At 49.1% G+C, this 121072-nt stretch overlaps 5 protein-coding genes, 1 long non-coding RNA gene and 1 pseudogene across 15 annotated transcripts; 5 read left to right on the plus strand and 2 right to left on the minus strand.

Annotated features, from left to right (window-relative positions):
• Window positions 1-638: 638 nt before the first annotated feature.
• On the minus strand, window positions 639-37237 carry LOC149365634 (high affinity cAMP-specific and IBMX-insensitive 3',5'-cyclic phosphodiesterase 8A-like). Of its 9 annotated transcripts, none has more exons than XM_089544842.1 (8): window positions 34215-34331; window positions 17027-17149; window positions 14655-14715; window positions 13701-13792; window positions 12501-12696; window positions 10000-10130; window positions 5143-5259; window positions 4643-4775 (listed from the first exon to the last, which is right to left on the minus strand). In XM_089544842.1, exons 3-7 carry the CDS (start codon window positions 14706-14708, stop codon window positions 5232-5234), a joined length of 501 nt encoding a protein of 166 aa, XP_089400968.1. In that variant the 5' UTR covers window positions 14709-14715; window positions 17027-17149; window positions 34215-34331; the 3' UTR covers window positions 4643-4775; window positions 5143-5231. The 9 variants fall into 9 exon arrangements, with proteins under 9 accessions (XP_089400997.1, XP_089400926.1, XP_089400959.1 ...); XM_089544808.1 differs by lacking the exon at window positions 10000-10130 and adding an exon at window positions 9039-9261 and having other exon boundaries at window positions 4758-4775; XM_089544800.1 differs by lacking the exon at window positions 10000-10130 and having other exon boundaries at window positions 3933-4775.
• Window positions 37238-44704: 7467 nt separating this feature from the next.
• Window positions 44705-48628, plus strand: LOC149365635 (uncharacterized). The gene is made up of 4 exons (XM_089587809.1): window positions 44705-44782; window positions 45137-45579; window positions 46126-46672; window positions 48091-48628. The coding sequence occupies exons 2-4, from the start codon at window positions 45281-45283 to the stop codon at window positions 48292-48294; spliced, it is 1050 nt and encodes a 349-aa protein (XP_089443935.1). The 5' UTR covers window positions 44705-44782; window positions 45137-45280; the 3' UTR covers window positions 48295-48628.
• An 8635-nt stretch (window positions 48629-57263) lies between these two features.
• Window positions 57264-58082, minus strand: LOC149365636 (ubiquitin-conjugating enzyme E2 Z pseudogene; annotated as a pseudogene).
• A 7568-nt stretch (window positions 58083-65650) lies between these two features.
• Window positions 65651-72273, plus strand: LOC149365637 (uncharacterized). The gene is made up of 3 exons (XM_089568994.1): window positions 65651-65741; window positions 67033-67197; window positions 71518-72273. Exons 1-3 carry the CDS (start codon window positions 65651-65653, stop codon window positions 71856-71858), a joined length of 597 nt encoding a protein of 198 aa, XP_089425120.1. The 3' UTR covers window positions 71859-72273.
• Window positions 72274-78418: 6145 nt separating this feature from the next.
• On the plus strand, window positions 78419-84971 carry LOC149365638 (uncharacterized). 2 transcript variants are annotated; one of them, XM_089544891.1, is made up of 4 exons: window positions 78419-78603; window positions 79853-79973; window positions 80942-81076; window positions 84492-84971. In XM_089544891.1, the coding sequence occupies exons 3-4, from the start codon at window positions 80968-80970 to the stop codon at window positions 84890-84892; spliced, it is 510 nt and encodes a 169-aa protein (XP_089401017.1). In that variant the 5' UTR covers window positions 78419-78603; window positions 79853-79973; window positions 80942-80967; the 3' UTR covers window positions 84893-84971. The 2 variants fall into 2 exon arrangements, with proteins under 2 accessions (XP_089401017.1, XP_089401009.1); XM_089544883.1 differs by having other exon boundaries at window positions 78421-78603; window positions 79853-79968.
• Window positions 84972-85580: 609 nt separating this feature from the next.
• On the plus strand, window positions 85581-88900 carry LOC149365639 (uncharacterized). The gene is made up of 4 exons (XR_016283040.1): window positions 85581-85697; window positions 86338-86530; window positions 87477-87593; window positions 88184-88900. It is a non-coding gene; the product is annotated as an uncharacterized LOC149365639 (long non-coding RNA).
• Window positions 88901-101401: 12501 nt separating this feature from the next.
• On the plus strand, window positions 101402-120673 carry LOC149365640 (high affinity cAMP-specific and IBMX-insensitive 3',5'-cyclic phosphodiesterase 8A-like). The gene is made up of 9 exons (XM_089544912.1): window positions 101402-101596; window positions 105323-105450; window positions 107216-107304; window positions 108149-108344; window positions 114257-114390; window positions 115296-115506; window positions 117159-117275; window positions 117698-117830; window positions 119785-120673. The coding sequence occupies exons 2-9, from the start codon at window positions 105328-105330 to the stop codon at window positions 119886-119888; spliced, it is 1107 nt and encodes a 368-aa protein (XP_089401038.1). The 5' UTR covers window positions 101402-101596; window positions 105323-105327; the 3' UTR covers window positions 119889-120673.
• Window positions 120674-121072: the final 399 nt, after the last annotated feature.

A 121072-nucleotide genomic window follows, 5' to 3' on the forward strand; every position in this document is an offset into this window, starting at 1 on the left:
CAGGGCACGGAGGGTCAGCGTTGGTCGTGCACGCCGCGCGCGCACATCCAAGCACACACTAGCGTCTTGAGCACCCTTCGAGTGGCAGTGCGGCGCTAGCTGTCACTGAGAAAATACGTCCACGCAGGGCACGGAGGGCGAGCGTTGGTCGTGCCTGCCGCGCGCGCACATCCAAGCACACACTAGCGTCTTGAGCACCCTTCGAGTGGTAGTGCGGCGCTAGCTGTCACTGAGAAAATACGTCCACGCAGGGCACGGAGGGTCAGCGTTGGTCGTGCACGCCGCGCGCGCACATCCAAGCACACACTAGCGTCTTGAGCACCCTTCGAGTGGCAGTGCGGCGCTAGCTGTCACTGAGAAAATACGTCCACGCAGGGCACGGAGGGTCAGCGTTGGTCGTGCCTGCCGCGCGCGCACATCCAAGCACACACTAGCGTCTTGAGCACCCTTCGAGTGGCAGTGCGGCGCTAGCTGTCACTGAGAAAATACGTCCACGCAGGGCACGGAGGGTCAGCGTTGGTCGTGCACGCCGCGCGCGCACATCCAAGCACACACTAGCGTCTTGAGCACCCTTCGAGTGGCAGTGCGGCGCTAGCTGTCACTGAGAAAATACGTCCACGCAGGGCACGGAGGGTCAGCGTTGGTCGTGCTTGCCGCGCGCGCACATCCAGGCACACACTAGCGCCTTGAGCACCCTTCGAGTGGCAGTGCGGCGCTAGCTGTCACTGAACCGAGGAGTTCACGCAGGGTCTGAAGCGTCTGCTCTTGTGGTGCCTCCCGCGTGGTCAATGCAGTGAAACACGCGTGCACATACTTGTCTCACTAAGCACATTTCACGAAGCTCAGCGGCATGAGGGGGTGTGTGGTGCTGGATCGCGATCGCGCCCGAACATCCGGTAGAACTCGTCGCCTCAGTAGTCGGATTTGATTAGAGCCGTATGTGGCTTACGCTTCGAACTGTTCGTAGGGTAAACATGAATATCATTGGTTTTATTCATTCAACTCTTCGAGCTTCCTTTCCCAGCTAGCATAGTTTTCGGCTACTTGGTCCAGAAGAGGAGGCAAGTTGAGAAACGCTGCACAAGGGAAGAAGGGAATTGTTTATACAGTTGTGTTTTCTGCATATGTGCGCACTTAAATCATTCGGAAAGAGCAATTGGCAGCTTGGACAACTGTTTTCTCATAAATTTGAACCTTGAACCAGAGCGTTATGAAGGAGATACGAACAGCTACCTGCAAACCCCACCTCTTTTCTTTTTAAGCTTTTGCTAGTGGTCTCTTATTGTGGAGTGAAGCAATGACCTAAGAGAGCAATGAAAAACTGGATGGGAGGGTTGAGCTTCGCCATAAGGGCATGACGTGACAGCGCTAATTGATTAATGCCCCTACAATCGGAAATGGTAATTTTCGACTCTGCATTCATAGATCCTTGGAAGTACTCGTACCCCTCATGGCGCACTGGTGCAGTTGTTCAGCTTTAAGCCATGCACCGTTGACTTGCTACAGCGGGCGCTGTGTTAGATCGGGCTTGAGCGATTTATGTTGCTGTTCACAAGCAACCTATCGCACCCAATTGTTAATTTAGCCTTTTATATGACAGCGGAATGCACGCGTCCCTCTCGCCTCAGCTTCCGGTAAGTGGAGAACGGTCCACTACGGAGAATATTTTTACGTGCTGGTTACTACCCAGCTATAAAAAAAAAACTATTCAAAGTGTTTTTATGCTTCTCTAGCAGATGTGGCTGTTGGCTTTCTTCATATGCTGACCTCCATCGTGTTCTGTGCGTTTTCACAAGTCGTGTTTTTACAATACTAGCTAGTCCGACAACCAACTCAGTTGGTACACTGTTCGAGGAGACCCATCTAGGCGGGAAAACAGCATTTTGAAAGACTTAAGCGTTTGATTCTTTCCTACCAGTTTAGTTCTAATTCAAGCTGTCTTATACATCTAAAACTGAGGTACATATACGTACCGAATGTGAAGTACTTTAAGAAGTCACCGGTGCTACTGTGTACCTTTTTATTCTACGAAACTAATAGTTGAAACATCTTGAAAGCGATTCCCTTCAGTTAGTGACGTTATGATTCGGAATTTTAGAATTTGTATGCCTTTCAGACACCCACAGAGCTTGTTCCGCACAAAGAGTTAACTGTCACGTGTCGCGTAGGGCAGTTTGCTCAAGCTCCCGTGGGCAGGTTGTGATGACCTCACGAGGTCACGTCTGGGAATTTTTCTGGGTATTTTTCGCTCACGCCGGCGCCGCCCCCTGCGAGGCCCGATTCTCCTGTGTACGGGGCTCCTGACCCTATCGCGTTAGAATATACATACCTGAACCTCACTGCCATACTGACGTCATGTTCATAGCTTCCTTTGCTGGAAACTCTGGCAGTGCGTACATTTTGTTGGTGCTAACGTTTCGGTCGGCCGCACAAGCCCATACGACGGTGGCTAGCGAGGAGCGGCACTGTCGCGAGGTGTTTTGACTTAGTCGCTTACCTCGCCGCTCGGCTCTATGTGCAGGCACCGAAAGGAAGCTCATCTTCGCTGGTGCATGTACAAGGACGATGGAAAGAAATGCGAGCAAAGCGGAGGCTAGGTGCTCCGCCGTTTGAGTTTCTTTTCATCACGCTTTTACTTCGTTGGTAGCAAAACGACGCTAGAGTCGTCCACGATACATTCCGCCTTTTTCTTATCACCTACGCAAAAGCGCGATAAGTAGATAAATTCAAACCGCGGAGCTCGTAGGCGCCGTGTTGGTCGCGTTTATTTCTATCGCGGTGGTACGTCGCGAATGTCGCCTACTACAATACGCGCTCGTTGGTCATGCTGGCGTTGTCGTCGGTGTAGTGTAACAGACTGGTGCGTCAGCGACAGCATCTACGTAACGAATAGTCCACATCGGTGTCGCATCTGCATAGCGTTACCGGACCGTAACTATGCAGATGAAATGATATTACTCTTGTCGCTTTTGCGCCACCAGTTACTCAGATTTAAGTGACAACTGCAGCTTCAATCGCCCGCGAACGTGCAGGGTACAAGAGACCTCGCTGCGCGCATTGCAGCAAAGGTAGCAGATGTTGCTGCTCCGTGGATGCCCCTGGCACGCCACGTGAGCATTCATTTTGGCGATCACTGCCAAAGCAAGAAGTTTTTCGGTCTCAATTTCGATCGTGTTTTTTCGAATATGCTGGTTTGGTTTGGTTTAAAGGGTTTGGTTGGTTTATTGGTTTATTGGGGTTTAACTCCAGAAGCTGCACATTTGCGACAGGGAAGAAAACTCCACTTATCCTTTCCGACACAATAAAAGACGCATACCAAAAACTAGAACCAATTACGGTAAACAAACAGTTCCTTATCAAATGGCTTCGATTCTCAATAAACTTGAAGGTAACTTGAATTTCGCATCTAATATTAGCACATTCAAAAAGCGCATTAAAGATGTCCTAATAATATCAGGTGTTTTGTACGGGGAGTGACGAGTACATATGACATGCATACACAGGATGTATCCTTCTCTTGTACTATGGTTTTTCACTTTATTTTTGTTATAAGTGTCCTTCAATGTATTGTCTACTGAACAAAATCTCTGTATAATATCCTTGCATTTTTTTTGTACTTATCATACTGTGTTAATGTTGTGATTATAATGGCATACTTTACCCACATTTGTTTTAATTATGTGACTTACCTTCTTGTTATGCTCAAATTTGTATTGCACTTCCGTCGACTGTCAGAGGGACAGAGGCCTCGTCAGGCGCCACAGCCTTTAGCCTCTGCCCCTGCAGCAGATGCTGTAACTGCTCTGCTGAAATAAATCTTTTCAATCTTTTCAACGTCCCAAAGCGACTGAGGCTATGGGAGACGCCGTAGTGAAGGGCTCCGGAAATTTCGACCATGTGGGGTTCTTTAACGTGCACTGACACCGCATAGTACACGAGCCTCTAGAATTTCGCCTGCATCGAAATTCAGCCGCCGTGGCCGGGTTCGAACCCGCGTCTTTCGGGTCAGCAGCCGAGCGCCGTAACCACTGAGCCACCGCGGTGGGGCGGTTTATGGGGTTTAACGCTGTGGTGACGTCACACCAAGCGTAGAGAAAACTGGAGACCAGCTCGGCTCGTCGGCGCGGTCCCATGGTAGCCACGCCGCGGCGCGCACCTGTGCTGCGCGCCGCAGCCGCGAGGAGGCTCTCGCTGTGGTGACGTCACACCAAGCGGAGAGAAAACCGGAGACCAGCTCGGCTCGTCGCCACAGTCCCAGGGTAACCACGCCGCTGCTGCTGCTCTCTCCTTCCCTTCCTCTCTCTGAGAGGAGATTACGTGTGGATGTGTATATATAAGGTGTTTCGACCAAGGCCTCGTTTGCTTTCGCAACCTACCGGGCTTAACCAAGCTAAGCCTCTGCCAATTTTTTATTGTAAACATCCCTGTCTGAGGAACTTTCTGAAATACTAGAAAAGTTTCAGGACAAGCGTTAATCGAAATTTGCTGCTGGACCAAGGAAAAACTCACTTCTAAGCGATATCTGCAGGCAAATTTTGTATGTGCTCTTTTCATTAAAACCTTTAGCCTTGTTTGTGTAAACAGGCTTAGACACGAAAAAAATCAATTTAGGAAGTACGAGCGCACATGAATGGTTGCTTACCGGAGAAGACCCGAAACGTTTCTCGAGCAAACGCGTTGATGAACCCCATTTGGGACCTTGGGATCACGTCCCGATTATGGGTTAGGAACGCCCTGTTGGAAATGGGGAGGTTCATCCTTGTTTCGTCCGCCGTCTGCAAGCAGAAGAGGGCCCAGCAAGAATGGAGAAGCAAGCAGCTGTAAAACTTAAGGCGTGGACAGCCCTAAGTCCCCCCCCCCCCCCCCCCCCCCCCCCGCGCTAACGGTTACGAGTTCGTTCCGTGAACTTTTGTGTGATCGCGTTGGCGTGAAATAACGTAAAGGTGGCGTGCCTGTGCGATAAAATCATCTAACAAACAAAACACATAAAACCAAAACCGAAACTTTCTGGCGTGGCCGGTGAACGGTTTTGCAAGACGTCGCTGATGACGACATTCACGCCGAGCAACGCAACACTCTTCCGAAGTTATTTCTCTAGTGAGGAGGAGAATGGTGGGGGTGATAAGAGCAAAAAAAACGCACCTGTTCCCAGAACTCGGCGCAGATTCGGTACGCCCACTTCAAGGAGAGCTCCCAGGGACGTGCGCTATTGGAGATGTCGGCAGTTTTCACTAACATGCGCTGTATGGCCAATATGTCCTGCCAAGAAAGCGGTAAGCGTTATGGTTAATGTTTATGCACGTGCCTACGCATGGCAAAAGCGGACTGCTTACAATGAGCGGCGGGGCAAATACACATGCTCGATAAATTTCGCATTCAAAGTTGCTTCATTTGCAGGCGCCGCCGGAGCGAAATGCTACCCTTGAAATTTTGGGCTCTGTCGGTGAGCTGGTGTGCAAATTAGTGGCGCGTGTGACTGATAGCTGAAGTACAGCCGAGGCTCGACGTGATATAGCTACACGAATTCGTAGTCTTCTACACAGTATCGGAACTACCACTTGTCATCAAAGCGCTACCAACGCTTATTGCCGAGGCTTTTTAAGGCCTCGACCATGATGTTACGGCTATAATCTCACAGCCGGAGTGTTCTAGCCGGTTCAACAGGCCAGCGGCGAGCGGTTGAATCGGCGAGCGGTAACAGCGTCCAACGGGGCACAACACTCTCAACTTCCTCGTCTTTCGTTCTCCGCCTTGCCCTTCCTGCGTTTCTTCAAGCCCGTAACAATATATATGTGTGTGTATGTACATGTATGTGTGTATATGTATATGCATGTGTATGTATACGTATCTGTGCGCGCGCGCGTGCGTGTGTGTGTGTGTGTGCTTTTACATAACAATCTAAGGCGATTGAATGCAGCCCCAAATGAAGGCTCTGGTGCTTCGCCTGCACTAAAATGTCCTCGTCGGAGTAGCGACTCATTGATGTGAAAGCATCTTATGGCTCATCGTCAACGAACCCCAAGCCGCCGCGGTGGCTCAGTGGCTATGGTGCTCGGCTGCTGGCCCGAAAGACGCGGGTTCGATCCCGGCCGCGGCGGTTGAATTTCTTTGGAGGAGAAATTCGAGGCCCGTGTACTGTGCGATGTCAGTGCACGTTAAAGAACCCCAGGTGGTCGAAATTTCCGGAGCCCTCCACTACGACGTCTCTCATAGCCTCAGTCGCTTTGGGACGTTAAACCCCATAAACCAAACCAAACCAATCAACGAACCCCAATGAGCAGAAAAAATGGCGTCCCAATGTCCACTTGAACACGCAAAGAGGATTAAAATTTCAGGAGGACCGGGGACTTGAAGCCACCACTTGCAGGCTTCGAGGCAAGACCGCAACTCATAGGCCACAAAACCGCGCTGCTTCCTGGAGTTCAACCTAGTACATGCAACCACTCACGGAGTGAACAAGGGAGGGGAAAGACTTAGGGTGCTTTCTAACGCTTCGACGAGAGGAGGCGGCCGTACGACTGTATTCTAATGAGTAGGTGAGCCATTACAATTAAAGGGGAAAAATAAAAAAATGGTTTCGTTGCGTTGGTTGACGGGGTTTTAATGTCCCAAATCGAATATGCTATAGATTACCGTTCATTGGTAGAATTATCTTTGACGAAGGATGTTTTTTGTTCGTATGAAGCTCTGCGCGGATTTTAGAGCCCGCATCGTCAAACAGTGCTTGCACAGGTTGTTCTGCGGCACCTACTGACCATGCAACCTTTACGGTAGACCTGTCCCGGCGCAGTGAATGTGCACAGCACAAAACTTACCACACACGGAACAATTGTTCTCTACAAGACATGACAGTCTGTTATATAATGTAGACTACTGTCTTTCTAGCGATCAGGACACCACTAATGATGGGAAGAAGAATGCCTGAGGGGCGAGTTGATGCATGATGAAGTGAACGGCGGCGCAACAAGGACGCTAACTAGAAAGGGGACACCAATCTTATCCGTTTTCAGACAACAGGGAAAAGGGCTGGCTTTTACTCATGAACACCAGCTTGCAGTTTTTAGATATTATCAAGTTTTGAGAAGGGCGAGTGTGTTGGGTGTATTCCGCACGAGCAAAAAAGGAACTGCTTCCGTACGGATCGGCGCACTCCAAGACAGTCAAAAGGGCGATCGCTTCACTTTGCCTCGAGTCCGCATTGCTTAAGTCCTGTGCTCACATGGCTGAGGCTAGCTTCAACAATCAGATTGAAAGACTTCAAATGGCTGGCTTCCCGTGTTCTGTTGTTTGCGGCGTAGCGAAGACTCTCCTTCAAAAAATGAAAGGCAAGAAGAAAAAATCCCTTGCTAAGCCGGGATCAAGGCTACCACAAGTGGTCCCTTATATACACAGAGTGGCGCACAGCTTGAAGGAGGTTGCTGGCCGGTACGACGTTCCTGTCGTTTTCTCTGCGCCAAAAAAGCTGAGCGTGTTATGCTCGCGGATCGGCCAAAAGAAGAAAGCCATGTGCGAAAAGAGGCACGGCAAGCATTTCGTTTCCTGTGCCGTCGGAGTGGTGCACGAAATCCCACTGACATGCGGGGGGGGGGGGGGGGGGGGGTGAGGTATATATAGGCCAGACGGGTCGCTGCGTTAACGACAGGGCACGGGAGCATGAAAAATCGTTAGAGAACGGAGGCGGGTCGAGTTTGCCCCTACATTGTAAAGATTGCAAGTGTGAGCCAGTGCTTAACGGAATAAGGATTCTGGGCAGGAGTCGCGATCGTGTGGCGCGTGAAATTCTTGAGGCTTTTATGATCAATAAGAAGGCAAGCACTTGTGTTAGCTACTCTTCAATATCCCTCCGTAGAAATGAAGTGTCCTTTCTTGACAGTTTCTTGTTCTATTGTTTATGTTCGACTGTTTATTGTTCGACTGTTTATTGTTCGACTGTTTATTGCCCCACTCTGCTGCTGTATACACTGTAAGGGGGCGGAGGATTTTTCAAGCCGCAAATGTACGGCTTTTCCCTCTGCCTCCTTCCACTTTGTGTGTGTGTGTGTGTGTGCGTGCGTGTGCGTGCGTGCGCGTGCGCGTGCGTGTGCGTGTGCGTGTGCGTGCGTGTGCGTGTGCGTGTGTGCGTGTGCGTACGCGTACGTACGTATGTATGTATGTGCGTGCGTGCGTGCGTGCGTGCGTGCGTGCGTGCGTGCGTATGTATGTATGTATGTATGTATGTATGTATGTATGTATGTATGTATGTATGTATGTATGTATGTATGTATGTATGTATGTATGTATGTATGTATGTATGCATGTATGTATGTATGTATGTATGTATGTATGTATGTATGTACGTACGTATGTACGTATGTATGTACGTATGTATGTACGTCATGTACTGTGCATCTTTTCAGCCCTGCATTTCTAGCGGCCGTCTGTTTGTTTAAGCGGGTTGTTAATTTTGTTACTGCTTTTGTCTTTTCCTGTTTGTTGTTTTTTAGGGTTCTGACTGCTTTTGCTTAATGCGTTTGACTCTGCCTTTGCTACGATTGTCATTTGTTTTTTACCGTTTTTACTTTTTATTTTTATTTTCGGTGTTTGGTTTCTGATTGCTTTTGCTTGTCATGTTTTACTCTGCTTTTGCTACGATTGTTTGACACTGCTTTTGCTACGAGATGGCCTCCTCTAATTCCTGTTATCAGAATCTAGTTTTTTCTACAGGGGTTAAAGGTTTCTTGTCTGTTATCCTGATGGTGCTTTTTTTTTTTCACGTGTTGTGTTCGGAGCGATAATGCAATGAGTGTCATGCCTGAGCTGTACGTTTAAATATGACACCTTTCCATGCAATAAACAGTTAATAGTGTGCGCATGTGGTGTCCCCTCTCTTGTCAGCGTCCTTGTTTCGCCGCCGTTCATTTCAATGATGGGAAGCTGTGTTAGACAATAAACAAAGGAACAAAATCATTTGAGGACGCCAGAACGAACAACGGCGCAGGGTAGGATGTATAGTCTACACTGCTTTGCAAGGTGAGGATAACGTGTGCTCAACCGCTTACCTGGGCGTCAAATCCACCTTCCTTGGCGGGTTTTTGCACAGCGAGGTTGAACATTTCGACGTGATGGTCGTGCTGGGAGATGTCGGTGGCCAGCACAATAGATATGACTGCTTTGCGCACCTCCGTATAAAGGATCCGTGGCAGAGCGGAAAATATATTTAGTGATGGATTTGCCAATGTTTTCTTGAATGATACCGCGATGTGGTGATTCTCCAGAACCGAGCTGCGAAGAGGCTCTCAGTCAATTTCAATGCGCTCGAAGGCAGGGCACAGCGCACTACAGGGATGAGGGGTAAGGGGCGTGCATTTTATATATAATTTCCTATCGCTCATACTCTTCAGTAGGTACATGGAAATGCCAGCACGTCTTTCGCCACTGTCCATATTGCTCCGCCCGCAGCAGTAACGACATACTCCAAATGTGGCTGATGGGACCACTGGCTCACAACAGAGGAATAATTATGCTTACACATTATGAAACAAATAACTGGAAAATGCCCCACTGACACACCACAGTTTTAATCCTCCAAGCGTGAAGTCTTGAGGTATTGCAAGTGTTTCCGTAGAGCTCACAGCTGTTTAGTAGGCGCAGTGATCTAACTGACAAGAACAGAAAAGGGTCAGCTGTGCATTTTGTTAGCACGTGAAAGAGCGCTGCCATAAACGACACTTAGCGCCACATGGGCTTGCCAATGACACAGCCTTGTGTCAAGCCAAAGGAATGTCACTTGTATTCTGCGTGTACACTATGGCAAATTACAAAGAGCGCACAACGGCAACATTCCGTGGAATGCGCAGAACCTATTTTTCAACACCTACTGGACTTCCTTTGTTTGTTTGAATTTAAAGATAAAATAAGACGACCTAAAGATTACAAAAATTCCTCATTCAGCACCATTTTTACTCGGGACATGTAGCTGAGTGAAACCTGAGGACAAAGACGTACGATCTGCATACGCACATATCATTATAAGTGAGGGCGAGCTCGTGGTCCTGCGCGGACAGGAACCTGTTCGATCGCCCTGGATGGTCGGCGTCGTGGATAACGGCGGAGATCATAACCACCAATTCGTCCATGGAATTGAAAATGCCCTGCGGAGAAACAAGCAAGGCCTCAGGAAGCGCAACTTTTCTACAGTGCAGTTTTATGCGTAATAATTTCTGGACTTTTGAGACGCTGGCTTTAGACGTGGATTTTGATTCGTACGAGATAAGGAGAGCTAATGAGTCGCTATAGAACTTCAGTCATTGTGGGCGGACCATAACGCTGAACGCGGAAAGGCCGTGGATTCTGGGCTGAAAGCAAGAGACGATCCGTCCCCATGCATGCCGACAAATGACCCACCATGGGAGCACAGGTGCCAGGCCATTGTTGAGAAAAAGCTAGAGCACGGCGTACACCTTCTCCCCTGTGACCGCCGCGGCCGCGATCGAGCCCTCGTATTTCGGGTCAGCAGCCGAGCATGAAACCACTGTCGTCACCTATATGGCGACCTGGTTTATTTCGTCCTGTCTACTTTTAGAGCGCAGCTCTTTGGCGCCCGTTTCTAAGTTTCGCGGCGTCGCCGTTGTCCGTTGTAACCAGCAGTGGATACCTTAGTCGCGCTACAGTGACCTAGAATATTCTAGTTCACTGTAGTCGCGCTTTAAGCTGCGAAACCAATGGAGCGGGAGCTTGGAAAGCAGAGGGCAAAATGGGTAAATTGGTTTTGCAGCGTGAGCTACATTGGCCACAGTCACGCCGTTTCCCGTGTTCTCTTGCTCGACCATACTGCGCATGCGCGAGGAGCAAGTGACGTCACTACGGACAGCTGGCTTGCCTCGCCGAGCGCGCTCGGCGTCCACTGACCCAGGGAGCCATTATGCGCACTTAGTTTCCGTAAAATGATCGGAGTGTAAAACGTTGTCAACGCCAACGCCAATGAACACAACGAACGCCGACGGCCTATGGCTTCAGCGCCGCGTTTCTGGCACAACGTTGTCAATGCCAACGCATGCAGCGCACACCTGTCACTACCACCACTTAGATTAAACCACGATTGAGGTGTCCACTGTTCCAATCAGGTGTCCACCGAGATGTGGACACCTCGCCGCTTGCCGCAGCGGGCTACTGCGCATGCGCGAGGAGATTGCGCCGCGTGCATAAATGTGGAGGAATACACTATTGCGCTGTTAAGCGTTGTGAGAGTATCTGTTCTCGCTTCGGCGAGCGCGGCTTCGGCCGCTTATGTTTTTTGAGCAGCGTCCGCTCCGGCGGACGCAGTTGTTGCTGCGACGCGCGTCTTTTCTTTCCTTTTTCTCTTTCCTCCAATGTTTTAACTCTCCTCTGTCTGCACGTGACAGCGGTGGTGGCTCGGCTCGAGCCAGTAGGCAGGCCCGTGCAATTTCCTTTTCATCCTTCTCTCAGTAACAACAACAACAACAGCTATTGCGCCGGGTGTTTCAGCCAGTTTGTTCCCTTCGGCGGACGCTGTTGTTGTGACGCGCACCTCTTCTTTCACTCTTTCCTCTTATCTTTTAAGGCGAAAGCCATTTTTAATGCCTCATACTGTCGTGACCAGGACGTGTTAGCAAATGGGTCCGCGTTTCGGATGCATGCCTTATATGGGCATATGCCAACCAATAGCCAATCGAAACTTAATCGGGTGCAATCGAAAGGCATCGGAACATGATATAAAGAGATTTCATGCTTATATCATTGCACTTAATGACTAAATGACTAACTGATAATTAGTTGTAAAGAAGTGGCATGTGAGACAGTGCACTGTGCCTGTACCTTAACACTAATTGAGCGGTGCACTAGTTCAGGTCACGTTAACTATCACTAACCATACATTAACAAGAATCACGAAATGTGCAAGTCATGCTTAACTATCATTAACCGTCACTAATAGTTAGACGTTTCTAGACGTTTCATAGACATTCTGTCGAACATTCTAGAGAGTTCCATCACTTGACAGGTGAGTGACAGGACATGATGCATGCCGTTAGAACAGTGGTAAAGACCAATTAGCCTAATTAATTAACCTTTCTAGTCAGACCACATAAATAAATAAAACCGAGTAGGAAATTGGTCGAATTGGGGACTTGAACCAGGGTCTCCGGAGTGCGAGACGAGCACGCTAACCACTCCACCATGCCAGCTCGATGGTTTGGAATGAACAAAGGCGCGTCTAGCTAATACGACGTTTTCGTTCACTCCTATCTTCCTGCCTTCCCTTGCGGCGAGGTTCAGCACCGAGATATGCGAATGGCAAAGCAGGCAGCTGTTCCAGGGTGTTCTGAATACAGCTCTCACAGAGAAGATAATGTAAATACGCATTGCTAATTCCTTGGCTTGGCTTCCAGCAGTTAACACTCCCCTCCTCTCTGTGACACCAGTCATCTGCAAAACCTCGCGTGCACACTACAATGCCCGTTGTCAGTCGCGTATGAGACTGCATACGTCTGCCCTTGTCTCACCTGGAAGCGAATTTTTTTCAAGAAGTAGACTGGTGCCTGGAGAACATCAGCCGCATGAGTTGAACTGTGGTAGGGCTGGTCTTGATACAGATTCTCCATGGCCAACAGCCACCTCCCGATTTTTTCGCTGGTGACACGAAGGGTTGCGGCCACCTCCATGTCTTCAAACAAGTGGCGCCCTAGCCAGGTGAGCGGCCTGCGAGAGGAGGCGTCGTTGCGTTTCTCTACCGCATGACCTAAAGCTCGCTCTAGCGCCAAGGTCCTCTATAGCCGATACAGAAGGGTCGAGGTGACTGTTCAACTGACGATAGCTATCACAAATAGATAGAGCGCAGAATTTGGAAAAACTACAGACTCCATGGATTCAATACGAGAAAACGGTTCTAAAAGAACACCTTGCACGACGCTGTAAGTCATCATCACCAGTCTGACTTCACACTGCAAACGCCTCTGTCATCTCTCTGTCTAGCTAGCTCTGCCCTGTGCCAGCTGCAGCCATCATATCCGCGAATAATTTTTAACCTCATCCGCTCACTTCTCTGACGCCGCTGCTGCGCTTGCGTTCCTTTGGGATCCAGTCGATTACCCTTAATGACCAATGGTTATCTTGCCTTAGCAATGCATGCCCTATCCAAAGCCATTTTGTTTATTTCGACTAGCACTTCGTTAGCGCGCGTTTTTACCCTGACCGTCTTTGCTCTCTTCCTGTGCTTTAACGTTACACCAATGATTTCTCTCTCCACATATGGTTGCGGTGTCCTCAATTTAAGCTGAAATATTTTCTTTAGCCTCCAAGTTTCTGCCCTGTAAGCGAGCGGCGGTAGGATACAGCTTTTATATACTCTTTTCATGAGGGTTATTCGTAAATCACCATTCGTGATCTGAGAGTACCTGCCAAATGCCTGCCGCTCTATTTATAGTTTTATGTCACTATCTAGATCTGCGGTCACTACCTGCCTAAATACCTCTAGTATTAACTTAGCACAACTAGTGCCTCGCTGCCAATCGTAAACTGCTGTTTCCTTCAGGGATTGCTTAACACGACTTTAGGTTTTTGCACATAGATGTTTAAACCTACACTCCTGCGTTGCCAGTCTAGGTCACTGACCAAGTTTTGCAATTCATCCCCTCAGTGACTTACTCTTATCTCCAGCTGCTCCCTATCATGAATGGTCGCAAAGCAGGTTGGCGCATACGTACCGGCATGCGCTTATCCTCTCCAGCTGGATCACGTCGAAGTTCCAGTTATGCGCCTCTTTAACAGCCTCCCGGATGGCTGCCGGAGGTTCTTCCTAATAATGGGTCATAAAACGTTTCAGCGTCAGTCGTTTTTGTTGCCTTAGGCTTCAGGTTTTGGTGCTTTAGGCAACGCCACGCATTAATCATACTGTGCCCAAAAATGCGTATAAGACCACACTCATCTGACACAGCGGATCTGTCCCAGTTGCAGGCTTCCCCACTAGTGCTCAGAAACCTAATCATAATCATCATCCTCAACCTGACTACGCCCACTGCAGGGCAAAGGCCACTGTCAACTCTCTTCAATTAACCGTGTGCTTTGCCAGCTTAGTGGCTCTGTGGTTATGGGCTCCTGACCTGAAAGATGCGATTAGATCCCAGCCGCGGCGCTCGAATTTCGTTGGAGGCGAAATTCTAGAGGCCCGCCGTGTACTGTGCGATGTCAGTGCATGTTAAAGAACCCCAGGAGATCGAAATTTCCGGAGCCCTTCACTACGGCGTCCCTCATAGCCTGAGTCGCTTTGGGACGTTAAACCCCCATAAGCCCATTAACCGAAGAAAAGCCATCACGACCACTTCATCCAATTAGCAGCACTTACGCACGCAGTTGAATTCGCTTATGCGCGATGCTGCGAAATTGCTCTATCTTTTATGTTTGGTTACTTATGTTTCCTGATGAGGACCTCAGAACAAATCGCTTATTAGCCTTTCTCGTCCCGTTATCTTCCCGGGATGCTTCATTTCTCTCATACCTTCTTATCCTTTACCAAGCATGCACCTGCTTACCCGCAAAAAAGTTCAGCTTAACTAAGGCTGACGCGAAAACGAGCAGGGCGAATGTACGCACAGCTCGGCCGTAACGTAAGCACGACGCGTACGAATGCGGTCCAGCTAAGCACTGAAGTGCGTACTCACTTCTGACGGCAGGTTGGGCTCCAAGGTGCCGGTGCCGCTTTTTTCTCCGGCCATGCTGCCGCTGTGGAGGGCAAAGCAAACAGGACGATAGACGTTAATCAGTACGGGACAAGCGATGGGATTCTCTACGTACCGGACGAGAACCGGCGTATTCAGCATGGTATGGCCGATGGCCCACTGGGCATCGCCTGGTTAACCTCCCTGCCTTTCCGCCCTTTTCTCTCTCTCTCTCCCTACGTACCAGAGTAGCTGCCATGTGCAGTTTTCAAGAAGCTCACTTTAGAACCACTGACCTGAGGTGTTGCTTGCGGTAGGCTACTTAATAAATTATCTTTTTTACGTGCTTCCGGTTCCAGTTATTAATGTCTTAAGGCATGCGCTGAAGTCTTGAGGGGGTATCTGCGACATGCAGATGATATTAAGTTAGACCTGCACTTCTCAGAAAACGTGTGGGCTCGGCCCATGCATTGGCTATCGCAGTGCGGGTGTTTGGCCGTTTCTTGGAAAAAGGAAATCATCTTTTGCCTAATCCGACGCCACATGCTTGAACAATTAAGGCCCCTCTGCAGAAGCTACACACCACTTGGGCCTCCGTTCATTGGCCAATGTGCAATCACTCGGCTTTGATAAAATACTCAAGTGCCTCCGCTATGACGCAGATGCGGTACTTGTCCGTTCAGCCATATTATTCGATCTCTATCCCGAAATTTGTGAGGTTCAAGAGGATATAAGCATAAATGGACGAGACTACTGTGTCGGCAGCTGGCAAAATAGCCCGCAGGGAGCTTTGCAGGCGGTTTGACCGTATTGGCTGATTCCGGTCACATCACGGCACACAGCCTCTGAAACGGCACTACCGGAATCTTAGAAAGGTACCTAAAGGCGACACTCCGAGGGGAAACAAATATTTATCTGTCCTGTTTTGTTTTTACATTTATAAAAACAAAATTCCTTTTAGCAGGGGTGGGGTGAGGAGGGGCGGCTGTGCACGTTACCACAACAAACCAATCAACCAACATTGCCGAGACCCTAACCTACAGCTATTCGTATGAATGCCTGCACAGCAGCCACTCCCTAAAAAATTAAGGGGGCACTTTGGCTCTCTAAAGTGCTGCGAGGCGAAAGCCTTTCTTGACGCACTGTAGGGCATTGACTGCGAGAATGTTTGTGCTGTACTAGTGCTTTATTTGACCGCACACTTTGACTACACATTACAACTACACACTTTGACTGCCGACTTTGACTGCTTCTTTAGCACGACTCTGTCTCTGCTTCGATGAGCTCGGTTGTATCCGTGGCTCTGTTCGCAGTGATGAGGTATGTAATGTGGTCACCCACGGACGCCTTACGCCACCTGTCGGAGCAGACGACAACTACTATATTAGTTGTCGTGTGCTCTAAAAGGGGGCGTCAGGCAACCGTGGGTGAAATTATTACTTCGAATCCGCGCACTCTGACGTCATAGCCATTTTGACCAACCGAAAAGCGTGGCACCTCTGCTGACAACCTTCCGTCGACAACGATGAGGCATTAAATGCTTTCGTCTTAAAAATACGAAAGTCATTATACTGCTCGTCGTCAGCGCTAGCGTTGTCTACAGTGGACGCCGCCTTATGCGTAGGGCCTCGCCAGCCTTCGAGCCCGTTCACACTTGTCCGAAAATCCGGCAAGCGAAGCGGGTTTTCTGTTGACGCAAGGAACCGCCACGCTCTCTGCAGTGTCTCGCTTTTCCGCACACTTCCCGGCCACCACGTCACCGCTCGCGGCGTACGCAGATATGGTTAGAAAAGAGCATTAATCGACGCTGTCTGCGTACAATAAGCATATAACCGCTGACGTACGCTAAACGCAGGCACATTTCCTCTTTTAGTTCATCGAATGCAAGCAAGTACGCAATGATAACCCCAGCCTAGTGGTGCAATTGGTTATCAGGACGGGAAACAGCCAACAAACCGACACTCCTCTTAAGCCAAGAAGCGGTAGATCGTCACTCTAAATAAAAAACAAAGGAAATTTATCGCTTCTAAGCTTTCTCATAGGTGAGGTGAGATGAAGCGAAAGACTGGTCCTCTATGGCCAGTGAACGCACCGAAAAAGGCAGCAACAACTACGAATCCAGTCGGAAGCGACGAGTCCAGCTTCCTTCGAAGGGTGCTGCCATGTTTGCCACCGCCGAATTTTTCCGGCGGAAATCGGTCCTGCAGCGATCGGCCTCGCCGCGTCGCTTTCCGCCCCGGTCGGCGTCAAAAGCAGCCGAATCCGTTCCGCTCGCCGGATTTTCGGAATAGTGCGAACGGGCCCCGAAAACGCTCACGCAGAACCAGATAAACAGCACGAGCAGCCGCGGTTGCTGTAATCAAACGAACGCTCACCTGCCTCGCGCGGAACGTCAGCGCTTGCCCACACCACAAGATGTAGCCGCCAGTCTCTGGTCTGGCGCCCTCCAGCGGCGAACAGGTCCCGAGGCCACCAGTCGCTGGTCGAAAACCTGGAGGCTGCGATAAGGCAGGAAGGGCAGAGGCGAACGAAAAGGTAGCGTGGTTAGGAGAAACCGCGTCGCAACGTTCGAACGTTATGACTCAAGCCCATCTCGCCCGTCGCGTGCACACGAGCATCGTGGGTCTTTTTCTCCGTCGTCTTCGTTCACGCTGATAATTAGGATAAAAGACCCCGCTTCAGTGGCTCAGTGGTTATGATTTGCTGGGCTGCTGACTCGAAATGCGCGGGTTCGATCCCTGTGGCGGCGGTCGCATTTTGATGCAGACGCAATGCTAGAGGCCCGCGTACTGTGGAATGCAAGCGCATGTTGAAGGAGCCCAGGTGGTCGGAGTTTTCCGGAGCTCTCCACTACGGCGTCCCTCATAGCCCGAGTCACTTCAGGACGTTTAAACCATAAACCTATGGAGATAAAACCAAAAATCATGGGTTTCCTGCATGTGCTTCCGTAGGGAGTACTCGTATGAACACTTCTACAACCGAGGCAAAATAAGTCGGGGCACGTGACAGGCGGCCGAAATCACGTAAAACTGCATCGCCGCGCCATCTGACGTTGCATTTCTGGTGTTGATACATCGCGGTGCGCGTCCGCGTCCTTTCATGCTCGCAGCCGTGTCTTTTTCTCGCCTGGAGCGGACTATCTGATTACACACAGTACTTTAGGCGTCACTTTCTTTGTTCACAGCGTGACGCTCGCAGTTCGCTTCACCCTTGCCAAGCGTGCGCTGAAGTGCGAGCGTGACGTACTGAATAAAGAAAGCGACGCTTAATTACGGCCGATTTACACAAGGCCGATTCATCACGCCACTAAAGACTGGTCTGCGATCCCATGACGTCAAGCGGACGCGACAGACCAAAGGAGCAGACGACGCGGTAGGTGTAGCACAGTTGCCAGATTATTTTGAAGAGTTTAGCAAGGCTGGTCGAACTGGTTTTCCCTCCCGACCCGTGACTGGGCGATTGAATGAAAGAAAAACTTTACTGAACTGCGGGGGAAGTCCTGCAGACTGGGTGCGGCCCTTTGTCCAATTCCTCAATGGCCTGGGCCGTCTTGCTAGCCCAATTGCCAGGTATAGTGCATGCATCTTCTCGGGCCGCCGCTGATTTCCGCGAGGGGAGAGGCACGCGTGCTTCCTTGCTTGACCAGACCGCGGGCCGACAGGGAGCCTCTCAATGTGCTGACGCATGAACACGTAGTGCGCGGGCCGCGGGCGAACGGACCGTCGTGTGAATCGGCCTTTACCACCAAACGCTGCCTACTGCATATAATCATGGCTGCGATCATGAAAGGACGCCACGTACACTGCGATGTCTCGACCCCAGAAGTGCAACGTCAGACGGCGCGGCGAAGAAAATTTGTTTGATTCTGGCCACCTGTCGCATGCCCCGACTTATTTTGCGGCCGGTTGTACGGATCATATGTGCAGTATCGTTATCACGCCTGATCACCCTACTTCGGCTTCGTCAGCTCGGCACATGCGCATGACAGCGCGTGCACCACTCTCTCTCTATCCCTCTAACTTCGCCCCCCCCCCCCCCCCTCCCGTTTTCTCCCGCGGCTACCGTTTAAAAATGAACGTCTTCCTATCCCAGCTGCCCCGGTGAGCTGTCTGTCTCTCTTCGGGTGCTGGGTCCGCGAGAAAGAGGTGTCATTCTTGGGGCACCTAATCGGTGCTAGAGGCCTTCACCCGCTCCAGGACAACCTGGAAGCAGTGCTGCAGGCGCCGGCGCCTACATCTGTAAGCCAGCTGAAGTCTTTCTTAGGACTGGTTACGTACTGCTCTTAAATTTCTGCCGCACTTATCCTCTACACTGGCTCTACAACATCACATGCTGTGTAAAGGTGTCTCGTGGAATTGGGGGCGGGGGCAGCTCTGGAAGCTGCGTTTCGGGAAAGTAAGCGCGCTTTGTGCAGCGCGAACTTCCTCGTTCTTTACGATCAGCTAAAGCCCCTAAGTCTTGAGTGCGCAGTAGGACTGGGCGCAGTTTTGTCACATCGCATCAACGGCATAGGTCACGCCATTGCATTTCGCTCACGAAAACACAGCGAAATTATTCACAGCTAGAGAAGGAAACACTGGCGTTAGTCTTTGGAGTTACGAAGTTTCGGAATTATCTGTTCGGCAACCGATTTACACTCGTTACTGACCATTTGCCCCTGAAAGGTCTACTGCATCCCGACAAGCCAGTCCCGAACATGGCGGCAGCAAGAATTAAGCGTTGGGCGTTGTTGCTAGCAGCCTATCAGTACGACTTCGAACATCGGAAGGGGGAGCTAAATGCAAATGCGGACTCATTAAGCCATTTGCCTCTGCCGAAGCAGGAGACGGACGATAACAGCGAGCTGGCAGAATATCTTCTGCACGCGTAGGCACTGGACGATTTGGCGCTTTCCCCGCAGGAAATGGCAGAGCACACCAGCAAAGATGAAATGCTCCAACAAGGGGGGACGTGGGTCTTACGAGGTTGGCCAAGGCGGTTTGGCAAGAACAACGGTTCCAGCCGTTTTTCATTCGCCGGCATCAATTAGCTGTTAGTAACGGAGTTATCTCCTGGGGCCATCGCGTAGTTTTACCGGAAGGAGCACGGGAAGCTGTTTTGAAAGAGCTGCATAACACGCATCCCGGCATAACTGGAATGAAGAGCCTTGCCCACTCTATCTTTTGGTATCTTGGTGTAGATAAGGATACCGAGAAACTAGGAAAAGATTGCCCGCAGTGTGCACAGTGCCTAAAAGGTTCCGGCACATTGGCCGAAAAACCGACCCTGGCGGCGTCTACACGTGGATTTCGCGATTGCGATCCTGGTTGACGCTGAGTCGAACTGGATCGAGGCGGTGCCACTAAGAAATGCGATGGCGGAAACTACAGTAAATGTGCTTCGGAGGATCTTCGCTTGTTTGGCCTCCCTCGGACTGTCGTATCCGATAACGGCCCGTAGTTTACGAGCGCTTTGACATCGCAGTTCCTCTGGGGAAATGATGTGCATCAAGTAACACCCGCTCCATACTATCCACAATCAAACGGCGCGGCAGAACGCGCTGTGCGCACCCTGAAAAATGGGCTTAAAAAAATTGGCAGGGAGCTTTACAAAGTCGACTTGCCAAGCTTATATTACGACACAGCTCCACACCATACCGGGATCGGAGGTCACCGACAGAAGAACTGCTGGGGTTTCAGCCACGAAGCCGTCTGAGTGCGTGTTTTCGAGAGAGGAACCCAGAGGCCAGTACTACATCAAGCAGGGAGCCAACGCTTGTTCACGGTAGATACACCGACGGGAATGCAGCGGCGGCATGTGGATCAAGTGCGACCAGCCCCGCAGGGGCGTCTGATTCATGCAGACGTTGGTGAGTTGCGACACCACGGATTCCAGAGCATCCGCAGGGACATCCCCGCAGGGTGATGATGATGAGCAGTTCGCCACCACGGACCCGAGCACCCGCGCTTAGCCGTGCGTGGCATCACCGTGTCCGGGAAAAGGGGATTCTGGCGGTTGAGCCGATGCCGAATGTTTGGACCTTTAAGGCCCCTCGGCGGAGGCAACACAGCACTTTGGCCCCAGCTTCCTGTAGACGGCACCTCCGGCCTGACCCGACCGGGGGAAATCGACAGTCGCCTTTTCCTGTCCTCCCCTTCATCTTTCACTTTCCTATCTTCTTTCTCAACTCTCCTGTCACCTATTCACTTCTTAGATTTACCTTTTTTCCTGGCGGCGAGGGTTAACCTTGTGTGATCAACTACCCTGAGTTGCGTCATATTTGCTTATAGCAGTGGTGTACAGCTGGCGTGGGCAGGGCTTGTTTTTCAAGTTCCTGTCCCGTCCCCTTGTTGGGCTCCATGGTGGGTGGCTGGCACCATGGCCGAAGAACATTTTTTATGCGAAGCATACTACTTTAGCTACCACATCAGCCCTTCACCGTGGTTATGCGCCTCCAAATCACGTGATACATGACGTCACACCACGTGACACGATGACGTGACGACAGTAGAGAAACGGGGGCCCACCTCGCGCCATCGCTGTGGTTGTGCGCCTCCAAATCACGTGATACATGACGTCACACCACGTGACACGATGACGTCACGACAGTAGAGAAACGGGGGCCCACCTCGCGCCGTCGCTGTGGATGTGCGCCTCCAAATCATGTGATACATGACGTCACACCACGTGACACGATGACGTCACGGCAGTGGAGAAACGGGGGCCCACCTCGCGCCGTCGCTGTGGTTGTGCGCCTCCAAATCACGTGATACATGACGTCACACCACGTGACACGATGACGTCACGACAGTGGAGAAACGGGGGGCCCACCTCGCGCCGTCGCTGTGGTTGTGCGCCTCCAAATTACGCGACACGATGATGCTTCGCATTCTCCAGGCTTAACCAAGTTAAGCCTCAGCCATTTTTTTTCTATGGCTACCTCATTCATTTCAAATGATCGCCCTCTAGAAAGAGGGCGGACTGATATGACCTCCAACTTCATCAATAAAAAGAAAGCAACTTTCCCTAAATATCACATTGTTCATAGTGAACAAAAATAAAAGCCAGCTAGAGTGATATCCCCCTTTGTAGTGTCAATAGTTCTGACAGATTCCTTGGGCCCTAAGTACAAAGTGACCAAATTGGCTAGCGGCGACCTCCTGGTAGAATTGCTGGATATAATTTAGATCACAAAGCTGGCAAACATCGAAACCTTAGGTGATATTCCTGTATCCGTAACACCACACCTTTCTTTGAACACAGTACGTGGCGTCATTTCTGACAACGACTTTCTCGAGATAACAGAGGAAGAAATGCTTGAAGGATTGTTCGATCAGAACGTAAAAAATTACACATAATCAAAATCCGAAAGGAAAACAGAGATTCCAACGAAACATTTGGTCTTGACTTTTGCCTCCTGCACCCTGCCCGAGTCAATTGTGGTAGGTTATGCAAAAATCTGTGTGCGCCCTTATATACCCAACCCTAGACGCTGCTTCAAATGCCATAAGTTTGGCCATGGCTCCCAAAGCTGCCGCGGCTGTGACACCTGTTCCAAATGTGCCTCAACTGACCACAAATCCCCCCCCCCCCCCCAAAAAAAAAAATCATCATGACGTTCCTCATCCACTGGAACTGCCGTGGAATAATAAAAGACTAGTACTAGTAGTAGTAGTAGTAAAATACTTTTATTCGACCATAATTTATAGGCCGAGCATGTCGACCGCCTGGGCGACCAGAGGTCGCTGTTCTTCCTCCCCTTCAGCGCCAAGCCAGTCGGGCCAGGTGGTGATGGATAGAGAGGGTGGGGGGTAGGAACCCGACTGCTGAGCAGCCGGGCAATAGAAGAGGCAATGGGCAAGGTCCGCATAGATACAGGGGCAGTTGGGACAGGAAGGGTCCGATCGATAGCTATAGACGCAAAAGACCTTTTAAATTTTCTATCTCGTGTAGCCCTGTGTCTGCAGGAGACCAACTTGGTACCTTCTCATAAAAATCTTTTTAAAAAGTATAAAGTCTTTCGCCGTGACCGTGAGCAGGCGAGTAGGCTCTCTGGAGCCGTTGCAATTGTTTTCCAGAATGGTGTTGGAACCCGTGAGATCAGGCTCCAAACAAAATTCGAAGCAGTTGCAGTTACCGTTCTTAACTTTAGAACAATTACCGTATGCTCTACATGTCTTCCACCCCATCTCACTGCAACACTTCATGATCTAGAAGAACTTTTTAAGCAGTTACCCGAGCCATATCATGTAGTAGGCGATTTTAATGCCATTCTGGGTTTTGGGGAAGCGAACAGATTGACACCAGAGGTCGGGTTTTAGAAGATTTTATTCTGTGGAACAACGTTTGTCTGTTAAATACAGACAAACCGACGTATTACTCCCCATCTTCAGGAAAAATAAGCTGTATAGACTTGTCTTTTGGCTCACCGTCTGTTTTTATGAATTTAATTCAGATGTTCTTGACAACCCCTACGGAAGCAATAATTTGCCTGTAGTAATCAGCTTGTCATCCCCATCAGTCACCCCAAGCAAACCGCGTCGTTGGAAGCTTCACATAGCTGACTGGGAGCTGTTTCGGGAAAAGTCCTCTCTGGAAAAAAAATATTTGACGATCAACTTAGTGTTATCAACTAAATGAGGTGTTCACATACTGCATCATTTCGGTGGCACGCCTGGCTATTCCTCAGTCCTCTGAGGTGGTTCGACACAACAACAAGGTGTGGTATGGCAAGGAATGTAGAGAAACGAAAAAGGAGAAAAATAAAGCTTGGGGAAGTTTTCGCAGCTATACCTTATAAACTTCAAAAGGCGAGAGCTAATGCACGGCGCATACGTCGTAATGCCGAGAAAGCTTCCTGGGAAAATGACATATCTTCCATAAACACTTCAATCAAATCCAAAAAAAACTGTGGGAGCAAGTTCGTAAATTAAATGGCGACTTCTCCCCTTTTACAATTCCTTTTCTTACAGCCCCAGATACACAAACAAGTATAGAAGAACAAGCAGGTATCCTGGGTGAATATTTCTCAACTGTTTCCAATTCTGCACACTACTCAGAATCATTTTTAAAATAAAAAACGCAGCTGAGAAAACAGACTTCCAATAACTGGTTGCAAAAATGAACCTTTAAATCGATTCATTACAGTCCAAGAAATAAGCAGAGTTTTATCTGCCGACAAACACACAACTCCAGGCCCTGATAAAATTTATGAAATGCTGGCACATCTTTCCCAACCATCTTCAACAAAATTTGGACATTAGGTAAACCTCCGGAAGCTTGGAAAAGAGCCGTTATAGTGCCATTCTTAAAACCTGGGAAGCAGCCAACATCCCCTAGCAGTTACAGGCCAATAGCTCTTACTAGCTGCCTCGCCAAGTCTTTTGAAAGCGTATTGAATATCCGGCTAGCCTTTGTGCTTGAATCTCGGAAACTCCTTGACATTTATCAGCGTGGGTTTAAAAAGGCATGCTCGACAACATACCATTTAGATCGCCTCGAAAATACTATTCGAGAGGCTTCCATACACAGACAACACTGTGTCGCTGTCTTCTTTGACCACGAAAAGGCATACGACACCACTTGGAGGTTCGGTATCTTCGGAGATTTAGCAGAGCTTGGCATCCGGGGAAGGATGTTGAACTGCATAAAAGACTTCCTATCGAACCGTTCCTTTCACGTACGCCTAGGCTCAACCATCTCAAAGAAGCTTGTTCAAGAGAACGGAGTACCACAGGGGTGCATTTTAAGCACTTACACTCTTTGTCGTGGAAATGAATTCATTAGCCCAAATAATCCCAAAATCAATTATGTACTCGGTTTATGTTGATCTCCAGATTGCCTGCACATCAACCAACATACCAACATGCGAGAGACAAGTACAATTGACAATAAATATACGAGCGACACGGGCAGACAGAAACGGATTCCAGTTCTCTCCTCAGAAAACAGTGGCCGTCATGTTTTCTCTCAAACGAGGCCTACAGAACAATCCCAACCTCTAGCTAAGAGAAACAGAATTACCAGTTAATGAACAACACAAATTTCAAGGTATAATTTTTGATAGAAAGCTCACATTCCTTCCACACATTAACAAGCTGATGAAGAAAGCTGCCCGATCATTAAATATCCTAAAGGTGCTTTCACATAAACGGGGGAGGGTGGGGGTCCGATAGGACATGCCTTTTGCACATTTATCGTGCTCTAGTACGATCCTGCCTCAATTACGGGTACATTGGTAAATTGGTTTTTCAGGAAAGGAAATGGCGCAGTATCTGTCTCACATATATCGGCGGACACCTGAACCACGCCGTAAGGGAAGGAAGGAAGGTAGGAGCGAAAGAAGAAAGAGAGAAAGAGGTGCCGTAGTGGAGGTCTCCGGATAATAATTTCGACCACCTGGGGATCTTTAACGTGCACTGACATCGCACAGCACACGGGCGCCTCTTGCGTTTCGCCTCCATCGAAACGCGGCCGCCGTGGTCGGGTTCGAACCCGGGTACTCCGGCTCGGTAGACTAGCGCCTTACCACTGAGCCACCGCGGCGGGTGCATCGTGTATTGGTATGCGAGACCATCATACATAAAACGTCTGGACCCCGTGCATAACTTTGGTTTACGTCTCTCAACTGGCGCTTACAGAACATCCCCCATAAACAGTCTCTATGTCGAAACCAATGAACCTTCCCTTACAGACAGAAGAACCATGCTGACATCCGCATACGTCCTAAAAACCCGTTCACTACCCAAAAAATCTCTGCTACCCCATAGTTACAAAATGTCAATCTAAACAACTGTTTCACAACAAACCGCAAGCAATCAGACCAATCCTCCTCCGCTTTGAAGAAAAATGCAAAGAATTAGGTATACTGAATACACTGCCAAATATTGCCCCGAGACCCCACCCACTGCCACCTTGGTACAGCTTTCCCTCTGTGTGTGATCTTACGTTGACGCACATCCACAAAAAGCAAACTCTACAAGAATATATACTGCAAGAATTTTCAGCAGTGAAGGATAAGTACAAGGATTACATAGATTTTTACACAGATGGCTCAAAAACAGCTACGTTGGCAGTGCAGTAGAACAAGAGAAAGAAGAAAAAATAGTCAGGCTACCTGAGTGCGCATCAGTATTCACGGCAGAAAGTTACGCCATTACTGTCGTGGTTAAAAAAGTAATCAAGAAAAATATACAAAAATGTGTCATCTACACCGACTCCCTCAGTGTAATTACAGCACTAAACTTCAGAAATGCAGTTAAACCCATAATAGGAGACATAATACATGACATAGTGAAGGCTGAAACAAAAAGATTTACAATAAAGTTTTGCTGGATCCCTAGTCACGCGGGAATCAGGGGGAATGAGAGCGCTGACGCATGTGCCGCACGTGCCCGTAATGTACAAATGAAGGAAATCGATGTACCTTATAAAGAATGCATGAAACTTGTTAAAAATAAACTTAAAGGAAAATGGCAGGCTTCATGGGACAACGAAGTTGACAACAAGCTACATTTTGTAAAGCCTGTCCTTGGTGAATGGAAGACCTGCGGGCACCAGAAACGTTTTATGGAAGTGTTTTATGTCGTCTGCGCATTTTACACACACACCTGACACACAGTTTTATACTAATGAAACAACAGAATCCAGTCTGTGAGGAATGTGGAGATGAACTTACAATTAATCACATTTTGTTCTCATGCGTGAAACTTGAAAAAATAAGAAAAAAGTACTTCACTCGATCTTACAATGAACTCGTTCCTTTTCATCCTACACTGGTCTTAGGCAACAATGCAATCGTGTACTTATCTTGTGTTTTTACCTTTTTAAGAGAAGCAGGATTTCTCGAGGGGCTATAAATCCTGATCCACAGCTTTGCTGCACTTTGTATACACCTCAGCCGTCTTCTCATTCCTGAGAAAAATGCTGAGGTCTTTACCTGATGGGTTGGGAGCCTCGGGATCCTTGCCCAGCAAAGGATCGCCACTGTGGTTACTCGACCTTGTTTAAAGGTTTTAATACTAATATTTTTAAAATTTCTTTCCGAGCATTACAGTGTAGCAGCAGCTAAATTTTGAGGCTCTTTACACCACCGATGTTTTTCGCTTTTTAGTAAAATTCTATAGAAATCAATCTTCCTCCACCTTGAGCTTGGCGCATGATAACCTTAGATGCCTATGCGCCATTAAACCAAACACAACACTCAAGTCCTACCATGGGTATCTTCAATGGTGGTCGAGAAGGAAGTCGGAAAAACACAGCTTGAGCCTGAGCAAGCCTCGGAGGCTGGTGTCTTCCCACCCGGCGAAACGCTGTCTACACACGACCAAGTCCCTGCAGCCCGTCAGTCCTCGGGTAGTGATGCAGTGGCAACCGACAGGGAACCTATTCTACCCCGACGCTGTGGTTTCATGGTCAAATTGTGTAATGGAGGTATGGGCAAATTATTGCCGTGTGTGAACTCGCGGAAACTTCGCACCTGCTGCAGTCTTCAGTACACAATGATGCAATGTAGGATACGTGACCAACTGTTATTAAACAAGGCCGTTAAGATGACAAAATGCAGAGGTAATACGCGTCAACAAGCGGAAATTGCTTATATGGCAACAGTAAAGCCCACCCACGTCTTGAGTGCTTGAAACAGGGCTACATGCAGCAACTGACCCGTACTGACGGCACTATTTATTAACTCTAAGCGCATACGCTGCCACTGCCAGAGTGCTGCTTGACATATACTGCAGTAGCTTGAGGCTCAGAAGCCATAAGAAGAATCTAGGTAGGACAGTGGCTCCACAAAGAACAGGCGCATGAGCAGTGGACATACCCGGCGGGTGCAGAGCTCCATTATTATGTAGACGTTGTCATCTTCAAAGTGGCCCCGGAAGCCAGCAACGACATTATACTCCAAATGTGGCTGATGGGACCACTGGCTCACAACAGAGGAATAATTATGCTTACACACAATGAAACAAATAACTGGAAAATGCCCCACTGACACACCACGGTTTTAATCCTCCAAGCGTGAAGTCTTGAGGTATTGCAAGGGTTTCCGTAGGGCTCACAGCTGCTTAGTAGACGCAGTGATAGTAGGCGCAGTGATCTAACTGACAAGAACAGAAAAGGGCCAGCTGTGCATTTTCTTAGCGCGTGACAGAGCGCTACCATAACCGACACTTAGCGCCACATGGGCGTGCCAATGACACAGCCTTGTGTCAAACCACAGGAATGCCACTTGTATTCTGTGTGTACACTATGGAAAACTACAAAGAGCACACTAGGGCAATATTCCGTGGAATGCGCAGGACCTATTTTTCAACACCTACTGGACTTACTTTGTTTGTTTAAGTTTAAAGATAAAATAAGAAGACCTAAAGATTACAAAAATTCCTCAGCACCATTTTGCACTCAGGACATGTAGCCGAGTTAAACTTGAGGAAAAAGACGTGTGATCTGCATACGCACATGTCGTTATAAGTGAGAGCGAGCTCGTGGTCCTGCGCGGACAGGAACCTGTTCGACCGCCCGGGATGGTCCGCGTCGTGGATAACGGCGGCGATCATAACCACCGCTTCGTCCGTGGAATTGGAAGTGCCCTGCAGAGAGACAAGGAATTCCTCAGGAATGCCTCCACTACGGCGTCCCTCATATAGCCCGAGTCGCTTTGGGACGTCTAGACCATAAACCTAGAGAAATCGGAAATCATGGGTTTTGTGCATGCGCTTCTGTGTGCTTTCATGTGAACACTTGTACAATCGGCGGCAAAATAAGTCGGGCCACGCGACAGGCAGCCGAAATCAGGTAAAAATGCATCGCCGCGCCATCTGACGTTGGTTGGTTTGGTTTTGTTTGTGGGGTTTAACGTCCCAAAGCAACTAAGGCTCTTCTCCTGTCGAGATATTGCAGTGCGAATGCGCGTCGTTTCATGCTCGCTGCCGTGTCTTTTTTTTTTTCTCTGCTGGAGCTGACTATCTGATTACATACAGAGTTTGGCGTTAGGGGTCACTTTATTCACAGCCTGACGCTCGCAGTTCGCTTCACCCTTGTCATGCGCCCGTCGAAGTGCGAGCGTGACGTAGTGAATAAAGAAAGCGACGCTTACCACCAAACGCTGCCTATTGCATATAACCAGCTACTCAAATGCAAGCGAGAAAAAAAGATATGGCTGCGAGCATGAAAGGACGCGCACGCGCTCTGCGATGTCTCGTCCCCAGAAGTGCAACGTCAGACGGCGCGGCGAGACAGATTTATCTCATTCTGGCCACCTTCGCATGCCCCGACTTATATTGCCGCCGGTTGTACGGATCATATATGCTGTATCGTTATCACGCCTGATCACCCTGCGTCGCGTTCGTCGGCTCGGCAAATGCGCATGACATCGCGTGCACCAATCCCCCCAGCTCTCTCTCTCTCTCGCTCTCCTTCGGCTACCGTTTAAAAGCGCTGGCCGGTTACCAATAAACGTCTTCCTATCTCAGCTGCATCGGTGGTCTCTGTCTCTCAAGCGCGTCGACAATGTAGCACTAAGTGCATAGCGTCGCGGCGACTTGGAAGTATGTAGGGACACCAACAAAACAATAATTATACATCCGTATAGGCTTGCTCAAATTTATTTAAATTTAGTGAAGTCGAGCTCCTTCTCACTTCCCGAAGCCCGATTTTGTGAACTTCTTTGTAGTGCACATTTTCAAGTGAACAGCTTTCAAATCTGGAACAATGCCACTTTGCCTTCGTAAGTTCTCAACGTACCTACGCCAGGGTTATTTAGAAATGAAGGCGTATGTGTGTTTCATGACGACAGAATACGATAAAGAACCCCGAGAGAGAAAGAGGTCAATGCTTTAGCTGGTCGTCCCAGTGCGAGCTCACACTATAGACAACAACAAAAGCTCTTGAGGACAGGAACAACAACAGCTTGGCAGCCCGGCCTCCGAGTTCTCAGCTGCTGAATTTTTCTGGCAAGTCCATATCAAATGTGATATAAGACAGCCGCTTGGCCGCAGAAGGAGCAATGCGGATCGTGCGAATTTGAAAACGTAGAGCTGAATTTGACTGGGTTGATATTAAGTATTTGATAGGAATTTCCTTAGGAAGACTGCTTGCTCCCTGTTCAGATTTTTGTCCGGCTCGGCGTATACTTTCCTTGATATTCTCAATTGCTGGAGTAATTTCCTACAGCTTCATTAAGGCTATAAAAAAATATGTGCCTGCGAATGCTGCGGGACGAAGGGTAATAGCGCGCGGGCACCAGCATGAGCGCCTTTGTTTTCAACATCCACAGAGTGTCCTTGGGTCCATATCACAGTAGACTGAAAGTTTTTGGATTCTCTTGTTTGGTTTGAGTACTCTTTTTACGTGTTCAACAATCCATAATATAATACCTCTGGTATAGCAAAGACATGCAGTCTCGGAGTCGGTAATTGCATATGAGGGCTTCCGGGAAATCTTCAATTTCCCTTCTGCATCCATGTATGCTATGGTTTTTATCACCTTGACCGGTCCCATCGCGTACACGTAAATTTTCTTTTCCATCCGGCCCCAAGTTCTCCTGACGGCCTTCGCCCTAGACTCTTCTGTCCCTATGAAACTGCTGGCCAAACTTTCTCAGAATGGCCCGCAACTCGATCTTCCTTCTAAGACAACCTTCAAGTCCTCCCTGTCCACCGTATACCAAATGCTTCGGAGCCCTGGTCTATTCAGCACGTCCCTTCAGGTCCTGGTTGCTGATAGCTGTATCTTCTGGGAAACCTAATTGCCTTCAGTAACTTCGTCTACCCTGTTGTGAATGCCCTTGTTTAGCAGTCTTTCCGTTCCTTTTTTGACAGTGAAACCAAGTCCTCTTTTATATGCTTTGCATATTAGAATTCCCAGCTTCTTGTTCTCTCTTTTCTTACATTTCCCGTACGGCGCTGTGCAAGCAATCGTGCACACACTGAAAGCCTGTATCAACTTGATGGGGACTTTTTAAGGCGAAAGCCTTTAATGGCTCATCTCATGCTAGCGGTGTCCGTCCGTGCGCTGGAATTGTGCCAATTGTGGCCTCTCCTCCGCTCAGCGGCGCAACCTCTTCCGTAATTTCTTTTCCTCGAATTCATTTTCTTCATCACGGCCCCTTTTTGTCTTTCTTCTTTCACTCCCACTTCCTTCCTGCATACGGTGCGGTTCGGGTGTCCACCGCGACGGTTGCTAGGCATCGGCTCATGGGCATCAACAACACAACAGTGCGATTCAGGTGTCCACTGACCCATGGAGCCAGTTTGCGCACTTCCTTTCCTTAAAATGATCGGAGAGTAACACGCAACGCCAACGCTAATGAACGCAATGAACGCCGAACGGGCGAGGGTGACGCCGTAAAACAGGCTCCAAAGAGCTGCGCTCTAAAACACTACAATAAAAAAAGCGACCGCAGTCGCCAAAGCCAATAAAAAAATTCGAGGACGCTTAAGCTTCGTTTTTAAGAGTGGGACGCGACAGCGTGTTGTAGCGTTGCCAAGGGGTCCACGGAACGCCATAGCCCGTTCGGCTCGACACCTTGCCCGAAGGAAAGGAAACGACACCTGTCTCATATCTCGGTGGACACCCGAACCGCGCCGTAAGGGAAGGAAAATGAAATGAAAATTGGTTTTAAGGAAAGGAAATGGACACCACAGTACACGTCTCTAAAGCACCCTTGTAAGAAAACACCGTATTCACTAATGCGCCAAGCTGGCGTGGCGGAGTGGTTAGTGTGCTCGTCTCGCACTCTGGAGGCCCTCGTTCGGTTCCCCAACTCGACCAATTTCCCACTCGTTTTTATTAAGAACCAGTGTTTATCTCACGAGTCGTACTCCTGAAGCAATGTTGCTTATCTATAGGCATACCATTAAGGAGGAGGCGGGGGGTCCCAATTTGGAGGACAAATGGTGTAATGGAGGCATGGACAAATTTTTGCCATATGTGAACTCACGGAAACTTCGCACCTGCAGCAGGCTTCAGTACACAACGATAGACTGTAGGATACGTGACCAACTGTTATTAAACAAGGCCGTTAAAATGACAAAATGCAGAGGTAATACGCGTCAACTAGCGGAAATTGCTTATATGGCAACAGTAAAGCCCACTCCCGTCTTGAGTGCTTGAAACATGGCTACATGCAGCAACTGACCCGTACTGACGGCACTATTTAATATCTCTAAGGGCATACACTGCAACTTCCAGAGTGCTGCTTGACATATACTGCAGTAGCTTGAGGCTCAGAAGCCATAAGAAGGATCTAAGTAGGACTGTGGCTCCACAAAGACCATGCGCATGAGCAGTGGACATACCCGGCGGGTGCAGAGCTCCATTATTATGTAGACGTTGTCATCATCATAGTGGCCCCGGAAGCCCACAATATGCTTGTGGCTCAAGCTTCGGTGTATCTGGATCTCTTGAGCAATCTGCATGTAGCATAAATAAGGCATCAGAACAGGACAGCACGATACAGAAACGCTAAGAGCAGCCAAGAAAGTAGTGGTAGGCTTCATGCGTTTATTTTGACAGCACTGAACTTGAGATGAGAAGGTATAGCTGCAATACACGGCTCCGTACGATCAAGATTGTATGCAAGCTTGCAAACAAGCGCCTCCTGAGATCTGGGAGGAATATTAAGGCGAAAGCCTTTAATGGCTCATACTGTCGTGACCAAGACGTGTTAGCAAATTTGTCCGCGTTTCAGATTGGCCGAAGTGATCGTGACATCACTGGGCGCGAATTTTGACGGGTGTACACCGAAATATGTGAGACAGTTACTGCGCAATTTCCTTTCCTCAAATACAATTTTCGACTGGTGTCCACCGATTATGTGAGACAGTTACTGCGTAATTTCCTTTCCTCGAACACAATTTTCATTTTCTTCATTACGGCCCCTCTTTCTCTTTCTTCTTTCACTCCACTTCCACTTCTACGGTGCGGTTCAGGTGTCCACCGAGATGACAGAATTACAGCATCGTTTCCTTTCCTCAAAAAGCGTTGCGTTCAAAGGGCAACGCATCGCGCCGAACGGGTGGTGGCGTTCCGTAGACTCCCTGGCAGCGCTACAACACGCTGTCACGTTCCACTCCTAAAGGCATAGATTAAGCGTCATTTATTAGCAGTTAATTAATGCACCAACAGAATGTGAAGTGAACAATCGCGTAGCATAATGCAGCACTCAGGCTTTCGCCTTTAACCACGTTAGACGCTGAAGTTCCTCGCAATTTTTCTTCCACAAGCTACCACTACCTTTACAGTGTTGGTGCGCGGAATTCATTAAAAAAAAAAAGGAATACCGGCTAACTAAACCAATGTGAGAATTAGCACGAACGCCACAGAGTCCTCACCTTTTCTTTGTTGTAGGACTCGGTGAGGACCTCCCTATAGCGACGACCTTGCCGGCAAAAATCGTGTTCGTCGCTCTAGTCTCTTAGTTCGTAACATTTTGCGAATCCGCCCTGGAATAAGAAGTGGTTTCCCGTAAATGTATACAATGATAGCGCCAGGCGCTCGTAACCAAACATGACCTCCCCCCATTCCCCTTTCCCCCTTTTTTGGTTAATGACGGCGCACGCACTTAAACCATATGCAGACGGGAACGGTTTGGTTTGGATTATGGGGTTTAACGTCTCAAAGTGACTGAGGCTATGAGAGACGCCGTAGTGAAGGGCTCCGGAAATTTCGATCACCTGGGGTTCTTTAACATGCACTGACATCGCACAGTACACGGGCCTCTAGAATTTCTCCTTCATAGGACTGAAATATGAGAGACGGCGTAGTGGAGGGCTCCGGAAATTTCAACCACCAGGAGTTCTTTAACGGGCCGGTGGTCGATATTTCCGGAGCCCTCCACTACGGTGCGACGCACGGGAGCGCCAAAGCGTGCGTTGCTGAGTACAGTCACGATTGTCTAAGCGCCATTTGGGGCCCACGACGAGCATTCTACGCTGACAGAGCTTGGCAAAACCGTATCGGTCAGTTTACGCGCCAGAGGCAGTTCCGAGGTATTTCTCGAAGCCGCGCTGTAAACGAGAATCGCCGCAGGAGCGCCCACGCTGGTTGGCGAGGGCAGCACAGTAGTGGTGACATGCAATAACGCTGCGACGTGGAAACACAGACGGCAGAAACAAGCAAGAAATGGGCAGAGGTTTGGTTTATGAAAGTTTAGGTCCCAAAGCGACTGAGGCTATGAGGGACATCGCAGTGAAGGGCTCCGGAAATTTCTACCACCTTGGATTCTTAAACGTGCACCGACATCGCACAGTACACGAGTCTCTAGAATTTCGCCTCCATCGAAGTTCGACCGCCGCGGCCAGGATGGAACCCGCGTCTATCGGGTCAGTAGCCAAGCGCCATAACCACTGAGCCACCGCGGCGACCTAGAAATTGGCAGAGGATTAGCCGAAATAAACGTTAACTCAAAGGTAAACGGAAGGGTGATGGGGCAGCATAGACCGAATTACACCCACCAGAAGGGTGCCGAGCGTAGCGCTGGCAACTTGTGTTTTGAGCACCGCGCCCTACCCGAAGAACGTCACTGCGCGGTCTGGAACCGTGCTGAGCGAAGTATCGCCCGCCACTAACCCAAGAGCTCACCTTGCCGAGGAACTTGCCGAGGATATATGTCTTGTTGGGTTTCCTGTCAATGATAACGTCCGCAACATCCTTGCTTGCGATGGCAGCAGACCCGACGGAGTAGGTGGATGCCTTCAAACATGAAGAAAGTTGGCAGTGGCTTAGCTCTGGTTAAGCTTGGATATACAAGCGAAAAGCTTCAGTTATGCTTGGTTTGACGTCATGGCTGTCGCAGTTCGCGCACAATGCACTGGGAGCACCACATAACGGTGGAGGCGTTCGGCCGTCCACACACTGCCTGTACGGAGGCGGAGGAGGAGACGGAAATCGGCGCGGTTAAAATTCAGGGGGCACTTTGGCTCAGTGCTGCAAGGCGAAAGCGTTTCCAGGCGCACTGCTTGTTTTTTATTTTTCCATATTTTATTTCTTTCATTTCACTTCTTATTCATTCATTCTTATCCATTCTCCAAACAAAGACTATTAGTCTTGTCATTGATATGTAATATTTGTGACATTCACCATCTATTCCTTCAGAGAGATAAAAAAATTTAGGTGGCACTTTGGCTGTCTAAAGTCCGTAGAGGCGAAAGCGTTTTCCGCACCACTTCGACTGCCTCTGTGGCCCTGGTGACGTCAACACTGGATGCCGCCACATTAAATTAAGTACTAATTACTGAGTAATGTCAAAATACTGATTAATGTACAATCACTAATTAATGACTAAATAATAATTAACTGCCAATTAATGATTCTTAAGCTTCGACTTTAGGAGTGGAACGCGACCGCGTGTTGTAGCGCTGCCAGGGAGTCCACGGAACGCCACCACCCGTTCGGCGCGATACCTTGCCCTTCGAACCCAATGCTTTTTTGAGGAAAGAAAACGGCGCAGTAATTCTGAGTCATCTCGGTGGACACCTTAACCGCATCGTGCCGGAAGGAAGGAAGTGGGAGCAAAAGAAGAAGGAAGAGAAAGGGGGGGCCGTAATGAAGAAAATGAAAATTGTATTTGAGGAAATGAAATTACGCATTAACTGTCTCACACTCGCTCCTCGCGCATGCGCAGTTGGGGCTCTCCGGGGCTCTGCGAAATCGCTCACACCTAGCGTAGTGTTGCTTCCGCAACAAAACCAATTTTCGGCAAATAAGGTTAGACCGGGAACTAGACTGTCATTAGAGAGTTTTAGTATTGCGGGCTTTGCGTAATTGCGGGCATAGCGGAATAGCGGGTCCCGAGTGCGCATGCGCAGAACGCTAACGGGGAGAAAGCGTTAGCGTACGAACGCAATTTTCAGAATTTAGCGTTACGGCAGTTGCGGATTTTGCGCCCTTAGCGTGAAAACATGGCGGCGTCCTTTCAAGCGAGAGCCGCCCGCTTCTGCCGATTCAGCAGCTCTTGCGATTCTGGTCGGCGTGTTTACCGGCAACTACTGGTGTTTTTGCTTTTCGCTATGACTTACCTTGCTTCTACGATAAAGTTTAAGCTGCAATTCAGCGCAGTTTTTGAGATACGCTCTTGATTCTGGAGCGCGCAAGCCTAATGGAACCTCAAGCTGCACTGCTACCGTCTGCAACGGCCCGAAACCCAGCAGAAACCTAGCAAAAACGTCTGGAACGAGACAAAAATAGATTTGGAGGTTTTTCGCTATTTTTTTATAGACTTAAATTATGTAAAGAGAGTTTATATTCAATTTACAAAAGTTTTTTGAACATTAGACGTCATGTGATGGCAAATATTCTTGCTCCAACGGCTTGTAGTTAACATTGCCTTTACTAGATGGCGCCACTGTTTTACGTTTTTATTTCATTTTATTTCAATTTCTGGGTCATTTTGCAGACGAAAATGAACGCTGCACTAAAAATTCGTATAAAAAACTCGAAAATATTATACTTTGGCAAGTTAGCTGCAGTGTCGACCATTTTAGAAGGACCGTTCACATGCACGCCAAGCAGATGGCGTTTAACGTTTTCAAAACGCTATACTAAAACTCTCTGTGGGGATAAGTTGCTTGCGGCACGCTAACGTAATTTCCCTTAGGTCCGCTATCACGCTAACGCTATACTAAAACTCTCTATTATTTACTCCGTGGAAGTGGGCCCACAGCTCGGGACGCGTTTTACAGGTGACGTGCACAGGCTGACGCCTCTGCGTCTGTGACAAGCGTTCGCTGCCAGCTCATTGGTTACTACGTTCTTGGCTTGCTCCGTTAAAAGCAGAAACGAGGCGCCGATCGGAAACGCGAGGCTGGCCATGAACTCGAACTCAACTTGCGACGCGTAGCAAGCAAACGAAGTGCGTGTCAAACTCCGAGATGCGGGCTCGGAAAGGTGATTCAATAAAATCGGTCAAGCGTAGCACACAGCTATAGGTCTCACATTCGCAGCATCAAGGAATAATCGTTGGTCTCTTTTTGTTTTTATGACGAATGACTTTAGCTAAGTGCCTCACTGAACCATTGATGAATCACAGCCCGTACCACGGAGCAGAGCTACACCCGCCACCCACCCACCCACCCACCCACTTGCTGCACTTACTACTCACCAACGTAGACATCGCGAAACCGGGGGTGCCTGACAGTTAGAGAGTTTTAATTGAGTGACAATGCTCTGCTCTTCTAACAGCAATACGCTCAGCGGGAGTGGAGCACTGGTGACCATTCCTCGGTGGGTATTATGGCGTCCTCTGTGAAACGGAATTGCAAAACTATACAAACATATAATATAGGTTCATTATTTCTTCGGGAAAAGCACTATTCTGCGCAGAAATACAGGTCTCACTTTGTCAGATAACGCTTTCTGTCGACAACAGCCAGCCAATGTAGAATCGCGCGGAACGCAAGTCCGTGGCCTGCGCGAACGCTATAGTCACGAAGTTTTTTCCAGAGCGACCACCACCTTGAAACACCACAATCGAGCTTTCCAAGATTTCGAAATAGTTCTTGGACTCACCATCTGTAGAAGCAGGTCTCTGCCTACTCGGACCGCTTTCTAGGCCTCTGGAGCGATGGGTACTACGTTCCCCCACCGCGAAAAGCTGCCGCCGTTGTTTGGCCGCTGTGTTCGTTGGTGGCAGCCCTCTCTCACCGCAACGGGTGCGCGTCTATTTTTTTTTATAGTTGGTTGGTTGGTTGGTTGGTTGCGACTGAGAGAAGGATGAAGAGGAAAGTGCACGGGCCTGCCGACTGGCTCAAGCCGAGCCACCACCGCTGCCACGTGCAGATAGAAGAGAGTTGAAAGATAAGAGGAAAGAGAAAAAGAGAGTAAAGACGCGTGTCGCAACAACCGCGTGCGCCGAAGCGGACGCTGGCTGAAAAAAACAGATAAGCCGGATGCGCGTTTGGGCTCGTGCGGGGTTCTCCTTACGCTCGGCCACTCACGGCCAAGCAAGTGGCGCATGCGCACTTGTGTTCCCGCTGTGGTGAGCGGAGCAGGCTCGCGGTTCCGATAAACTAAAACTATATGGTTGACTGAATGTTGCGTGTATGGCCGTGTTTACATAAATGTGACATAACGCGCCTTGAGTCGAGTTTTCGAAAGCAAGGTCAAGAGAAAGTTTTGAGAAGGAAAGGCGTGGCTCGTGTTCTACTGTTTTACTCGACGATTTTGCACTTTCCTCCAAAAATGAACTGGAGTCGACTTTTGTCGCATTCATGTAAACGTGACATGTCGTTTTGAATCGATGTTAATGCAACGTACTCTCAGCGGCGAATGGAATGCTAACAAGACAACTGAAACGGGAGTAGCATATAACGGCAAGATTTGAGCTTAGGGAGACCAAATTTTAGCGCACTTGATTTTCTCTTTCGTGGCGCGAAGCCGCTACGTGAAAGCCTTAATGACTACTACTAATACTAATACTAAACCCGCCACGGTGGCTCAGTGGTTACGGCACTCGGCTGCTGACCCGAAAGACGCGGGTTCTTCGGCGGCGTACATGTAATTTCGATGAAGGCGAAATTCTAGAGGTCCGTGTGCTGTGCGATGTCAGTGCACGTTAAAGAACCCCAGGTGGTCGAAATTTCCGGAGCCCTTCACTACGGCGTCCCTCATAGCCTGAGTTGGTTCGGAACGTTAAACCCCAATAAACCAAACCAAACTAACCAATACTAATACTGTTCCTACCACTAATACTACTACCTCATATTTTTCTTTTTGTAAAGAATGCACACTGTATCACTTCTCAGCCAGAGCCAAGAACGTTCGAGTTGGGCGCCATAGGTGCTCTCCTCCCTTGTCCTCTGCACTTGCTCGCCCCTCCCGAGTTCTTTTCGCAGCCGGCGTTCGCTCCTCCTCTGCTAGTCGCCGCTGGACGTCATCGGAACAGGACGTTGACCAGCGCTCGACTAGCGACGGACGCTGGCACTTCACACATCGAGCTGCATCCGGGCCCCGCGAAGGACAGACAGCTATTCGTTAAGGTGAGCGTTCAGCTGCTCTCCTCCCGTGTATTTTGTACATTTTCTCAACAGGCCGGAACTGCCTGCACGACCTAGTTTGTACAAGGCCTCGTAGTTGCTTTGCCGACTTCAGCGTGTCGAACGGAGAGATTCTAAGCCACTGGGAGCATAATCAATTGCGTAGCACTATATGCGGATTTCGGGAGTTAACGGTTACTCGCTGGGTGATTATGTTGTGTGTAGAGAGCGTTTTTCTCTTAGAATGTAACCTTCCATTGTAGTGACTGCCACACCTGTGACCGTAAAGCCACGGTCAGCTGATTAGGCTTAGCAGCTTACCGATGCGATGGGCTCCGCGGTAAGTTGCCTACGCGAATGAACCCAAAGGAGTGATAAACGAACGTTACGGATACCTTCGTTTAATGGCTGCGAATGGCTCAGTAATATGCATTGTGCATTTTTGGCAGTGTATTTGCCATGAGCTGCAAATTTAATGATGCGGATTTCAGGGGTTAACAGTTACTCGCTGGGGGATTATATTGTCCGTAGAGAGCGTTTTTCTCGCAGAATGTAACCGTCCATTGTAGTGACTGCCATGCCTGTGACTGTATAGATGGGCTCGTTCTTTTGTGTTCAACTGCTACCAATGAACACAAAGAAAACGGGTTGCCGGGGTTAGCTAATTAGGCTTAGCAACTTACCATGCGAATAAACCCAAAGGAGTGATGAGCGAATGTTGCGGATACCTTCGTTTAATGGCGGCGAAGGGCTCAGTAATCTGCATTGTGCTTTTTTAACAGTGTATTTGCCATTAAGTGCGAAGTTAATGTCGTCTTCTCGAGTGTTTGTTGTCGCTTGTGTTGTCTTAGCTACGAGTATTGGGGCTGGATGAAGAAACGTACACACGGGGTAAACGTTCTTCCAGGAACGTTCTGCGTCGCGTATTTGCAGCCATTGTTCTCTAATAAATGTGTAGATTTTTCTTGGGAGAAACTAAAGCCGGTAAAAATTAAAAAAAAGGTTGTTTTTTTTTTGAGGAAAGGAAGTGGCGCTGTAATTGTCTCGCATCTCGGTGCATGTCCAGACTGCGCTGAAAGGGAAGGGAGGAAAGTGGGAGGGGGAAAATTACGAGGAACTTTAGCGGCCAAAGTGGTGAAAGGCGAAAGCCTGAGTGCTGCATTCTGCTACGCGATTGTTCACTTCACATTGTATTGGTCCATTAATTAACTGCCAGTTAATGACCCTTAATCTTTGCCTTTAGGAGTGGAACGCAACAACGTGTTGTAGCGCTGCCAGGGAGTCCACGGAACGCCACCAACCGTTCGGCGCGATGCGTTGCCCTTTGAATGCAACGCTTTTTGAGGAAAGGAAATGGCGCTATTCTCTGTCATCTCGGTGGACACCTGAACCGCGCTGTACAGGAAGGCAGGAAGTGGAGTGAAAGAAGGAAGAGAAAGAGGGGCCTAATGGAGGAAATGAAAATTGTATTTGAGGAAAGGAAATGGCGCTATTCTCTGTCATCTCGGTGGACACCTGAACCGCGCTGTACAGGAAGGCAGGAAGTGGAGTGAAAGAAGGAAGAGAAAGAGGGGCCTAATGGAGGAAATGAAAATTGTATTTGAGGAAAGGAAATTGCGCTATTCTCTGTCATCTCGGTGGACACCTGAACCGCGCTGTACAGGAAGGCAGGAAGTGGAGTGAAAGAAGGAAGAGAAAGAGGGGCCTAATGGAGGAAATGAAAATTGTATTTGAGGAAAGGAAATTGCGCTATTCTCTGTCATCTCGGTGGACACCTGAACCGCGCTGTACAGGAAGGCAGGAAGTGGAGTGAAAGAAGGAAGAGAAAGAGGGGCCTAATGGAGGAAATGAAAATTGTATTTGAGGAAAGGAAATTGCGCAGTAACTGTCTCACATATCTCGGTGGACACCAGTCGAAAATTGTGTCTGAGGAAAGGAAATTGCACAGTAGCTGTATCGCATATTTCGGTGAACACCCGTCAAAATTCTGGCGCAGTGACGTCACGACCATTTCGACCAGTCTGAAACGGGGACAAATTTGCTAGCACGTCTTGGTCACGTTAGTATGAGCCATTAAAGGCTTTCACCTTAAAAATTAGAGGACGCTTAAGCTTCGCCTTTAAGAGTGGAACGCGACAGCCACTTGCAGCGCTGCCAGGGAGTGCACGGAAAGCCATCCCACTTACTGCGCGACGCCTTGTCCGTTGGACAAATCAAATTGTCTTTTTGAGGAAAGGAAAGTGCGCTGAAACAGTGTCACTTATCTTGGTAGACACCCGAACCGCGCGTGATACGATTTCTTTTACGCAGCCCCTAATTATAGGTCTGGCACGTGCACCGCTCGCTGTTGTGGCGTGATCCGCACGTGACCGGCCATCGAACTCTTGACGCGCGTTCGGCACGTGCTCAGCGTCTGTACAGAACGCTAGTATCACGTGATGCGCGCACAGCCAGCTGTTTTCTGCTTGACGCGAGTGCAGTGCGACGCTGTGGACACGTGGTTCGTCCATGGCCAACACGTGTCTTGGGCTTCGTTGTTGTTGCGACTGAGAAAAGGAGGAAAAGGAAAGTACACGGGCCTGCCGACTGGCTCCAGCCGAGCCACCACCGCTACCACGTGCAGATAGAGGAGAGTTAATAAAGAGGAAAGAGTGAAAGAAGAGACGCGCGTCGCAACAACCGCGTCCGCCGAAGGGAATTCGTAGGCTGAAAACAGATACCCCCAAGATCCTCCCCTCCGGTGTCTCGAGCCCAATCGCATGTTTCAGCAGTCGATCGCTGCAGCTTCGTACAGGCCGGGGCATAAAATTCTAGAGGCCCGTGCACCGTGGGATGTCAGTGCACGTTAAAGAACCCCAGGTGGTCGAAATATCCGGAGGCCTCCACTACGGCGTCCCTCATAGCCTGAGTTGCTTTGGGACCTTAAACCCCAATAAACCAAACCAATTCAGGCATCAGCAGCGGAAGAGGGAGCTGTCGCGTTGGCCGTAGCATCATCCCATCCCACCGACGCCAAGATATATCCTCAGCGACTCCAAGCAAGAAATACTTCCCGAAAGTTCGCATCTGCCCTCTTGCGCAGCGAATTCTTCACCTAACCCCCAATCGGTGTCTCCCACATTATCTGGACGCCCCCGCATGTCTCCTTGCCGGAAAATGAGGCACATCACGCCGCAGCCCAAGGTTTCGTAAGCCAGGCGGTGGCCCTTGCTCTGAACAGCCCTCACCCCTTCCCCACTAGACACGCCCCTTTCGATTACGGATGGCATGGTTATATGCAACGCAGTCATTACTCCCTTTAAGGCTCTCCGGACCAGATAGCCTAAAGAAAGCCTGAAAGGGCACACCCGGCTCACAAATCCCCCATGAAAAGTCGAGGTAACCTGGCGGTTACTCCACGTTAACATGTGCGCCAGTCCCATATACGAGGTCTGTTAGAAAAGTATCCGACTTTATTTTTTTTTGCGAACACCTGATGGATATAAGACAAGCGCGCTTGCATCAGGCGACCTTGAACCTTCATGCGCATGCATGAATTTTTTCCCGCCTGCCGATAGCGTCAGTCGCTGGGAAGCAGCGTTTGAGTGAGGGAGTGCGCTGTGCTCTCGTCGGTTTTTTATTGCAACGAAAATGGCGGAGTGAAAGGAGCAGCGCTACTGCAACAAATTGTGCCATAAACTTGGCGACAGCCGAGTGGAAACCATTCGAAATATTCAGACGGCTTTCGGTGAAGATGCTATGAGCAGCACACAGTTTAAGCAGTGTTACAATTGTTTTAAAGATGGCTGCACATCGGTGGAGAACGAGCCACGCTTCAATCAGCCATCAACATGCCAAAATGACCAGGTCATTGCCGAACTGAACGCTATGGTGATGCGGGACTGTCGCCTGACTATCCGAGAAATTGAGGAAGAGGTGGACGTGATCAATTTCTCCGCACATTCCATTATCACCGAAGATTTGGCCATGGAGAGAGTTGCGGCGAAATTCGTGCCGAAGCTGCTCACGGCGGAGCAAAAGCAGCTTCGTGTTGAAGTCTCACAGGACATGCTGGATTCCGCAAACAGTGACCCCGACTTCATCAACGTCATAATCACTAGTGACGAGTCTTGGGTGTACAGGTACGACCCGGAAACCAGATCCCAGTCGTCACAGTGGAAGCATTCCACGTCACCAAGACTTAAGAAGGCCCGCCAATTGCGCAGCAATGTGAAAGTGATGCTGACTGCTTTCTTTGACACCCTCTGTGTGGCAGACCACGAGTACGCACTCTACAGGGTCAAACAATGACCAAAAGAGTACTACAGGGATGTCCTCCGTTGCCTACGTGATGCTGTGCGGCGCAAGAACCCGGAGCTGAGGTCAACAGGAAATTGGCGCACCCATCGCGCCAATGCTCCTGCACATTCCTCGCACTCGAATCAGATTTTTTGGTGAAAAACCAGACTCCTGTAGTTCAACAGACTCCTTACTGTCCTGATATGGCCCCTGCGATTTCTGGCTGGTTCCCAAAATCAAAAGGCCATTGAAAGGAGCGCGATTTCAGACAAGGAAGAACATTATGGCTGCAACGACAGCTGAGCTAAACTCCATTCCGAAAAGGGCCTTTTCGGAATACTTCCCACAATGGCAGCACCGCTGGGAGAAGTGTGTGGAGTCCCAAGTAGACTACTTTAAAGATGACTAGGTTTGCAACGCTCCAGTTATGCAAGTTTTTTTTCAACGGCCAAAGGTCGGATACTTTTCTAACAGACCTCGTATATGACGTATCTCTACCCTGCCGTATACAGTGGCCAGTTTAAGTTCTGCCGTTCCCAAGCGCGCGCCCGCACCCAAAGCGTTAATGAAGAAGAGCAGTGGGGGAGAGAGAGAAATAACTTTATTTGACACTTGAGGATTGAGAGTTAGGGCAGGTTGGCCGAGTGTAACCCCCAGGTGGGGGTGACGTCTTAAGCGACGTGGGGGCGACGTCTTGGGCCAGCAAACGTTTGTCATATGACAAAGAGAGTTGGTGTTAGGGATGAGGTTTAGAGAAGCGCGTGGGCCCTCTCGACTGCGCTCGGTGGCTTCAAGTTCATGATTATTGGCGATCTCCGGGGCCAAGCCCCCTATCCGGAGCTGTTCTTCCCGCTGAGTGCTGAGCAACGCTGTCTTTCACTTTGGTTCGAGATCTGGATGCTTAGACGGGTTGGTCCTCTGGGTACTCGAATAGGATGTGATTGAGGTTTGCTTTAGAGTGATTGCAGCGATTATAGCGGGAATTGTATTCCGCTGGATACATCAGGGACCAGATATAAGGATTTGGGAATGTATTCGTTTGAAGTTTTTGCCCGGCAGCCTGCTCTGCTTTGGTGAGGGATTTTTGCGGGGGTGGGTATTTGAGTCGATCGTGTCGACAGTGGAGAGTGATGTCATGGTAGGTTACCAGGAGCTCCCTCCCGAACCACGAGCACTGGTCGCTCTGTGCCCGGTTGACGAATCCTCGGGCACATTCGTGAGCCGCCGTGTTCCCTTGGTGGGAGGTACGCGCTGGCACCCTCATGAGCTGGAGCTGTTCTGTAGACCATTTGGCTCTTGCCTGGATGGATAGAACTGGGGCATGAAGTCTTCTCTTAGCGGAGTTCCTGATTGCGTCCTTCGAATCGCATTTCCTTCCTTCGAGCCATATTTGTGGTGTGTGCGTAGAGCTGTTTCTACTTCTGGCTCGCGTTTGTTTCTCAAGCGAAGCTTCAGAAGGCCACGCGTCAGTTAGAAACGCTACCCACGGCATCTCCGGTTTCATCGTGACGTCGCTGCCTGACGGTCCGCAGAAAAACTTTTTTTTTTATTGTTTCATGGGAGTTTAACATCCCAAAGCAACTCAGACTATGAGGAACGCTTAGTGAAAATTTCAACCACCTGGGATTCTTCAACATGCACTGACATCGCACAATAGACGGGCGTCTAGAATTTCGCCTCCGTCGAAATTCGACCGCCGCGGCCGGGATCGAACCCGTGTCTTTTTTAAAATGACAAAGAGGTTAACCCCTTGAAGTGCTACGTGCGCAGTTGTATACGGAGATAACCGGCAGCTGTTTTTGCGAGTGTGCTACATGTTGCAATGATATTTCTCTCAGGCAAATTTGGCATCCTTCGTATTCATGGTGGTGCTCTCATTTTCTTCCTGACACAGGCTTTGTGAGCAAAATAATTTTTTTTACAACTTTAAAACACACATTGATTACACGGTTTTTTTGCAATTTTATGAGATTCTAGTATATCGATATTAAACCTTCCATCCATTGCTAGCCTTCCCAGAAAATTTTGTACATGGCTTTCAAAAAATAACTATTGATATTTTCCGTTGGAGAACTAACGAATTGGCTTTCTCGATGTGTAGATGCGCTGTTGAGTTGTAAAAATATTGCTATTGATTCTAAATAGCCGTGGATGTCTGATAGTTAGGGGAGTAGTGATGCTGCAGTACGCGTGTCACACCAAGTGTGGCGCTTTATAAATACGTACTGTGGTTATTTTCATGCGTCTTTGCAGCGCACGTACGAGGCGACGGTGTCCATCCGGAGTCAGATCTGTTTGGCTCCTGTGTGTTTCTTCGACCTAAAATAGAAATCAGGCAGCCGAAGACGTTGGAGAACCCAGTCGCCAGGCTCGCAAGGGGTTGGACTATGGACCAAAATGATGCCTTGGCCGATACCACCCTCACTGGCGGTGACATCTCCGCCGCCCCGGCCCCTGGCAGCACAGCAGCAGGAATGCAGTCTGCATACGTCGCCGGGATTCCTTCTTGGCTCGGAGTCTTGCCGATGTACACAGGCAACGCCGCAGGTGGGCTCGTCATGCGTCCCCGAGCTACCGGTATCTTGTGGCCGTTGCATGATGGCCTTGTACAAGTGCCCCAAATTGATGGCGAACTTGATGCCGCTCCTGGAGCGACCGGCCTGGGACGACCACTACTTGATGGAGGAGTTCATGTGGTAAGTGGTCACAGATAAGTCACTGCGGCTCTCTCCAGTCACCCGCTGCACCGAATGACTGCAAAATATGCCGCCCACTTTCTCTCAAAGCTGGAGCCTTTTCTTGTGCGGGGACTCTAGCTTCGTGCCATTGCGCTGTCTTTGCTGAAGGCGGAGTTTGTTCCATTGGACGAGGGGGCCACGAAACTCGCAGCGTTGATTTCTGTGGGAGGTAGAATTGACTAACCCACCACGTTAGAGTAGATGCCGCCGCGGTGGCTCAGCGGTTATGACACTCGGCTGCTGACCCGAAAGACGTGGGTTCGAACCCGACCGCGACGGTCGAATTTCTTTGGAGGCGAAATTCTAGGGGCCCGTGTACTGTGCGATGTCAGTGAACTTTAAAGAACCCCAGGTGGTCAAAATTTCAGGAGTCCTTGACTACGGCTCTCTCATAGCCCGAGTCGCTTTGGGACATTAAACCCCATAAACCATACCAAACCAAACCGCTCATTGAAGTCTTGTTTACCGAAGTGTCGTATTAAAGAGGGGCCTTGCTACCTGCAGGTGCCGCATGGCATGCATGCGGCTCGTCTTCAACGTTGGCGCGGCGGCGAATACGTGCCACCAGCATTTACGTCTGTTTGCACTGTACGAGTCTCTGAAACACTGCGACCAGTACAGCGCCACGGTGGAGATGGAACTTCAGAAGCTTCTCCCGAACCTGGGTCCCCTGTGCCGTTTTCATGGACACCCTACTCTGGAGGGACGACTACAGTACTCACGACCAGCATGGTCATCACCACGACCACCATCATCACCCGAGTCGTCCAGCGTCGCCAAGGCGACACAGGGCAATGGCCTCTGGCAGGGCTGTTGCCACCAGCTGTGCCTGGACTTTTGGGTCTGCCAGAAGCAGGGCTCCCGGCTCTGCCCGCTCCTGACGCGCCAGTTGACCACCTGTCGCCTCGGGCTCCACAAGCGACCGGCCACATCTGCCGCGGCTTGCCTATACCTGATGAACCCGCTGAAGAAGAAGGTGCTAAAGAAGATGAGGAGCACCGGGAAGAGCAGTGCTAGCAGGCGCAACTGCGAGGGCGACTGCCTCTTACAGGTGGGCCTCCGTCACTGCTTGTGTAACTATGAACAGGAAAGCAGTGGACGAAAGCGTGAAGCAGAAGCAGTGCCGTTTAGATTAGCACTTACGGGGCAGAAACGTAGAGGCTAGGGAAACCACGTTTTCAAAATTCTAAAAACTGATTTGTATATTACGGTTGGCTACACGCCTCTCAATAATTTAGGAGCCTAACAGGAATAGTTCAAAAGTTAACTATTCAATATTAGTTAACCAGCCTGCTAGTTAGCTCGTCTTAGCCGTGTTCTGATATACCACTCCGCTTACAGTGCTATGCGAAAAAAGCGTTATTCGAACTCATAAAGCCTATTATTAAAGTTGTGTAAAGTCTTAAGGAAAACACCCTGTATTGTTTTTGGAATCGTATCCTTCTCATTGCGGTTTACGACGACCTAGTAAACAAGTTTCTTTCAACCATAGAAATCGATTCACCAACGCAAAAACCACGCCTCCCCTCCATCTCTTCGGTAGTGACTAATAGTGGTTAGTGCACGCTAATGAAAGAATTTTAGCTTAGCGTATGCCACCACCACCGTTTGTGGACAACGCTAGTGCCAGTGACCCGAACAAGCCTGGTACAGGCGAACTGCAGGCGTATCTGACCTTTGGCGGACATTTGCGCATGCGCTGTAAGCATCCGGCTGGGGCAGTATCAAGTGCCCTGAAATTCTCAACGTCATTTGGGGGCGGTAACATGGCTACGCCTGTCCATTCATGGGAGAATGAAAGTTTGCGAGTATTCAATGTTTAGTCACGTAATGCAAGTCGAAATAATTTTTTAAAACCTTGTAAGGCTTCCATGCTCAGGGGATCGGTCTGCATTCGTAGACAATCCATATTCGTATTAATATGCTCAGCAACAACTGAAATGTGGCATTTACGCTGACGTGGTAATTTTTACAATTCGAAACCGCACACGAGGAAATGACGGCGTACGGGACGAGGGGTTTACTTACAACTATGCAGCTGCTCCGGATTAGCGTATATATATATATCTCCGTCAACCTCCCCCAAGAAAGCTTTGCAACTAGTGCGCATGGGGCGGAGATGTCTGATGACTAGAGTCCTCGTTCGAAAGTTCTATTAAAATGACTTTATTTCAGTGCGGGAACCTTTCTAACTTGTCACCAGAAAAGTGTTTTAGTAGACGATCGTGTGCTACTTGCGGAATAACAAGGGTGTGAAACCGAGTATTGATTAAAGGTGCTATGACTTTTTGGAAGCTTGAGGACTTCTAAATGACATTAAACGCTGTGATGGCGAGCACGGTACGTGAACGCTTTGTATGTTGCAGTCCATGCCATCTGTGTAGCTCTTTGAATATTGTTCGTAAGAAAAGACGGACCAACAAAGCATCATGCCCTTGTAGTCACGCGCTCACTCCTTCGCTGCCGCAGGTCGCCGACGAAGAGTTGCGCCGGAAACCGAGAGAGATGGCGGGTCCTGTTGTGCGACATGGCGGCGCGCACGGAGAAGCGTTCCTCTGCGCTGGGGGAGGCCTTCTGGACCGTCTCGCGCGTAAGAAAATAGGCAGCGGCCAGTACACGAGACCAGCGAAAACGCGCAGGCAGGAGAGGAGAATCGACAGTCTAGCTGAATAGTGCATATTTCACAAATCCGGATCTACCTCATGGAAGCTATGAAGCACCATTGTAGAAATATTGCAGATCTTACTGGAATTAATGCCCGCGTCATCCTCGCTGCCATGGCTACTGGTGCGATTCGAGTCAACGCATTAGTGAGCGTATGGGTTTCTTGTAACCACACCATCCGCTGTCCCATACAATTTGCACTTTAGGAGAAGCTTGCTTTCTTATATGTGTGCGAGAAATGAGGTCAGTAATTGGGCAAGTTTCTGGCCGTCTCTACGAAGGTGATGAACAGCGAGTTCGATCCCGGCCGCGGCGCTCGAATTTCGATGGAGGAGAAATTCTAGAGGCATCGAAATGCGACCGCCACGGCCGGGTTCGAACCCGTGTCTTTCGGCTCAGCAGCCTAGTACCTTAAGCACTCAGCCACCGTGGCGGCCCGGGAAATGGTATCAGGCAGAGCTTGTCGTGAGCAGGGAAGATAACGAATAGTGTCTCACAGCAACGGAGTGGATATGAAGAGTGTACATAAGTAGCAGGGAGTGGTAATTAGTCAGTTGGGCAGATGAGATTAGTAATTTTGCGGGGCTAAGCTGGCCGCAGCGGGGGCGCAGGACAGGGCTAGTCGGAGGTCAGTGTGAGATGACTTTTTCTCCGGGGGAAGTAGTTGTTGTTGTTAGGCTGAAGATGAACGCGTGTTTGTTTTTAACTTCATTCTTCATCTCTATGCTTAGAAGGAATGCGTGCCTATTTCTGGTCGTCCAGATGTCGGACCGTGATTGTTATCTGGATGACCTCTGCAGCGAGGGCAAAGAAAAGGCGCCACCAGAATCTGACATCGAATTACTAGAGCGCATAAATACATTAAAGGAAAACTGATGAAAAATACCAGTTGTCCTGTTTCCATGGAGGGCCGCGTTCTTAAACAGAGTGTAAAAAGGGAGTAAGTTGTCCTATAATGCACGCCATGTATAAAAGGGAGCGTGCTAGAGGGCAGCTCACTTTCTTTTTACTCACATAGGCGTACTGGTGTTCACAGTGCACAAATGCATCCCTCTCACCGAAAACGGATCATATCTAAGCTAAAAAAGACCATGAAACCAGAAAACAGATGTCGCCATCATCGGCGAATTTCTCAAATTAATTTGCGCGCAGATCCCAGAGGGCAAACTGCACGTACAGGAATGTCTAAGGTCGCGGTGCTCGGCTTGCTGTGTGCTCCATACGGCCGCTTGATGACTACAGCGCCATTCAGTTCAAAACGGCTGCAATGAGTCGTTCTCGGTGTGGACGTCACGTTTTAGAGCGAGAGCTGTGCTCCTCGGAGTACAACTTCCGATTTCGCTGCGGATGAGACAGTGACCTTCAGTGCCTCACAAGGTCAAACCAAACTTGACTGCGTGCTGGTGTGGCCCAAGCTATGATAGCATGACCGCATGATCATATTGTAACGTGGCGGCCAGCCGAAGAATGAGGCGGGATGAACAATGAACAAGAGATGATTTAATGGCCGCTGGCCTAGCGCGAGCGCTCCGTCCCGCGCCACTGCCAGCGTCGTCGTCTTCGTAACATTACCCGGGGCCACCGAGCGATCGTCCCGATCGTAAAGTGAAGAAGACGTGGACGAAGGGATGCGCGATTCAGCGATGGTTTCCAGGGCAGGAAAGAAGTGGCAAGGTGATGAAGTGCTGGCCGCCACGGTGGATGAGATGATAGGCGGATGAGTTCCGGTCCACGAAGCATCCGGGCCGTAGGGTGCCAGGAGCTGACGGCCGAGGTCCTTGGGCGCACCGAACGGCAAGGGCAGGGGGCGGTGTCCTTATGTGTGGGCAGGGTCTTGGGTCGTTCGGGTCTTGGGTCGTTCGGGTCTTGGGTCGTCGTGTCTTGTGGTCCGTGCGGGGGACGGGGCTGGGGTGAGCGGCGAGGTCGGTTCAGGTCAGGCGGGCTGGGGCATGGCCGGGCGGCGCGGACCAGGCATTCACAGCCGACGTCCACGGCAGGCGCAGGACACCGAAGCTCCGGGACCAGGATGGCGATGAAGGGACCCCCGCACCTCACACCAAATGTAACGTTGCGGCCAGCCGAAGAATGAGGCGGGATGAACAATGAACAAGAGATGATTTAATGGCCGCTGGCCTAGCGCGAGCGCTCCGTCCCGCGCCACTGCCAGCGTCGTCTTCTTCGTAATAATATGACTATGGCCATTGGGGGCCTTTACTTTTGACCTTGACCCTTGACCCTTGACCTTGACAGTTGATTTGAGACAGTGGGCACCATACCGGCAATGACCTTCAATGCCTCACATGGTCAAACCGAACTTAACTGAGTGGTGGTATGACCCAAGATATGGTACTACGACCACGTGATCACATGACTATGACCATTGAGTGCCTTACCTTGAGTTTTGACCTTGACCCTTGATCTTGACAGTTGATTTGAAGGCACCACACCGACAATGACTTTCAATGCCTCACAAGGTCAAATCGAACCTAACTGCGTGGTGGTATGGCCGAAGCTATGGTAGTATGACCACGTGACCAATTACTATGACCATTAGGTACCCGACCTTGACCTTGACCTTGACAGTTGATTTGGACAGCGCAGACAATGCTTAACAGAACTTTCGCTTGTATAGCTAGGTTCAAGCCACGTTGAACCCCAGCCATTTATGAATCCAGGGGCGGGGAAGTTTTGAATTCAGTTTTCTCAGCTGTAAATGTTTTTCGCTCACGGACAAACATTGCCATGCCGACGGAGGTAGGGAGAATTAATTTTTACGAAAAAAATAATAAAATAAAGTTCTCAGTGTTTTCCCGTTTTCTGCGTTTCAAAAGCCAAACTTAAGAGAGAAGGAGGGGCGCTGAAATTCTGTCTGTGACGCGCACTTGAAATGCAAAGGAACAAATTTCCTCCTCGTAGTTTCTGTCCGTTAATCCTTTAAATAAAGCCTGTTGTTTGACATAGGCAGAAAGGAAACGTCTATTTTGTTTTTGGTTTTGGTGCGTTTCGACCATATGAGTACGCTAACGGTACTCTGACAGCAGTGGAATGTGGGCGCTGTCGTCGTCGTCGTCGTGCCAAGTACAGCGGCGTATCAGCTCTCTACCTCGTCAACAACAGTGCCCTTCCGCCGTGGTAATGCTCGAAGGCCTTCCACTTCCGTACTTCCCTGGAGTGTCTCGGCAGCCGGCTCCTAGTCCGCACCTATGCATTATTAAGAGTATCTGTGAGTGAAGAGGAGCTACCTGCACAACTTTTAAAAAGCGCGAGGTGATGTGGCACCAACCAGGCACACCTAACTATCCCACCACAACTTCTGCACAACAGCAAGCAGCCTTGGTATATCCGCCCAGGCAGTCGGCTACCCTGGCAGGCTTCTACTGCAAGTTCTACATTGGAATCACGAAATAAAAGATCCATAGTTTTTGTGCAGATATGTATTCTGTACTTCCAGCTCACATATATTGAGTCTGGTAAAATTTAAGGCGATTTTGTGTTGCGCTCACTGGGCCCCGCCTTATGTGCTTTCCTTGCACAGCTCGAGCCAGCTTCGGCCTACACCGTCGTGGGTGGTGGCGGTGGTGTGACACTTTTATTGGGACATCCTTTCTATTAGGCGTTCAGTACGTCTTGGGCCAAGGCGACGAGGGCACGCTGCAGCAGTCTCAGATCCAGGGAGGCGAGCCAGATGGGCCACGGGGGGAGGGGGGAGGGAAGGATAGGCGGGGGGCTGGAAGGCTGCGTGGCACTGTGTAAGGCAGTGTTCTATTGGTTTGGTTTAGTTTATTGGAGTTTAACGTCCTGAAGCAACTCAGGCTATGAGGGACGCCGTAGTGGTCTCCGTCTGCATATGTGTGTGGACAGTTTGAACACTGAGGTGTGGAAGTGTACCGGTACAGATAAAATTTGGCTGGTGTATGTACGAGATTAAACTGTATTCGGCGAAGAATGCGAGCTTCACGGATCGATAAGGATGGGTGTGGTGGTGGTAAATCAGCTAAGTACAATTTTTGCTGCGCGCAGTATTCGTCGACAGTGCGTTTAGAGCATGAATGCACCTGAACGCCCTGGGCGTGCTGTTCTTCACACGCCGTCTTCATCGTAGGTTCTTGGCGTGCCATACTGCATGGTTTCCCGGTGTGCGTCCTCCACAACGGCTGCTGTACAGTGCTTGTGCTCTGCGCAAGGAATAAAATATAGAGGAGGAGGAATGAAAAAGAAGACTATTTTAAGTCATACTTGAGGCCCGCTCACTTGGAAAGTCATGGAGGTCGCGCGGAATATCTAATCCGGTCTGTCGTCGCGGGAGCTCGGAACAAGTCGCTCGGTGATAGATTCTCCTCAACCAATCCGCAGTGCCGCGAGGTGTGACAGTATGACCTCTGCGTTTATTATTTGGTTTCTTCCTTCGTCACAAAGAGAGAGGAAGGGAATTAGAGACGGCTTTTATCTAAAAAATTCAGGGTCACTTTGACTGTCTAAAGTGCATAGAGGCGAAAGTGTTTTCCGCACCACTTTGACTGCCTCTGTGGCACTGGTGACGCCAGCACTGGATGGTGTAGCACTTAATGGCTAATTATACTAAGTAATGATAATTACTAATTAATGGTTAATTACTGATTAATGGCCAAATACTAATTAACTGCTAAGAAATGACGTTTAAGCTTCGCCTTTAGAAGTGGAACGCGACGGCGTGTTGTAGCGCTGCCAGGGAGCCCACGGAACGCCACCACCCGTTCGGCGCGATGCGTTGCCCTTTGAACGCAACGCTTTTTGAGGAAAGGAAATGGCGCAGTAATTCTCTTTCATCTCGGTGGACACCTGAACCGCACCGTACAGGAAGGGAGGAAGTGGGAGGGAAAGAAGAAAAAGAGAAAGAGGAGCGTAATGAAGAAAATGAAAATTCTACTTGAGGAAAGGAAGAGGGAGAGAGAGAGAGAGAGAGAGAGAGACTGTCGGAGAGGCGATGACGAGTGCGTGGCGGCGGCTCTGGCGGCGGCCCCGACGCGCCAGAAGAAGTAGTAGTTTATTAAGGCGAAAGCCTTTAACAGTAGTGACCAAGACGTGTTAGCAAATTTGTCCGTGTTTCAGATTGGTCGAAATGGTCGTGACGTCACTGTGTGCGAATTTTGACGGGTGTGCACCGAAATATGTGAGACAGTTACTGCGCAATTTCTTTTCCTCAAATACAATTTTCGACTGCTGTCCACCGAGGTATGTGAGACAGTTACTGCGTAATTTCCTTTGCTCAAATACAATTTTCATTTTTTTTATTACAGCCCCTCTTTCTCTTTCTTCTTTCCCTCCACTTCCTCCCTTCCTGTACGGTGCGGTTCAGGTGTCCACCGAGATGACAGAATTACTGAGCCATTTCCTTTCCTCAAAAAGCGTTGCATCCTAAGGGCAAGGTGGTGGGGGTGTAAACTTTGTTGGCCATAACAAATTACAGGTGGTTTGTTTGTTTGTTTGTTTATGGGGTTTAACGTCCCAAAGCGACTGAGGCTATGAGAGACGCCCTAGTGGAGGGCTCCGGAAATTTCGACCACCTGGGGTTCAGGTGGGTGGCAGAGCCCCCTCATGGCCTGCGGGAGGGGCCCACACAGTGGGTTCCTCCCTTACAAATGGTGTGCTAGACCCTGGAGGACCAGCGTGTTAGAGGCACTGGTGATGGTGAGTCTTGGAGTGCTGAATTGGACATCAGCTATCCCTGTAAATGAGTGCCACCTCTGGAGGGGGGGTGGGCGGAGGGTGCGGGTAAGTGGAACAGGTGAGCAGAACATGCAGAAAGTCGCCTGGTTTGCCGCATAGTCGACAGGAGGAGGAGGATAGGTCAGGGAAGCGTGCATGCATGACTATCTGGTATGGGAGTGGGCGAATTTGAAGCCTGCGCCTGAAAGTTGAATCCATGGTTGATAGCGAAGGGTGAGGAGGTGCGTATATCTGTCTGTTGGAACGATAGTGTTGTAGGATGTCACTGAAATTTAACAGGCACTCCCCTTCGACGGAGGAGGCGGTGTGCTCACCCGCCCGGAGGGTAAGATCTCGGGCGAGGGCATGCGCCTCCTCGTTTCCGGGTAGTCCGGCATGGGCTGGCGCCCCAGATGAACGTTACGGTTCTAGATGGATTCCAGCGCAACGCATCGCACCGAACGAGTGGTGGCATTCCGTGGACTCCCTGGCAGCGCTAAAACACGCTGTCGCGTTCCACTCCTAAAGGCAAAGATTAAGCGTCATTAATTGGCAGTTAATTAATGCACCAACAGAATATGAAGTGAGCAATCGCGTAGCAGAATGCAGCACTCAGGCTTTGGACTTTCACCACTTTAGCCGCTAAAGTTCCTCGCAATTTTTTTCACCGTTGTAGGAGGCCCCTACTCCCCTCCCCCTGGCGCGCAGGCTCAAGCGGTGGGGGCCGGGGCCACCACGACTAAAGACAGGCGAAGTTGCAGTGTTTCTTCGACTCCCCAGACGTCCGGAAGAACATCAAAAATAGAGATGCCTGGGAGAGAGAGAGAGAGAAAAACTTTATTATGGCAAGTGTGTTTAGACCCCCCTTGAGTCCCTGGACCACCGCACGGTCCCACTCTACGTCGGAACGTTCATCTGATGTTTGTCCATGACGTCGGCACCCCGAAGCACCGCAGCAAGCTGCGATGGCCGGTCCAGAGACGAGAGCATAACCTCCCAGTCCTCCCAACTTGATAACGAGGGCTGTCCCTGCGGGGGAGGATCAGCAGGGCAGCCGAAAAGGATGTGGGAGAGTGTGGCGTGAGGGTGGGAGGCCTTTCTGTGAAGCGAGTCCCCCGCCGAACAGCAACAAGTCATCCGCCTGGCGACCGAAGCGGGCACGCCAGCTGTGCGCCGTGTGACGTCACCCGCTCCTCGCGCATGCGCAGCTTGGCCTTTCCAGAGCTCCGCGAAATGGCTCAACGACTAGCGTAGTTTTGCTTTCGCAACAAAAAAGAACTTGCAGGAGCTCGGTGGTCGGTGCGCCTGGTACAGAGCTCCGCTGGAGGCAGCTGACTTGCGGACTGACTGGATGATCCAAGCTTGCTGGCCCAGTTAGTCACCGGTCAGGGCCTCTTCCCATTGCTTTTGTAAGAGGTGTGACAGAGTGTGGGGTGTGCTCCGCACCAAAGACAGTAAGCTGGGTGTTTTGTGGGAGTAATCTCGTATAAATGGTGGAAATTGGGAAATGCGTTAGTTTGTCTTCCCCTCCAGTCTGGGGCCTCCGAGGAGGATATGAAATTCAGGCTACGGTACGCGGCCGCCCTCCGCACGCCAGATAAGGCGGCAGCGTTCAATAATGCACACTCCAGCGGATGAAGGTGCACTTTGTATACGGCGTTAGCAGTGATCCATGCGTGACCTGTCACCGCCATCGTCTATAAGGTCGCATTCCACTTCTATCAGCGAACCTTAAGTGTGCTCCAAATTTTGCGTTAATTATGTCACAGCTGACAGAGCTTACAATGCATGAATGTAGCTGTCGTAACAAACGGACTGACCTAACAGCCGCACATAATGGCTGCTACTAACACTTGTATTGTACCCTAGGCACTCATCCACTCTAAAAAGAAAAAAAGAATGGCGATCCGGCTCGACAGCACCAGGCTCATCTTTTATCCCACACGATACTCCGAAAATTTCCCGTTCGGGGTACACATCCTACCCTTACTATTCCACACGGGAATGCTCAAATCCTTCTTGAACATTATTTTTTGAGAAAAGGAAATGGCGCAGTAATTGTCTCATATCTCGGTGGATACCCTAACCTTGTTTATTGTTTATTGGGTACCTGCATCGCCCGAAGGGCATTACAGCAGGGGGCTACAAATGTTAACTGTCACTTAACACATTATTTCAACGCATGGTAAAAAGCATCATTCATTAGAAAGGAGGAAGGCGGGAGTGAAAGAAGAGAGAGGTGAGTACTTGCTCTATAGGCGAAATTCTTAAAGGCCCGTGTACTGTGCGATGTCAGCGCACGTTAAGGCACCCCAGGTGGTCGAAATGTAGGTAGCCCTTCACTACGGCGTCCCTCATAGCCTGAGTCACTTTGGGACGTTAAACACCGATAAACCAAACCAAACTAAACCATTTTACTTGTCCTCTCATAAGAAGGATTAAAAAAAAAACGTAAAAGAAGGTACAGAGAACCAGACCAGCAAACCTCTGGGCTTAATACTAATATGAGATAAATGAAATTGAGCTGAAAGTTGAAAACAAAAACAATATAAAGAAAAGCAAGGTTGAAAAAGGCAGAAAAACAGGAAAATACTATCCAAAAGTCCATGTTTCCAAGTAGTCGTTCGACGATCTACCAAAAGAAGAAAAAAAAGCTCTAGGAAAGGTGGGGATATGCAGATGCGACTGTGAAAGAGGTAAAAAGAACAAACACCAAGTCAACAACAAAGCTGAAAGTACAGGAAAAAAAAAGACCTGATAAAGAATGTTTGTGCAGAGAAACATTGACTAGATTCAGTGTAGTAGAACATGAGGGACACAGAGTACCCTTCCTCGTACAAATGAGAAGTTACCTGTCTACAGCAGCGCTGTACGCCCAGCGTGACCTGAACGCCTGGGCCATCTGGATTAAAGAGGCTCTGGACTGATGGTTCGTCCCGCGGGACCTCCCTACAACCTCAGTTAAAAAAAGCATTTCTCTTTGTCCGAATAAAGGTTCCTTACCAACGACTCCGCTAAAATGGAATTCTGGAATAGCAGCCTTTCTCCACGCATAATGGAGCGAAGCAGAGACGGGTTCCTCATTATGCAAAGAAAGGCTTATTGACGAATCTTTTATTCCTGTGCAGAGAATAAGCAGCCAGGTGTCATGAGTGCACCTCCCTGAGGAACTGAGGAACCGCTCCTCCTGTTTACTTCCCCGTTGAGTGGTGACCGTCGCAAGTTAGCTGCGTGCCAAGACAACGGTGGACAGAGGTGGAGAAGGTCTCAACTGTGGACTTCAGCCTGGAGACTCAGGAGCTGAAGATAGCGGCAGCAGCGGCAGCGGTAGCGGCATCTTCTTCCTTCTTCTTTGTGACTCGCTCCTTGAGATGCAGAAGCCTTGTTAGCAGAGTCTCGAATTGGTACGGGCTTGGCGAATATTGCATTGGGGTACCCGTGAGGCGCAGGTGTGCTTTCACCGCGCCCTCATACTTGCTGTAATAGTGCTCAAACATCTTCAGGACGACGTCCTTGAAAGCCGGTGGGTAGGAACAGTTGTCTTTGAGGCAATCTTCCACAGCGTCACACACGGCTACCCTGATGGTCTCGTGCAGCAAATAGGTCTTGTAGGGGCTGGTGGCACCCCGGTTATTCTTAACGTCCGCGTTTTCATTGAGCAGTGAAAGGATGGAAATGAGCACGCTGCTCAGTGAGTGAGCGGGACTCCAGGACTGTCCATTAGTGCCGAGTATATTCAGGCAGATGTGCCCAGTGGTGTATATGTGCGGGTTGAAGCTTACTCTTCCAGCGTCCGTGGTCAGGAAGGTAACACTCGGAGGGCTCATCGGGTAGTCACTGGGGAAACTGATGCGAAGACAAAAAAAGCCCCCTTCGAAAGGCGTGTTCTCAGAGCCTACCATAAGGGCGTTGATTTTAGTGACGTCCGTCTCTTCGGGCTGAATGTAGATCCCCGGAGGCGGGTCGGCGAAGAAATCTGCAATGTCCTTCTTCACTCTTATAATTCTGGGAGATAACGCATCGTCCCGCGTGAATATGGGAGGGTCCCGCGATTCGCCGTCCGACTCTGAAGCGCCTTGCGAGCTTCCGAAACCACCTTGTCGGGTCGCCATCCTTGTTGGCGTCGGAAAATTTTGACCCCTAGACCCGACCCCAGCTTCCGAATCTGAAAGCTACTCCAACTTCTTTCTCTTCAGGATATTTGTCAGAATGAGCTCGTGCCGGGGTGATTGGATTCTACCGTAGCAGAGAAATGAAACAGCGCGGTATTAATTTCTACGATTGTGAATTGATTGAAGAACGGAAAAACCATAGAAGATTCGACGCCTTTGCTGTGGCGGTATGCGATATGTGATTTAAGAGAACTTCTTGCGGGGCTAGTTGGTAATTCATTGTAAAAGTAAAGGCGCCAATAAACCACACACACACACAAGACAAGAGAACGGGACAGAGCGCCACTCACACCTCAAAATCTTGCTAATTCGTTTCACGTGTCCCCAGGAAGGTAATACTGGGCGAAAAAGGGCACTCACATCAGCGGGAACCAATCCATTCTTGATGCAGAAAGCAATGCCCCTTGCGCGACAGGTGTTGGCGATGACACGTGTGTAGGAGCATTCTTTTCTGCATCAAGAATGGATTGGTTCCCGCTGATGTGAGTGCCCTTTTTCGCCCAGTGTTACCTTCCTGGGGACACGTGAAACGAATTAGCAAGATTTTGAGGTCTGAGTGGCGCTCTGTCCCGTTCTCTTGTCTTGTGTGTGTGTGTGGTTTTTTGGCGCCTTTACTTTTACAATGCAATATGTGAACATGCACAATCACACAGCTAGATTGATGGGCACACAGCCGAGCGATGCGCCTCGTCACGTTAAGTAGCTTGTGGCTTGAGGAGGTCTACACTTTGCAGCCGCAAGACAAACGAGCGTTGCGATCCCCTAGCCGTTCCTTATGCAGTCGATGGTTTGATGGCGGGTCTCCTGGTCAGGAAGCATAGTTGAAGCAATTCAGAGGTAGCTGACCAGCGTCAAAAAAAAATATATTCACAGGGACACTTAATTCCATTATGGGCTGGCAATGCGATAGCATAGCTGTTGATGCCTTTACGTGAGTAACCTCAAATCCAGTCTGTTGAGGTCACTTCCATCCGGCCCACGGGAATGCTCCGGTCTGATGACGTCGCTGTCCTCTAGGCAATTATGACCAACGACGCATTTGGCTCCACGGGGATTCTAATGCTATCCGGTTAATAATGGACGTTCTTGGAATGCTACGCATATGTTGCTCCGAATAAAGACACCAACTTTACGCGTCCGGTCTTTGTAGAGCATAGTAATGTTAGTGATTTTGCGTCGACAGGATGTAAGCAGCAATCAATCCTTTTCAGTGTATTGGGCGTAAGGAGAGAATAAACATTTATTCGTAAAAAGGAGACCGGAGCGAATTGTGGGTGGGGTCCTCAGTCCAAGAGTCCAGTGGCTTCCGCCGACGCTTTGGTGATGGCGACTAGAGCCTTCTGGTCTTCCAGGGTGCCGCTGGTGAATGTCACCTCCAACTGCTCCAACGACGCGTTGTGCTGCTTTAAGCGGTTATTATTTATTTATTTACAATACCACTAAGGGTCCTCGTGCGAGGGTATTACATAGGGGGGATACACGGATGAAAACATGGCACAGGCACTTGAAACAAAATACACGTACAGTCGGGGACAAAAGTCTCCGGACCACGTGTTCCTCAAACAAAGCTTATAGCTCTACTATCAGACAACGGCTGGAGACCGCACTTGTGGAGATGAAAGAACAAAAATTTAACTTTTACCTCCACAAGTGTGGTCCCTAGCCGCCGACTAATAGCAAAGCTATCGGCTTCGTTAGAAGAACACGTAGTCCGGAGACTTTTGTCCCCGACTGTACATAATAATGATTCGGTTTAGCTGAACATGTACAGTGGATAAAGTTTAGCTGGGTTACCTGCTGTTGCGTTTTAGATCTCCGTGTCGCCCCAGCTTATCCGGTGGCGGTGGTGGTGAAACTTTGTTTCCAGCGGATATAGAAGAGCAACCCGAAGCCGCCCCGCTTAAACGACGGCCGCTATCCCTGGGGCAGCGGCGGCGTCTTCAGCCAGCTGGATGGGCTTGATCTGTGTCTCTGGGTCTGGGTTGAGCATTAGAGTCTCCCAGTGATCAGAATCTGTAATGGAGTGACTCGTGGGTCGGGGCTGCGGGAAGTTCCAGATCACGTTGTCATGTGTGTTTTTGTTCTCTCTAGAGGAAGCATCCGTGCGGCGAGCGGGCCTCACCCGGCCCCAAGGCCGCGTTCAGGTCTTCCGACTCGTCTTGACACGTACGGCAACTTTCCCCTGGGAGTGTCACAGCATTTGGGCATTGCACGGCCGGGCATACGACGGGGTAACATACCAGAGAACCTCTCTGGCAGGAACACATGACGTATGCCTCGTGGCGTGCCGTCCTCTGGGCCCCGTCGTCGAACACCTCGCCGTCGTAGTAACACTTGTGGTTGGACTCGATGTGGTAGATCTCGTTCCACGAGCTAGCCCGAGGTATTTACCGCCGGACTGGTTCAGGAGCCCTCGACCAAGGGAGCGGAGAGCTTATGGTAAAATTCGGAGAGATTGCACAACACTACAGACCAGAGCGCGGGCTGGCGCCACCGCCAGACGCGTGGGCTGGCGCCACCGCTAGATAATAAACAGGCGATAGCCTGGAGGCGACTCTAAACCTATAATATACATACCCGAATCAAGTTCTCGTGAACGCAGTGTTCCCCGAGTTAAGATCGGCTCAGTGTCAACACTGGCGCGAGAGGGGTCCCTCGACCACATTGTCTGGAAATGCTCTTTTCCCCCAGGAAGGGCACTGAAAAATTTCAGGGGGCTCTCTAAAGTGCGGCAAGGCAAAAGCGTTTCCTGGCGTACTGTTTGTTTTTATTTACTTGTTATTTTTCATATTTCTGTTTTTTGCTCATTTTCTTATTTTTATTGTTTATTTGTATTTTCACATCTTATTTTTATTCTGTTCTTATTTTTGTTTATTTTCTTATTTTTATTTTTATTTTCTTGACTTTATTCCTTTTATTTTATTTCTGAAACCCATGCGTTCACTAGATGCGCCTTTATTCATGCTGGAACTTTGGGCCTTCGTGGCGGAGTGGTAGCGTCTCCGCTTCAAATGCCAGAGACCCTGGTTCGATTCCCACCCTCGGCGCAGTTTCTATTTAAGCAGTGACGCCGAAAGGCGGACAAATCTGCCGACGCGTCTATCGATACGGCTGCCGACGCGTCTTTCGACACGGCTGCCGACGCGTCTGCTAACGACAGTATGAGGCATTAAAGGCTTTCGCCTTAACATCGATAGGGAAGTAGACCGGGAAGCCCTGCTGCGGAGCTCGTATCCCGAGACCTAGCGGAAACTCGCCCGGCTGGCTGAGGAGGCCGCCGAGAAACAACACACCCTCGGCCTGTGTTGGGGCACGCACCGTCTCTGTTGGACATTAAATGTTTGTCTTCTCTCTCTCCGCTCCCATGTCGCTCGAGTAGCCGGGAACAGCCACGCCACCGGAATCGGAACTGCCTCCGCCCTTCGCTACCTCGGTCAAGGTTTCTGATGCTTTCTCTCAGCTTGACTTGCTTGAAATTCCCCGATTTAGATGTAACGAGCAGATACGATGATCCGCCGCTTAGTCGAGGCAGCGTCGCCGCACTTGGTTAGTCCAGAGTGTCTTCCAGAAGAGAGATATGGTGGTGTACTGCTGGCCGCTCCGATGAAAAAGATGAGCGAATGAGTCCTGGTCCACGTAGCTTCCAAACCACTGGTTGCCAGGAGCCGACTGCCTCGGCCCTTGGACGCGCCAAACGGCATGGGCAGAGGGGCGGTATCTTCAGATGTGAGCGGCGTCTCGGGTCAGTGGGGTCGGGTCGATCAGGGCGTCGTTCCCAGTTCGTCGTTTCGGGAGGTCAAGGCGGGGGACGGTGCGGGAGAGCAACAGCGAGGTCGGTTCAGGTCTGAAAGGCTGGGGCAAGCCGGGCGACGCAGGCCAAAGAATCACGGCCGAGGACCACGGCTGACACAGGACGATGAAGCTCCAAGACCAGGATGCCGATGATTCCCCAGCACCTCACATGAAATGTTAGTGGTGGCCAGCCTAAAAATGAGGCGGAATGAACGATGAACAAGAGATAATTTAATGGTCGCTGGCCTAGCCGATATAGATCGGCTTTGCTATCACAATTTTTGCATTTGTCTGAGGAGAGGCCTTCCTAATAGAAGCTACACAATTTAGGATTTGGATAAGTGTTAGTTTGAAGTTAATGCCAGGCTTTGGCTTGTTTCCACTTTGCTTGGAATGGTCGGCGATTGCTTTCTTGTTTACGTTTCGCAGCGAAAGCTTCACTACGGGATCTCGTACTTCGATCGCCGGGTGCCTATTGACCTTGAGCTTCTAAAGCAAAGGAAAGGCGCATAACTGGCCCCCTGGGACAGTGGACGCCTTAGATGGACTTCACGTTATTTGGCAGTGGTGACACATGTGCCCTTCTTGCGTTGGCATTGACAACGTCGTGGCAGAAACACGGCACTGATGCCATAGGCCGTCGGCCTTCATGGTGTTGGCATTGACGTTTTAGATTCCGATAGTTTTAAGGAAGGGAAGTGCGCATAACTGGCTCCCTGGGTCAGTGGACGCCTCAATCGCGCTTATAGGTATGTAAGTACGTAAGTGGGGTGGTGAGAGAGAGTGATGTGGCCGGCTTGCGTTAGCGCTGACAACGTTGTGGCAGACACGCGGCACTGCAGGAATAGGCTGCAGCGTTCATTGGGTGAGCAAACTCTCGCGATCAATAATTAACGTCCACCTGCCAAAGTGTCAGGGTGGGCGCGCTGACCATCCAGTGTCCGGAACGCACTCAACGTTATAGGCGACAAACCACGTACTACGCAATTGCGTCCGATACGCAATTGCTTTTACTTTCTACCATGTTCAGCAGTAGTTTAACCGCACCTAATTTTGAAGCGAAAATTGAGGGAGGCACTTTGTTGACCTAAAGTGTGGTGACGAGAAAGCCTTAAGCGCGGTGTTGCTGCTTTTGTCACTGACGTGTGGTTAAGATGCTAAGCTTCGCCTCTGAGAGTGGAACGCGACAGCGTCTTGCAACGCTGCCAGGGAGTCCACAGAACGCCATTGCCCGTTCGGCTCTACGCCTTGCTCGTCGGTAAACTGGTTTTTGAGGAAAGGAAATGTATTTGTCCTTGTCAGAAAAATGACAGCATTGAGATCATAAATCAGCCAACGCGGGAGGGCTGGGAGGCGGCCCTGTCCAGCTCGGACCTCGAGGAACAACGAGCCCTCGTCGCCAGAGCACGGGCAGCGGCTTTCACCAACGGCGTCCCGGACTAGGGACCCGATCAGCCTTCCCTTCAACTAAGGCTTTAATAAAAAGTTGAAAGGACGCCGCCATGTTTCCACGCTAAGGGCGCAAAAGCCGCAACGCTAAATTCTGAAAATTGCGTGCGTACGCTAACGCTATTTCCCCGTTAGCGTTCTGCGCATGTGCACTGTGGACCCGCTATTCCGCTATGCACGCAATTACGCAAAGCCCGCAATACTAAAACTCTCTATTAAAGGCTTTCGCTTCGCGTGAGCCGGAGGCCAGATTTGCCCCTTCTGCGCATGCGCGAAACCAAGCGACGTCACGCGCAGCGCAGGTCAACGTTTATAGATATACTCTATAAACGTTGGCGCAGGTGGCCGCCGACTCCGGAATAAAGAAAACAAATATAAGCACAGAAACGAGAATAAAAAAGAAATGAAAGAAATAAAACATCAGAAATAAAAAAATAAATAAAAGCCAAACAGTGCGCCAGAAAAAACATATCTCGGTGGACACGCGAACCGCGCCGTAAGGGAAGGAAAATGAAAAGAAAATTGGTTTTAAGGAAAGGAAAGAAGCTTGTCTCTCTCGCATCTCGGTGGATACCCGAACCGCGTAAGGGCCTTAAGGAAAATGAAATGAAATGAAAATTTCTTTTAAGGAAAGGAAATGCCTGTCTCCCATATCTTGGTGTACACCTGTAAGGAATGTACACCACAGTACATGTATCTAAAGCAATTCAGTACACGGGCGTCTCCTCCTCTGCTTTCGTACAGGCAGTGTGTGGACTGTCAAACGCCTCTGCCGTTATCGTGGTGCTCCCAGCGCACTGTGCGCGAACTGCGGCAGCCATTACGTCAAACCAAGCGTAACTGAACCTTTTCGCTTGTATATCCAAGGTTAACCACGGCTAAGCCACTGCTAATTTTTTTAACCTGCTGGGAACCTTCCGGCGCCATCCATTCTTCACGGACTCAGCCGGTAAGTGAAATTCGCTTGAGTTTATTCTTAGGGGCGGCTGTCAGGACGTCGATGTGAAAGCTACGCGCTTGGACGGACGCCTCCCACACCAGTGTGGTCTTCTAAGGGTGTGCCCGCAGCATTCCAGAGGGAGCGCTCAGATCCTGTTCGTAGTCGATCAAAATTCGCCTGGCTTACTAGTGCCTATACACTCGCTAACCCGTTTCCGGTGGTCGTGTTTCTTTTCACTTGGTAGAATGTGTTCGACCCGTAATGTAGTACGCCCAGAGTTCGAGCATCAGTCCTGAGCGGGTCACTGCCGAGGAAGCAAGGCGTCCCTCGTCTTGGCCACAGTTTCGGAGCACGCGACGATGGAATTTGTATTGCCGCCTGTTGCGTTGCAAGGCACTCCTGGCCTGTGGGCCCGCGAGCTCCGGAACGGTTGCTGACCCGAAAGACGCGGGTTCGATCCCGGCCGCGGCGGTTACATTTCTATGGAGGAGAAATTGTAGAGGCCCGTGTACTGTGCGATGTCACTGCACGTTAAAGAACCGCAGGTGGTCGAAATTTCCGGAGCCGTTCACTACGGCGTCTCTCATAGCCTGAGTCGCTTTCGGACGTTAAACCCCATAAACCAACCAACGAAATTTTGTGCCGCGAGCGTTCCTACCTATACCCGGCGTCGCAGGGTGCTGGCCTCCTCGCGGACGCGGGGCTCATGTTCGGCGTTCGAAAACGCGACCGTCAATGTCCAAGGACGCTTCCTTCTGAGAACGTGCGGCTTGGTCGCGTGGACACGGCGTTCGAGAGCTCGACCGTCAGCGTCCTGGGACGCTTCCTTCCGAGAACGGGCAGCTTGGTCACGAGGGCACGGCGTTTGAGATTGCGGCAGTTAACGAGGGGGGTCTTCTTTCAGCAGCGGAAGAACGCAGTTGCTTGGGGAGCCAGTCTGTACTCTCCTAAGGCCTGGGGCCCTTTTTTCTTATTAGTAAAATTTTCTGAATAAAGACTCAATTTCTAACCTTCACTGATTCCACAGCCCGTACCTCGGAACACGCCAAATGATTGGGGCATGCATATTTTCCACGACAGTGCCGCGTTGCTGCTTGGTGGCTTACACATCGCGCGAGAGCCAAGAAAATATATTGCAATAAATAAAAGGCCCCAGACGATGCTAACCGAGCGCGCGTGCTGGCTCGTGGGGCACGTGCTCTTGCCATGATCTTGCCGCTCAAGCAATGACGTCAGCAGCGTCACAACGTGTGCGCCAATGAGAGTGTGTCGCGTGGCCTGCGGTAGAGAGTGGTTTCAGACCCACTGTGGGAAAGGGCAGTTTAAGATGACTGCAGTTCGGAAGCATCCTTCGGGGGTAGACGCGGGTCGGCGTCAGTGTGCCAACGGACGAATCCTACGACAACTGGCTGCTCGAGGTGAGTCTACCGGCCACTGTGCTTAGTTTATACGATGTTCGGCTCTTGAGCCCATGGTCAGGTCATGGTAAGGAACGCCAGTTCTGGCGGCTCCATTTAGATGGAGGCAGAATTTTGCAGTGCCCGGGACCTGCGCGGTGTTTGTGCACGAAGAACTCGAGGTGACGAAGTCAGTTTGGAGCCCTCCATTGCGGCATCCCTCGTAGCTCACGTGGCTCCCGCGGACAAATGAACTTGAGTCAAAGGTGCACACGCTCTCAACGGTGTGCCCTCCGATGTTATGCAGACCTGCTGGCTCACTGGTCAAAGTGAACAGACACAGAGACTGAGGGTCTGGTTTTAGTCCAGGCCGTAGTCGCCGCGTTGCGATATAGGCGAAATGTGAAAACGCAAATGGACTGTGCTCTTTCCCTACGCGTTAAAATATCATGTGGCATAATGCGTTCGCGTGCGCGTTTCGGCTTCAGCGTTCGTTTCTAGACGCAGCTTGCATGCGTCGAAGGAGCGCTTCCTAGTGCACCCTTATGCACCAACACTAAAGTTCACCCATGCATGTGTATTTTGACGGTTCGACTCCTGGTGAATGGTTGGCGCGTTACTACTAGCAGTTTTGTGTTAACGCGTATTCGAGATCAACTGTTCCCGCTCTTGTGCGGCATTCTGGATTTTGTGCGGCGTAATGCGTTCGCATGGATTTTGCGGCTTGAGCGTTCCTTGTTGGTCGAAGCGATCGCGGACGCTGCGAAGCAATCGGATGCAGCACACGGGCGCCTTGTGCGTTTCGCCTCCATCGAAACGCGGCCGCCGCGGCCGGGTGCGCAACCGGGAACTCCGGCTCGGTAGCCATGCGCCCTAACCATTGAGCCACCGCGGCGGGTGTAATTTATTGTCCCTCCTCGACAATCTTTTTAAGGTGAAAGCCTTTAATGCCTCATACTGTCGTTAGCAGACGCGTCGGCAGTTGTGACGCCAGACGCGTCGGCAGGAGTGTCGACAGACGCGTCGGCAGTCGTGACGCCAGACGCGTTGGCAGGAGAGTCGACAGACGCGTCGGCAGGAGAGAGTCGACAGACGCGTCGGCAGGAGAGTCGACAGACGCGTCGGCAGGCGTGTCGACAGACGCGTCGGCAGATTCGTCGCCTCTCGGCGTAAAATAAAAAGTAAATGAAAACAGTGGCCAGGAAAGGAAACGCTTTCGCCCCTGAATTTTTTTTTACTGCGCAGTGGAGGAATCATTCCCTGTTCAACGCAGGTTCTGGCGTGCCGTGTGATACGTTTCTTCTCGTTGCAGGTGGCCTTCTCGCTCGAGAAGAGACGCGTTTACACCGCGCCCAGCATAGAATCGCCCGTAGCCACAAAAGGTGCCCCAAAGGCGACACCACGTCACGAAACCTTAGCGTGAAAGCAGGTGGGACCGCTGTGTCCTGGAACTGGGACCGCTGCATCCTGAGGGCCGGTAAGGCTGTGCTTTTTTTGTTGAGAAATGTGCAGTTTTTAGACAGCTTGCGTAAACCCTACCAGGACTGTCTTTAGAGCAGAGCAAGGACTTAATTCTAGAGAGGAACAACTGTGGGAGCCCACTCTAGACTGGACTCACCAGCAAGGGCATAAAGAAGGAGGAAGAAAAAGTGCAGCCTGTCTTCTTTAAGCCTACTTATGCTTATGCAAGTCTGCGCGACTTCGAGTCTTAGCTGAAGCGACGATACTTATCTACGCGCGCCTGCTGTTGCTCAGAGGCCTACCACTTGAGAAGTATGTTCCTGGCTTGTCACCATGCAAAGGAGTTCTACACGTTTGCATGGCATAAAACTCAAGGTTTCCCTTTACCCGTTTGTTTGTATATTGTGGTAACAATAAGTGCGGGTGCAGTCGTCATAGTAGGCGCAGTTGTGAGGGAATTTAGCGTTCACACTGCAAACACTGAATGGCGTACTACTATATTTAAGTGCTCATTAACGAGTGCACTAGTTATGTGCATAAAGGGCACCAGAAGAAAGCAAGTAGCGTAGAGCCTCGGGAGAGAAGCGATCACGCATTGGGTTATGCGATAGTGTTGATCGAGCGGAAGATATGTGTTTGACTAACACGCGCGCGCACAGAGCCTCTGAAGCGTGCATTCAGCGAGGAAGCCCGTACCGTTCGACAGTTTTGTCTGGTCATTTCGATCCGCAAGTTTCACTCTAAAGTTGACTTATGCTAATCTGAGTGTTTAATTATCGACCCGACGGATTAGTGCGGTCAAGCACCTTGGTGGTTGGCGATGCATTCACGGTGCATATGGATGGTGGCAGGCATGGGACCGGCCGCCTGTCACATGCAAAAGAATTTGGCCGCTAAGATTAGACCACTTCCATAACATGAGAACAGTGTGCCTATAAGTGTTTAGCATTTTAACAGCACAGTAGAAGGCCGTCGATTCATGTTTCCACATTTTAAACACGACCGCCACGAACAAGCCCATTTCTCAACGGATCACTAAGCTCGCGTGTTATGCTCAAAGATTCCGAAGTAAAAAACAAAAGGGGTTTGGTTCCACTAAGCTGAAGACATATTTCAAGAGACTGCAGTCTACGGCGTGCATGAAAGCACTTCAACACAGCCATCAATGTGTAGCCGACGATGGGAGATGGTTATACCCTTCTGACGTCAGCGATCAAAAGTTGTCAGACTTGCATGTTTGTGTTCCAAAATCCTTTCTTGGCCCGAGGGACACTTTGAAACAATTAATTGATGCTGGCTTAGTATCGACAGGTTGACTCATACGAAACCGTCCAAAAAGAAGTACGCAGCAGTGCGTCGAGAGTTATTTTGCAACGCGAATCACGGAGGCAAGGCTAAGATGGCTTTTGAAGCGAAAACTTCACTACGGGACCTCGGGCTCCGATCACCGTGTGCCTAGTTTTCTCCTTCAAATGACCTTGAGCTTCGAAAGCAAAAGAAATGCGCATAAGTGCATAACATAGTGACAGATATGCGTTGCATGCGTTGGCACTGACAACGCTATGCGAGGAACGCTGCACCGAAGCCATGGGCTGTCGGCGTTCAATGATTTAAAGGAAAGGAAGTGCGCATAATTGGCTCCCTGGGTCAGTGGACGCCTCAACCGCGCTTACAGGTACGTGAGGTGATGAGAGAGAGAGATGTGGGGTGCTTGCGTTAGCGCTGACAAGTTTGTGACAGGCACGCGGCGCTGCTGCAACAGGCCGCAGCGTTCATTGGGTGACCAACCTCTCGCGCTCAACCATTCATTGCCACCTGCCAGGTTGACATGGTGGTTGCGCTGCCTACCCGGTGTCCGGAAGGCACTCAACGTACGTTACAGACGCCAAGCCCCTAGTTGCCCGATACGTCATAGCTTTCGCTCTCTAACAAGGTTCAGCAGTAGTTGAGCTGCAGCTAATTTTAACTGAACGGTAATCGCTTAGTCCTTTTCGTTGCCGATGTCACGAGTTTGCATGAAATGAAGGCCAAATTTTTTAATTCAAATTTGTAAGCTATAAATAAACTTTTGCTTCTGGCCAAACATCAGCAGCCACAAAAGCCTAATAATTAGTAAAAAAAATTGGCTGTGGTTTGACCAATGACCATCCTGAGTAGAAATGCGGTAGCAACGGCGCGGCAATCGCAGCGGCGGCGGCATCTCAGGGGGCACTCTGAGTGTCTAGCGTAGAGACGAAAGCGTTTTCCACTTTGACTACCTATGTGGCACTGGTGACGGCACCACTGGATGACGTCATACATAAGTACTAACTACTAATAATGACATTACTAATTGGTGGTTAACTACTGATAAATGAGTAAATACTAATTAACTGCTAATTAACGACGCTTAAGCTTCGCCTTTATGAATGGAGCGCGACAGCTTGTAGTAGTACTGCCAGGGAGTCCACGGAACGCCACCAACCGTTCGGCGCGATGCCTTGCCATTTGAACGCAACGCTTTTTGAGGAAAGGAAATGGCTCAGTAATTCTCTGTCATCTCGGTGGACACCTGAACCGCACCGTACAGGAAGGGAGGAACGCCACCACCCGTTAGGCGATAGAGTGATAGAAGAGGAAGAGGGGCAGTAGTGAAGAAAATGAAAATTGTATTTGAGGAAAGGACATTACGCATTAACTGTCTCACTTATCTCGGTGGACAACCGTCGTCCGTTTGTAGAGGAAGGGAGGAAGTGGGAGGTAAAGAAGAAAGAGGGGCCGTAATGATGAAAATTAAAATTGTATTTGAGAAACGGAAACTACGCAGGAGCTGTATCACACTCGCTCCTCCCGCATGCGCTGTTGGGGCTCTCCGGGGCTTCGCGAAATGGTTTGGTTTATGGGGTTTAACGTCCCAAAGCGACTCAGGCTATGAGAGACGCCGTAGTGAAGGGCTCCGGAAATTTCGACCACGTGGGGTTCTGTAACGTGCACTGACATCGCACAGCACACGGGCCTCTAGAATTTCTCCTTCGAAGAAATTCGACCGCCGCGGCCGGGATCGATGCCGCGTCTTTAGGGTCAGCAGCCGAGCACCATAACCACTGAGCCACCGCGGCCGCTCACACCTAGGGTAGGTAGTGTTGCTTCCGCAAAAAAAATTGAATGCAATTTTCATGAGTGTACCTTTACACTAAGACTTACTCAAAGTGACTTAGTGGCCATCACGTTAAACAGCGGAGATGTGCATAATGATACCGTAAGGGTCTTGGAAATGTTTGAGCTCTCAACTGAATTTTTCCGATTCCAGCTGACTACAAAAACAGACGCGTTTCCAGGGACAACAAGGCATTCCTTGAAGCCCAAGCATGAAAGCAGGTGATCTGGTGCCGGTTGCGTCCGCTCGCCAGGAAGCTGCGAACCAGTAAGGTAACATCCCTTCACTACAGTGAGTTACAACTCAAGAATGCTCCGGCGAATGCCCCTCGAAGAAGCCCTCCAGCCATCGGCGTCGTATAAGGCACAAGCCTTTGTCCTCAACCTCTTTGCAACTCCCCCCCTTGATCTTTTCGCACCCTTTGCTCGAACTAAGAAAAAGTCGCATCGAGTGTTCGCTGTTGAGGCTAGGGGAGCGGAGGGATTAAGGGGCGAAGTTGGAAAGAGGCTGAGGACAAAGGATCCTGTCCTGAACGACGCCATTGGTTGACGGGTCCTTTCGGAAGGCAGTCGCCATTGCATTCTTGTGACTCTAGGAAGAATAGCCTCTTTTCACTGTCTTTGGAAAAAGGTGCAGGTCTGCCGAGGCATCTTTATCTTCCCCTGTGGCCGGATGTAAACCTAAGCCTTCCTGCTTTTTGCAAGGCTTTAATATACTGGTCCGTCCCGAGCCGCGTCGATATTGTCGGCAGAAAGGGAGGGAATATCTGCTCTGCACAAGCTCGCAAGAAGCAAATAGCAGAAGGAAACAAGCTATATACAGGTTCTGTGAATTAAGACTTCGTGAAGTAGGACACAAATGGTAGCCCATGTGGCATAATGGTATGGTATAGTACGGTATATCTCTGTGCACGCCTTTGAGTGCTTTGTATTTTTCTAAGCATTTAATTTTCGATATGTATTGTTTGCGCATGTTATATTTGTCGATTCGCAGTGACGTTAGTGCAGAACATGGTCCAGGTTCTGTTCAGCCCGCCAAACATGCGAGGACCATATAGGGGTTCAGTTCAGTTGAGTTTTATTCCTTGAAGGCCCCCCATAGGAAGGGACTTTACATAAGGGGCCGTCGAGGCTGATAAAAAAATACGCGACGTCCCCCATAACAGTTGTGCTTTCTGAGGCTTGACTTGCCTTTCCGCAGGGAATCCTGAACAACATCAGGAGTCGATGCTGATGGTGGCGGCGGTCGTACACGACCTAAAACACCCCGGCCGCTCCAACTTGTCGCTTGTAGCAGAGGGTAACCATCCGCTCGCCCTGGCTTCCAACGACAAGTACGTGTGCATATTGTTCCATAAAATATTTGCCGCCAGCTGTTTCTCATTCCGAAACAGCTATGTTAAGCGAGTGCGGAATTGTTCTTCACAAGTAAACTCTGCACTATTTGTAGCCTTCAGCTTACAGAGAGCTGCGCAGAGGAACCGGAAGCTGCTGTTTTTGTTCAATTTGACACGTGGCTGGGCCCATGTCGCGGTGATGTAGCACGAGGACTCCCTTAGTGTACGCCGCTGGTTTAGAGGCTAAGCTAACGCGGCGTGAAAAGGCATTTCTGTACTCTCATAGAGTAATTGAAATATACCTGCGCTTAAAAGACACGGACTGAAAGATAAACACAAACACACAGCGCTGGACTTACAACTGAATTTTTATTCGGGAAACACTGCTCTTTATGCACACCAGCAGCTGATAAAAATGGAAGATGGTAACACCCGGATGATAAAAAATCGACAAACTGTCTCGTCACATGTCCAGTCCTACCTTCCCTTTTGCTAAAATGCCCTTTCCTTTGATAGTAGTGAAAGGGACGTGCTACTCACGCATGCATCCCCACTGTCCGCTATGCTCATGGCTTCAATTATTTCACGCGCCGTTTGGTCACGGTTCCTGCTTACTATCTTCGTCTCGTTATAAGGACGTACACATTTACACTCTTGACAATGAACAACCAAATTCCCATCGCCTTTCCGTTCCATGTTCTTGCGATGTTCACGGAGCCGCTCGTTCAAACATCGCCCCGTCTGGCCTACATATGCCTTGCCACATGTCAGCGGCAACCTGTATACCACTCCTTCCACGCATGCGACCATGGGGACTTGGTGTTTTTTTACACCCCTTAGCTTTTCTTTCTGGGTATGTTACTATTTTGCATAAGTTTTCCAATTTGTCCGGGGCTGAAAAAACGACCCTAGTTTTTACCTTCGAAGCAATTCTTTTAAGATTATGGGACACCCCATGAATGTACGGAATCACCACCGTTTTCTCCTTTTGTTTTGCTCCCTCCTTGCTAGGCACCGTACTCTTTTTGCCAAATTTCTTGAGCAGGCTTTTTGCCACCGACACCAAAACCTGATCCGGATAACCTGCTTCCTTTAACCTCACCACCTGCTGCTCAAAACTTTCTTTGACTAATTTTTTGGTGAAGGATTCCCAACAGATTATAACTTTTCTGGACAATCACAAAGACAGTCGGTTCATGGCGTGCTCGTTCGATATAAAGGATCTATATTATTCCTTGCCACATCAGGAGTTGCTTCAATGCGTGGCCTATTGCGTTGATCAGTTTGGAAGTGTAGCATTCCAAAATGAAACGGGAATGTGCGTGAGCAATTTTCTGGAAATGTTGTCCTTCTATTTGGCTGCCACGTGCGTCGGCAGAAGGGCAGAAGAAGAAGGGAGTTTGCATCGGGTCGTGTATCGCGCCAGTTCTAAGTAACATTTTCCTTGCCCAATGTGACAGAAAGTTGGCTATCCTGTTGCGAGATCAAAACAAAGTTGATGGCGTAAAAGTGTTCCGGTTTGTGGATAACTTTTTAGTGGTCTTTAATCACCTTGACGGTATTTACGACTGTGCTGTGCAAGAGCTACTTGCTGTTTTTAGTAAAACTCTTATCACAAATCACATATGAAGAAATGAACGAAGGCACGATACGCTTCCTCGATATCAAGCTGTCACTGGCGCCTGATGGGACATTTTGGATGTACCAGCCTAGAGGTAACAAAGGTTTGCTTCCGTTCAGCTCTGCACATTCGAAATTAGTGAAGAGGGCAATCGTAAGGTTATGTTTTGAAAATGCGTTGAAGAAATCTTCCCCGGAATTAGTCAAAGAAAGTTTTGAGCAGCAGGTGGTGAGGCTAAAGGAAGCAGGTTATCCGGATCAGGTTTTGGTGTCGGTGGCAAAAAGCCTGCTCAGGAAATTTGGCAAAAAGGGTACGGTGCCTAGCAAGGAGAGAGCAAAACAAAAGGAGAAAACGGTGGTGATTCCGTACATTCATGGGGTGTCCCATAATCTTAAAAGAATTGCTTCGAAGGTAAAAACTAGGGTCGTTTTTTCAGCCCCGGACAAATTGGAAAACTTATGCAAAATAGTAACATACCCAGAAAGAAAAGCTAAGGGGTGTAAAAAGAAACACCAAGTCCCCATGGTCGCATGCGCGGAAGGAGTGGTATACAGGTTGCCGCTGACATGTGGCAAGGCATATGTAGGCCAGACGGGGCGATGTTTGAACGAGCGGCTCCGTGAACATCGGAGGAACATGGAACGGAAAGGCGATGGGAATTTGGTTGTTCATTGTCAAGAGTGTAAATGTGTACGTTCCTATAACGAGACGAAGATAGTAAGCAGTAACCGTGACCAAACGGCGCGTGAAATAATTGAAGCCATGAGCATAGCGGACAGTGGGGATGCATGCGTGAGTAGCACGTCCCTTTCACTACTATCAAACGAAAGGGCATTTTTGCAAAAGGGAAGGTAGGACTGGACATGTGACGAGACAGTTTGTCGATTTTTTATCATCCGGGTGTTACCATCTTCCATTTTTATCAGCTGCTGGTGTGCATAAAGAGCAGTGTTTCCCGAATAAAAATTCAGTTGTAAGTTCAGCGCTGTGTGTTTGTGTTTCTATCTTTTAGTCCGTGTCTTTTAAGCGCAGGTATATTTCAATATGGTAAACCAACTCGCCCAACAAACCACTCTCATAGAGTAACTGCTGGGTACTCGAGCTATATGTAAATTCACCTGGTGTGTGGGACGTCACTGGCACATTTTCAGTTAGTTTTCGCGTTTTGTTTATGTACTAAACATAATTACTCCTGGAAACCCAGTAGTTGCCCAATTATGGTGGTGTTGCTGCATGCCGCGAAAGCGGTATCAACAACGGTGAGGGACACCTGTCGGAATTTTTTGTTCCCAGACAATCATATGAACAATGTGAACTGATAGTCCCTCTGCTCCGCCCTCCCTTGAGGAGCGGTCAGTGTGGCTCCCTTGCACTGCATTCATGAACACTGAAAGCAATTACCTGAGCGCGTTGGCGCTACAACGTTGTGGCAGACACGCGGCACTGCAGGAGTAGGCCGCAGCGTTCATTGGGTGAGCAAACTCTCGCGATCAATAATTGTCACCTGCCAGGGTGGCTGGCCGTAGGCGCTGTCTGTTTAGTGTCCGGAACGCACTCAACGTTACAGACGCCAAGCCGCTAAAGATCGGCCCGATAGGCTATAGCTTTCACTCTACGAGATTCAGCAGTAGTTAAACCGCAGCTAATTTTATTGCGAAAGCAATACTACTCGCACATTCAAGCCTTCGCGTGACCCGGCCGCAGTTACGTTTGTTTGACCTTTAGCGGAGTGAATATGGGTGATCAACTCGCCCCTTCAGAGAGCCCGGCTGCAGTTACGGTGTGTTTTCCGCGCTGCGCACCTGTGGCGCTACTGCCGCTGTGACGCCATACCAGTTGTAGATTGTTTTCTTTCTCTCACTTGCAACATCATCAAAAACAAAATATAAAAAAATTACCGAAGATGCTTTAAGTCGTCGCACAGCGGCGGCCGGTAGCCACGCGTGGCCTGCAGACGCGGCGCACTGCGTTCCTTCAGTTAGAGGCGTTGCGCTTTTCGCAACCTACAAGGCTCAACTAAAGCTAAGCCCCCGCCAATTTTTTTAACCTGCTGGGAATCGTAAGGCGCTATCCATTCCTGACGGACCCAGCCGGTAAGTGAATTTCGCTCGAGTTTATTCTTAGGGGCGGCAGTCAGGACGCCGATGTGAAAGCTACGCCCTTGTACGGACGTCTCCCACATCACTGTGGTCTTCACAGGGTGTGCCCGCCGTATTCCAGAGGGAGCCGTTGTCTCGTGTTCGTAGTCGACCAAATTCGACTGACTTATTGGTGCCTATACGCTCGCTAACCAGTTTCTGGTGGTCGTGTTTCTTTTTACTTGGTAGGAGGTGTTCGTGCCGTAATGTACACCCCCCGTCAAAAGTATACAGCCCAAGGGGTTTGATTGTGAGGCCTGCGGCATGGCTCGTTATGCATCCTCAGCAATCGTGATCTCTCGAAAGAAGAAAGGCATAGCGTCCTCAATCCTCCCAAGGTTTCGACTGCTTGATTCGCCAGGGAGCCACGTTAAACAGGTTCGAAGGAAACCCCTTGGGCTGAATACTTTTGACGGGGCCTGTACGTACGCCCACGTTCTAGCATCAGTCCTGAGCGGGTCACTGCCGAGGAAGCAAGGCGTCCCTTGTTATTTCGGCAGGTTCAGAGAGCGCAAATGTTGCAGTGCCCGGGTCCTGCGGGCTATCAGTGCACGTGTACGAAGAAACCCCGGTGGTCGAATATTGTCACCTTGTAGTGACGGCCGTCCAGCGGTCAGGAAGACACCAACAAGACTTGGAAACGAAGCTTTTATTTGGGCTGACTTGAGCCCGCAAAAGAATTGAATCACTCGGTGGTGGCGTAAGCAACAAACGTGCTCGTCAGTCGCCGAACTACGAATGCCTGCCGCTCGCGGCATCGCTCAATTTAAAGCCGGCAAGGAAACCTCGAGTTAACAGGACAAGGTCATCTACAGTAATATGGAGAAACGTAGATGCAGCTCTTCATGGCTGCGATCAATCGAGATTAATCCGGTCGCTTCTCGCGTCACGAACAAAAATAACACCCATTTCCTGCGGCCTTGAGTGCGAACGAACGGGTACTACAATGATACGTGGCGATATGGAGCCCTCCATTGCTGCGTCCCTCGTAACCCACGTCGCTTCCGTGGACAAATCAGTTTGAGATAAATGTGCGCACGCTGTCATTACTGTGCCCTCCGATGTTATACGGGCCTGCTGGTCTTCCTGGGGCTCTCTATTCGCCATGCTGACTCATTGGTTAAAGTGAACAGACACTGGGACGGAGGGCCTGGTTTTAGTCTCGGCTGCGGTCGCCGCGTTGCGATAGGGGCGAAATGTGAGAACGGAAATGTACCATCGGGGATAAACTTGTTACACTCCACGCGGCGGGAGCCTGAGCAACGGAAAGTTTTCATTTTGGCGAGCTAAAGCACGACCGCAGTCCACGGCGTGCATGAAAGCACTTCAACTCAGCCATCAGTGCGTAATGGACGATGGGAGATGGTTATGTCCTTCTTACGTCAGTGATCAAAGGTTGTCGGACCAGCATGTTTGTTAGAAAATTGTTTCGCTGCCCGAGGGACACTTGGAAAGAATTGATGCTGGCCTTAGATCGACAGGTTGCTCGATACTAATTAATGTCAAAGCTGATACTGCTACTAAAAAAATCAAATTTTGTAAGTTGGAAACCGTCTGAAAGAGGTACGCAGCTGTGCGTCGAGAATTAATTTTCAGCGGGGATCACGGAGGCAAGGCTGAGATTAAGGTGGCTTTTAACTTAACGGTGATCGCGGAGTCCCAGCTCTTCGTTGCAGAGGACACGAGTTTGAATAAATTTAAGGTCTGATTTTTGAACGCAAATTTGTAAGCTATAAATGAACTTTTGCTGCTGGACAAACATCGGCACAAGCACAAAAAGCCTTATATTAACTATTAGTAAAAACTTGCATGGAATTGTCCTGAGCGTCCCTTTAAACTGAGACTTACTCAGGGGGACTTAGTGTTGATGACCTTGTACGGTGGAGATAAGCAAAGTTGCAGCGTAAGGGTCCAGGAAATATTTGAGCTCTCAATTGAATTTTCCGATTGCAGGTGGCCCCGAGAAAAGACTTGCGTTTCCGGTGACTACAAGGCATTCCCAGAATCCCTAGCATGAAAGCAGGTGCTCTGGTGCCGGCTGCGTCCGCTCGCTCTGAAGCGGGGAACCGGTAAGGTACCAACCCCTTCACTACAGTCAATTACAAGTCAAGAATGCAGCGGCGAATGCCCCTCGAAGAGGCCCTCCAGCCATCGGCGTCGTACAAGGCACAAGCCTTTGTCGTCAGCCTCTTTGCAACTCTTCCCCTGTATTATTCCCTCTTAGCTCGAAGAAAGAAAAAGTCGCGTCGAGTGTTCGCTGTTGGGGCTAGGGGAGCAGGGGGATTAAAGGGCGAAGTTGAAAAAAGGCTCAAAAGAAAGGATACTGTCCTGAACGTCGCCACTGGCTGACGGGTCCTTTCGGAAGGCAGTCGCCATTGCATTCTTGAGTTGTGACTCTGGGAAGAATAGCCTCTTTGCACTGCCTGGAAACAGGCGCAGGTCCTCCGAGGCAACCTTATATCCCCCGTGGCCGGATGTAAAGCTAAGCCTTCCAGCTTTTTGCAAGGCCTTAATATACTGCTCCGTCCCGAGCCGCGTCGATATTGTTGGCAGGGAGGGAGCTGATGTCTGCCCTGCACAAGCTCGCAACAAGCAAATAGAAAAAATAAACAAGGTATATACAGGTTCTGTGAATTCATATTTCGTAAAGTAGGACATAAATGGTTGCCCCTATGGTGTAATGTTATGGTACAGTACGGTGTATCGCTGTGGAAGCCTTATAGCGCTTTGTATTTTTCCAAGCATTTAAGTTTCCATACGTATTGTTTGCGCAACTTTGTTTATTCGCTGTGACGTTAGTGCAGAACACGGTCCATTTTCTGCCAGCCCACCACTTATGCGGGCTCATATAAGGGTTCAGTTGAGTAGAGTTTTATTCCTTAAAGGCCCCCCATTCAAGGGGAATTTACAATTGAGGTTTATTCCTTAAGCCCCCCCCCCCGCCCCATTCGAAGGGGATTTATTTACATAAGGGGCCGTCGAGGCTGATAAAAAAATAGTCCACGCGACGTCCCCCATAACAGTTGTGCTTTCTGAGGCTTGGCTTGTCTTTCCGCAGGGAATCCTGATCAGCATCGAGAGTCCATGCTGATGGTGGCGGCGGCCGTACACGACCTAAAACACCCCGGCCGCTCCAACTTGTCGCTTGTGGCAGGGGGTAACCATCCGCTAGCCCTGGCTTCCAACGACAAGTACGTGTGGAGATTATTTAATACAATATTTGCCGCCGCTTGCTTCTCATTTCGAAGCAGGTATAATACGTGAGCGCGGAATTGTTCTTCAGAAGCGAATTGTACTATCTTTGTAGGCTTTACTTACAGAGAGCTGCGCAGAGAGGAATTGGAAGTGGCTATTTTTGTTCAGTTTGACACCTGGCTGGGGCCACTGTCGCGGTCATGTAGCAGGGGGCCTCCTCTAGTGTATGCCGTTGGTTTGCAGGCTGAGCTAACGCGGTTAAAAGGTATTTCTGCACTCTCATACAGTAAGCGCTCAGCACTCGAGCTCTATGTAAAATCCACGAAGTGTGTGGGACGTCACTCGTTCATTTTCAGTTACCCTTTTCTCATTCTTTTCTCATACCTGCCACTGTGGCTTAGTTCATACGGCGTTCGGCTCTTGAGCCCATGGGCAGGTCATGGAAGCAAACGCCATCTCTGGCGGCTCCATTTCAATACCTCGAAACCATCGAAAAAACATCGAAACACGGACGCGGCGGCCGGGTTTCGATGGAAGCGACGGGCACAAGGCGCCCGTGTGCTGGGCGACATCAGCGCACGTTAAAGATGCCCTGACGGTCGAAATTGTTCTCGAGCATTTTCACTACTCTACCTCTTTCTCACTTTCTTCGTTGACTCCGTTTCTTGCCTTTCCTCACGGCGCGGTCGTGGTATCCATCGAGAAGGGAGACAGTGACTGCGTGCTATCCTTCCCTGAAAACCAAAAACAATTTCTTTGGGTTTGCGGCCACGTAGAAAGGGTTTATTGCGACTTAATGGCAGCGGCCCAATGGGCAGCGACTGCCTCAACGTCTCCGAGTATCATGGCTCTGCAGGTTTGTCTTCTCCAGCCGCACTGGCCTGGTTTCATCCAAGTGTGTCTGTGTATGTAAATGAAGCCAGAGGAAAGGCTGTGATGGCTTTTAACTTATAACGGTGATCGCGGAGTCGTTTTCTTTGCAGATGTCAGGAGTGTGCGTGAAATGAAGCACAAATTTAATTTCAAAGCTATAAATGAAACCTTTGCTGCTGGCGAAACATCAGCACAGCCACAAAAAGCCTTTAATTATTAGTAAAAAATTGAATGGAATTGTCCTGATTGTCCCTGTAAACTGACACTTACTCAGTGACTTAATTTCATCACCTTAAACGGCGGAGATGAGTATAGTGCCACCGTAAGGGTCCTGGAAATATTTGAGCACTCAATGGAATTTTTCGATTGCAGGTGGCCCCGAGAATAGACTTGCGTTTCCAGGGTCGACAAGGCATTCGCTGAAGCCCAAGCGTGGAAGCAGGTTCTGCGCCGCCGGTTGCGTCCGCTCGCCAGGAAACATGGACCCAGTAAGGTACCACTCCTTCACTACAGTCAGTTACAACTCAAGAATTGAGCGGCGAATGCCCCTCAAAGGGGACCCTCCTACCAATGGCGGCGTACAAGGCACAAACCTTTGTCCTCGACCTCTTTGCAACTCCCCCCCCCCCCCCCCCCCCTTTCATTCCTCCGCACCCTTAGCTCGAACAAAGAAAAAGTCGCGTGGAGTGTTCGCTGTTCAGGCTAGGGGAGCAGAGGCATTAAGGGGCGAAGTTGAAAACAGGCTGAGGACAAAGGATAGTGTCCTGAACGACGCCATTGGCTGACGGGGTCCTTTTGGAAGGCAGTCGCCATTGCATTCTCGAGTTGTGTCTGACTCGAGGAATCTAAGAAGAATTGTCTCTTGGCATTGTCTTTGGAAAAAGGCGCAGGTCTGCCGAAGCATTTTCGTCTTACCCCGTGGCCGGATGTAAACTTAAGCCTTCCTCCTTTTGCAAGGATATACGGCTCCTTCCCAAGTCGCGTCGATATTGTTAGCAGAAAGGGAGGGGATATCTGCTCTGCACGAGCTCGCAACAACCGAATAGCAAAAGTAAACAAGTTATATACTAGTTCGGTGAATTAAGACTTTGTAAAGTAGGACATAAATCGTGGTAGCCCATGTGGTATAATGGTGTGGTATATAACGGTATATCTCTGAGCACGCCTTTGAGTGCTTTGTATTTTTCTAAGCATTGAATTTTCGATATGTATTGTTTGCGCATCTTATATTTGTCGATTCGCAGTGAGATTGGTGCAAAACATGGTACAGTTTCTGTACAGCCTGTCAAACATGCGGGGCCATATAGGGGTTCAGTTCAGTTGAGTTTTATTCCTTAAATGCCCCCCATTCAAGGGGGCTTCACATAAGGGGCCGTCGAGGCTGTTAAAAAAAATAGTCCACGCAACGCCCGCCATAACAGTTGTGATGTGCTTTCTGAGGCTTGGCTTGTCTTCCCGCAGGGAATCCTGAACAACATCAGGAGTCGATGCTGATGGTGGCGGCGGACGTACACAACATAAAACACCCCGGCCGCTCCAACTTGTCGCTTGGAGCCGAGGGTGGAACCCTCCGCTGGCCCTGGCTTCCAACGACAAGTACGTGTGCAGATTATTCCATATTTGCCGCCAGCTGCTTCTCATTCCGAAGCAGCTATGGTACGTGAGTGCGGAATTCTTCTTCACAAGCGATCTCTACAATCTTTGTAGGCTTTAACGAACAGACAGCTGCGCAGAGAGGAATTGGAAGCGGCTATTTTTGTTCAGTTTGACACGTGGCTGTGGCCACTGTCGCTGTCATGTAGCAGGGGGCCTCTTTTAGTGTGTGCCGTGGGTTTACAGGCTGAGCTAATGCGGCGAAAAGGCATTTCTGCGCTCTCATAGAGTAACTGCTTGGCACTCAAGCTCTGTGTAAATCCACCAAGTGTGTGGGACGTCACTGGCACATTTCATGTTACACTTTTCCCGTTTTTTTTTTAATGTACAAAACATAATTACTCCTGGAAATTCAGTCAGCTGCCTAGTTGTGGCATTGCTGCTGCATGCCAGGAAAGCGAAGAATGAACAGCGGTAAGAGACACCTGTCGGAACTTTTGGTTCCCAGGAAAGCATATGAACAATGTGAACTGATATCTCCCTCCTCCGCCCTCCATTTAGGAGCGGTCATTGTATCTCCCTGTGCACTGCATTCGTGAACACTATAATCTACTACCTGACCTTCTCGCAGATCTGTTCTGGAGAATTGGCACTGCTCGGAAGCCTTCCGGGAGACCTTACCAGCATGATGATAGCAACATGTTCGAGAACATGCTGAGGCAAAACATACAACGAAGTAGTACAAATGATTACTTATTTAATACTTGCCACGGATATGGCACAACACAATACGCGCATGGAAGACATCAGACTGTTTCGCAAAAAGCTAAACTTGGGCGAAAAGGTATGCAATTACATCACACGTCGACAGTTCCACCTTTCACGGCAGTGTGAAACGGCAGGGATCAACCTGCTTTTCCATTAGTTTTGGCAGCCTTGAATTGTATTACCTCTTTGTTTGCATCTCATATAAACGAAGCCACAAGTCATGCAAAGCAAGAAAAACGTTGCGAAAGCGTTTTTCTTTAAATCTAGTTGCCTACCAATAGGAAATTCATAGCGTAATCATTTTATGCCTGAAAGAAATTTTGAATAGAATTAAGATTAGCGGCACTGAAGCCACAGGCCGTCGGGGATCATTGAGTTATAGGCGTTGACATTGACAACGTTTTAGACTCCGATGATTTTAATCAAAAGAAAGTGCGCGTAACTGGTTCACTGATCCCGTGGACGCACGAATCGCGCTTATATGTACGTGGGGTGGTGAGAGAGAGAGATGTGGCCGGCTTGCGTTAGCGCTGGCAACATTGTGGCAGACACGCGGCACTACAGGAATTGGCCGCAGCTTTCATTGGGTGAGCAAACTCTCGCGATCAACAATTAACTTCCACCTTCCAAGGTGGCAGGGAGGGGGCGCTACCTATCCAGTGTCCGGAACGCACTCAACGTTACAGACGTCAAGCCGCGTACAGCTGCTGCCCGATACCCTTCTAAGGTTCAAGCCGCCGCGGTGGCTCAGTGGCTATGGTGCTCGGCTGCTGTCCCGAAAGACGCGGGTTCGATCCCGGGCGCGGCGGTTGAATTTCTTTGGAGGAGAAATTCGAGGCCCGTGTACTGTGCGATGTCAGTGCACGTTAAAGAACCCCAGGTGGTCGAAATTTCCGGAGCTCTCCACTACGGCGTCTCTCATAGCCTTAGTCGCTTTGGGACGTTAAACCCCATAAGCCAACCAACCTAGAAGGTTCAGCAGCAGTTAAACCGCAGCTAATCTTTAACCCACTGGGAACCGTCAGGCGCCATCCATTCCTCACGGACACAGCCGGTAGGTGAAATACGCTTGAGTTTATTCTTAGAGGCGGCAGTGAGGACGCCGATGTGAAAGCTACGCGTTTGGACGGACGCCTCCCACACCAGTGTGGTCTTCAAAGGGTGTGCCCGCAGCATTCCAGAGGGAGCCGTCGCCTCACGCTCAGTTATTTGTTCGTAGTCGTCCAAAGGTCGACTGAGTTATTTATTGGGGCCTATACACACGCTAACCCATTTCTGCAGTCGTGTTTCTTTTCACTTGGAAGTCCTGAGCGGGTCACTGCCGAGGAAGGAATGCGTCCCTCGTCTTGGCGACAGTTGCAGAGCATGCGACGGAACTTGTATTGCCGCCAAAAGATTGGTGCATGCATATTTTCTACGACAGTGCCGCATTACTGCTGGGTGGCGCACACGTCGCATGAGAGCCGCGACAATATATATATGTCAATGGACGATGCTAACAGAGTGCGCGCTGTGGCTCGTGGGGCATGCGCTCTTGCCAGGCTCTTGCCGCTCAAGCCATGACGTCAGGAGCATCAGAACGTGTGCGCCAATGAGAGAGTGTCGCGTGTCAGTGGCTTCAGACGCACTTTGGGAGGGAACGGGCGGTTTAAGAAGACTCGCTGTGGAAAGCTGGCCGCGCTCCATTATCTTTCGGGTGCGGGTTCGCTCGCAGTTACTAGCAGTGCGGAAGCGTTATTGGGGGTAGACGGGAGTCAGCGTCAGTGTGACAACTGGCGAATCCTACGATAAGCGGCAGCCCGATGTGAGTATACCTGCCGCTGTGGCTTAGTTCATACGGCGTTCGGCTTTTAAGCCCATGGTCAGGTCACGGTAGCGAACGCCAGATCTGGCGGCTGCATTTCGATAGCTCGGAACCATCGAAAAAACATCGAAACACGGCCGCGTCGGTCGGGTTTCGATGGAAGCGACGTGCAGAAGGCGCCCATGTGCTGGGCGATATCAGCGCACGTTAAAGATGCCCTGATGGTCGAAATTGTTCTCCAGAATTTTCACTACCTCTTTTTCTCTTTCCTCGTTGACTGTTTCTTGCCTTTCGTCACGGCGCGGTTGTGGTATCCATCGAGAAGGGAGACAGTGACTGCTTGCTATTCTTCCCTGAAAACCAAAAATAATTTCTTTCGGTTTGCGACCACGTGGGAAGGGTTCACTGCCACTTAATGGGCAGCGGCTGCCTCAACTTCTCCGAGTAGCATGGCTCTCCAGGTTTGTCTTTTCCAGCCGCACTGCCCTGGTTTCATCCAAGTGTGTCTATGTAAATGAAGCCGGAGGAAAGGCTGTGATGGCTTTTAACTTATAACGGTGATCGCGGAATCGTTTTCTTTGCAGATGTCAGGAGTCTGCGTGAAACGAAGAACAGATTTAATTTCAAAGCTATAAATGAAACCTTTGCTGCTGGCGAAACATCAGCACAGCCACAAAAAGCCTTGAATTATTAGTGATAAATTGAATGGAATTGTCCTGATTGTCCCTGTAAACTGACACTTACTCAGTGACTTAATTTCATCACCTTAAACGGCGGAGATGAGCATAGTGGCACCGTAAGGGTCCTGGAAATATTTGAGCACTCAATGGAATTTTTCGATTGCAGGTGGCCCCGAGAATAGACTTGCGTTTCCAGGGTCGACAAGGCATTCGCTGAAGCCCAAGCGTGAAAGCAGGTGCTCCACCGCCGGTTGCGTCCGCTCGCCAGGAAACATGGACCCAGTAAGGTACCACTCCTTCACTACAGTCAGTTACAACTCAAGAATTGAGCGGCGAATGCCCCTCAAAGGGGACCCTCCTACCAATGGCGGCGTACAAGGCACAAACCTTTGTCCTCGACCTCTTTGCAACTTCGACCTCCTTCATTCCTCCGCACTCTTAGCCCGAACAAAGAAAATGTCGCGTCAAGTGTTCGCTGTTGAGGCTAGGGGAGGAGTGGGGTTAAGGGGCGAAGTTGAAAAGAGGCTGAGGACAAAGGACCCTGTCCTGAACGACGCCATTGGCTGATGGGCACCTTTTGGAAGGCAGTCGCCATTGCATTTTTTAGTTGTAACTGACTCTAGGGATCTAGGAAGAATTGCCTCTTTGCATTGTCTTTGGAAAAAGGCGCAGGTCTGCCAAAGCATTTTCATCTTACCCCGCGGCCGGATGTAAACCTAAGCCTTCCTGCTTTTTGCAAAGATATACGGCTCCTTCCCGAGTCGCGTCGGTATTGTTGGCAGAAAGGGAGGGGATATCTCTCTGCAGGAGCTGGCAACAAGCGAATAGCAAAAGTAAAGTTATATACAGGTTCGGTGAATTAAGACTTTGTAAAGTAGGACATAAATCGTGGTAGCCCATGTGGTATAATGGTATGGTATAGAACTGTTTGTGTCTGTGCACGCCTTTGAGTGCTTTGTATTTTTCTAAGTATTTAACTTTCGATATGTATTGTTTGCGTATCTTATATTTGTCGATTCGCAGTGACGTTAGTGCAAGACATGGCCGAGTTTCTATACAGACTGTCAAACATGCGGGGCCATATAGGGGTTCAGTTGCGTTGAGTTTTATTCCTTAAATGCCCCCCATTCTAGGCGGCTTCTCATAAGGGGCTGTCGAGGCTGTTAAAAAAATAGTCCACGCAACGTCCGCCATAACAGTTGTGATGTGCTTTCTGAGGCTTGGCTTGTGTTCCCGCAGGGAATCCTGAACAACATCAGAAGTCGATGCTGATGGTGGTGGCGGACGTACACGACCTGAAACACCGCGGCCGCTCCAACTTGTCGCTTGGAGCCGAGGGTAACCATCCGCTGGCCCTCGCTTCCAAGGACAAGTACGTGTGCATATTATTCCATGCAATGTTTCCCGCCAGCTGTTTCTCATTCCGAAGCAGCTGTAGTACATGAGTGCGGAATTGTTGTTCAAAAGCGAACTCTGCAATCTTTGTAGGTTTCAGCTCGGAGAGCTGCGCAGAGAGGAATTGGAAGTGGCTGTTTTTGTTCAATTTGACACCTGGCTGGGGCCCATGCCGCGGTCATGTAGCACGAGGACTCTTTTAGTGTACGCCGCTGGTTTTCAGGCTAAGCTAACGCGGTGTGAAAAGGCATTTCTGCACTCTCATAGAGTAACTGCTGGGCACTCGAGCTCTGTGTAAATCCACCTGGCGTGTGAGACGTCACTGGCACATTTTCAGTTGCACTTTTCTCCTTCTGTTTATGTACAAAACATAATTACTGTTGGAAACCCAGTTAGCTGCCTAATTAAGGTATTGATGCTGCATGCCGGGAGACCGGGAGAGCGAAGTATGAACAGCGGTGAGGGGACACCTGTCGTAACTTTTTCTGCACAGAAAATCATATGAACAATTTGAACTGATTGTGCCTCTCCTCCGCCCTCCCTTTAGTTACGGTCATTGTGGCTCCCTGTGCACTGTATTCATGAACACTAAAGCTACTTACCTGACCTTCTCGCAGATCTGTTGCGGAGAATTGGCACCGCTCGGAACCCTTCAAGGAGACCTTACCAGCACGACGACAGCAACCTCTTCAAGAACATGCTGAGGCAAACATACGACGAAGCAATGCAAATGATTACTGATTTAATGCTTGCCACGGATATGGCACAACACAGTGAGCACATGGAAGACATCAGAGTGTTTCACTAACGGTAAGCTTGGTCGAAAATGTATGAAATTACATCACACGTCGACACTTCTACCTTTCACGGGAGTGTGAAACGGCAGGGCTCAACCTGCTTTGCCATATTGTTCTGGCAGGCTTGAATTGTGTTTTACCTCTATGGCTGCATCTCATATGAAGGAAGATATAAGTCAGAGAAACAATGGTAAACGTTGGGAAACTGTTTTAAAAAAAATTTAGTTGTTGGTCTATAGCAGATTAGTAGCGTAATAATTTTATGCATGAAAGAAAATTTGGTTGGAAAGTAGACCAAAGAACAACCACATGCCCCACTGGAATCCGAACCCTCGACCTCCGTATTCGCGTCGTGCTCTACCAACTCTGCTACAGCGGCGGTGGTGCAATCTTTTAATTTCGCGAGTATTTACGTTTTGCGTTAGCTAACCTTGAGAGCATTCACCGGTGGCACTTTCGTCCTTAACGATGCACACTGAACATCCCATACTATCGCTAGTGCCGCGTGGAACGTGATGGAGCGGTAAAAATGGCCGCTGTGTGAGGGAACTGTTTTGCTACATAAATGGCATCAAGACTGCCAGAACCGACGCGCTCCGTAAGCTGTTGAGTTTATGGACTTTATGGCACATAGGCAGCTAAGGCCATCAAGCGCCAAGATCATAGAAGGGAAAAAGACGGACTCTGCGGGATATGAACTACGCGAAGGGTCACGGAAACCAAAGAAAGCATAAGGACATGTTTCGAACTTTCCTTAATTCGTAATGTTAATGATAGGAAATCGATAAATCAATTTTATGACTGAAAAGCGATTGATTATCGAGTAGAACAAAAACAACCGCATGGAGCCGGTGGGACCAGAACCCACGACCATCGTGTGTCGCGTCCAGTGTTCTACCAACTCAAAATTTTTGGTTCCTGGCCTTCATGCAGACTGTCGTTTGCCGCTCTCTTCGCAGGACACTCTGACCGTGCAAATAATGCTGCTTAAATGCGCCGACGTCTCGAACCCGGCCAGAAAGCAGGAACTCGGCGTCAAGTGGGCGGAAAGAATCTGTGAGGAGTTCTGGAATCAGGTGCGTGTTCTTGCTCTTCTTCTAACCTCGTGGCTGTCCTTTTCATTCGACAAAAAATTAAAAAAAATGGCTAAGCTAACCACGCATCCCAACGAACCGCCCGGCGCATCGCTACATCGCTCGTGCCGTGCATGTTAAGAGCCAAGTATCTTTTAACGGTAGAAATAACTAGAAGGATAAGAACGGGGTGGAGCTCATATGGCAGGTTCTCTCAGGTCATGAATGGCAGTTTACCAATATCCCTCAAGAGATAAGTATACAACAGCTGTATCTTACCGGTACTCACCTATGGGGCAGAAACGTGGAGGCTAACAAAGAGTATTCAGCATTTTGAAGGACGGAAGCAGGATCGCATCAGCGACGGACTTAAAATAATAGCACTCGTACCGAGACGACCGACCGTTTACTCGCTACACAAGATGCCCTGTGCCGCTGCTCAAGTACACCCTTAAGGCCGACACTGGTCGGTACTATTGCAGAGATGCTGTGTTCATGCGCATCCTTCATAATGCTATATTATTGATCGTTCACGACTCAAGAAGGCCAAAAATGTATTGCCTAACCATTTTCATTCTTCTCCACATCCGCAGATTACCTCAGTCTTCGTCACCTAATGCTCAACATCGAAAAGAACACTGTAAGGTGATAGCGCCACCCGGCGTCGATTGTGAGGCAGAAGACAAAGCACGAGGAGCGCGTGCGGAGGGGTACGCCGGGACAGGTAGAAGAGGATTACGTGGGAGAGAAGAGAAGAGCGCGGTGGGCGACGGACGTGGACGAGTTCTGTTGGCTCCCCGAGTTCCGGGCTTGGGCCTCAGCCGCAGACGTCCGGGCCACCAGACCCGGACATCCGTCGTCGAAAGCCTCAACCACCAGGCCCAGGCGCCACTCTTCTCCGTCCATCCGTCAGCTGCTCCACACAGGCCGCCTCTGGTGCCTACGTGGCGTACCCGGGCTACCAGACCTGGGAACCGTGGGCTGGGAGCCCACAGACGCTGACGCTGCGGTGGCGTTGAAGGCCAACGTGGGAAACGCCGGCAACAGTGCATCGACACTGGAACGCCCAGACTGCCTGACTGCCCGACACCCAGCCAGTCGTCCCCGCTTGATGCTCGTATGAGAGACTAGTGTGCCTTTCCTTTTTGACTTTTTTTCCTGTATTTTTCGCGAGGATTTTGTTCAGTTCTCCCGTGTGTTTTTTCCGTGTGTTGTTGAGTTGCTCTCTTGTCTCTTTCCTTTTTTCACGCCCATACCGAAATTGGTTTCCTTTCCTATAAAAGCCGCCTCGTTTTTTGCTTATACCTTTATTTAGTGTATGTGTAAATTCAACCTGCAATCTTCCACATCCTCACGAACACCATATTCTGGCAAAGAAAACTCAACGAAGTTCAAGGACATCAACGAGCAGACAATGAAGCGCATGTTCAGTGCATGTTTGTTAGAGAGGTTTCAAAAATCTCTCACCCTGAGTTGCAGCTTGTCAACTTTGAAGTGCCATGGACTTTGCATGAAGAAGCCAGCGTCTAGTTATTGATTGTTTGCTTCATTGAGGAAGGTTTCAAAACCCTTCCACACATGTATTTTTTCGTGCGTGTTTTCCTTCAGTTCATATCTAAATACACTCTCTGTAGTACATACTGTATGTGTGAAAAAAAGTGTTGTGTGAAGTGTTAGCAGATTGAAGGACAAAGCCTTTTCTACCAATTTCATTCCGTTACTTCTCGACCACTCCCCAGCAGCTACTTGTTCGACGCGGCAGTGGCGGTGCTGGACCCTCACTTCGTCATCGAACGCCATCGATTAGGACGACAGCGGATTAAGCTCACAAGCGAATCAATGGAAAGCTTCGTCACAGAGTTTCTAGAGCTGTCCTCGAAGTGCGACTTTGGTTTCAAGGCTGACGATTTCATCCGCGGTCAAGACGCGTCGAAAACAAGAGCAACGTTGTACAAACAGACGACCTTTGATTAAAGTTTCTACCTCCCCCTTGAACGAGCCTTGACTAATGCAAGAAGTCCCTCAGCGTCTCACGTCCTCGGAGCAGACCAACAGCGACAATTCTAGAGCGGCCATGCACGTCCCTCGGATGTGCAGAAGATTGCTACCACGCTTTGGCAGATTGCAAGGCCACTTGTAGTGCCTGCGTGGCAGGGAACATTAAATGCAAGTAGTGTGTCTAAATGGGCGAGGAGTTTCTGTTCAGTATGAGTCTAAAATCCTTGTATCCTGTGTCACCTGCTAAGATTTGTAATGTAGTTTCTTTGAAATTATGTTTAGTTTGTATTTGTGTGTACTGTAACTATTTTCAAGCTGGAGGGAGATGTATCTATCGAGCATGCCATAAAGCCATACGTCTGCTCCTCACATTGTCGCTGGTGGCCATGCGACGGCGCGATACATCAGAACAAAGCGGATTTCCACATGCTGTGCCGGCCAGTGCTGTTCGGTTACTCATTATCCTTCCGACTTTATTGCAAGGCATAGCCACCGGTATTCACCGAATAGCCATACCTTGGTGCCACTACCGCGGCACCAAATTTGCGCGTTACCAAGGTCACCACGCCTGGCTTGCGGACGCTGACGTCGACGCTGTAAAACCTAAATACCCGAGTCGAGGCAACGCCCTCAAATAATGTGCGGTCATTAAACTAGGATCACTGTGTAAAGGAGCAGCGAACATTTTTCCCAGAGAGCAACGCAGCCGCTTATTACAAACCAACGCCCATGGCGACACCATGTGCGCCCAAGAATATCCGTTTTATACGCGCGTAGTTGCACGAATATATGTCCACACTACGCCCTGTTCCAGCACCAGACAATGGCGAGCTGTTTGTGCAAGTCGTCGTATGGGAGGCAGGAGGGTTGGACCCTCCACCGTAAGCGTTGCAGCCCAGGTTGGCCATTTCGTTTCTGAGAGGGAGGCGGTAACTCTATGATATACACGCCGTTAAGACGTGCGTCCGAAAGTCGGCGGTGGAACGAACGCACGCGGCCATGCGGTGCAGGTTTGGCGTGCACCGTATGGCGGACCGCCATACTCTGGACAACTTTCTGTGTCGCAGCAGAAGATATGAGGAAAGGGCAACTCCCTAACCGTGTAAGCTCCTCGTGCGCGTGCGAGACAGCCGAAAACAAACGGGTTAACGCAAGTACCCTGACTCGTATTTGTGGCCTAACACGCCGCTGCTGCTGTCACGCAGACGCTGTCCCCGAGCTTAGGGTCCAGCTCAAAGGATCCTACGCCACGAGTATTGGCAGGTCGAGCCGCTGCGCCGAAGACTGCGGTGCGGAGAGGTAGTGGTAGTACGTATACCTCTATCGACATTCCCAGTCTAGGTCCGCCACTTCACGATGTGCAGAGGCTTTGAGACTACCATCATCCCCGGCCTTTGCTCGTTCGTGTGTGGCATGTATGTACGTCCCCAGCTTACGACAGCGGGAAACTGTTCTTGGAACCCTGTGGACGGCTGTCAGTATGCTACTAAGTACAGAGCCCTCCATTAACGGCCGCAGTGTCAGGGGCCTCTCCCGGTTTGTGCGAACCAGAAAGTGGTTCCCCTTTGGCCGGTGCAAGTCGGAACACGGGAAGGCAAGATGCAGAGCTTATTTTTTATTGGCGTTAGCTAGCAAGGCCGCCTGCCAAGTTTACACCATATAAATGTGTCCGAACAGATACGGGAAAGAGTGCGTGTGGTGTGGTGGCTACGCCACAACGCACCACGCCACCTGGGGCTGTAAAAAAAACCCTTTATTACCATATTACCAAAGATAAATAGCCGTAGTCTAGAGCAGTGGGAGGCCCCCCTGACCGACTCCGACCCTAGCACACAGCTTATGCTGGTGACGAGGTCCAAAGCAGCGGCGGAGGCCAACGGGATCCTGGAATAGGGAAGATCGACCACTGATGCTCCACATCTATCTATCCCCCACCTCCTACTCCCTAACTCTTCCTTTACTTCAAGCGTCCGTTCCATTGGTATTGGCCGCCGCGGTGGCTCAGTGGTTGTGGTGCTCGGCTGCTGACCCGAAAGACGCGGGTTCGATCCCGGCCGCGGCGGTTGAATTTCTTTGGAGGAGGAATTCTCGAGGCCCGTGTGCTGTGCGATGTCAGTGCACGTTAAAGAACCCCAGGTGGTCGAAATTTCCGGAGCCCTCCACTACGGCGTCTCTCATAGCCTGAGTCGCTTTGGGACGTTAAACACCATAAACCAAACCAAACCAAACCATTGGTTTTGCAGCGTAAAGGGCGACTAGGGTGTCCACTGCGGGCTACAACGGACAAGGGCGATGGCGACGCCGCGCGCAGAAACGGACACCAAAGAGCAGCGCTCTAAAAAACTCGACATCAAGTTTCGAAGCGAAAAGTTTCACTACGAGGGTCGGAGACGAGGTTCGCGTATGCCGGGTTCTGCAAAAGCCATGTTCTGCGCATGCGCGAAACCGAGTGGTCACGCGCAGCGCAGGTGGCCGCCGACTCTGTAATAAAAAAAAAAGAATGAAAATAGGCGCAGGAACGAAAAAAACAGAAAATATCACAACTAAAAAAATAGACAAACTGCGCCAGGAAACTCGTATATCGGTGGACACCCAAACCTCGCCGTAAGGGAAGGAAAATGAAAAGAAAATTGGTTTAAAGGAAAGGAAACGACGCCTGTCTTTCTCATATCTCGGTAGATACCCGAACCGTGCCGTAAGGGCCTTAAGGAAAAATTACGCGGAACTTTACCGGCTAAAGTGATGAAAGGCGAAAGCCTGAGCGCTGCATTCTGCCACGCTATTGTTCACTTCACATTCTGTTGGTGCATTAATTAACTGCCAATCAATGGCGCCTAATCCTTGCCTTTAGGAGTGGAATGCGACAGCGTGTTGTAGCGCTGTGGGGGAGTCCACGGAACGCCACCACCCGTTCGGCGCGATGCGTTGCCCTTTGAACGCAATGCTTTTTGAGGAAAGGAAATTGCGCTGTAATTCTCTGTAATCTCGGTGGACACCTGAACCGCACCCTACAGGAAGGGAGGAAGTGGAGTGCAAGAGGAGAAAGAGAAGCCGTAACGAAGAAAAGGAAAATTGTATTTGAGGAAAGGAAATTATGCAGTAACTGTCTCACGCCATTATTTAGAGGACAACAACAACAACAATAACTGTCTCACATATCACAGTGGACACCAGTCGAAAATTGTATTTGAGGAAAGGAAATTTCGCAGTAACTGTCACATATTTCGGTAGACACCCGTCAGAATTCGCGCGCAGTGACGTCACGACCATTTCGACCAATATGAAACGCGGACTATTTGCTAACATGTCTTGGTCACGACAGTATGAGCCATTACAGGCTTTCGCCTTAAAACTGGCGTCGTCGCTTCGGCGGACGCGGTTGTTGAGACGCGCGTCTATTCTTGCACTCTTTCCTGTCATATTTTCAACTGTCCACGGTCTGCACGTGGCAGCGATTGTGGCTCACCTCGAGCCAGTGGGCAGGCCCGTGCACTTTCCTTTTCATCCGTCCTTCAGTCGCAACAGCTCGCCGAAGCGAGGACAGATACACCCTCTAAAAGCTCGTCTTTTAAGCATGAAATGCTTTTAGCTCCCGTTGTCGGCAGTGTGGTGACGTCACGCCGAGACCGAGAGCCATCATCCGGGCACTGAAATCCACTCATCCGGGCACTGAATTCCAGTCATCCGGGCACTGAATTCCAGTCATCCGGGCACTGAAATCCACTCATCCGGGCACTGAATTCCAGTCATCCGGGCACTGAAATCCACTCATCCGGGCACGGAATTCCAGTCATCCGGGCTCTGAAACGAGAATATCCGGGCACCGTACGAGACTTAACGAGATTTAACGAGACTCTCTAAGCCCTCCTACGCGACCGGCATGCAAGCGCCGGTTGGTCTCCAAATGAGACAAAAAATAACTGCTGCCAGTGCCTTCTCAATGTTTATCAAAATATCAGTGGAGCTGTGGGTTTGATAATGCACGGAATTATAATTTCCGTTTTCTAATAACGCGTGCAAAAAGCACATAAATGCCACGTTACACTTCGTTGTCATACGTGATCCGGGGGAGAAGCGCTGCGTTCAAAGGGCAAGGCATCGCGCCGAACGGGTGGTGGCGTTCCTCCCTTCTTTTACGGTGCGGTTCGGGTGTCCACCGAGATGGCAGAGAATTACTGCGCCATTTCCTTTCCTCAAAAAACCTTGCGTTCAAATGGCAAGGCATTGCGCTGAACGGGTGGTGGCGTTCCTCCCTTCCTGTACGGTGCGGTTCGGGTGTCCACCGAGATGACATTAGGCCCGTAAACATTTCATGCTTACTCTACTCTCGCTTACGGGAGCGGTAGAGATTTTTTTAAAATGTTTTCCTCCTCCTCCTCCTCCTCCTCCTCCTCTTCGCAACTAGCGAAAGGCGTCCGAGTACTGAGTGATGTTAGCGCTCTGCGTGATGTCAGTGCAGGCTAGAGATCCCCGGGTGGCCGAAATTATTCCGGAGCCCTCCACTACTTAAAACAGTGCGCAGGGACAGGACACAGTCGAGAAACACACATACACAGCACTGTTTGTAAGTTAAGTTGCACTGTTTTAAGTTGAAAAATGAACCAACTGGCCCCGCTACTTCCCATGACCCTCCACTACGGCACCTCTTTCCCCCTTTCTTCTTTCACTCCAAGTTATCTCCTTTCCGTCGCGGCGCGTTGGAGGTTTTCATTGAAAAGTGAGAGCTTAACTGCGTCTTTCATTTGCTGAAAACTAGTTTTCATTTTGAAGGCCCATAAATATGTAGCGGAATTCTCGTAGCCTTCATCGTGACGACACTGCATGATTTTTTGCTTGATGGCGCAAATAAATGATAAAAAAATTTCAGGACACGTTTTTGTTTCCGGCGACAAACGAAATGCTCAACGTTAAAGCGGATGCTTGGTTGAGTCGGTAAAATGTCGTACCAACTCGCCCAAGCATCCGCTTGAACGCCTTACATTCATCGTTTCGCACACAGGCTGAAAAAGATTGGTAAACGCGCAAAAGTTAGGGTTGTCTTCTAGGGCTTCCGATAAGCTAGGCAAGATATGTAAGAAATTTAACTTACAATACGTCACACAAGAATGTACCACTAATCACGAGAACCGTTTCGTGGCTTGCCAAGAACGTGTCTATGTCATTCCACTTTCCTGCCCAAGCAATATTGCGGGCATCGCAATATTGCTTGCGCAGCAATATGTGGCAAGCAATATGTTGGCCAGACGGGCAGACGCCTAAACCAACGGCTCAATGAACACATCGTGCATAACATCGTGAAAGGACATCTAGGCATTCATTGCAGAGATTGTGAGAGCGGAAATTGTCAGTCGCCGAGAAAACCAAGGTCATAAGTAAACACAAAAATCAGCTAACGCGTGAAATCATTGAAGCCAAACAAATCACCCACTCAGCAGAATCTTGCGTCAAGCCCTGCTTTGTCACTTTCCTCTAAAGAATCGTATTTTTTAACTACATGTAGGTGGTATAGCGTTTGGCGCCATAAATGTCATGATTGAGTGTGTATGACTGAGTGTGTTGTTTTTCTTTGATTGGTGGCCACCCATTTATTTTCACTGTCTAAGCAATAAAAATTCCAGCTACAAGTCAGCGCCAGTCTATGTGTCTTCCTTCTGCCCTCGTCCAAGTTCGCGCTGTTATTTAGAAAAAAGCTCAACGATCACGCACAGAGAACGGTGCTCGGACAAGTCAGCAAAAAATTCAGACCGTATCTTTTCAGCCGATTTAGCTTCGTGCGAATTTTGATTCTAAAGTTTAAAAAAGAACTTTAAAGAATATTTATGGCTGTAGTTCACAGGACATCTAGTGCGACGGAAAGATGACTTAGTGCGTTGACTGCCGCGTTTTCGAACGCCGTGTTCACGTGACCAAGCTGCGCGTTTTCTAAAGTAAGCGTCCTTGGGCTTGAAGGTCGCGTTTTCGAACGCCGAGCATGAGCGCCGCGTCCGCGACGACGCCAGCACCCTGCGTCTCCGAGGCTGGGCCGGAACGCTCTTGGCACAGTCTCCGGAGCTCGCGGGGCCGCAGGCCAGCAGTGCTGCTGTTCTCCTCTCGAAGAAGGGTTTCGCCTGATTTGCGTCCGCTCTTTTCTTGACGAAGCCCTCTGCCCGACCTATTGCTGGTCTCCTCTTGACGAATCCCAAGCCCGGTTAGCTGCTTAAAGCCATCTGCTTCCGTCTTGTCGTGAGTACTCGAAACATTTTTTTGTACGGGGGCTGCTTCCGCTTGTCGAGTTCTGGATCAGCGTGCCTTCGTCGACGGTCACTTTGCCCCGCGCATTGCACCTCCTTCTTGTTTGGCTGCGAGGCAAGGAACTGCTTACATTACAAATAGTGGATGAGTTTCACAACGTTCGGTGCCGGGTATTTCACCGACATCCGAGGGTCCCGGCTTTCGGGGCTCTTGGCCCAGTGGGCGTAGCTCGTGAGCGTGCGGCCTCCAGGTGGATGGCTACCGCGGCGTAGATGATGATCCGCCTGAAGCGCAACTCGACAGAGCATACTACCAACGTGGCAGCCAGCGAGCGCTGCGTTAAATTTTGTGGTTTTGCGCCGGATGCGCAGATCAAGCTCTGCGAAAGCATTAACGTGTGAGCCCGGATTTATGATATCAAAGATATGCCAGGGTAACTAAGCTGTCGCATTGGAAGGTAAAGCGGACGGTGATATTCCGTGACTGAAGGGATAATTCCTTTCCTAAGTCCCGAAACACGTTGGAGTTTATATTTGAAATTCGAAAGCGACTGAGTGAAGCCCAAAAGCTATGAGGAACGCCACAGTTGAGGGCTCCGGAAATTTCGACCAGCTGGGGTTCTTTAATGTGCACTGATATCATACAGTACACGGGCCTCCAGAATTTCACCTCCATCGAAATCCGGCCACCGCGGCCGGGATCGAACCCGCGTGTTTAGGGCCAGCAGTCGAGCGCCAGAACCACTGAGCCACAGGTGTGGCCGTCAACTTAATGAAAGGCGTTGAAAAGAAAATTGCGGTAATTAGTCATCGAACCTCTGACCCTTCGATTTTGAATGGAAAACGGGACGGGGAAACGCGCAGACCCTCTCGTACAGCTCGTGTTAACAGGGCTTTGTACAGGCCTGGGTGTTCCATGTGACTTTGCACAATTGAAAAAAAAAAAAAAAACTTTCTGAGTTGACCCAGGGAGCCAGTTATGCGCACATCTTTTCCTTAAAATGTTTACAGCGTAAAACGCCATCGCCAACGCCAATAAACCCAATGAACGCCGACGTCCTATGGCTTCCGCGTCGCGTTCCTGGCACAGGGTTGTCAATGTCAACGCATGCAGTGCACACCTGTCACTACGCCACGTAGGCACGATTGAGGCGTCCACTGTTCCAAGAGGCAGAGTAAGGGGGAGCTTTCCAAACTCCCGCTCCATTGGTTTAGCAGCTTAAAGGGCGTCTAAGGTCTCCACTGCTGAAGGGGTATCTGTAACAACTGGCGTCGTCGCTTCGGCGGACGCGGTTGTTGTGACGCGCGTGTGTTCTTTTAAAAATCTTTCCTGTCACATCTTTTACTCTCCTCTATCTGCACGTGGCATTGATTGTGGCTCAGCTCGAGCCAGTGGGCAGGCCCGTGCACTTTCCTTTTCATCCTTCCTTCAGTCGCAACAGCAAAAAAATTACCGACGATTACGTTACTTCCTAATGCGAAATTTGAGCGCAGCAAAAAAGCTGTTTCACCTTTTCGATAGATTGAGGCAAAGAAATCGAGCAACACATGTATGCGCTATCACAGAATTTTTTTTTTATTTTTCACACGTATTCCTTTAACAAAGACTCCACTAACAGTTCTTGACAGTCATGAAGGAAGCTTTGTGGTCGGAGAAATAGACTGATATATGTTCGACTTGGTACAGCAATGCTTGATTCTCAAAGACGAGATCTATACAAGTGCCTCGCGAGGTTGTCACAGCCGTGGGACGCGTTACGAGCGAGAGGAACGGGATGTTCTCCCGCATAAGTGTTAGGAAATTGCTGTTTGTCTTTATGTCAACATTAAAGTCCCCCACTACTAACATCGGTGTGGATCGATGGACGGTTAATGCGAGTTGCAGGAAGTGCACGACGTCTTTCGTGAGTGCGGCAGGGGCGAAGTAGGCAGCTACTACCAGCAAGCCGTTGGGCAACTTTGCGGCGCACAGATCGCCAACTTCATGTGACGTGCCAAACATTTCGACTGGTATTGCAGAGAGACCTGTGCGCAAGTAGATAGCGACTCCCGCCGCTCTGTTGTGGTCTCTGCGAGCACCACAGCAGTATAGGAAATCTATGATTTCGAGAGGCTCTTCGGGATCCATCCAGGTTTCAGCAAAGCAAAGTACAGAGGAATGGCGCAGAATGTGATCGTGGTGTACGTCCTTGGCATGTGCGGCAAGGGAGCGTACGTTAAGAATGTGGTTGTGAATGATGAATCAAGTGCTGCCAGTGAATGACGCGTCCATTGGCTGTCTGCGTGTGTTACTGATGTGTGGTTAACATGTTAAGCTTCGCCTGTAAGAGTGGAACGCGACAGCGTCTTGCAACGCTGCCAGGAGTCCACAGAACGCCATCGCCAATTCGGCTGTACGCCTTGCTGGACGGTAAATGTATTTTTTTTTTGAGGAAAGCAAATGTATCTCTCTCGCATATCTGGGTGGACACCTGCACCTCGCCGAAAGGGGGAAGATGGGAGTGAACGAAGACGCCTTATTAGCTAGATGCGCCTTTGTTCATTCCAAACCATTCAGCTGGCATTACGGAGTGGCTAGCGTGCTCGTATCGCACTCCGGAGACCCTGGTTCGATTCCCCAACTCGACCAATTTCGTTCTCGGTTTTATTGATTTATGCGGTCTAACTAGAAAGGTTAATTAGGCTATTTCATATTTATATTATTGTATTTCTATCCATCGTGTTCTGTCATTAACCTGTCAATTGTTGGAACTGTCTAGGATGTTCGACACAACGTATATGAAACGAGCAACGTCTTACTGAGTGGGGAAGTGCGTGGTGGTGGAGGGAACGTTGCTTCGTACTTATGTTTTTTTCAGCAGCGTCTGCTTCCGCGGACGCCGTTGTCGCTGCGGCGCGCGTCTTTCTTTTCTTTTCTTCTGACCTCTTCATTCTCCTCTATATTAATTAGGCTAATTGATTAATTAAGCAATTACCTAAACTCAGTCCAACTTAGTTGCAGCATCACTATACGATCCCTTTGATTGGTTGCATGGTTACTAGCCAAAGTACAATTGGCCCCATTTGAAATTCGCGAACTGTGACGTCACGAGCATTTCGACCAATTGAAAAGCGTGACATTGGGGGCGGAGCTGGTTACGAGGCCGACGCCGACGCCGACGCCGACGCGAAACCCAGGAACGGACGCCAAAGAGCTGCGCTCTAAAACAGCCACTGCTGGTTACGAGGGACAACTGTGATGGCGACGCCGCGAAACGCAGAAACGGGCGCCAGCGAGCATCGCTCTAAAAGCTTGGCTTCTTCTTAGCAAAGTTTTCCTCTTCCTTCTCTTCGAAGAAGGGGAAAGGCGTCAGAGCACTAAATGATGTCAGTACGGTGCGTGATATATTTGGAGGAAGTAGAGATCCCCAGGTGGCCGAAATTATTCCGGAGCCCTCCACTACGGCACCTCTTTCTCCCTCTCTTCTTTCCCTCCAAGTCATCTCCTTTCCTTTCCCTCACACCGCATTTGAAATTTAGCCATGTGCTAGCGGCGATCTAGTACGGTGTGTCCGCAACCTGCTCTCGACGCAAGGTATGTTTTACAGTCCAATCACTGAACAGTTATTGAAAAAAAATCTCTGCCTCTCCCGTAACCGAGAGTAGAGTGAGCATGAAATGTTTACGGGCATAACACGAAGCGTACGCGCACACGGCGAGACGCAGGCCTGACAAGAACGTATGCAGCGCGTTCGGAACTGTATAAAGTGCGTAGAGGCGAAAGCGTTTTCCGCAACACTTTGCCTATGGGACACTGGTGACATCACCACTGGATTACGTCACTCATAACTGATGGCGTAGTAATGACAAATTACTAATCAGTGACTAATTACTGATTAGTGACTAAATACTAATTAACTACTAATTAATGACACTTAAGCTTCGCATTTAAGAGTGGAACGCGACAGCGTGATGTAGCGCTGCCAGGCAGTCCACGGAACGCCACCACCCGTTCGGCGCGATGCCTTGCCCTTTGAACGCAAGGCTTTTTTTGAGGAAAGGAAATGGCGCAGTAATTCTGTCATCTCGGTGGACAGCGGAACCGCACCGTGCAGGAAGGGAGGAACGCCACCACCCGTTCGGCGCGAAGCTACCAGCGCTTGCATGCCGGTCCTGTATAAGGGCTTAGAGAGTCTCGTTAAATCTCGTACGGTGCCCGGATGCTGTCGTTTCAATGCCCGGATGAGTGGAATTCAGTGCCCGGATGTTGGCTCTCGGTCTCAGCGTGACGTCACCACACTGCCGACAACGGGAGCTAAAAAGCATTTCATGCTTAAAACTGCGTCTTTCTTCTCTTGCTGGAAACGAGTTTTCATTTTCAAGGCAGATAAGAATGTAGCGGAATTCTGGTAGCCTTCATCGTGACGAGACTGCGGGATTTTTTCGGCCGTGCTTAGATATCTGTACCATGATGACGCAAGTAAATAAAAAAAAGTCGCGACAAGTTTTTGTTTCAGACGACAAAATAAAATTCAACGATGACGCACAGAGAACGATGCTCGTGAAAGTCAGCAAAAAACTCGGGGGTCACTTTGGCTGCCTAAAGTGCTGCAAGGCGAAGGAGTTTCCTGGCCCACTGTTTGTCTTTATTTACTTTTTTATTTTTCATATTTTTTATTAAAATGTTCGCACCTTTTCTTATTATTGTTTTTATTTTTTCATATCTTGATTTTATTTTGATTTCATTTCTGTTTATTTTCTTATATTTATTTCTTATTTTCCTTTCTTGACTTAATTCCTTTAATTTATTTATGAAACCCATGCATTCACTAGATGCGCCTTTATTCATGCTGGAACCTTGAGCCTTCGTGGCAGAGTGGTAGCTTCTCCGCTTCAAATGCCGAAGGCCCTGGTTCGATTCCCACCCTCGGCGCAGTTTCTTTTTAAGCAGTGACGCCGAAAGGCGGACAAATGTGCCGACGCGTCTGTCGACACGGCTGCCGACGCGTCTGTGGACACTCCTGCCGACGCGTCTGTCGACACGGCTGCCGACGCGTCTGCTAACGACAGTATGCGGCATTAAAGGCTTGCGCCTTAAAAATTGAGACCGTATCCGGCCGATTTAGCTTCGTACGAATTTTGACTGAAGGTGAAAAATGAAATTTCTTCAATATTAATCGCTGTAGTTCACAGGACAACTAGTGCGAAGGCAAGATAACCGCTGGTCCTTAAGGGTGACGGAGAGGACTCCAAGAGATGGCACGGATGAGATTAAGAAGTGTGCGGGGATACGGGGGCCGCAGTGGCAGGGGACAGGTGTTGCGAGGTACGGGCTGTGAACCCCGTGAAGGTTAGGAATTGGGACTTTAGAGTAATTTGGCCCAAAAGAGGGCCCGAGTCCTTGGAAGGTGGAGACTCAGCCCCAGGAGCCGCTCTCATCCGTGCGTTGAGTGCCGCGTTTCCGAACGCCGTGTTCACGCGAACAAGCTGAGCGTTCTTGGAAGGAAGCGTCCTTGGACGTTTACGGTCGCGTGCTCAAACGCCGAGCATGAGCGCCGCGTCCACGACGACGCCGGCGCCCTGCGTCTCCGAGGGTGGGTCGGAACGCTCGCGGCACAGTCTCCGGAGCTCGCGGGGCCACAGGCCAGCAGTGCTGGTGTTCTCCTCTGGAAGAAAGGTTTCTCCTGATTTGCGTCCGCTCTTTTCTTGACGAAGCCCTCTGCCCGCTCTGCTACTGGTCTCCTCTTGACGAATCCCAAGCCCGGTTAGCTGCTTACAGCCATCTGCTTCCGTCTTGTCGTGAGTACTCGAAACATTTTTTTGTACGGGGGCTGCTTCCGCTTGTCGAGTTCTGGGCGAGCGTGCCACCTGCGACGGTCACTTTGTCCCGCGCATTGCATCCCCTCTTGTTTGGCTGCGTGTCAAGGAACTGCTACGTTACAAATAGTGGATGAGTTTCACAACGTTCGGTGCCCGGGCTTTCACTGACATCCGAGGGTCCCGGCTTTCGGGGCTATTGGCCCATTGCGCTTAGCTCGTGAGCCTGCGTCCTCCAGGTCGATGGCTACCGCGACGTATATGATGATCCGCCTGAAGCGCAACTCGACAGAACATGCCGCCATCGCGGCTGGAAGCGAGCACTGCGTTAAATTTCGTGGTTTTGCGCCGGATTCCGAGATAAAGCTCTGCGAAAGCATTAACGTGTGAACCCGGAATCCTGATCTCAAAGATATGCCAGGGTAACTAGCTGTCGCATTGGAAGGTAAAGCGGACGGTGATGTTCCGTGACAGAATGAAGAATTCCATGCCGAATTCCCAAAACACGTTGGCTTTTGGATCTGATATCCGAAAGCGACTGAGAGACGGCCAAAAGCTACGAGGAACGCCGTTGTTGAGGGCTCCGGAAATTTTGGCCGGCTGGGGCTTTTTAATATGCACTGACATTACACTGTACACGGAAAAAGGCAGAATTTGTTGAGCCGAAGCGGGAGGGCAAACGCGTTTTTGAATTTCTGAAAACTACTACAGATATTCCTTGAGCTATGCTAACCGCTTCTCACTAATAAACGACAGGAAGGTAAGCAAAAAAGTTAGCTAACCAGCGTGCTATTTATGTCTTGGCTGTATTATGATGTACTACACCATGTAACATGCTATACCGAAAAAAGCGGTCTTCTTACTCAAATGTGCTGTTTTTTAAAATTGTGCAAAGCCTTAGGGGAAACGCCCTGTATACGTTGTGGGCCTTTCACGCAATATGGAAACAGTCCGTTTCTGCGTGGGCTAGAGGAACCGCTCACGGGCCCATTAACACTGTCGAGCCCTGCCCTTAAAGGCGAAGTTTGTGTCCCCCAAATTTTAAGGCGAAAGCCTTTAATACCTCATACTGTCGTTAGCAGCCGTGTCGACAGCGGTGTCGGCAGATGTGTCCGCGTTTTGACGGGCGTCCACCGAGATATGCGAGACAGTTACTGCGTAATCTCCTTTCCTCAAGTAGAATTTTCAGTTTCTTCATTACGGCCCCTCTTTCTCCTTCTTTAACTAACTACCACTTCCTTCCTTCCTGTACGGTGCGGTTTGGGTGTCCACCGATATGACACAGAATTACAGCGCCATTTCCTTTCATCAAAAAGCGTTGCGTTCGAAGGGCAAGGTATCGCGCCGAGCGGGTGGTGGCGTTCCGTGGTCTCCCTGGCAGCGCTACAACACGCTCTCGCGTTCCACTCCTAAAGGCGAAGCTTAAGCGTAATTAATTAACAGTTAATTAGTATTTAGTCATTAATCAGTAATTAGCCACTAATTAGTAATTCGACATTACTTCGTCATCAATTATGTGCGACGTCATCCGGTGGTGACGTCACCAGGGTCACATAGGAAAAGTGGTGCGCAAAACGCTTTCGCCTCTACGCTCTTTAGACAGTCAAAGTGCCCCCTGAATTTTTTGTCTAGCTCTTTCTTAACCATAGTGTTTCCAGTGGCGCTCTCCGCATTGTTTTCGTCGTCTTTGCGCTTTGTTTGCTTTGTAGCCTTGGGTTGTTTACGGACGCTCTCTTTATCCTTGGGATTGGGAAGTTGGCAATTTTCCCCGCAATGGAAAGGACTTAGCCGTGCCCACCCATTGGGATAGACACCCCCGGTAATCATCTTGCGCGCAAGGGCAGAGCATTAATGCTTGTCATGGTTCTCGCTAAAAATTCACATCTGCATAGCAGTTGTCTCTGAGTGCTGAAGCATACATAAACTGGGACAAACTAAGAATATTGTTTTTGATACGCTATAGTAAGGCCAAGGTCACCGTGTCCGGAGATTTCGCCTGCATTTGGCCTTCAGATAAAGTAAAGAAAAGGTGTATGACTGGCCCCCTGGGACAGTGGATACCTTAGTCGCGCTTTTAGCTACGCAACCGATGAAGAGCGGTAGCTTCGAAAGCAAAGGAAAGGCGCATAACTGGCCCCCTGGGACAGTGGACCCATCAGGCGTGCTTTATGCTACGTACTATCGCGCGCACTATGATTTGCAACGCCAGGTAGTGTGGCTGCAGCGCTTACCGTAAGCATGGTGAGGCCAGCGAGCGGCGCACTTGCAAATCAAAGGGAAAGGATTTTGCTCTTCTAGCAGTGACCATTCTCCCCTCTGTCGTCTAGTCTTAAGAGGAGCATAGCGTTATCGCATCGCCAACGTTAGCGCAGTAGCATTTGCGTGACAATGCAAGGCGCATGCCGCAGTTGATCTCGGATTGCGTAGCTAGCAGACGACGCTGGGGATGCGGCTGACTGGTGAAACAGCAGAATCATTTCCACTTAGTTTTCAAGCACGCCGCTTGCTGGCACCACCGTGCGTCCGGAAAGCGTTGCGGCCACACGCTCGTGTGTTGTAAGTCATATTGTGCGCTACAGTACTTAGCGACATATGCGCGCTGCATGCGTTGGCAATGAAAACATTGTGGAAAAAACGAGGCCCTGCAGCCATAGGCCGTCGACGTTCATTTGTTCAGTGGCGTTGGCGGGGTCAATGGTCAAGGCTTCGAAGATTTTAAGGAAATGAAGTGCGCATAACTGGCTCCCTTGGTCAGTGGACGCCAGTTTCGCGCTTTGAGGTACGTGGGGTGATGAGAGAAATGTGGGCTACATGCGTTAGCGCTGACAAAGTTGTGGCAGACATGCGGAACTGCTGCAATAGGCCGCAGCGTTCATTGGGTGAGCTAACTCTCGCGATCAACCACTGCCCGCCACCTGCCAGGTTGGCAGGGTGGTTGCAGTGCCTATCCGGTGTCCGGAACGCACTCATCGTTGCAGACGCCTAGCCGCGTACAGTTGCCCGATACGCCATAGTGTTCGCCCTCTAACCAGTTTCATGAGTGAATCCGCAGCGAATTTTTATGCACGTATATGTGTGTGAGGAAAGGAAAGCCTCTAAAAAAAGCTGTGAAAGGCCCCGTAACGTCGTACAATACACGTCACTGGCGATGGCTATGCCCGACCTCTCCCGTCGCAGACAATAATGGGTCGTGTAGAAATGAGGAGGTTGTCTTTGTAGGACAGAAGCCAAAAAGGGCTCAAAGATTGTCACCGCTTTTCAGGGCGTGCATGGCTCTTGTACTCTGCCGAGGCTCTTGTCGATGCGAAGTTAACTCGCTGCGCTTGTTTTTCTTAAATATCCTTACCCTGGTTCAGGAGCTCTATAAGGCTCCCAGCACAGCGTATAACATGTCGGCATGGCTCTAGCACTTAGAGAAGCGTGCCACAGTAGGCAGCACTGTCGATGTATCGACTCTTATTTTAAAGACAAGTGTAAAACGGAGGGCGTCTGTACAAGTGTCCCTGAGCAGAATGGTGAAAAGTGTAGGATGGTGCCAGGAGAGCTAATTCCATACAGCTGATGCCAAGAAAATTTTACGTCGCAGTATGTTTTTACACAGCAGTTACACAGTAGTAACTACCGCTAGCTGTTATGGTACCAAGAGGTTCAAGTGCTTGTCCCACCCTGCTGATTGCCTGTCGTATGATTTCCGTTATGCGGTTGCAGGCACAATGGACGACACGGAGCCAACGGCCAAAAAGGGGCGCACCGAGTCACCTACTGAGCCAGTTGGGGAAGAGGAGGAGGAGGTGCCAACTGCGGAGGAGGAGGAGGAAGAGGAGGAGGAGGAGGAGGTGAGCACGCACTGCAGCTAGAAGTATTTCTGACGAGGTTGCGCTGCCGCATCCCCCCTCTAAATTTCTCTCTGTACAGATCTGGTTTGGCGTTATCTCCCTTGTGTGCATTTTGCCGTGAGCCTGAATCTATCGATCATTTTTGGCTCCATTGTCGTCGTTTCACCTCTTTGAGAAGAAGACTGCTGGAGTTGCCCTTACAGCAACTTGGCCTTAGTTTGAGCAGCCCACACTTGATATCATTTGGTGCCACCACACTTGGGTTCAGCCACAGGTCTGTTTGTGACGCTGTTCAAAATTTCTTGCTGGAATCTCATCGACTACCGTGCTAAAGCTTTCAGTATTCTCTTTTTATGCTTCATTATTTTTCGAATTATTCTCTTTTCTCTCTTTCACTCTCTCTCCAATCCAAACTCCTTTTTATATATATATATATATATATATATATATATATATATATATATATATATATATATATATATATATATATATATATATATATATATATTTTTTATGATTATTATTATTAATTATACTTATTATTATTATTGTTTGGTTTTTTTTTTAATTTTTATTTTTTCATCCTCTCCGTGCCCTTCATGTGGTAGACTCCCCCGGTGTTCCTCTCCCGTGTGCTTTCCGTTTGCCTTTACTACGTACAGGTGAATACCAACCTTTACCACCCGATTCTTGGCCGATCCCCCAGAGTGGGTATGTGCCATTCTGTCGTAGGCTACAACAACAACAACAACAAGGTGCTTCTCTGGACTGCACCCGTACTGTGGGGATCAAAAGCAGTGTATAACTCTTGGCGCTTCAGTTAGACGATTGCCACGGCACTTCCCAGCAACGCTTACTATGCACACAGACGAGGAGGCGACCGATATATTATTCAGAGGCATGTCATTCCGCTCGTTGGATACATGGCGCTCCAGCTTGGTGTAAACATTGAGACGCCAGAAGGGCAGCGAGCCGTGTAACTTTGAGTGTTATATACCACTTCTGCAGCCGAGAGAGCGTCGCGTGCCTTGCGGATTGGCCCTCTGCGTATGGGCGCCTGCATTAGAAAAACAGCATATGACGGGATTAAGGTGCATCCTTAGTATACAACTGTCTACTGCAGCTCGTGAACGGTTTGTTCAAAGATGCTCGTCACCAAACATAAGCAGGTTCGTGGTACACGACCAAAACTCGCAAAGAAGAAAGTGGTAGGATTTCAACGTAGTTAAACCTCGCGAAACGTCGTGATGTAGACGTGCAAAGCATGATTTCTTTCTTCCGTTTTTTTCTGGCATCTGCATTCGTATGCAACCGCGTTTCTTCACACCTCTCTATTCGGCGGCAGCAGGCAAGACACCCTTTTTTCGTTGGCTATAGCTGGTGCTACGCTCCTCCGAACTGACCAATGTGCGCACCGTAAAGACGCCATCTTTCACGCACTGTTACGATGCTACCAATTGTACTAAATTAAATATTTAGAATAAACTACGCCCCAGACTAGCCTAAGAAGGGAAGGATTAAAAGCAAGGGAAAAGACTCCAGTTTAAAACCGCGCATTAAACATAGGTAGCCGCCATCCAAGTTCTGCGCGATTGGGTTGAGAAGAGAAGCAGGGACGCCCAAAACTGCTAATAATCTGCTTTGCTAAAGTTGGCTGAGGTTTGTGTGCATTTTTCGGTGCAGTTTTATTAATAAGCTGTGACGCCTAAACTCGAGGTGACTGCTCACAAATGACGATAATACTGCTTTCCCCATTTACTAGGAGCCCCTTCCCCCAGAGCTGCAGGAGCTCCTCGACGATCACAGCAGCTGGGACTTCGAGATCTTTGAACTCGAACACCTTTCTGGACAGCGGTACGTACGAAGCAAGTGGGCTGTGGTTTTGCACCTAGGAATTTGCAGCAGGTGTCCATTTAAACCTTTTACGAATACTGAAAGACTGTTCTGCTGTATTCTTGCTAAATTCCCCACCCCGACTTTTTACACGAAAAGCTTTGTTGGAGCTCATTTGGGATAACCTCTAGTAAGCATTCCCTCCCCACTGCTGGCATGACGTCAGAGCCAAGCCCGGCTAGGTCAGAGCCGTGGAGCCGAAGCCACTAAAGATAAGGTGGATTCAAGAATGAGCGTAAAGCCAAACATCATAGAGATGACCCTTCATGACTGTTACAATTGCGGAGTGCTGTTGTTGCCTTTCGCTTAGCCAACAAAATGATAAGGATACCTGCCGACGGCAATACTCAAAGGATGTCGAAAAAGAAACCGAGCATTGTTTCCCGGCAATATCACACGACTTGTAAAGCCGCTGTAAAGAATTGAAAATTGACACAAACTGCATAAAAAAAATTATAAGCCTTCCGCAAAAATACTTAGCGTTGGCGTTAGAAGCACCTGCATTCGGCTAAGCAATGCTATGCTAATGCTTAATAGAAAAATCTCCACCTAAAAGCAAAGCTTTCGTGGGGCTGTGATGCCAAAGCCGAGATCGGCAGCAGCATATCTGGTTCATGAAAAATTCGCGCTAGCAGTAGCATAGCGAAGTGAAGCCATCGAATAATTTTTGCATAGAAAGTGGCAGTCCAACAGTGTCACTTGAGTATAACTTGATTGTCAGTTGAGCATAACTTGCTGCTAGAGCGAGCATAAGACTTGGCAGGAAACAAACTACGTCTCTCTCTCTCTTTTTTTTTTTTTGCAGGCCACTGACGCTTCTGGGTAAACACCTGTTCGGTAAGATGGGCGTCGCTAAAATATTAGGAGTCAAAAATGAAGTCGTCTGGAAGTGGCTGAACCGAATGGAAGACCTATACGGAGACGTTCCTTACCATAACAGCACCCACAGTGCAGATGTGTTGCAAGCTGTGGTTTACTTCGTGGAAAGATTGAGACCGAAGGTACGCCATTGCCAAACCCGTTCAGTCTCGACGCAGTTGACAACCCATGAAACATAGCGTTGGTTGCCGTGTGTATTTCACCTTTGTTTTTGCGCACTCCTATCGCAGAAAGGAGGGCAGTGTTTACCACTCGAAGCGAAGCAGGTAAATTTGCACGGTACCTGTGCTTAAGTTGTTTTCGAGGCCCACTTTTAGCCTAACACGAGATAACTTCCCCTGCAGGGTATTTTAACTTGGCTGAGTACCTCTACCATTTTTTTAACCCTTTCGGCCCTGGATTTTTTATTTCGGCTGTATATTTTCTTGCTCCGCGTTTTTACAATGCCGAAGGCCCCATAACCACGCAGTAAAAATTTAAAGCTTGTGGTGCGAGTATTAATCGATTTACAGGTATGGCGTCAAAATCGGACATCAGGGCTGAATGGGTGTAAAATGCTAGTGGGACCGTTTTTTTAACCGCAACCGAAAAGAAAGAAATTAACGAAAAATTTCTTTTTTTTGCAGTGTGGAGACCTATAAAGAAGCTTTTTTTACTTTGCAAGGGATAGATAATCTCGCAGTTTCTACAAAAAACTTCGCTCGCTCCTGTTTACCTTGCGTTTTGTATCATACCTCAGCTTTCTTGTTCCTGCCAGGTTTGTGTTGCTGCTTGTGTACGTCACGTCAACAGCGCACATGTTCAAAACTTGCGTAGCCTTCCTGGAAGGCGACTGGGGTTGAGATAAAGGCTTTCTTCGAATCTGTAACGCCCTCCTCTATCAAGCTTCACGAAGCACTTCCGTAGCGCCCAGCGCGAAGGTCGGCAAATCTAAGTTCTAAGCTTGCGTGCGGCACACCGCATCTCGCTTGCGCTTGTTTTCAAACCAGCTGTTTGCTATGGAAGAATTCATCAAGTGGAACATAATCTTGTCGTGTCTGTGTCTTGACCGAACGCTGTTCCCTACAGGTGACAGGAAATTCCGTCTCATTCATAGGATTATGAGTTCAGGATATCTCTCGGCCGGGGAGAAAGCAGAAGCTGATTATCAGCACGCCAAATAAGCTTTCTCAAGAAAGCACAGCCAAACAGTCTGCATTGATCCGAGCGTCGAGGGCGCGTCACACGTGCTGCACGAGCGGCGGCGCGCGAGTTTCAGTGTAAATACCCCGGTCTCTTCTTGCAGCTCAGTGTCTATGCGCACAGCTCACAGGAGGAGGAGAGAGGTAAAAAAAGGAATAAAAGCGCAAGGTCAGGAGTGCATTTGTTCTCGCTATTCCTTTGGTCCGGTTGCTGTTCGCCGACATCCGCATGGTCGTTTCCAGGCTCAATCCGAATATTCACCATGTATGATAGTGAAAATTTCCACTTTCCAATTCATCAGAAAGCAAAATTTAAGATTTTGCCGATTTTCTGTAATGAACATTCATGTCAGCAGTCCAAAAAGGCCGTTAGTATAGGTGTATATGCTAAAATACTAGCAGATTCTATTCCACAAAGATGACCTATCATCACTCAATGGCCACCGCTTGCAACCGTTGAGCCCTGATGGTGTCAAAATCGTACATGTCAAAAATGTGTTCAAACGCAGTGTCTACGCATTCAGTAATATTTACGACGGGGATGTGAGCTTGGATAGGCGTTTCACACAACATATAAAAATCTGAGCGCAGAAGAAGGAATGGTTAGTGAGATAAAAATGCACAAATTTGCTACACCTCGGCTTCTTCACTCCATGCCTCCCATGCTGCTACTTCTTCTACCTTAGAACGCACAGCTCAATGGAAATCCGTGAACAGCGATGTCGTTAGCAGCAGGGATCCCTAAGGAACTATTGTATTAAAAATTAATAGTATTTTCTTCTGTTACTGAGGCGCGAGCGTAATATTTGTGTTGTGGCGTCAATTGACACCGCCAGGGCCGAAAGGGTTAAGTTTTTGTAGTGTTCGCGTAGCCTTTCATTTAGGCAACTTCCGGTTAAGCCTATGCATACTTTACCGCACGACAGTGGCAACAAATATAAAACCGCTCCCTCACAGTCAACTGCTTTTTGTATTTCTGATTGCAGATCATCTTGTCTAGAGGAAACGGATTTGTCAACTCGCAAATTTTGCAACTTTCTGTGGTGTGGAAGAAAAAGTACTCTAACATCTGCTTTTTGCCCTGTTTCAGTCAGATAATGTGCAATTTTTAGCATAGACAGAACCACTGAAGTTTTCTCATATTTCTCAGGCAGGCCTCGAGAATAGCGCTTACAGATCAGACCTTGAGCTACCGACACCACGACATCTTTGGGCTTCTTCCAACCGATTCACTCGCTCCTGGAAACTAGTGTTTATCAATTGATCGTCTGACTTTTTTAAGTTGTCTTGAAAAAGAGTAGTTTCCAGCCTAGCATCGTTTATGCCCTTATAGGGATAGGTAGTCTTCCGCTTATAGAGATAGATAGGCATTTATTTGCGGGGTGTAGTGCCGCCAAGGCCGGTAGTTCCATTTTAAGGTATGTCACTACCTTTGAAAAAGCGCTTTTTTGGAAAAATGACATTTTTTCTTTTTTATATTTTGGGAATCCCAAAACATTCACAAATGTTTTGCAGCAAGAATTATGTTCGTATCTTATTTTGTTAAAAAGTTATAGCCAACTTTCGAACAGGTGGTGAACAGTTCTGAAACCGAAACTAATGTGGTTTGGTAACAGAAAATGATAACTCGGCAATAATCAGCGGCGTATATTGAAATTTTTTTGTTTTGTTTTAGTCTGATATGTAAAAGATTACTCAAAGGCAATTTTTAAGGCTTATTTTGTTTTTTAAACATTGCTTTAAATTTCCGCAAGGGGGATGCATGAGGCTACAAGCGTCTGAGTTGTTTGTTTCGCGGTATCGCTTTGAATGCTACCGAATTCGTCCTTCAGTGATGGCAGCAGAAGTACAGCAGATATTTTGAGGGAAGCAGGCATCGAATCTGGCCGCCACACTTTCCTACCATGTTGCACCAGTGACTATTACCATGTGATGAAGGCCCAACGTCAATCAACGGGTGAGGCAAAACATCTCCGCAAAAAAAGGACGGGCAGCAACAAATGCCAAAAGAGAGCTCACATCAGCTAAGGAGGGCCCTAGCTATGAACCTGAAGGATTTTAACTTCCTAGGGCATGATGATCTTCTTTCTACAAGGATTGAAAAACTTTAATCTTGTTTTTCTCAAAACTTTATTTCTTGCACTTTCGTGTTGCGCAAACAGTCATAACTTCGAAATAAATAAATATTTTTAAATGAAACTTTGCACGCTCTTTCCTTTGTTATTAGCCTGTGCAATGAACTAGGATAAATTAAATCGAATGGTGAGTTTTGATATAATCATGTTTTATGTCAAGGAATGCAGGCAAAAATGACATTTTTTGTTTTCTTTGGCATTTTTGCTATAACTTTTTTCCCAATTATCAGATCGCAAAGATCCTAGTTGGTTGCACAGTATGGTTAGTTGTCTCAGTCTGCGCCAAAAAGTTTAAAATTCCTGCTCTCCATTCGCTAGTTATGAATGTTTGCATAACAACCAAGTTTGGGCATTTTTTTGTGAATTATTAGTACCAGCATGGCTTTTTTCACTCTTTCTTCCTTTTGAATATCATATAAAACGGTGCTTTATAACGTAAATGTGAAATAAAAATGTAATACTCAAAATTAAAAAATTTTTGAAAAAGGTGGTGACATACCTTAATAAAAGCAGAAGAGCTTGTTCAGTGCTCTTCACAAGCACAAGCGCGAAGCTTGTGATGAAGGGGCTAGAGAGCAGGCAGACCCATGGTTTTTTTAGGCAAGTGGGAGTGGTCCACTGCCAAACGCTGTCTTAGGAAACTCACAGGATGGATAAGAGAGTGCAATACTGATATCTGAACGTCAGCATGTCTATGTTTGGAGGTATACCTGCAAAACCTGGTTTTGCTTTTGTCTCCTAACTCCATGACTCGTTCCACTCGTTCTCTCTATTCTGCAACCGACAAACACAAAAGTTAACTGAGCTCGGTGCTGTGAGTGGGCTGTGGTATGCCTAGGAGTAGCCAAAACCGAGACATAGTGAGAGCATACATGCAGGGGAGAAGGTGTGGGCGTGTGTCTGTGCCACACTGGCACTGCAGGCCGTTTCATGCTATTCTATCACCTTCCTTCAACAGTTCTCCGGCACTTCTGCAAAAAAAAAAAGTGCGAAGGGAAGTTGACTGCTTACATGCTTTGAATCAGGAAGCATTGTTTCATCGTGAGCTCTGTTGCGAGGCTGATTGAAGATTGCTTTCGTTATAATGACACGCCTATTCATTATCATATAGCCGTTCAGAAATGCGCACACTAGATTCACCTTTTTTCGGTGAGAAGTAACGCAGTTATTTTGCCTATGGGTTGTGTGCACGCTTCGCAATCTGGAGTTTCTTGTTTCAGTTCCCCGCACCCATAGAATTTTTTTCTTTTTGCTGTAGATGACATTAACTTGTGGTCCACTGCTGACGTAATTCGAGAGCGTGGTGGCGCCACTGAACAATTTCGCGCCATGGACGCCGGCGGAATGCGGATTTTTCGCTAATGGGTACATCGCGTGTTGCGCAAATAAACGCACGCCGCAGAATGCTTCTCCCAGCTAAACGGGCGCATTGTTCGAGCTCAAATTTCGCACAGAAGTGGCATTTTGTCGGCAGAATCGTTTCATGCTACATCTGCTTGGGTTACTTGCCTGAATAGATAAAAAAAGTCGCGTATTCGCATCGTCTGCGGCGACGGCGAAGGAAATGAAGCTTTTCTGTCAGCAATAGCACCGAGGGCGCCATCTCGTTTGTTGTTAGCCGTGAAGATTCAGCAAGGGGGGAGAGGGCGGGGGGGTCGGGAGGTTTGAAGACGCTCTTTCAACTGGTTTTTTAATGGTCGCAGAAAATTTAGTTTGCTGAAAACTTAGTTTGCCAAACTAAGTTTTCTGTGACCATTAAAAAAACCAGTTGAAAGAGCGACTCAAAAGCTCCCGTTATTCCACCTTCCTTTGCAGAATGTTCACGACCAGCAAAGGAGATGGCGCCACCGATGCGATTGCTGACAGAACAGCTTGATTTCCTTTCGCCGTCGGCGCAGACGATGCGAATATGCGACTTGTTTTGATCGATTCAGGCAAGTAACTCAAACAGATGTAGCATGAAACAATTATGACGACCAAATGCCATTTCTGTGCGAAATTTCAACTCGAACAATGCGCCCGTTTAGCTGGGCGAAGCATTCTACGGCGTGCGTTTATTTGCGCAACACGCGATATAATGCTTTCGCATTAATAACGAGTGCCTTCGCTTTGAGTGCCACATATACGACCGTGGCGCGCTCAGCGTTGAGCTGCGCCAAGAATGTTCGAAGTCAAGCAGCAAGTCGTCAAGCTCATTCGCAATGGTCTTCTACCCAGTGTCCTTTCTCAGAACAGCGAAGAACTGAAACGTTCTTACAAATGCGACTGTAATCATATAAAATTTAGGAAATTAAAAAAGAAAGCTTAACTCTTTTGGAATATTTAAAATTTTCTATATGGTTTGCTACAGAAACCTTGTTCTGCTGTTAATACGTAGTTTTCCTTCCTTCGTCATTCCTTAACTAGGTCTGATACTGCGATACCTTTCATATCTCCGTGGAAGCCTTTGAGCGCTTTGTATTTTTCTGAGCATTAATTTAGCGCATGTATTGTTTGCGCATCTTTTATTTGTCTACTCGCAGTTACGTTAGTTTCTTACCAACCTACCCCTCATCCAGGGCCATATAGGCGTTCAGTGCAGTTGTTTTATTCCTTAAAGGCCCCCATTCGAAGGGGCTTCACATAAGGGGCCGTCGAGGCTAATAAAAAATTAGTTCACGCAGTGACCCCCATAACAGTCGTGCTGTGCTATCTGAGGCTTGGCTTGTCTTTCCGCAGAAAATCCTGAACAAGTTCCAGGAGTCGATGCTGATGGTGGCGGCGGTCGTGCACGACATAAAACATCCTGGCCGCTCCAACGCGTCGCTTGTTGCAGAGGGTAACCATCCTCTGGCACTCACATACAACGACAAGTACGTGTGCAGATTGTTCCATACAATATTTGCCGCCAGCCGCTTCTCATTCCGAAGCAGCTATATTACGTGAGTGCGGAATTGTTCCTCACGAGCGAACTCTACAATCTTTGTAGGCTTCAGCTCGGTTTCTTTGTCCTGTTTGTTTTGAGGCAAACGTTAAAGGTTGTGCGCACATTGTCGTTTCCTACCGAGTACGCGCAGAAAGGTTGGTTGGTTGGTTGGTTGGTTGGTTTATCGGGGTTTAACGTCCCAACGCGACTAAGGCTATGAGAGACGCCGTAGTGGAGGGCTTCGGAAATTTCGACCACCTGGGGTTCTTTAACGTGCACTCACATCGCACAGTACACGGGCCTCTATAATTTCTCCTCCAAAGAAATTCAACCGCCGCGGCCGGGATCGAACCCGCGTCTTTCGGGTCAGCAGCCGAGCACCATAACCACTAGCCACCGCGGCGGCTGCGCAGAAAGGAATGGGAAGTGATTTTTTTTTTTGTTTTACACGTGGCTGGCCCATTGTCGCGCCCATTGTTCTGTAGCCTGTCTCTCAGAGTATGCCGCTGGTTCACGAGCTTAGATAACACGGTGAAAAGGCATTTCTGCGCTCACAAGCAGTAACTGGCTGGCACTCAAGCTCTATGTAAATCCACCAAATGTGGGAGATGTCACTGGTACGTCTTTCCGTTCAGCGTTTCTCGTTTTAATTACGTACAAAACATAATTACTTCTCGAACACCAGTTAACTGCCTGAAGGTATTGCTGCTGCATGCCCGGAAAGCGAAGTACGAACAGTGGTGAGGGACACCCTTCGGAATTTGTGTATGCCCAGAAAAGCATATGAACGATATGAACTGATAGTACTCTGTATTTACAAACACTGAAATTGACTATCTGACCTTCTCGCAGGTCTGTTTTGGAGAACTGGCACTGCTCGGAGGCCTTCAAGGAGACCTTACCGTATGATGACTGCAACATCTTTAAGAACATGCGGAAGGAAACCTTCGACAAAGCACGACAAATGATTACTGGTTTAATAATTGCCACAGATATGGCACAACACAATGAGCACGTGGAAGACTTCAGAGTGTTTCGCCAAAAGCAAAGCTTCGAGGAAAAGGTAGGCAATTGCAACACAAGTCGATAGTTCCACCTTTCAAATGGCAGGGCTCAACCTGCTTTGACATTCGTTCTGGCTGCCTTGAATTGTGTCTTACCTCTATATGCCTGCATCTGGATGAAGGAAGCCAAAAGTCAAAGAAACTAAGGAAAACGTTGGGAAACTGTTTTAAAAAAATTCGCTGTGGCTTAGCTTGGTTAAGCCCGGTAATTGTGAAAGCAATATCCGTACCTACGCCATGGTTCAGCTGGTGGTATAGCTGGTGGTGGTGCTTGTGGTTAGACTTGTGGTGGTGCATCGGTTGTACAATCCAATCCAATCCAATCGAATCCAATCCAATCCCATCCCATACAATCCATTCAATTCCGATCCGATCCGATCCGGTCCGATCCGCTCCAATCCACTCCTATCCTATCCTATCCAATCCAATCCAATCCAATCCAATCCAATCGAATCCAATGTAATCTACTCTAATCTAATGTAATACAATCCAGTCCAGTCCAATCCAGTCCAATCCAGTCTAATGTAATCCAATCTGATCCAACTAATGCAATCAAGGTCAAATGAAGGTCAACGGTGGTCGCCGCCGCGGCACGATGGTGGTCACCCTGCAAAGTGCAAGTAGTATTGCTTTCGCAATAAAAAATTTTGGTTGCTGGTCAACAGCAGATTAGTAGCGTAATCATTTTATGCCTGAAAGAATTTGATTCGAAAGTAGGGGAAAGACGACCACTTGCTGCCAGTGGACACCCAGCAAGAGAATGGAGTGATTGACATTTAGAGAGAGCGCAGCTCACAGCTTGTGCCGCCCGCAGCCTTAGCGCATGGAAAGATGTGAAAATTTCAGCTCTCGGTTTCACGCCTCGCCTCTCTTTACGTCGTTTGCTTCGCGCTACTTAAATTACGAGAATCTTCGCATTCTTGGCTACGCTCGCCGCCTTGCATGCCCCCCTCGTATTTTGACGGTAATTTTCCACAGCGACGTCGAAATAGCATGTTAATCATCCGCAGTTCCATGAATTCGAACGTCCCGGCGCCACATGTATTTCGCTTTTAGGCAATTTTCCGGCTCATAATAGCTTAGTTTCTAGGAAAAATGACACATCCGCTATCGGTTGTTGGCACTGGGCTATCGCTCTAGCCTGGCTTAGTTAGTATTCGCCTTAAGTGTGTCTGAAATTACATCACGCTTTGAAACTGCTAGGAACTATTCAGCGTAGCCAAGTGGTTTGGCAGTAGTATGATGTACTGCATACTGTCATGTGACCGTGTAGTCATTTCCCTTGCATCTCTCGTAGGAACTGCCTAATACTACAGCTCGTGGTTAGCTCCGAACGTGGTTAAACGGGTACTGGACAAAAAAAAAAAGAAAAACAAGGACGAGAAGACAAAAGACTGCCGCAGACTCGCGACTGGGTTTATTGAGGACGACATAGATGTACTTATATCGTCATGTCCGCCAAGACATTTCCTGCGCGCATGCTAGGAGCCTACTTTCTCTCTGATCGAAGACGATAGTCCTTTTTGTTCAAAAGGAAAAAGCCTCAGCAAGCTGACGTGCCTTCTGGTAAATACTAAACCTCGGAATTTCGGTTGCCGGCCTTAATGCGCATTGTCGCATTGCACATTGTCATTTGCCGATTTCTTCGCAGGACGTTCTGACCGTGCAAATAATGCTGCTTAAATGCGCCGACATCTCTAACCCGGCCAGAAAGCAGGAACTCAGCGTCAAGTGGGCGGAAAGAATCTGTGAAGAGTTCTGGAATCAGGTGCGTGTTTTGCTTTTCTGACCCCGTGGCTGTCCACTTCATTTAACAAATATGACTTGACAAGCGTGTTGCATTATGGGGAACTCAAAATTGTGGCTAAAAATAAAAAAAAGGTCCACGACACATCCCAGCAAACGGCCTCGCTCATCGCTACAACGCCCACGCCATTCATGTTGAGAGCCAAGTATTTTTTAACGCTAGAAATAACTAGAGGAATAAGAATGAGGTGGAGCGCATATGGCAGGTTCTCCCAGATAATGAATGGCAGATTACCAATGTCCTTCAAGAGAAAAGTATGCAGCAGCAGCTGTATTTTTCCTGTACTCTCTCAAAATTGAGGGAGAAAAAGTGGACAGGGAAAGGCTTTCGCATTCCCGATCTGCTGCCATGGTATGGACGTATGTACCTTTTTCTGCTCACAGGGAGACAAGGAAAAGCAGCTCCGAATACGAGTCACGAACACAGCATTCATTGACCGCACGCCGGATGCTATGCCACGGTCTCAGCTTGCGTTTATCGAAAACTGCCTTCAAGACACCTTCAGCCTTTGGACCGGTAAGCTGCGATTACTTGAGCTCGCAATTTCTGTTCGATTTTTGTGATATCCGAGACTGTTACCACAAGCAGGGGGCATCCTTCAAGCGTCTTGACTCCGGTCATAAAAAAATAAAACTTCATAACAAGCATCACAAATTTTGTTGAGTTAGCACGAATAATACTTGCCGGGAACTGTCACTAATTGCTGAAATTTTTCTTTCAACAGAAACATACCTTTTATTGAGTTGTGTTGATAAATTTGTGCAGTCTGCTCCCGAAAAATATGTTCCAGCTTGCTGAAAAAACTGCAAAGCCATGGGGGTTTCTCGCCTAAGGAATCTTGGTATCTCTTTGAGACATCTTACTCTCATTGCATGCTTTTCCAGCTGGACCGTAATGTGTACAGACGTGTACACAGCTGTCCAGAGCGCTCGAGCGCAGTGATCTGTTGTGCACTTACGGCCAGCGCCTCTGCTTGGGTGGCCAGACATAGATTTCAAAAACAAGGGGAGTTGAACACAATCCATTGGAATGGGCATGTATAATACGTCCTTGTTTCGAGCTCTAGGTCATTCGTAAATGACTCGTTTATTACCTGCTCTACTACGCGGCAGACAGGTGCGTTGACGACTGTACGTCGAGTTACACATTTTAGCAGTTCTATGTCTCTAGTGCTCAGAGACTGATTTCAGCTTTATTATGAAGATTTGTCGTGGACAAGCCGCAGATTCCTTACGCGAAAAGCACACAGCAGCTGTACCTTACCAATAGTTACTCATGACCAGAAACATGGAGGTTAACGAAACGGGATCAGTTTATGTTGAGAACACAGCCAGCTATAGAAAGAAAAATGATTGGCGTAACGTTAAGAGACCGCAAGCGGGCGGAGTGAGTGAGGGAATAAACGCGGGCTAATGGTGGTTTGGTGTATAGGGTTTAACGTCCTAAAGCGACTCAGGCTATGAGAGACGCCGTAGTGGAGGGCTCCGGAAATTTGGTCCACCAGGGGTTCTTAATTTCCGGAGCCCTCCACTACGGCGTCTCTCATAGAGGGCTAATGACGTACTAGTTGAAATCACGAGGAAGAAATGAGCTTGGCCAGAGCATGTTATGCGAAGGCAAGATAACCGCTGGTACTTAAGGGCATCGGAGTGGATTCCAATAGAAGGCAGTAGTAGCAGGGGGCGGCCGAAAGTTAGTTTGGCGGATTAGATTTAGAAGTTTGCGGGGATACGGTAGCCGCAGCTGGCAAAAGACAGGGTTAATTGGAGACGCATGGAAGAGGCCTTAGCCGTGCAGTGGGCGTAGTTAGGCTGATGATGATGATGATGATGATGATCTCAAGACAGTAGTATTGTAGCAGCAACACCCGTCGTGGCCAAGATGACCGTCGTGGCCAAGGTGACAAAAAAGAAACCTGCTCCTGCCCACAAGGACAGCTATGAGTAGTTTCGTGATGGCAGTGTGATGAAATAAATTGTAAGCTCAACAAATGAATAAAATACTCCAGTTTTGAAGGTCTTACTTCTGCCTTTTTATGCAACGCTAGACGCGCTAAAGTACAACGACTGTTCTACCCGTGAGCTGCGAGCTGCACCATGCAGGAGCGTTGCTGCTGCTTTGCAGTCTTGCTGCCTTGTTGAATAGAGTTGCATTTGTTGGAGAGGCCTTTGAAGACTGCCGTGCGACCGGGGTATAAGCATTTTGAAGGACGGAAGCGGAAGGAGCGCAGTAGGGACGGACTTAAAATTAAAGCACGCGTACCGAGACCGCAGACCGTTCACTCCCTACACATGATGCCCTGTGCCACTGCCCAAGTAGTTCTCTCCCAAGGCCGGCACTGGTCGGTAGTATTGTGAGTTGCTGTTAGCATGTGCGCGATTCATAACGCTATATTAGGAACCGTTCACGACTGAAGAAAGCCAAAAATGTGTTGCCTAACCATTTCCATTTTTTTTCTCCATATGCGCAGATTACCTGAGTCTTCCTGAACTAATGCTCAACATAGAAAAGAACGGCATATTCTGGCAAAAGAAGCTCGACGAAGTTATAGAACGTCAACGAGCAGACAATTAATCGCATTTTCAGTGCATGCTTGATTGAGAGGTTTAAAAAAATCTCTCGCTTTGAGTTGCAGCTTGTCAACTTTCAAGCGCCATGGACTTTGTATGACGAAGCCAATGTTGAATTTTCGACTGTTCGTTTCCTTTGGGAAGGTTTCTAAACCCTTCCAATCATGTATTTTGTCCTGTTTTTTTTTCTTCAGTTCATATCTAAATACTCTGTCTGTATATACTGTATGTGTGCAAAAAGTGTTCTGTGAAGTGTTAGCCGATTGAAGGACACTTTTACACAAGTCTCATTGCGTGACTTCGACCGCTCTCGCGTCGAAACCAAGTGCAACGTTCTAGAAACACACAACCTCTGATCAAAGATTCTACCTCACCCTTGAACGAGCCTTGACAGTTGCAAGAAGTCTTTGCCTTCTGCCATGCTGAAGAACTATCAGCGTCTCATGTCTTTAGGGCAGACCAACAGCGGTAATTGCAACGCGGCCATGTACGTCCCTCTGATCTGGAGAAGACTTGCTACAGCTGCGGTTCGGCAGATCACATGGCCACTTGTAGTGCCTGCGTGGCAAGGAACATGAGACCATTTCCAGCGCCTGTGCCGAAGAGCACGAATACCTCCTACCAGGCGGGGAGCGTGTGTTCAGTGCGACTGTCTGAAATCTGTGCCTCCTGTGTCAACTGCCAAGACTTGCAGTCCAGTTTCTTTCATGTTATGTTATGTTAGTGTGTTTTTGTGTGTACTGTAAACATTTCCAAGCTGGAGAGAAATGTATCTGTTGCTCATAAAGCCATACGTCTGTTGTTCACGTTGTCGCCGCCAAGTGGCCAGACGACGGCGCGATACATCACAACAAAGCGGATATGCATGTGCTTATTCGGTTACTGCTGCCATCCTTCCGACTTGTATCGCAAGCCATAGACACCAGTATTCACAACATAGCCATACCTTGGTGGTGTTTCCGCGGCCCCAACTTTGCGCGCCACCAAGGTCACCGTGCTCGGCTTGAGACGCCGACGACGACTCGGTGAAACCTCGGAAATGCCTGGGACGAGCTGTCGCTCTCGAAATAATGTTCGGTCATTAACCTAGAATTACTGTATAAAGGAGCAGCGAACTGTTTATCCCAGAGAGCTGCGCAGCCGCTCATGACAGAACACCCACCAACGCGCACGGCGAAGAATATCCGT

The sequence above is a fragment of the Amblyomma mixtum genome, chromosome 1 (assembly GCF_055824585.1).
Source record: "Amblyomma mixtum isolate Tamu chromosome 1, ASM5582458v1, whole genome shotgun sequence".
Classification (NCBI taxonomy): Eukaryota; Metazoa; Arthropoda; class Arachnida; order Ixodida; family Ixodidae; genus Amblyomma; species Amblyomma mixtum.

Coding starts and splice junctions, on each gene's coding strand:
- LOC149365640 (XM_089544912.1), top strand. CDS start 105,328: ATGGACGACACGGAGCCAACGGCCAAAAAGGGGCGCACCGAGTCACCT. Junction 105,451..107,215: donor AAGAGGAGGAGGAGGAGGAG/GTGAGCACGCAC, acceptor ATTTACTAGGAG/CCCCTTCCCCCAGAGCTGCA. Junction 108,345..114,256: donor TGGAAAGATTGAGACCGAAG/GTACGCCATTGC, acceptor GTCTTTCCGCAG/AAAATCCTGAACAAGTTCCA.
- LOC149365635 (XM_089587809.1), top strand. CDS start 45,281: ATGATGCCTTGGCCGATACCACCCTCACTGGCGGTGACATCTCCGCCG. Junction 45,580..46,125: donor TTGATGGAGGAGTTCATGTG/GTAAGTGGTCAC, acceptor TGCTACCTGCAG/GTGCCGCATGGCATGCATGC. Junction 46,673..48,090: donor AGGGCGACTGCCTCTTACAG/GTGGGCCTCCGT, acceptor TCGCTGCCGCAG/GTCGCCGACGAAGAGTTGCG.
- LOC149365637 (XM_089568994.1), top strand. CDS start 65,651: ATGACTGCAGTTCGGAAGCATCCTTCGGGGGTAGACGCGGGTCGGCGT. Junction 65,742..67,032: donor ACGACAACTGGCTGCTCGAG/GTGAGTCTACCG, acceptor TTCTCGTTGCAG/GTGGCCTTCTCGCTCGAGAA. Junction 67,198..71,517: donor CCGCTGCATCCTGAGGGCCG/GTAAGGCTGTGC, acceptor GCCTTTCCGCAG/GGAATCCTGAACAACATCAG.
- LOC149365638 (XM_089544891.1), top strand. CDS start 80,968: ATGCTGATGGTGGCGGCGGACGTACACAACATAAAACACCCCGGCCGC. Junction 81,077..84,491: donor GCCCTGGCTTCCAACGACAA/GTACGTGTGCAG, acceptor TTTCGATTGCAG/GTGGCCCCGAGAATAGACTT.
- LOC149365634 (XM_089544800.1), bottom strand. CDS start 14,708: ATGGCCGGAGAAAAAAGCGGCACCGGCACCTTGGAGCCCAACCTGCCG. Junction 13,793..14,654: donor AGCCCAACCTGCCGTCAGAA/GTGAGTACGCAC, acceptor ACCCATTATTAG/GAAGAACCTCCGGCAGCCAT. Junction 12,697..13,700: donor GAGAGGATAAGCGCATGCCG/GTACGTATGCGC, acceptor CTCCTCTCGCAG/GCCGCTCACCTGGCTAGGGC.